Source organism: Epinephelus lanceolatus, chromosome 16 (genome assembly GCF_041903045.1).
Source record: "Epinephelus lanceolatus isolate andai-2023 chromosome 16, ASM4190304v1, whole genome shotgun sequence".
In the NCBI taxonomy this organism is placed as follows: Eukaryota; Metazoa; Chordata; class Actinopteri; order Perciformes; family Serranidae; genus Epinephelus; species Epinephelus lanceolatus.
In genome coordinates, this window is record NC_135749.1 from 23960181 (window position 1) to 24104359 (window position 144179).

At 41.1% G+C, this 144179-nt stretch overlaps 2 protein-coding genes across 15 annotated transcripts; both read right to left on the reverse strand.

Annotated features, from left to right (window-relative positions):
• Positions 1–9758: 9758 nt before the first annotated feature.
• LOC117263858 (sodium bicarbonate cotransporter 3-like) lies at positions 9759–76705 on the reverse strand. Of its 11 annotated transcripts, none has more exons than XM_033637547.2 (26): positions 76546–76705; positions 53399–53480; positions 50950–51099; positions 48144–48282; positions 47517–47677; positions 47190–47339; positions 45728–46111; positions 35055–35170; positions 34195–34352; positions 33579–33666; positions 33299–33445; positions 32230–32336; positions 28778–28952; positions 24227–24360; positions 23811–24056; positions 21583–21688; positions 21250–21411; positions 20600–20713; positions 20244–20405; positions 17998–18249; positions 17787–17855; positions 17376–17549; positions 17031–17168; positions 16113–16213; positions 15017–15133; positions 9759–13079 (listed from the first exon to the last, which is right to left on the reverse strand). In XM_033637547.2, the coding sequence occupies exons 1-26, from the start codon at positions 76585–76587 to the stop codon at positions 12998–13000; spliced, it is 3756 nt and encodes a 1251-aa protein (XP_033493438.1). In that variant the 5' UTR covers positions 76588–76705; the 3' UTR covers positions 9759–12997. The 11 variants fall into 11 exon arrangements, with proteins under 11 accessions (XP_033493438.1, XP_033493435.1, XP_033493439.1 ...); XM_033637544.2 differs by having other exon boundaries at positions 47151–47339; XM_033637548.2 differs by having other exon boundaries at positions 35097–35170; positions 47151–47339; positions 76546–76704.
• Positions 76706–84528: 7823 nt separating this feature from the next.
• On the reverse strand, positions 84529–89494 carry eomesa (eomesodermin homolog a). 4 transcript variants are annotated; one of them, XM_033636314.2, is made up of 8 exons: positions 89345–89493; positions 87915–89118; positions 87349–87503; positions 86487–86608; positions 86085–86243; positions 85828–85889; positions 84983–85701; positions 84529–84851 (listed from the first exon to the last, which is right to left on the reverse strand). In XM_033636314.2, exons 2-8 carry the CDS (start codon positions 88622–88624, stop codon positions 84838–84840), a joined length of 1941 nt encoding a protein of 646 aa, XP_033492205.1. In that variant the 5' UTR covers positions 88625–89118; positions 89345–89493; the 3' UTR covers positions 84529–84837. The 4 variants fall into 4 exon arrangements, with proteins under 4 accessions (XP_033492205.1, XP_033492206.1, XP_033492203.1 ...); XM_033636315.2 differs by having other exon boundaries at positions 84529–85701; positions 87915–88236; positions 89345–89494; XM_033636312.2 differs by having other exon boundaries at positions 84529–85701.
• Between the last annotated feature and the right edge of the window lie 54685 nt (positions 89495–144179).

Here is a 144179-nt window from a genome sequence, read left to right on the forward strand (position 1 = left end):
TCCTAAGATTCTCATTGATCATATTACATGAATCTTGAAACATCATTGTGCAAAGTAACCTAAATCAAAGCTAATGTTTACCAACATGCTTCAGAATGATAATTTTTTGTAGTTTTATTTTTATTATTTGTTCAGATTAGAAGCTTATTAAAAAGCATTCTGAAAATAAAGGGGGAAAAACATTGGTCATGGGATCTAATCAACTTTAACACACTTTGGCAATCATTAAGAGTCATGAAATCAGTTTTCTACAACATTCAGGCATATTTAGCGCTGATTTTGTGGCCATTTAAAAAAAATGGCTGCCATGGCCCTCAGGGGCCAAATATGCAGGGCCCCAATATCTAAGTTTTTGCATGTATGGTTGTAGTGTGTGTATATGGGGAGTTGTTTAAAGGTGGAAGACATAAATAAACTCATGAATACTTGAATTGACTATTTTTATATTTTATTTATTAATTTATTCTTGCCAATTAATCAAATACTTTCAGATTGTGCGGGAAAACCGGAGCACCCGGAGTAAACCCTCACACGGGGAGAATATGAACTCCTCACAGTCAGGTTTTGGATTGAATAAAACCTGGCTGTGAGGTGTCACTGCTAACTACAAATGGCGGTACGATTTTGTGGACTGGGCTTGATCACTGCCCTGCTTCAACAATGATTCACTCATTGCTGACCCCTCAGTGCCGCCAGGCCTCTTTTACTACAGGACCTTTGTTGGAATTTGTCATTGCAAGAGGTGGCAGAGGTGTAGAGCTGCTGTCAGAGTGATTCACTCGCCTCTGCACGCTCTGCACCTGCCTGCCCATCACAGCATTGTGCTTCTGAAGCCTGGTGGACTTGGGTGCGGGGAACCTTGGTAGGTATGGCAGCACTTTTTCCTCTTTGCTTTTCAGGACAACAGGTCTGTCACATGAGAGGCAGTGAGATCTGTTTACAAGCTGCTGTTTTGTGCCAGCAGCAATGTCATCCTGTGGAGCTTCCTGAGCTTGCAGCTTCTCCAGAATGGTCTTCCAGAGACTATCCAGCTGCTTCTTAACAGAGTCTAACTCACCTCTGTTCAACTTGCTCTCCATCTCAGAGGAGAGTTTGTTTGTGATTGTGTGCCAGTCCTGCTCCTGGCTGGTCACGTTGTTCAGGAGTTCATAATACATGGAATGGAGTTGCTCAGAGTCAAGCTGCAGACGACTCACTTTGTGGTCCAAAGCACATTTCCCTGCTTTGATTTCCAGTTCAACTGTCTCTTTGTCAGCCTTTGTCTCGTTCAGGTCCTCTATCTGGCTCTGTTTCTTTCTGTTGTCATCTTCAAGTTGTCTGGTGGTATCATGCAGCTTTTCAGTCTGGGTCTGAAGCTCCACCTTTCCATCCTCCAGCACTGTAACACGTGTTTCCAGCTTACTACACTTCTCCCTTAATTTCTTATCCCCAAAGGAGAAATGTGCATCGTCAGTCTTCTGCTGGTAGTGTGGTACTGTAGGTCTCTCAATCAGGGATCTCACTGTTTCCTCAAGTCCGGTCATATGGTGATGGCATTTCTCCACATCGGAAGCCATCTCTGTGAAGGCTGTCGTGTGCTGGTGGTGTAGGTCCTTCATTTCTGCCATCAGATGTTCCATTTGGCAGTGGAGCTGAACTGTCTCCTTGAGGGATCTTTCGTCACGGCCGTTCAAATGGTGATGGCTTTTGTCCACATCGGAGCCCATCTCTGTGAAGGCTGTCGTCTGTTGGTGGTGTAGGGCCTTCATTTCTGCCTTCTGATGTTCCATTTGGCAGTGGAGCTGAGCTGTCTCCTTCAGAGATCTTTCCTCAAGGCCGTTCATACGGTGATGGCATTCCTCCACATCGGCAGCCATCTCTGTGACAGCTGCCGTGTGCCGGTGGTGTAGGGCCTTAATTTCTGCCTTCTGATGTTCCATTTGGCGGTGGAGCTGAGCTGTCTCCTTGAGGGATCTTTCCTCAAGGCCGTTCAAATGGTGATGCCATTTGTCCACATTGGAGGCCATCTCTGTGACAGCTGTTGTGTGCTGGTGGTGTAGGGCCTTCATTTCTGCCTTCAGATGTTCCATTTGGTGGTGGAGCTGAGCTGTCCCCTTCAGGGATCTTTCCTCAAGGCCGTTCAAATGGTGATGGCATTTGTCCACACCGGAGACCATCTCTGTGATGGCTGTTGTGTGCTGGTGGTGTAGGGCCTTCAATTCTGCCCTAAGAATTTCTACTTCCGATCTCACTGTTTCCTCCAGGGCGTCCATACGATGGTGGCACTTCTCAAAATCGGAGGCCATCTCAGCCCGAGCTGTCTTTTGCTGGTCATGTAGTGCCTTTATCTCCACCCTAACAAAATCACTCAGGTCTCTCACGGTTTCCTCCAGAGTGTCCATACGTTGTTTGGACTTATCTACATCGGAAACGACCACCTTCATTGACATGCCATCCTCAGGGGTCTGAATGCGGGTCCGTGCCTGCTTAAGGCCACCCGGGTGCGGGGGGCGGCTCTTCGGTGGGGAGGGGGCTAGCTGCTGCTTGGTGCTGCCCCCTTGAGCCTGATCCTGTGTGCTCGGGGGAGCACCCTCCTGTGTCTTAATTTCCTGCGCATTTAACTTGCCGATAATGGCCTGAAATAGGTCATGTAGCGCAAGAACATTAAAATGTGAAGGTGACCTAATCGCTAATTTCAGCAACTCCGGAAGGTCGGCAGTGTGCTTCTCCGACATCGTTGTGAGCAAGGACACAAGTTAAAACAAAGTTAAAGTTAAGCTAACACTAGCTAACTAACAAATTCAGCTTGTAATAAAAAGTGATTTTTAAAAACCACTTTTGTGTTCTTGTCACGTCTTTCTCTACGGTAATTACAGTAAGTAATCGTTAACCCCCTCTAGGTGATTGGCGCATCGGTCCAACAGCTCAACAGTACAAGGCAGGCTGTATTTGCAAACTATCTGTCAAAGACACGAAGTGTCATAAAGGCATTAGACATTCCAAATCACTTGGCCCCGCCCCCAGCCCCGCCCCCTTCTTTTTTTCCTTCTTTCCTTTTGTTGGTTGTGAATGCTGCAAGCATTCACAACCTATGTTCTTCTACTACCAAAATTCTTTATTTTTCTTCTTCTTATTATTATTCTTCCGCCGCGTTTTTCAACATCAATTATCTTCAACATACTTCAACCGATTCAAACCATTCAAACTTCTTCTGATTCGGCTTCATTAGGACATTATCGGAAACTTTCAGATTTTTCCATAACGTTAATATTTTCCCGGGAATTCAATGTTAAAATTCCGACTTCTATTAAAGTGGATGGAGTGAAAACGGTTGGACCGCTACTAGTTCCACAAACTTCAACTGATTCAAACCATTCAAACATGAAAACGTTCAGCTGAATTAGGACATTCACGGATGTATTCACTTTTTTCCTAACATTCATACTTTCCGAGATATTTCCGATTTTTCCCAAATCCTTTTCCCATTGGGAATGCATTACGGAATCCTCAAAAATCTAAAAATTTCACCTTTTTTCAAACTGTGACTACCTATTCATACTTTCAGCTAGAAACTCCATTCAAAATGGAAAATATTCATCATTTTGCTGACATTGTACATATGATTCAACTTTTCAATCCCATTCAAACTTTCAAAAATATTCAGCGTTTTTTGGAACTTTGTTATAATGGAAGTCAATGAGAAAATCCTTCAAACTCACTCATCTTCACCCACACATCACGAATTCATACAGTGACGTAGAAACTCCATTCCAACTCTCAAACGTTGACGCTGCCGTTGACTTTCAGGAACTAATTCAAATTTTCAATATCTCTTTTAGTTTTTCTACAAAGTCAGTTTAAAATACATGAAGTTTTCAGCCCTTCTCAGACTTTATAATGGGTGTGTATTGCGTGAGCTAGAGTGAGTGATGTCATCACTAGAGTGAAGAGCAGCTGTAAACTCATCAAGAAATTTTCTCTTCAACTCGCTCATACGGCCACAATTTTCACTGTACATACACAATTTATATCACAAAACGTAGGAAAATTTGTCCTGGTCACAGAAATGTTGACATGGAATCTGTCACACGTACACATTTTTGCTGAGCGGCTCCAAAGCGAAGGGAGCGCAGATTTTTTTCTCATTCACTCCCATGTAAACTGAGAGGAGAAATTTCTGGAAACAGCTGAGGTGCAACACATTTGTAAATCGCTCTGGTGACCCCATTTTTGACTGTAGAAATATAAAACATGACACGTGCGTTCACAAGAAGTGGCTCTCTCTCACCATCACTTTATTTTCATGATTGGACCAACAGTTTGGGTATGGGAAGCACTTGTTCAAGGAGTTAAATCTCCACTAAAAGAGCTCTCTTCTGTGTTCTGTCTGTCTCTCTCTCTGCTCTTCTGCCAGGTGCACCTAGTTTATTACCATGGCAACCGCTGTGCCACACAAACTCACAGAAACATCGTGTGTGTGTGTCTAAATCTTACATGCAGACATGACGGGCACAGTCTCCATTTTAACCCTAGTTAAAAGTTAGTTATTTGAGGAAAATATTCATTTCAACATTTCAAAAGGCTGTCGCTTGAAAGTGGTGAGAGATAAAGGCATACTGTAAATGAGAAAAATATTCATCATGACCCAAAGTTTGTGATGGGAGTAAATTAACTCATCTAATTTGCATATTGTGGCGTCACTAGGTGGCGGCCATATTGGATTTCATAAATCTCAGTAAAACATTCAAATATTCAAATCATTCAAACTTTATTTTATTAAAGGCAGCTATTCAGTGTGGAGTCAGCTTTTCAACAAACTTTCAAAGATTGAAATCATTCAAACTTTATTATATTCAAGGCAGCATTGCAGCGTGGCTTCAGCTGGCAGCATTCACACCCGCAATTTCTTCAGAAATTGCTTCTCTAGTTATTATTATATGACACTACACCACAATACAATTTTTGGCCAAATGATTGGTTTATACACATAGGATGCGTTCACAAAACAATAAGTTCACTATACATGTATTTGATACAGTATAGTCTTAATATACTCACTAGAAAATACACTATATTGATAAAAAAGAAAATCATATGGTCATATATTTTATATTATTATTGTTATTGTTAATAATAGCCTTTGCTAACCACCATTACTGACACAAAATATGCACGGTATTTTGACTGTAGAAATGTTGTATTACATGCTTGTTTTACACACTTTGGCCAGCAGATGGTTTTGTGTGCACATGAAGCCTCGAAAAATGACCCCTTTCCTGAACCAATTTGCTGGAAAGCTTCAATGCTTCATGAGGCTTCATCTCACCATCACTAAATCCCTGAAGGATAGATCACACACAAGACTTAAAATCCTATTTTATTGGAGGCTTTACTGTCTTCACAATTTATTGTTTCTTATCTGTGAAATACAAGTAAATACAAGCTTCGTTCTCACTGAGGGAAATGGTGTCAGTATACAGTAACTGAAAGGAGGTCTACATCACCGCTGAGCCTTAGGGTGGGCGAGTTCAACTTTCTGTCAAAAATAGGGGTGTTTTGAAAACACCCCCATTTTCACAGGTAACTTAGTAACTGCTCCCTTCAATACCTGTCTCATCAACATCTGACACTTGCCACGTACACACAGGATCAATCACATGTTTGATCGCACCTGCAACACTACATGCTATTAAAGAATTCACGTCACGAGTTAATTGTGCCACTCTGACATGAGTCCATGCAACAACAGATGACTGCAACTTTTCTGAACACCTGCAAGAAAAAGGATTAACATCAGACTGACATTTGATAGCTTGGTGTGCCTCCTCCACAGCTACTGGCACGGGACTGGTTTGTGATGGCCCAGAAGACACCTCCACAGCACCCAGGGTCAACTCAGCCCAGAAAAACAAAACACATAAAAAAAAACAATGAATGAATTGCATAAACAAAACACTGCTTTAAAAATCTTCTCTGGGAGGCAACAAGAGTAAGAAACTTTCACACATGGCAAGAAAAATAAGTTATTTTATTTTTCTTTAGTATTTGGCATTTAGCTTTTCATGGATAATGTAAGTAGTCTTAGCTGTTATTTACATTATTTATTAACCAACTAAAACTACTTATTAATAAAGCATGAATGACAATGAAGTGTTGTTTTTAAATTCTAGTTTATACACTTAAATATTCCACTACAGGTAAAACTCACATTTAAAGATACATGACTGTGAAAATGAAGGATTTTTTTTTTTATATAAAATCTGAAATGCTTTTTATGATGTAAATTAACAAAATAATCTCAGTGAACAAACGGCACTGTTACACCAATTTTCCTTATGAAACAGAAAGATACAACCGTGCACCTTCTTCATACAAGTCCCTCTGTTACACCAAATTTAGACCAAAAAACTTTACTGTTTGTTGCCTCATTAACACAATAAAGCACACTTCATTCAAACTGCACAAAAACCAAATAAATACACCCACAAACATTTGTGTTAGCTTCTCATTTTTCTTTTACTTGAATAAAGCACAGTTACACTAACCTAACAGTCGGCTTCACCACAAAACAAATATGGCGGACAGCTGCCGCCGCGCGATTTTCAAATGATGCCGTGTCAAACCAATTTGCCATGGGCCAGTTTATCTGCTATTCTGCACATACCACAATGGAGGCCATCTCTGCGACAGTTGTCTTCTGCTGCTGGTGTTGGGGTAGGGCCTTCATTCCTGTCTTAAGACTTTCTGGAGCCGAAGTGTCTCCCTCAGGGCTCTCCCAGCTTCCTCCAGGACGTCTATGTTGTAAAAACTTGTATGTATGAAGATAGAGAGCTGACGAACGAGCTCCGTCGGGCCTGTACAGTAATAACTTTTACACTTTGTGGCTCAGTTGTGTAAAATTAAAACTACTTACCGCACCGCAAGCCCACGGAACCTAATGAAACAGTCCGTTTTGCTGGAGCCTTGTATTTATAGCTTCATTCGAGCACAATCCGAAATTCAATTCAACCAATCAGGAGCGTTGTAACGGAGGGGATGGGGCAGCAATTTCAAGCAAAGCAAAGCTAAAACAAGATAGGATAGGACATACCATTTAGCGGAAGTTGGCAAAATAAATGTCCTCCTGCGTTAACATACGTTTACAACACAGAAATGATGTTGAAATTGTAAATCAATACTGCACTTAATTTTATTCAGTATATCAAAACGTTACAGTGAAACTGATTTCAGACAAACAACTATACAATACAAAATAACTTGATATCTAATTACAGTTTACAGCATTAAAAATGTGTATCAGTCTAACATTTACATCGGACCATTTAATTAGTGACTTTTAACTGTAGACTGTATATAATTATTAACTTTTTATTAGCATGTATAATAATGACTGAAATGTTTTTCTTAAAAACAGGACTGTACAGGTAATCCCCAAATTGGAGTGGATATATGATATGAGTATGGTATGGTATGGTATGAGATCACCCAGAGGATGCATTTGAACTTCATGTTTCATAATGTATTTTTTCTATGTTCACTTTTGGCAAAAACAAATCCTTAGGTGCAATCATGTTAACTTATTGTTCAATAAGTTCAATATCCTTGTTCAGTTTAAACCTCATCTTAAAGACCCTGCTGATGCTCAGAAATGAAGCTTTTGAGTTGTCACCAAATGCCATCGCCGTGGGATCGCACTATTCGCTATGAAACAGGAAGTTGTTTTTAAAAGGCAAAGGATACTTAAGAACTCACGAAACTTGGCACGCTGGCAAAATTATTTCTAAAACTGCAGAGACTATGCCCCAAGTCTGTTTCATTTTTAGTGCCATTTAGTTTTTTTTTATTTTTATTATTTTTTTTTTTTAATTGATTTAATGTGCAAAATGGTAGAATCTGGTGATGTCCAGGGTAAATGCCATGGGTGCCCAGTTTCCTGTTGTGGTTATCTGTAGTATTTCACTTGCAGATTCCCTTTCAGGAGTTAAAAAAAAAAGTATTTTGGGTATCCAAATTGCCAAATGGAGAGTCCACCTGGTCCTATCCTTGTTAAAAACCTTTGTAGAATCTATGTGCTTTGTGTATTTCTATCTACTTATGTACACTTTTAGTCAAGAAATTGCTGAATAAATTTAGTGACCAGCAGCCACATGAAACACATGAACAATAAAACGTCTTTTGAATAAATAAATAAATAAATAAAAAATCATTGTTTAAATGTGCATAATATGGTCTTCTGGGTCATCCCCTGGCTCACCCTTGGCCTCACTGTCATCTTCATCTGCATGTAGAGACAAATAAAAGCACATTACTTGATAATGCAATCAAAAGCAAATATAAGAATGAAAATAAATGAGTGTCTAGCTTACTTAATGTAGAACTCCACAGTATAGCTTGGCAGTCTGAAAAGCACCCGAGGCACACTGATTGTAAGCAAATATCCTCCACTTCCTGCTGGAGGTCCGCAATTCATTTTGAGCTGGTCCTGGTCTCGCTCCAGGGCCTTCTTCAGCGCTGCCTAAAGGACCTTCGGCTGCTGCCAAAAACAACAGGGTTTCAGCCCTTGAACCCCTAATGAGCAGTCAATAGCATCAAATTAGGAAGATACGATTACAGCAGTCATAATTAACAGTAGGTGTGTAATAACATGCTAGCATCATTTTGGTCATAAGTGCAGTGATCTAAGGTCTGTAAAGTAATGTTAGGGCCCTGCACATCCACACAGGTGTTTTCATTCACTGGCTGATTAGACCTCTGCTCAGGGTTCGTCACAGGTTTTCCACCTTAACAGGTTTCCTACCAAACTAAAAGAGCAGCGAAGGAAATGCCAAACACAATCTCAACACTCCGGCCAGAGAGGTGGTCTGATTGGTAAAATAAATGACAACACCTGTGTGCAACTATTGTAACCAAGGTAACACAGAAGATAAATGTGCCACCAGGACTCAGCTGTGATGTGTAAGACAGATCTCTGCTGCCACCTTGTGTCTTTAACATGGGAATGTTACAAATGGGCCAGTCAAGAACCTATAACACTAATCTGTAACATTTTCTCTTATCCTTCAAGTGGAAATAGACTGGGGAATTGCCTTGTGTTTATGAAATAAATGTTGATCGCAAACTGTAATGGCTATAATGAAAAGTTATTAAAGGGCCAATAACAATCTCAATATTTAAGAGTTTGAAAGAAGATCTGAAAGATCTGACATCACATACAAATATATATATATATATATATATATATATATATATATATATATATTAGGTGATACTGGCCTGGTTAATAAATTAGTTCTGCTTTAGTTTCGACTTTACACCGTACAGTACAGGTGTGATTATACAGACATAATTTCTACACTGGGGATCTATAAATTAAAAAAAAGGAAATGTAGGTAGTGTGATGGGAGTTAATATTGTTCATCTGACAAAGGTAGGACCAAGTCATTGTTTTGCAAGTCATAAGTAACTTTCAAGTCTTTACACCGGAGTCCCAAGTCCTAAACTTTTAAGTTTGAAGGCCTTAACAATTTATAATGTGCCATTTTAACAATGAATTAATACATCTACAAAATACATGAATGCATTTTAGAAATTGTATTTAAGTTTGCATGCTACATTTAGTTTTTTGTCGATCACAGTGTGGTATTTGTACACAAAGGAAATTTCCTTTGGTATCATTTCTTCCAAGTGGTGCTCAGTATCGTAACGTTAGTTCTTTATGGTTCCTTCCTGCAACTTGACAGTGTGGTTTTACAAAAGACAAAAGACAAGACAGAGGAAAATCACCATGTATTCACTTTTATTGCTTTGCACTGATCACTCATGACAGGAAAGTCATCATTCTGGCTAACAACAGGTCGCTATGTGCTTCGCTGATGTCATGCGTCTGTACATCAGAACAAATACATTTTTACTAAGTGACGACAGAGTGTAAAATCTCCACCTTTTTGTTGTTGACATAGTTGATCCACCTCTTGAAGCTGACATATGTATAGCTGACATATGTATAGCTGACATATGTATGTTGAAACTGATGTCATGTTACAGTAGTCTATGTTTTCATCAAAATAACCAAGCTCACATTTTACTTTTTATATCAAATGGTCCATATGTGTATGGAAGTCATCGTGAAGTACGTGTGACCGAATTCAAATTTAAGGTTTTTAGAAAAAATATGTCATCAACTTCAGTTTTGATGTTGATGGTACAATAAATTGACATTCACTGATCATTTAAAAAACAAAAAATAGTACCTCAATATCAACAACTTTTAAATGTGAGCAAATGCTAGAGTTGTGACAACAGTACACACACAAACAGTTTTAAGAGTAACATTTGTAAATGGAGGCTAAAATTACATCGTTTGAGTTGGTAGCTCACGCTACGACTTTCACACAGACGTGGAATAACACTACAACACACATTAGCCTCTGTGATGAGCCGTGTACTGGTTCACTCTTGTAAAGTGATGAAGGTCTGTCTTTGGCATGTGTGCCATTATATGTGTACCTGTACATCTGTTCTGAACACTTAAAATTATCAGTACAAGACTTGCACATAAAGAGCTTCGACAAGGCACGTAAGCTATTGTCCGTAGAGTCACTGTAGCTACACACAGACAGAGCCAATGAAATAGACACAAAAATCATTTCACAAATTATTCTTTGCCTGAATATGAGTCAGGTTCATGAGTCCATACATTGCACAGTATGGGATACTTATTGCTAAAACAGGACCGCACTTAGCAAAATAAGAACAACTTCATAGAATATTATAGTTTTTACATTTACTGTAGAAATATTTTGCATAAAATGATTTCCAACGCTAAACATACCAAATTATCTTACACCACACATGCGCACACACACACGTGCACGCACACACGCACGCATACACACACACACACACACACAATTACCATCAATAATACAGACAGTATAAAAACCGGTGCATCTAACTGGGGTCAGGAATATTCTTTCTTTTATTTTGCACCTTACTATATTTTATGATTTACAGCATTTATTAAAATAGTTGTGATATCAACGATGATAGTAAATACAGTCAACTAATTATCACTGCCTTTTGACAAAAAAAAAAAAAAAAAATCAAGTGACCAAGTCAGAAATCATTAAAGATTCCTGAGTTGTTTAACTGACATTTGAACAACAGCTCTATTAGAGTTGGATCAGTGTAAAGATTTCAAACCAGTTTGTTATTAAGCTGAACACCAGTCTGGACTGGTGTAATGAATTTTATGTGGTGTCGCACTTGACAGAGCATTATGCATTGAATCCATTAAATATGCATTTCTGTCACATCATGTAAACAAACCACATCCATATCAGCTGTTTGCTGTTTGTTGGACCAAACCTCTTAAAACATCCTGCGTTTGTGCCTTTTAATCAGAAAACATGTTTTATATTGTTATATTTACTGAAAATTACATACAATAGCAATGGTCATTGAGCAGAAACATCCAGCTCCCTGCCAATCCCCCTCCAGCTAGATGCTACCTTATTTTGTTGTTGTAGTGAAATAAGAAGGTGTCGTCTCGGTAAGTCCTTATTTCAACTTCACGAATCAGCCGTTGCTCGTCCGCTGCTGCACTTTCAAGGCAAGCCACAGGAATAAATAGAAACAGGGCTTTTAAGAACAGTTTAGCTCTGAACAGTGCATTGTGTTGCTCGACTATGTCTCCTCTTGTCACCCTAAAAATCACACAAACTTTCTAGCAAATAAACACAATGTGCGCAACTCTTTCCCTCTCCCGCCAGTAAACTGTTCACAGCACTGTCAGACACCAGTGGCTCCGTTGGTCTGTTTATTAACAAAATATTATATTAATCACACTGTCATATTGCTTATTACTAATGCAATACAAGTTGTGTTTACTTTTAATTTACCAGAACATGTCATAATGAAAATGCCAATTCAGCCGGTTTGCATAAAATCAAACTGGTTTAAGCTTGTACACCAGACCAGACCGACAAAACCAGACACTGACCCAACTCTAAGCTCTATAGATACGGTGGGAGGAGGAGTAACCTTTTTATGAACACACTAAAATCCATTTTAGGTAAGAAACTATACTGGCAAAGTGCTTACTGTACAGTACAGACTTCATATGGCCTCTGAAGTAGGTAATGTTACAAATGAAAAGAACACAGTATACATACATACATTAACAATGTTTCTATAAGAACACATACAGTATGAACAGTGAGGTTTACAGTGAAAACTGACCAACTTATGAGCAGCAATATTAATACTGAGTGTTCCCCTGCAGACAGGAGAGATGAACCATGATCAAATTCTACACAGATGTATGTAGTATAATAGTAGTGTGATGTCGTAGTTTTGATCTGAATGTACCTCTGTTTTGGTTTGTGTCATTTGCTGTGCCAGGCTAATTATGAAATATAATCGGCTGGCGCTGACAGTACCTGAATGGCTTTAATCAAATGAGTTTGAAGCTGGTGTAGTTAGGTGAAGAGTCTTAATATGACTTTAAATACATGTGAAAAAACAGTGCAGCGCAACTCATGGTGTATGAGCTACTAAGAAAATGTACAGTACTGTGACCAGCTTAAACATTAACAATAAAATTGAAATTAAAATGTTCAGTGGGCTAAAAGTAAATTTTAATTCGCACAGTCCAAGATCCTCACCAGTGAGGCCCCTTCCTTTGGCATCTGTGGTTCTGATGTGTGACAAATTGCAAGGTTGAGAAAGTTCCAAAACAGTGAGCGTCGGTGGGCAGTAACAGCCTTCGTTGCTTGGAGATGTGCGCTCTGCACTGCGTCATGGCAGCCACCTGTGCATGTGCTGCACACTTCAAGACTTGAGTGGAGTAGGACTCACAGCCCCGGGGGAGCTTGCCTGCTGCCCCGACAAAAGGAACCCCGCAGGCAGGTTGTCCTGCTCCAGTTCTACGCCCCCTTTGCCACTAAGATGGTGCTCGTCAGCGGGGTAAAGTGTTGTGTGGGAGAAGGTATCGAGAGGGGAGGAGGGCCTCCATTTATCACAGGAAGGTCTCGGTAGTAGAACCCCCTCCTGGTGAATCTGGGCTGACGTCGACTCTAACGCAGGCCACCTTTTCCTGGCTGTTATACAGAGATGGAGAAGACAGAGGCAAGATGAGCGCTTGTGCTAGTTTATGGTGGTGCTGAGGGTGGAGAGTGACTGCAAAGAGGAGTGATAGTGCTGAGAACAAAGACTTTACCACCTACAGCACATGTTGATGATGAGGGCTTATGTGAGGACTGTGTTAAAATATGCAGCTCTCAGTTAAAACTATTCAACTTGTGTTAAAATGTTCATGGATTTCCTCAGTATGTATAAAAGATTTCCTGTCAGCATACTCAAGCTAACATCTTGAGGAACTAAAGGAGACCAGAACAAACCTTTCTCTCTGTTTGTACAGATTTAGACGGTAATACCCAACACTCAACCTTTCGGTCCTGCTTAATATATATTGAACTGATCCCCTGCCGTCCAGGAAGCTCTGAGCCTCAGTCTACTTCACTACAGTATACAAATAATTTTACAGAGTCATAAAACTCAGCAGTCCCTAACAGAGAATGTTATTTTTGTCAACATTATATAACCATATCAAAGGAATACTTCACCCTTCAAAATGACTTTTATGTATCAATTACTCACCTCAAGCTGAATTTGTTAGGAAAACTTTTTTTGCAACCCTCCTCAGAAAAACGAAGAATCCAAAAACTGAGAAAATTCTTGATTAACTTAAGTCATAGGGGTCCACATCTAACAACAGTGAAACTATGGCAAATAGATTGTTTACAAACTCTCACACAACTTGCGCAGCATAATCCAAGTGTCATTTGATGTGTTTACAGCTGGATTTTAACTTCAGTGTAATGTATTTGGGAAATGTGCAGACTGGACTAACAAAGCAGGACAGATGTTTATTACAAATACTACTAGCAGGTTCTACAAAGGTAATTACTAGGAAATGGTTGAGTAAAGAGTCCCCAACAACCTCTGAATGGACAGAACAACTGACTTTTTCCCTGAGACATGCAACTGAAAATGTGAATATTGGAAAGATGGAAATCTTATTTGACTTTGAAGTGATCTAATTCATTTGGTGAATCTTGTTTTGTCCCCTTTGGCATGGGGACATGCGGAATGGATAGTGGCTCATGGATGACTGGACAATTTTTCCCTCCCTGGAGGGGCTCTGGATTTTCAGGGGTCAAGGTTGGGGATCATGGGGACCTTTGTGGTCTTGAGAGACGATAATGGACACGGAGGACGCCTTGTCAGTGACTCTGCAGTATTCCTTGTGTCTTCTTATTTTCTGTTTTGCTCAATGCTGGGCATTTCACCTCTGCCTATGATGTCCCTGCCTGTTGTGGTTTTTGTACGCTCTTTTCTTTTTGTAAAAACTAGTAAAAGCCAGCCTTCAAGCCACACACTGACAAAAACAGTAACTTTACCTCTCTGAACACAGGAGCTGCTGGTCTGCCTTGGCCTTGATTGGTTGATTGTTTGTGTTTTGATCAGTTCTGGTTTGAGTAGCACCAAAGTCGCACAATACTCGACAAAGTAACTTATCGATTCAGTAGTAGACCAGCAGCTCCTGTGTTCAGCAAGGTAAAACAATAGGTTTTGTCAGTGGAGTTTGAAGAGAGCATAGGTGAGATTCACTTTTAGCTCACTTTCCTGTCGAAAAAGTGCTGTCTGTTTGGGAAGCTCTGAGCATACGACTGGATCAATGACATTTGGGTTATACTGCACGAGCTGTGTGAGAGTTTGTAAAAAGGATGTTTTGATATAGTTTTGCTGTTGTTGATCGCTGTCCGCTATGACTTCAGTTCATCGAGAAATGTCTCCATCTTTGGATTCTTTGCTCACTGGAGGCATACGACAAAAACAGTTTTCTTCAACAATTCATTGTAACATGTGATGAGTCATTGATATACAACTGGTCATTTTGGGGTGTGCAGTATTCCTTTAAAGTAATGCAGTTGGGAGAGGGGCTCTGGAAAACCCCAGGAGATGGCATAGCTACCTTCCACTACGCTTCACAGGTTGGACACAAGACTCTGCACTCGAGTTCACTGCTTTCCACGCTGCGGTTTTGGCCATTTCATCAGAGATATTTACAACCAAGGGGTCAGAATGAGAACTACATGCAAGAAAAAACGCAAACACACACAAACATAAACCCAAAGAGAAGACAGGCATGTAGACAACAAATCAGTGGGAGAGGTTCAGTGCAGGACAGTTCAAACAAGCAGACACAAACATGCACACAAATCAGAGATTAAAACAAATCAACGGCACAAAAAGGCCACACACAGTATGTTCCACATTAACATGTACCAAGAAATGTGTGCCTTTTGCATTAGAGGCAAAAGTTATGTGTCATGATGATTAGATTGTGTACACATTGTTAGTTAGTTAGACAAGGATGGCTTTATTTCAACAGGACAAAGGTTTTATCACAGACCATTTACCCTCAAAATACAAAAAAAACCCCAACAACACACAAAGCTGCGTGTTTTAAAGCCAGTGTTTGTTTCTTTTAAATAGCTGAGGACAGTTTGGGCCATGCGCTAAATGTCTGAGTATCAGTGTGGAGGGTTAGAAAGCAGCCATGTGGGTCAGATGTTTTCCATCAGACACACAACCCTGCTACCTCTTCTTCCATTGGGAGGCTGTGGGTCACTAGTCCTATGCTGTATGATCTGTTCAAGATGGACATAATAACACACAGCTGACCACCAGTGTCAGAATTACCATTACAAGTTGTACATGATGCATCAGAAAATGTGTTTATAGCTCCAGTTTATTATTTACTTTTAGCTTTATTTTTTCCTCAAGTTTTTAGATCATATATACCATAAAGACATTTATTAGGGAGGAAGAAAATCTTTTGGGAAATTTTAACATTTTACAGCATTTTAAGTCATAAAAATGGATTTTACAGCCTCATTAGTCAGATCATAAAAAGCAAATATAAAGACTAAGTTCTTGTGGTGTGATATGGTACTGTATAATTAAATGTAGAATACGCTCGATGCTTCACTGAGTATTTTAAATTAAATGCTGCTTTACATCCCAGAGCTGGACATTTAAGTGCATTTATGGGCTGCACCACTCACCTCCCTGAGAGTGTTTTCACTGGGATGTTGAGCCGGTTCGAGGCTTCATAGCTGACCTTCAGTCCCCTCTCCTCTTCCTCCTGCAGTCTGGACTCTTCTTCCTGAATGAAAACAGCATTGGAGTACAGCCATGACTGCAGTGAGGCAGGTAAAACACTGGTGACACTTATTTTTCCTAAATCATGACATTTCTAATAGTCTAGTTCTTCAGATTTGGTTTAAAGATATTTTATGGGCATTTTTTGCCTTCAATTGATAGGATAGTGAAGTGTGAAGGGAGGAGAGAGGGAGGGACATGCAGCAAAGGGCCACAGGCTGGAGTCGAACCCGGGCCGCTGCGGCAACAACCTCATACATGGGGCGCCTGCTCTACCACTAAGCCACCGACGCCCCAGACTGGGTTTGATGAGATTGCGCTGCTTTACATACATACTATTTACTAACCTTTACTTGTTTATAAAGCTTTAAATGACCTTGCTCCTCCATGCGTCAGAGATTTTCTTTCATTTGATGTTCCTGCCAGATCACTAAGGTCCTCCACTGCTTTTCTTTTACATGTTCGTCATGTGTCCCATAAGAGCACTAATGAGAGACCCGTCTGTTTTTATGCCTCTAAACTGAAACTCACTGCCTCTGGTAAGCTCTTGGTAACTCAATATTGTTATACTGTAAAACATTTAGCAAACAACTGTCTGCTTGGTTCTGTAACCAAAGACAAAGTCTGAGTGAATTCAGTTTAGATTTTCTCCAATGTGGACGTTGAGGTGGGTCAACGCAGTACAGAAACGGTTAAAATCAACAAGCTGCTATGGTCAACTTTTTGATAAAGAATGGAAAAACTAAACTTTTCTCACTGTGCTATTTAATTACAGTTTGATTTTATTAAAACTAAACAAAAAAACATGAAATGAGTTTTACCAGCTTTTCTTGTGCTTTCTTTTTCTTGTCGTCCTCTTTCTTCTTCTTGCTTTCTGGCATCAAGTCATCCAGCCAGCTCAGCTCTCTCTTTGTGAAGATCAAGTCTAGAAGCTTTCGCACAAAGACCAGCGCCAGAACCTTGAGACACACAGACAAGGAATCTTTTATTACAGATCTTTAATAACATCACAAAATCTGAATCAAACAGAATAAAAGCAGTACACTGGAAAAATATTTAATATCTTAATTTCATCTGACACCAAACTAAGCATAAATTATGTATCGTGGTGATATTAGAAACTTTATTTAATCCCATTACTATGTGACAGTCTTTGAGGTCATTACCATCATGGGAAACACAACAGCTGCTGCAGAGGCCTTGATGACCCAGAGCAACACCAAACAGGTAAGCTGCACTATGGTGAAGATATGGACCTTCCACAGCGGCACGTAGCGCAGATAGATCAGATCAGGCTGGTGCTTGGCAGGCATGCCGAACAGCTTGATTCTGTCAAAGAACTAAAGAGAAAATGAGAGCCTCAGTGAGAGCGATAAGAAATGCAAATGAAAACGAAATGGAATTCAATACATTATTCAGAAGAGGGAACATGTTCGACAAAAGCTTTTACGGATTAAAAATTACGATCAAAGGTTTGGAACTACAAGGGGCAAACTTATCTTTACTAACAGCTCATGACTACCGTTGAGAATAAAGAGGACACGCTATCTTCAAAGACCAGCAGAGTAGAGTCTTACTTGAATGCCTTTGAGGGAAGAGACACCCATGTAGAGAAAGACTCCATACAGGACTGGCATAGGAATAAACTGTGAAGAGCAGAAACAGTAATTCACCTTACATTTCAGAAAAGGTGATGGGATGTATAAGTGTGTTAAAAATAAATGCAGCATAAATAAGAATTAAATTCAAATTCTTACTAGTATTATGCCACTGTTTCCTGTATCTCACCTTGAGCACTGAGGTCATGAAAACGGAACAACCCATGAGGACAAAGATCATGAATCCAGTGACGCGCTGCTCCCGGATGCCCAGAAACTTGGGCTGCTCTCCCGGAGCGGAGCAGCCAGACTCCACCTTTAGGCTGTTAACGTGGGAGATGGAGAGGACGGTTGCAGCTACGAACCACGGCAGGCCCATAATGGAGCACAGGCCCAGCATAACTGCCACTACCAGCAAATCCAGGTGATAGCCACAGCCCTTCTGTAGGACACACAGGGAGAGAAAGAGACAGCAAGTAAGTTTGAGAGCCAGCTAAGCAGTTATGAGTTTGTCCCTGTGGAGGGAATGTACTAAGAAAAATAGAATTACAGAAAACAAGATTGGAGAGCATGTCTAAAAAATTTAATATGCCCATCTATACTTGGAATACTGAGCTTCAAACGTTTGCTTTATGCATTTTAAAAGGTGGACTGAATTTATTTTTAAAACTGTAGAACCCTGAGGCATAAAAATACCCCAGAAATAAAGCTAAAAGAGATTATAGTTGAAGCGTTTCTGTGAGATGAACACAGCAGAAGGACAGACAAGAGAATATGTTAGCTTCAACCATAATCGAGGATGACAGAAAGGGAGAGGACCGATGAGAGATGACTGAGCTACAGAGGGATAAAGAGGACTGTGAGTGCAGATATAAAGACAGAAAGTTGGACGCAGCAGAACCAAATTTAAAATAAAATTAGAATGAATTATATCAGACATTTGGTACGTTAATAAATCGGTTTAAACTAGGGCTGTACCGAATGTCATTTTTTACATTCAAAGCCTTTACAGAGGTTTTCGAATAAAGCTTTGAATGTCTGTCCTCTTTTAAGACAACTTCACCCTTAAAAAAAAACACTGAACAAAATTCTCAATTCCAATACAGTGATTCATACAATTAAATGAGTAAGTCTGTCTCTCTTTTATGACATCAACTCTTTGTAATGAATGCATTTAATTTATGGTGCTGGTAGACGGCCCTGTTGGTACAGGTGCGTGGCTCCCTTTGTGTGCAGCAAGTGGGAGAGATAAGTGAAAAAGTTGTTTCTGAAAGGCCAAACAGTGACAAATACAAACTGAAACAGAATATTTCTTTACATAAAACATGAACTTGAAAATCTGGAGTCTTTTTTTCAACAAATGTATTCAGTCTTGGACTTTCTAACACTCTTATCCATTCTTTTTTGTTTCTATATAATGGCTTTTTAAAACACATACATACATACATACATACATTATTTTAAAAAAATAATTAATAAAGAAGAGTATCACGACTAAATATTTTAAACATAACTACATCAAAATCTAAAATGTTTAAACAATAATCATATTTCTGACATCACAGTACTGAGTGAAATTTAGAGAGAATGATGAACACAGACATGAGTCAGTATCAGTCATTAATCCTCTCCTCTGCTGCTGAGGTGATTCACTGCCTGCAGGTACAGCTGGTAAATTTTAAGATAAAAGTTAAACAGTTAGACTACATACAGACAGCTTTTGTTTTAGCTTGTTTGTAACAATACCTGAGTTAGCACTATGTAAAACATAACAGCAGTGGATGAGAGACTGCGGACAGAGCAGATTAAAATATTGCTTTCTATGTGCTCATGCTTGTTGGACAGGTGTATTGATAAAATAGTGGCTGTTACTCACTAACATTTTATTGTGAGTTATCTTCACTTTGTCTCCATCGTGGCCTCTCTTCTCTGCTGGCCGCTGACTTAACTTAACTTAACATGTGTGCTTGTGTGTATGTGAAGGAGTTTAGCCCCAACACAGAGAGCAGAGGAGAGGCTGCAGCATGATAATAAGATCCGACAAAACAAGCTTATCAATAGTCCCAGGACTTGTTTTGTACCAGGTTACGGTACCCATTCCTAAATCACACGCAGCCACCACTGGATTCTAATTCTATAAACAGTATAATACTAATAATGTGAGTATAGCCTGATCTTTATCTGCAACTGTGCATAAATACTGGGTTTAAACACGTGAAAAAATATGTTGATTTGGAATTTGAACGTCAGCGTCACGAACAAAGCTTCAAACTATTTGATACAGCCCTAATGTTTGCACTGCTGGATATAAAGGAAGGGATAGACACCGAAGACATAAACAGAAAAGACAATCTAGGATACTTCCACTTCAGACAACCTGTGTGTAACTCTGAGACACAACACTGCCAAAAGTAAACCTCCACCGGCCACGCTGACCTTGAGCTTGTGCTCCTTGCGGTTAATGATGACTGCAGTGATCTGCTGGTCCATAAAGATGAGGATGGTGCAGAGCAGGGCAGGAAGTGCTGCCACCAGCAGCGTCCACCAGGGATTTCCTCCCACCGGGTCCATCAGCCAGCCTCTGTGCTTTGAAGTTGGCTGCAGGGAAAAGGCACGGTGGGATACATTTAATATATTAGAAAGTAGATGATATGTGTGTTTTAAACTTCTAGGTTAAGACTTTGCTTAGAAGAAAAAAGAATAACCACCTTACAGAGAATGTAGAGAGGTCACCTTGTCATTTGAATATTCAGGCATATAGACAGATAAACATGCTGGAAGAGATTGCCTACCTCAAAGCGGTCAGGGACCTTAAGTTTAGGAGAAGGGATCCCCATTAGATAGTCCACCAACACCATGATCATGATGGTTATAAACACAGCAAAGTCGCTGATAGTGGATCGCACCTACACAACACACATGCACCAACAGTGTATTTATCTATTATTTAGGAATTGCAGCTGAGCATGCATGCTATTTTCTATGTCACTCATACACACACAGCAAAAAAAAAAAAAAAAAAAAAATAGAACAACCACAGTCTTTAACTTCAGGTCACTGTCAAGATTCACTAAAGTAGTTATTACATTCACGTCATCAGTGAGAGCATAACAATTGAGACAATACCAGCACCTGCCTACACAGAACACCAAGTGATAAAAGACTAGCTGGTACTGTGTGGGAGGATGCAAGAGGATCTTTTCTTCCTGTACATGAGACTGCTCCTGTATACTAATGACTGACAAAATGTAAACATTTACATAGCGTGGGAAGCTTTAAGCTGAATTTACATGCTGTCGCAAGAACACCATGTTCAGATGTGCATTTATCAATTTTTATATTTGAATCAGCGACATAAAACATTCTGGATTTTATGGTGTTAAAAGCTGAGTTTGTGGTGCCGACAACAGCATAACAAGAGGACACATATCAAATGTCTTACCCTGGTGGGAAAATATCGCTCTGTCTTGAACTGTTTAAGGAAGGAGGATAGGAAGAAGGTGGTGAAGAAGAGGATGACGGACCAGAAGAGAACATCTGGGATGTAGGGCCCATGATGCCCACAAGCAGGACCCACAAACGACCCATGGAGTGTCTTACACATCTGGAGAAAATGGAGTGAAACCTTAGTATTGTTGTATGAATTATGAAAATCTGGTCCAGTACTGCTAGTAGTGACAGCCTATCCACAGTTTTAGTAGAGGTTGCATCAGTGTTAATCCTATACATCCTGTACATTTAAGTGTGAGTGGAGATCACTGTGTTCTGGTCTCACCGAAACATTCAGGCTTTCCCATGGGATAGAGTCTGGGCTGTATCCTGTCCGGTTCCACACCTGCATCACTTTCTCTGAGGCATTGACTGGTGGAGAGCACTGACACCTGGGGACAAGAGAACAAATGCTGAGCAAAGTACATATGCTTAAGGTGAAAAAGAGTTTGGTTCATTTTAAAGTTAATTAAAAACAGGCTGCAGCAAAACTGCTAGAATCAGTTGTTTTTAAATTTGTTATTTTGCAAGGGAGTAATTTTCATTTCAGCTCTGGGGAGGAAACGCACTGGGAACAGCTGAAGCCACTACAATTAAAGTTTTCCAAAACAAGAGCAGTGTGTTCTTATGGGGGTAGTATTTACGTGAATCATACACTACTTTATATAACCAGTTAGCACTTCGAATGACATCCTGACCTGAAGAGTGTTTTAGAAAAGAGATGTGTTTGCTCCAATTCTAAAACAGTACCAATGGTTATCAGTTAAATTTCCTATTTTGTCACTAAAGAATGATTTAACAGATCAAATGCATTACAGAATACATAAATATTAATAATGAAACTGTACATAGTAAATATGCCAAATGTAGCCAAATTGATAAATCGCTTCTGGGGTCATGAAAACATAGACTGGAGATGAGACCTGCACTATGAAGCAGCTTCGGCATATCCTTTGGTTATCTGGCTTCACTAAGCCAAACAACTGCAATCATGGGAAGCAGTCATACAACAGTGGTTATCAACTTGGTAAATCAACCCCAATTTTCCCAGTCTAGCCATGACATGAAACATAAATATGACATAAAAGGGGCAGTGTTTGTAGAATACAACCACTTGCACAAGTGGAGAAGTCTACTGTACAGTAAAGTTGCAGCTGTCAAATGCAAGAAGGATATCTGGCAAAAAAATCCATGACTGTATGAATATGTAAGTTAATAGGTTTATAATATCACTGCCACATCATTAGGGCACAAGTAGGGTTGGGTACCTAACTCTGTACTTTTAAGGGTACTGACCAAATTACGTTGGTACTATCAATCCATGCATGTTAAATCCACTGGTGCCAAATTTCTGTACCTATGAGCACATCTGGATGAGAACGCTAGGTTCAGACAGCAGGTGGAAGCACCAAGAAGCACCCCGAAGCTGGGATGCAGTCAGCATCTTTCCATGGCCGATACAGAGCTCTGCAGAGCTCCATTGGCTTCCCAGCAAGCCAAAACTATTGCTGCAGTACTGGTAAGTTTTGGCGTCTGGCCTATTTTCTTTTCTATATTATTTTAGAAATACCCTAGTATCTCTTCTGTTTATCTTTGGTACAACAGAATGAATAAAGTACCGCAGATCTGACTATATTACATTTGCGTATTCCATTAAATGAATCTGTTGCTTGTATATATTCTTACAGTGTGTATGAGAATCTTCTTTAAGCTGTGACCCCGGTGGTGTTAAACGGACTTGGGAGCAAATGATAAAAAATAATAAAGAGAATTCAAAGCAGTAAGTTGGCTGACTTTCATATCTTTTAAGTACAACAAGTACAAGGCTTTAGTGCTTGAATCCATCTCTGTTGTAGGGTGAAAATGAAATAAAGAAGACATGAGGGGGCCCTCCTACACAGGAGTACACTCCTGCTGAGAAGCTGGCCCTCTGCAATAATGAGGGATGCCCATTATTGGAAATGGTGGAAGCGAGCATCTCATCAGACCCTGGTGGAAGTGGCAGCTCCCTACTGACGAGAATCTATATCTATCATATAAATAATCATCAGGGAAAGCCAAAGGGCTTCCCGGTCTCTAACAATCTTGCCCCTGATTGCACAGTAGGTAGCGCTTTCATACATGTTAATCCGCTATCTCGGTAACCAGGACACTGTACTCTGATAGGAAGTGACCCAGGGTTGAACCTGAAGTTATCTCGCTAATCCCAAATCCTGCTTCATAATACAGTCCTCTGGTTAATCTTGACTCTTCATTGGGGTCTAAAATGTAAGAAAAAATGTCTGCCTACCAAAAGACAAATTATTACAAACAGAAAATCAGCAAAGTGGTTGTTACTCGACAAGATGATAACTTTGTTTTAAGTTACCAGACAACGATATGCAATGGCCATGTTTACAGCACGCTTGATGTGCAACAACAGCAACAGAGCTGCGCCGTTCTTCACAACAAGAGCTCCCACAAACTTTAAGTACAAAGCTTAAATTTGAAATTAGCTGAAATCTTAGTACTCACGAATACAGGGTAAGGTCGTCCAAGTCATTGTGCATGTTTACAGGGTAGTGTTCTCCCAAGTGAAAGAGCTTCTCTAGAGCCTCATAGATGAAGATGATGCAGATGAGTGCGGCAAAAGCCTCCTCTGTGAATCGGGTGATGTAGCAGACCAGGGAGCTAGCATCCGTGGCCACCAGAACCAGACACAGGAAGGCCGTCCATAAACCAATGGTGGTCCGCAGTGACAGGTAGGACAGGCCGTAGTCACTGGGAAGGACAGACGACAGGTCACATGGAGAACAGATACAGTACAGGTATAATCATGCACATTAGGCCCAACTCAATTATTGGAATCCGTACGAAAATAATGTAACCAGCTGTATACTGTTCAGACTTTTTTAGTCAATACTTTTTTAGTCAATACTTTGAATACTCACTTGCAGAACTTGAAGAGGATCTTCTCAAACACTAGAACAGGGCCTGTGCTGCCAAGAATAGTTAGTGGCTGGCCTGCGAAGAGGGAGTATGCCACTCCTGTCAGTGATGCCCCAAACAGAGACTCTATGGCACTCTGTAGACACACAGGAGAGGGAGGGATTGAAGGAGTGAGAAAGGGAGCATGTGGGAGGTGAAACCATCCAAAGGAGGACAGAGAGGGAAAGACTGAAGGAGAAAAGAGAGAGGCGAAGAAGAGATCCCAACCAGAACACAGTGAGTTTTGATTAAACAGACATTTTGGGCTGCGTCCGAGATATTCACTAGATAAACTGTCTGAATGTTTCCACCCTGCTGACTGGTCTGAAGTCATATCTGTGTGTAGCCCTCGCCTGCTGAGTTTACTCAGACGCATCACACACACCAACACACAGACAGTGCCTATGCCAACAGTCCCTTTTCTAGTAAGGACATCTGAGTAGAAAGGAGAGAGGGGCAGACAGAGAGAGACAGGGAGTGATAAGAAGAGAGACACTATGTAGCTACCAGTGTGATAAAAGATTAGCACTCGGGAGGCTGAGTAATCATCATATCCCACTTTAGACAGTGAATTAAGACCTCACGGTAAAAGACATCCACCTAAATGAGTATGTAATAGCACGGTGAAGTGGTTTGAAGGATGATGGTGCTTTCTCTTGACACACTAGATGACCTGCTTTAAATACAGATAAACAGGGTAGTCAGAAGATGTATTTCTCATGGAGAAGTAGTAAATATGGTTATGACTGGGGTGGACTGTATGCAGATCACATCTGCATTTAACCACCACATTAAAGACTGTATGTATGTACATAAACATAAGTTTTACAATGCTAAATATCCTGGTTACATCACATAACTCCTTTGCTTTAACTCGAGGATTCTGGGGAACTCAGGGTTTCACTGTCGTTCAGTCAGAATACCATCACAACATCCATTTTAAGTGCCAGTACAATACTCACTACATTCAATTATAGACTCATACACTGCCTGGCCAAAAAAAAAAGTCGCCACCTGGATTTAACTAAGCAAATAGGTACGAGCCTCCTATTGCATAATTACTGCATGGGCGATTATCTTTCAGCTGGCAACAAGTTATTTAACCCCAACTGGTGCAATGAGTTGCTTCTCATTTCCTAAACAACCATGTCGAAAGACACATCCCGTGGTCGTGGAAAAGATGTTAGTCTGTTTGAGAAGGGTCAAATCATTGGCATGCATCAAGCAGAGAAAACATCTAAGGAGGTTGCAGAAACTACTAAAATTGGGTTAAGAACTGTCCAACGCATTATTAAAAACTAGAAGGATAGTGGGGACCCATCGTCTTCGAGGAAGAAATGTGGCCGGAAAAAAATCCTCAATGATCGTGATCGGCGATCACTTAAACGTTTGGTGAGATCAAATCGAAGAAAAACAACAGTAGAACTCAGGGCTATGTTTAATAGTGAAAGTAAGAGCATTTCCACATGCACAATGCGAAGGGAACTCAAGGGATTGGGACTGAACAGCTGTGTAGCCTTAAGAAAACCACTAATCAGTGAGGCTAACCGGAAAAAAAGGCTTCAATTTGCTAGGGAGCATAAAGATTGGACTCTGGAGCAATGGAAGAAGGTCATGTGGTCTGATGAGTCCAGATTTACCCTGTTCCAGAGTGATGGGCGCACCAGGGTAAGAAGAGAGGCAGATGAAGTGATGCACCCATCATGCCTAGTGCCTACTGTACAAGCCTGTGGGGGCAGTGTTATGATCTGGGGTTGCTGCAGTTGGTCAGGTCTAGGTTCAGCAACAGTATGTGCTCAAAGAATGAGGTCAGCTGACTACCTGAATATACTGAATGACCAGGTTATTCCATCAATGGATTTTTTCTTCCCTGATGGCACGGGCATATTCCAAGATGACAATGCCAGGATTCATCGGGCTCAAATTGTGAAAGACTGGTTCAGGGAGCATGAGACATCATTTTCACACATGGATTGGCCACCACAGAGTCCAGACGTTAACCCCATTGAGAATCTTTGGGATGTGCTGGAGAAGGCTTTGCGCAGCGGTCAGACTTGGTGAAGATCTTGGTGAAAAATTAATGCAACACTGGATGGAAATAAATCTTGTGACATTGCAGAAGCTTATCGAAACAATGCCACAGCGAATGCGTGCCGTAATCAAAGCTAAAGGCGGTCCAACGAAATATTAGAGTGTATGACCTTTTTTTTTTTGGTGGTGACTTTTTTTTGGCCAGGCAGTGTATATGACAGCCAAATTAGCTCTTCCTAAGTCCCACCCCTTTTGGCTCTGTGCTGTACTAACAGCTGAGCAAGCTTGGAACCCAGCAGAACCTCTGTCAACTTTCCCCTTTCCAGTGATACTTAGATATGTGCTGAGCTTGTCTGTGTCGAAACGAAGAACAAATTTTAAGATGGTTAAAAGGTGTCACTGGGGGACTGTCACAGTCTTGAAGGACACACGACACTGTATTTAGTCACGTCTTAAAATCTTTGCAAAACACTAGCTAACTAATTAGTTAGTATACGGCTGAGCTAAATCACGAGGAGACTCCCTAATATCAGATCAACAACTTAGGCCAGGTTTGCTTCCTCTTTATTTCTGTGGTAGTGTTAATGAGATCTGGTTGGTTGCTGACACATTTTTAAGATGACTTGAACTGTTGTTAGCTAAACATCCTTTGATTATATAGTCTCTGTAAGACAGTGGTGCCCCAAAGTAACTAATGTAACTTTCTACAGTAAAAAAGAGACTAATGTAAGGTCGGTAATCCTCAGAAGGGGAAAAGGGGACATAAACTTGGCAGTGCAGTAGCAATGTTGACTCTTAGGCCCTGTTTAGACGACAACGGTTTCTCTAAAAATGGAAAAGTCTGTCCTTTGCGTTTTAAAAACCTTCTGCGTTTATATGACAACTTTATTGAAACGATCCCCGTTCACACGGAGCCGCAAAATCTACTGGAAACGCTGTAGTATGCACGCCAGGCCAATTGGTGGCAGTGTAAATTTGCAAAGCAACACCACGGCATGCGCCTGCGCTGAAGCGCCTTCCTCTACAACGCGGTGATTACAAACCAAAACAAAGAAGACACAATGGTGAAAGCACGCACAGATAACTTTGTCTGGATGGACAACGAGGTGGAGTTGCTACACTAACAGATCTACACTTCACTTCAAACCAACAGGGTGAGCAGCACCAACAGAGCTCGGCATTGTTGTGACGGTCGACTTTTTTTTTGGAAACGGCAGCGCCTCCGTTGTTTCGCAAATGCGCATTACGGTTCCAGTCACTAGGCATGCGTGAGAAAGTCGACTGTCACAACAACAATGCCGAGCTCCGTTGGTGATCTGTTACTGTAGCAACTCCACCTCGTCGTCCATCCAGACAAAGTTATCTGTGCATGCTTTCACCATTGTGTCTTCTTTGTTTTGGTTTGTAATCACCGCGTTGTAGAGGAAGGCGCTTCAGCACAGGCGCGTGGCGTCATGCCGTGGTGTTGCTTTGCAAATTTACACTGCCACCCATTGGCCTGGCGTGCATACTACAGCGTTTCCAGTAGATTTTGCGGCTCCGTGTGAAAGGGGATCGTTTCAGTAATGTCGTCATATAAACGCATACGTTTTTTAAAATGCAAAGGACAGATTTTTCTGCTTTTAGAGAAACCGTTGTCCTCTAAACAGGGCCTTAGGGTGCATTCACACGAGGATAGTCCAGGGGACTTGGTTCGGTTGGGCAGGGAATACTGAAAAATTTTACACCTTTGTTTGGTTTGGTTCACTTTCACACTGCACTTTTCAAAGCGGACTAAACTTCCTGGACAGTGTCACGCAGTTACAACAGCTGCTCATTTGGAGGCGATATTGACCGAAACGACCACTGCCCAGGAAGAAAAAAAGAAGTAAACGCGGCTCATCAATTGGCGAGGATTGAAAACGGAAATCCATCCCCTTCAGCCAGCAGCCAGCAACTGCGATATATAGTCCCATGACCATATATCAATAAGCACCTGCTCTTCCTCACTACTCCAGTTCAAATGAGCGTTCACACCACTCCAAACGAACCAAACTGTCAGTGGAAGCGGACCAGGGTTCATTTAAAGCAGACAAAATAGCGCCAGTGTGAATGCATCCATAGTGCTGTCATCCTTGGCCCCTTCTTGTCCCTTTTCGTTGATACCAAAATGGCTTCATTTGCATTGTTTTGCCTTGTTCAGTTTAGTTAACATCACATACTTTAGTCCTTCCTGTCGGCTTCTTAAAGCTATCTTGCCTGACACTCCCAGAAACTGTGGCACCCAGCTAAGCAGAACCAGCACTGTCATGTTTCCTTTTATCAAGCTTGTCTGACCTAGCAACAGTAACTAAGGGGTAGCGGGACATACGATCAGTACTGTACAAGGTCCTGTATATCTCATTTGATACAATATGGTCCATAGACAACCAGGGGTTAGATGCTAAATTCTCGCTGTGTTCATGAAAAGCAGTGAGTTTTAAGGGCCAAGCTTTCAGACTTACTATGTTGCCTTTAGTTGCCTCCCCAAGCAGACCTCCAAATGTGATGACAGGGGACATGCAGGCGCAGTAGAGGAACAGGATGGAGGCTAGACACTGCAGACTGAAGGAGTCTCTGATGTCGCTCCAGTAGAAAGGTAACTTCCGCTTGAGGTCCAGGATCAGACCTCCGAATATCCTGGAAGAGGGGAAAGGTAGTTTTTAATACTTGAATTTTCACAGAAACTTAATATGAAGCAGTTTTCCATCAATTACACTGAGATTTCAGAAATCCCCCTTCAGAAGTATTCTTTTTTATAATATTTGACCCCAAAACCTAGATGGCACTGTGATCTTGCTGCCTTCATCTTTCCATTTCCGCCTCTCTTTTCTTTGAGGGATTCAATCTGTCACCTTGTATATCTTCCTGTCTTCCCTCTGACACCTTTTCAATTGCTCTGCTGTGAGGTCTTCTTTCATTTTCTTTTCCCCCACACCTCTTGAATAACCTCTATTGCCTGCCTCCACAACCCCTGCTGTCTCTTCTATACAGCCCATTTCTGATAGCTTTCTTTACACCAGCTTCTTACACGCCTTTGTCCTCCAGTAGCTCCCTCGTAGCATGAGCCTTTTATAGTAGCGGTGAAAAGCAAGTGAGTGAATCTGTAAATAATACAGTGCCTCACAACTGATGTGTATGTGTGCAGAGAGTGTGAGTGTGTGTGTGTGTCTGTCTGTCTGTCTGTCTGGGGTTTCAAATAAACACAACTTGTCCTTGCTGTGTGGCCTGAGCTCCAGAGAGCCAGCATGAGTTCTCCATAAATGTCAGCATCTGAGTTCACAGAGTACAGTAGACATGTACCTGCTAATACAGTCAGTGGTGTTGGGTTTGAACCTTTTTACATTTCCAGGGTTTCTCTTGGCTCAAAATGAGGCGGAGGTGGTTCAATCCTGATCATGTGCACACACGTTCATGTGTATCTTGGTTCAACTGGCTTTCACTAGCTCAAGTGAACACGTTCTTACAAGCAATGTATTTAAGAACTAGGTGTGTAAATCACAAGTTTCATCACAATACAACATTATATTGACTCTTTGGACAACAATATGATATTTGCTGATATCACTAAGTCTGCCACAATACAATTTCAATCTGATTCAATTCAGGTGCCTGTGATCCAGATGAAACGATATCAGTAAATATCCCCACTGTCTTTTCTTGGCTGCTTACCATTATCTGCCTGGTGCTCGGCCACTAGCACTGTTTGAATGCTTAGGAAGAAAGTGACACAGACGTGCCATGGGAATTTCAAAATCAAGGTGTATCTTTCGGATAACAATATCAATAAAAATTCCCCAAAGCACATTTTTCCAGTCTAAATCTAGTACAACCAAAAGAAGACCATTGAAGTGTGAGGTCATTTTGGAGACATTGTACTGTATAAGAATGCAGTTATTAAATATTTTTGTGGTAGGTTATCCCTTCTCTGTGTTGCACTCTGTAGACAGTCCCTGCGCATTTATCTCACAGCTGCCTGCACACAAAGATCAACATTATCTGTCCAGCTCAGAGGAGGGCTCCTTGAAAAATTAGGTTGAGGCTTGTTGTCACCTTACTACAGTTAGAAAGGGACGTTGTTTGTGTTTTAACAGTGTTTTGCTTATGAGTATTGATCCAGGAAGTTGGAATCTGTGAATATCTTTCCAACTTTACTGAACTGCATAGAGCTGCGCAGTTGTGGAAAGATGTCTTCCATTAAGACACTTGTCAGTTTTGTCGAGAGGTGGAGGCGGGACAGAATTTGCGGGAGGTGGCTGTTTCACAATTCTCTATGTAGGAAGAAGCCTTTCATTTATTATTAAATTCTATGATGTGTCTCAAATCATACTTCTGTACTTAGACTTACTATTTTGAGTGCATAAGTGTGTTCACACTGAGAAGTATGGTAAAATGCAGTGCACGGTGAGGACACGGATGGTGCACTCAAAACGGTCAAGAAGTTGAGTGTGGAACTATGGACACTTCTCGCCCTCAATGGTCGCCATCTTGGCTACGTAGCGGAAGGAGAGGGACCACTTTTCAAACTGGAAATGGCGGCCAAGGACTGTGCGACCGTAAACGTCGCTGCATTGTACAAATACATGTGTTTTTTACACTAAGCACCACTATACTGTTGTTGAGTATAAGCCAGCAGTATGTTTGTTGGGTTAATTTAGCAGTCTGTAACGAGTTGGTACTGCGAACAATAATGTGGACGTTAATGCTAGTTTGCTAACTAGCTCATTTGCGGTCGTCATTCCCGGTGACTACACAACGGCCGTGTTTGGTTTGAGACAACAATACTAGGGATAGACCGATATGGATTTTTTAGGGCCGATGCCGATTTTTTTCCATCACCCTTAGCCGATGACCGATTATGGACTGCCGATTTTCTTGAGCTGATATTTGGGGCCGATACTGCTTTTGCTCCCTCAATTTACATAAAAAAAATGACACAATGATAACAAATATTACAGGTCTCAAGTTTAAAATAAGAAACATTTATTGAACAGTAAAAAATACTAAAACAAGATGGAAAGTTGAGGTAGAACAGGTAGAATATTATTATTATAATTATTATTATTATTATTATTATTATTATTATTATACATTCAAATAAAAAAAAGAGTTCAGTGCTCTTAAATCTTCCAGTAATGTCTTTATAAAATAAACAAATATTTAAGCTGAAGCATAAATAAAACAACAACTACTGTACACAGTAGGATTCGCTGCATGTGCGCTGCAGGGTCTTCCGGCAACACAGAGCTGCCCATGGATGCCTGTCTGTAAATCATGCCAGGGAAAAATAAATCCGCGAACACACGCGCGTATCGGCCGATGCTGATACAAGTAAAAAACTCAAATATCGGCCCGATATATCGGCCGGCCGATGTATCGGTCTATCCTTAAACAATACCCTGTCGAAATTCGCGCACTACGCCAATGAGTACATAGTGTGCACATAGTATACTACATAGAAGTATACTAACTATGTATTTGATTTGAGACACACCACTAGTCTTTCTCAATGATATGTGAAGAACCTATAGAAACAATTACCAAAGTTTTTACTAAACACCTGCCAACAGATCAAGCAATATTGCTGCCTGCTGTTTAAAGAAAACCTTTTGATAATGTCTTGTCTCTCATCTTAATTTTGGAATGTTTGTAAAAAAAAAATTAGGTCTTTCTTCCACGAGATTTCTCCAGCGGTGCTTGTTAACAAGAAGCATTTGTCTCAACATAATCAACATAACATATTAAACATGACTACTTGTGCTAATGAAGTTGTGAATTCAACTAGGACACAGTTAAACTATTAAATATTCCTCAATATCAACCAACTGGCTAACACAAGTTATACTGATAAAAGTTACTGGAGTGAGTAAGTCCCATTTAAACTCAACAGTGTGACAAGGAAAGGTGTTGAACTCACCTCCCAGTCCTCTGCAGCTCAGGCCCTGCATGATGGTCCTCATCGTTTTCCAGCTCTCCAGCTGGAGACGCAGTGCCATTGGGTTGGGTCGGTCTCTTCCTTTTCATCTGTAGGTCAAAGGACATTTGAATATGGTACAAGCTGCATTTTGAAAAGCAGTCTTTTTCTTTTTAGTAGGTACTGCAGCTGCAGCCGTACTGATGCATGTAGTAGAGGGAGCTTTGCTGTAGCTGCTTTGCAATGTATGTAGTTTTTACTCTAAGTTACAAGTGAATACATGTTAAATTCTAACACATTATATTAACGACATTAAAATTACATATGCGTCTCTCTGTCATTGTTATTTTATAATTATGTCCTTTTGTTGTTGGCGATCTTTATGATAATTCTTTTCACTTCAAGAATTAACATTCTTATTGTAACTATTCATCCAGTCATCGGTCACTTGAATGCACTTTTATCTGCTGTTGAGGCCTCTGCCAGCTGTCAGTGAGCTGTCAAGCTGCCATCTGTTTGCAGCTCAGTTGACATGATGCATCTTCTGCTGTGCAGAGGACTGTGGGCCAGAATAGCTAGTAGAACATTGTGGTATTTTTGGCATACTGCATTTAACATACTATGTATTGGGACATACAAAATGTTCTTGTGGCATACTAAATAGTATGATAGTGTGGGTATCGGAACGCACAGATTGTTGCATGCATTTAAATTCCATTGCTGTCATGATGCTTTAAATCCATAAGGGGGCACTCTCAGTGTGACTATAGTGGTATGAAGTGAAGTGTGACACAGAAATACACAAATAGAGAAATCAATAAAAACTTCTAGGTTACAGTTTGTGAGACCAGACCTAAAAACTGTATTTTAGGTCTAGTGAGTGCAGTGTCAGTGTGCTGCAGGCTGATTAGCATGTAGCTGGTTAACGTTCACTGCACCAGTACCTCCCAGGTTCATCTCTGTATGTTTGTTTTACATGACACTAGATTTTCATGTCTGTAAAACACATATCTTTGCAGGCAGTAATCACCAAGTACATGTTAAATAACCACTGACAGAGACAATCACTAACCTGAGATGGAACATTCTTGGGGGGCTCAATCCGGATCGTGGGGTCCCATTCTCCAGGAGGCAGGACAGTCACTTGATCGAGGAACTCATCTATCCCCGAGAGAAGATCTGTCCGGTCTTTGGCTTTGTACGCCACATCATGGAAAATCTACATAATGATGATTAAAGATATAGTTATTAAATGTCACTGCAAAAAAGAAAAATCCAGACTGAACCACATAATTTTTTGTTTTAGGACATAAACTGAAATAACAAAACAGATCTATCTTTCTTTCTTTCACCTCATCTGTCATTAGTGTGGCCATGGATCTGCCAATCTCATGGTACTGGGGTCCTTTGCCATGAGGACCCAGAAGCAGGAAAAGAAACCTTTGAATAAGAGAAATAATCATGAAATGCACAATCAATAACACGAACCTCAACACTCATCACAACAGTTTATACTATCTTCACTCAAACACACCTGAGGGGTTTTCTTGTAAACAGCTAAATTAACATTCATATCTCTCTAAAATGCACAGTGGGTATCCTTGGGAATATTAAACATGTTGAATGCATTTGATAAGAGGACTTGAGTGAAAACTGTTTGCAGTAAGGTGTATGGGGTCACCCACATGCTCATGGTCTGCTGTGTAATGAGCATCAGAGCTCCACAGAGGTAATTGCATGGCTACACACTCTTAGTCTTATTACTGTAGAGATTACAGACATGGCAAAGAGTGTTGTGGACACAGATTTACTGTGGTCAGAGCAACTGTAAATCCCCTAGTTATATTAGTATATTTTAGAAATTACTTAGCTTGCTGTAAGTTGCTGCCAGAGTATAATAACTTAAGTGTTAATAAACTTGTAATAAAAGTCGTTATCATGATGTCACTGAATTCCAAATGATTGTACCTCGTGGGCACAGGCACCTCTGTGAGGCCTGTGATAAGGACCGCAGGGGACAGTCGTACAAAGGCTATTATGGGCTTCTCCAGGAAGTCCACTTCTCCCACCAATACATTGGAAGCTTCAGCACCCGGAGGAATCTTTTTCATGAAATTCATGTCGACCTGAAAACAATGCAGCAAATGGAAATAAAGAATCGGATAAACAGATAAATGCTAACAATAAACAGAAAGAAAAAATGAGGGACACACATGCAAACAGAGATGTAGGAATGTAAGGGATGTCAGCAGGTCGTTTGAATACTATGATAACAATGACAGACAAGGCAAGTTAGTAGTTACATAAACAACTACAAAGTACTGAGCAAAGATTTTCTGTTGTTGTCTTACAGATCTGAGCATGGCAACAATTTCTTTATCCTTGTGTAGAAAAGACTTTGTGTTTATCCCTCTTTTGTATCTTGTGACTCATCCAAACACTGCACCTTATTTTTTGGCAGTCATAATGGATGGTTTTATAACGGTAACTACTTATGGCAGCCTGCCATTTTATCTAATGGATGAGGCACAAAATGTCAGGATGAATGGAGGCCAAAGCGAGGGAGGAATTTTCAAAACTAAACACAGTTATGTAACTGTACAAGACTCTTACTTTGTTGATCAATTCGTACTCCATTACAGGTAAAGCAATGACTGGAGATGCCTTTTACTGACCCCAGTAAAAAGGGCTGATGGGAATGTGATGGCCGCTCTCATACATGGAATTTACAACACAGACCATTGAAATGTCTGTGGAAGTCCGGAGACTGAAGGAGGACATGATGAACTCACGGACCCTTTCTGTGCTCAGTACTATGGTTAGGTTACCTTGCTGAAGTCGACACTGCTGCTTTCTCTACTGACCCCTACTTTAGATGGTCTTCTCTCCGCTGCCTTGTTGCCATCCAGGTTGTTTGGGAGAGAGTGTGGAGACACCAGTGGTCCTGGGAGGGACAGGGGGAGAGGAAGGGCAGGAGAGACAAAGTGGTGATGGACACTGTGTGTAAGTACTTGGAAAGCAAAGACTGGTCGAGGACAGCAGTGTGGCTCACCATGAAATGCCATTTGGGATTTAATTATTAAATGAAAGTTATTAAATACCATTTGATCTTTCATTTTTTCTCTCTACTCAGATTTTAGTTTGAAGAACTGGAAAAAAAGGTCATTATCAATATTTTCATCTATGATAAACCACTACTTTATGGCATGGGCTTATCAAACAAGAGGCATTTTTTTTCCATAAAAGGTGATTTCTTGGCAAATACAAAATACTGAACTCACACAGCTGCCCACACAGGTTTGTGATGCTATGCTGGTTTATTCCTGTTACACAGCAACATTTTTGTTTTTTAATAATGCTAACCCTTTTATGTCATATGTGACATAAAATCCCATTGCAACTTCTACAAGAACTGTAAACTATAAAATGATAAAATACTGAAAATATTTTTGTTTTATAGGTCATGTTAAACTTTTCATAATTTTCAGGATATAGGATTGTTTTATTTTTCTTTTTTTATATAAGCAAAGCAGGGTTAGGGGTTAGGGTTAAATGTTGTAATCTGTCACACTCTTAAGGCCCTTCCACTGCACAAAAAACCCACTAACATCCACATCTAACACTTGGCTTTTGTATGTACAATCGATCAGCAGTGATATAAATATGACACCTGTGTAGAGAACTGGATACAACATTGGAGGGAGAGCCCTGTTCATTATGGAAGTTGCTCAGTGATGCATTGAGCCCAAAAAGTTCAAGTGCTACTGCTGAGTATAAAATTAGCTGGATGATCAGCACTACTTCTTCACTGTGTGGCCCAAAGAGCAGGTGCACTAGAGACCACTAGAGACTTTTCAAATGTTATTGAGCCCAATGGATCAAATTCAAATAGTGAAACAAGTCATTTTGCCGGGGTTGTGATGCTCAAAAAAATTTATTCCCTGAATTTCAGACGTCTCTTTTGTCATGTAAGTCTGTGTGAAAAAGGCTTTTTAGGCCAAAGGGCATCACTTGACGGTGTAATGACACTGTTTGGCCACTACGAAAATTGGCTTAAAGCCAAGTGCACATCCTAGGAGCCTGGGATGGGTACTAATTTTAATCCCTTTTTGTGGTGCGATGCAATTATGTGCCACCACAGAATACTGTCAGTCTCCATCCAAGCAGTGCTTAAACATCAATCAAAATTAGTCAGATCCGAGTTTGAAAGAGAGACTAAATAAGTAACAGATATAAAAACAGGTAACCACTGTAACATTTTCACTGGCCTACCTGCTGCTTTCTACTGTTTACTAACCTGTTTTACAATGGGTCCATGACGTCAAATGTGACCCACCAGAAAAAACAAAGCAAAACAGAAAGGTCTGCTCATGTACTGCATGGCTCTGGTGTACTGGCAATGGGAAAGAAGCCTATTGCCTATTGTTAGCAAGATTCCAACATTTAAAAATCTGTTTATAGGGGCTACTTTTGAAGAAAGTTGGTCTGATTAAAATAAATAAAATAATTAAAGCATATTTGATATTAAAGCTCTGTTTATGTGGAGAGGGTTGGCTAGCTAAATCTGGATCACTGACAGAGCTAAGGCTAACTTAGCTCAGAATTTTCCACCATTCAATCTGTAAACCCTTGAAAACCTGACAACCCATAAAGATTATTATTTGAGTGCCTGAGATTGGCCAAAGTATTTTTCTGACAGTTATACATGTTACTTTTTCCCCAAAATTTTGAGGCCGAAATGTTGCTGTATAACAGAAAAGACCCACAAGTTCAATCAAACAGTGCTGTTTTGGTGTGATATTTACATTCTGTTTGGTCATTTTAACAGGAAAAATTAACCACTGCATCGCTGATACGTAATCACTGACTCTAATTAGTAGGGATGGGTCACGATTTTCGATTTTCGAATTTCGAATAGTCGTTTTATTTTTGAAAAATCGATTTTTTAATGCAACTATTACTATTCGCCGTCTTGTTCCCCCCCTTTATTTGACATGCAATTCAGCTCCTAACTGCACGAGGGCAGTATAGGATTGCTACAGCGGTGTGAGATGGGCTACCAGGGGTCTGTTTCACAAAGCAGGTTTAGTGAAAACTCAGAGTCTGTTAACCCTGAAATGAGGGAAACTCTGAGTTTTCCGTTTCAAAAAGGGAGGTAACTCAAACCAGAGAAAGAGGAGTAACTCTAGCCTGTTTCAGAGAGAGAGGTAACTTAAGCTCTCGGTCAGTTACCGTAGTAACAGACTCTATGAACCTAACCTGGTCGGGACCAGGTTTTTGTCAATGAACCTCGAGTTTCTCTCTGTCTCCGCCCTCTTTCAGAGCCACACACTCCATTTGATTTCCTCATTCATTCAGTCAGCAGGCGAGTTTTGGCGTAGCCTAGTTCTGCCGTCTGTCATTTTAAAAAATCAGAGTCAGTATATTAGAAGTCCATTAGGCACAGTAGGTGGCGACTTTTTTCACTAACATGGCATGTCCTTTTGATAACGACCCTGTGGATGAAGGTGCAGCATTACTGCGCAGAGAATTAAATATTCGTCGGGAGATGGATATCAGACTGCACATAGATGTTTTAGCATTTCCACACAATTATCTTTTTGAGCTGTACCGTTTCACGTCACAGTCCATCATCTATATACACAACCTAATCCGTCCTTACATTTGCAACATTACCAATCGTACTCATGCTCTCACATCCCAGCAGATATTATGTGTTGCGCTGCGTTTCTTTGCAAATGGAAGTTTTTGGACAATGTCGGAGATGCTGAGCACTTGAGTAAGGCAACTGTATGCAGGGCGGTCAGAAAAGTGTGCTCGTTTTACGGGCACACTTTTCTGCCTTCTTTCTGTTGGCTGAGTAGAAGTCTGTGTTAGTTTAAATAGGCTTAATTATTTAACAGAACATGATATAGATGAGAAGACATTTATGTGTGTGAAAACAGCATTATGTTGGGGATAAAACAACTGCACAGTCAAACAGCCACTTAATATTTACTTTACAATGTAAAACATGATCAGAATGAGGTACCCCCATGAGATTATGCTGAGCCTTACCTGTTTGAACAATGTTTTTATATTTCATCCTAAACTGCTGCCAAGTGCGCTTCTCCCCTGCGGGATTGCACCTAAATGAAATAAATCAATAGGCCACCATTCAAGCAGTTTTCCCCTGTAATATTATTGTGATTGCAAAGGACTACATTTAAACTTACGCATTGACCCGAGCAGCAATGTTCTCCCATGCCGTCTCCCTCTCTTTTGCAGCTGCAGCGGTGTTGTACTTCTTTTTGAAAACGTGCGCAAACTCGCCGTATGAGCGCATTAAGATTTCTAATTCTAGTGGGGTGAAAAACGCAGCCCTCCCCGTCCCTGTTGCCATGGTGACTCGTCGAATCGGGGCTCCATTGATGGTGGCTTTTTATAGTTGTGGTGCACGCGCTTAACTCCAGGTGAAACTACTCTGAGTTGATTAAACTGATTCAAATCAGCTGTTCTGGAACCGGAAACTCAGAGTTTCCTATCTCAGAGTAGATCAACTCAGAGTTCAGGATTAGACTCAGAGTTTGTTGAACCTGCTTTGTGAAACGGACCCCAGCTAGTTTGATGCTCTTCTACAAACAGGAGAAACATGCAGAGACTACTACTGTCATCAAAAAGTTCCGTGTGGAACAACTTCGACAAAATAAACAAAAATGAGGTGCAGTGCAAACTCTGTGAGGCAAAGCTTGCGTATCACAAGTCTACAACAAATTATTCGAAAAATTGTCGAATAGTTGCCATGATTTTCGAATAGTGTTTTTGCTTGTGCTGCCCATCCCTACTAATTAGTGAAGTGGCCTGTCTTATTAGTGTGGGAAAGCATTAGTACCAGAATGTCAGCTCATTTCTCCGCTTCTTATGTCTGTGTATCAGCCCCAGGTTGAGATTGTCACCTATTTAAGTGGCTAATATTAAACCCACAGAACTTGCATGGGGATCTGGTGACTACATATAATGATCCACAGTTAACTGAGATACAACAGACAGGCGATCAAGCCTGGAGCTACACAACAAATGAAAACAGCAGTGGTTTGCTGCAAGTGTAATCTCTCTCTAGAACCATTACTAGATGTGATGACTTCCTACAGAGCTCTAACACTGTGGTGTCTCTCCACAGGGAAGAAGATTTATTTCACAGAGTACTATTCCTATTTGCTCCTTGTCTGTTGAGCTCATTACTGCAGTGCTTAAGTCAGTCCTGCTTAGCTTGAATTCATGTCAGCTTTAAGCTAAAAGTGAGAGGACGTGTTCGATAGGCAAGACAGTTCACCTTCCTCAGACTTCAGCACCTTCAAGTGTCGAAGCTCTAAAAAAGGCACAGAAAGCTGTATGCATAATTGGCTGCACACTTCAACATTGCTTATGTGATTTGAGCCATACTAGATACAGGAAACGCTAGCACTTGAGGTGACATGAGAGTGGGAGATGAAATGAGGGGAGTCATGTATTTGGATCAAAGGATAGCATTTGCATACTATCCTCCGACATTCTGAGGTAACACTTCTTTTACCAGGTTTTCCTTCTTTTCTCATTTCCCACATCAACACATTTATTATTTTGCCATCAGGAAGTAAGCAAACCAACCTCGAAGAAAAAACATTTAGAAAGGCTTTAGCAATATGCAACATCCCCATCTACAATAATCCCAAATCAGAATTAACATGAGCCATTTCTACCAGCATGTGGCTTGACCAATGATCCATACCCTTGAACTGTACCCTGCAGTAACCCCAGTGGAAGCTGGGTAGCTGTGACTGCTGAACAGGAGCATGACTGCTCACATACCCAACAAAGCCTCTTGGAATAAGGGAGGGATTAGCTTAGGTTGCATTCGCCAACGCACTTCATTCAGGAAGGCTAAGCCCTGGAATGCTCCCCCCTACTAGCCTTTTAAACAGTTGCGTCATAGCGCTACCTCATTCATATGCAAAAACAGTAACATAAATAACTGAAATTATACAGATTGTTTTATTCTTGTGTGGGGCGGGGAGCACCGGGACTTTTCTGATAAAAGGTGAAAAGATGTTAATATCTATTAATATTCTCTTTAGAGTAAATACACAGATTTACAGTACACATGTATTGGGCTTGGTCTAAGTGCTGGTAATCTACATTCCTTTCCACAATTTATATTATACGGCACAAAGACTCAGAGGGTCTAGAGGCTATCATGTTTCCATGTTAAAATGGCGTCTGTTCCTTAAAACTGACAAAGACTGATGCTTAAAGGAATTCCAATAAGTTACTTCCACGGCTTAAGAAAGTTCAATCAATATTCTTGAACATGAGCTTCTCTCTCTCAAAGCCAGAAACCAGAGAGGTAAGTCTCCAACTTGTGATGTCAACAAATATTGTGTCTGGAGCTGCTCCACAGAAAATTAATGGAAACCTGATTTTGTGGACCCACAGAATGTTCTTTTTTTTACCCAAATGAGCTTTATTTTATTGTTGTGTTCTCAGTTCTGAAACAGAAAATGTACCCATGTATTCAGAACATTCCTCTGGGTGCTCTCAGGCCCTGTTTACACCTGGTATTAACATGTGTCTTGAGTAATCCGATCACAAGTGAACAGTGCTAGATACCATTCCTTTCAGGATTTTGCATGCTGATTTTGGGATTGTTGCAGCCTGAAATACCTAATTTCACTGATTACCACCTATCAGCTGTTATTGACACAGTGCTCACAGTGCAGTCTCCTCCTGCTCTCTCTGCCTGGTTAACACAAACTACCGCAGCACAATGTGATCTCATCCCTACTCGCCATATTTTGCTGCTTGGGCAGAAGCCCCGCAGCAGCAGTTGACACTGACTCTGAGCCGTCAATCTCACAACTGGCTTGAGTCTGTTGTTACACCTGTTAATAATCGTTGAGTAATGTTAGCTTTGAGATGCCAACAGTTAGCCCTGTTCGAGTCTGTCGCAGGTACAGAGCTCCGGTCTCGCAGCAGCAGTCTCATGAGAAACAGAGAGAGAGAGAGAGGGGCTGAGAGAATCAATATGCTACGCACAGCTCTACAATTAAATTAGATTTTACCCCTTGTAAATTGCAGTGATTTGACAAAATTGCAAGGTCATGCAGAACTCACAAGGATTGGCTGAATTTGCATTAACTCTTGCGATCGCAAGTGTACAAGTGTAAATGACCACTGAAATGCACTGGGATCTGATCACTCAAACCACTTGCCAGTGTCATGTGGGATGCATTTTACCACTTATCTTTTGGAGTACAAATGCTAATGTATCTTGATGTGTCCCCAACAAGGAGTATGTCATCAATACAGGACACAGCGATTGTTTTGGTGACACTTTAACCCATTCTGTGACGAGTTGGACAAAATGTTGAGTGACCGTTCCTCCTTTTGCCCTGTGGAAGACGTGTTAAATTCTGCTGACAGCTATATCTCCAACTGTGCCAACACAACTGCTAACATGACTAGCGAGCAGCTAGGGAGACTGTGGACATAATAATTGTGCGCAGGCCAGGGTCCTTTGACCTTCAAGCCAAAGTGGCGTAGGCAGTAACGAAATCTAAACACAAGACTTCCAGACTTTGATGACATCACACATTTGAGTTTTAGCACTCTAGTTTTTGGATGTGGGAGAAAGTTGATCATGCTTACTAATGTTTTTGGACTGTTTTAGAGCATAGGAATTACATACATGAATTTTGAGAATGGATGTAGCTCCCCTTTAAGATTTAAAAAGCCCTCAAGTAGGGCCTAGAATAACACGAAGCGTGTGTACTGGTGATTCTCTGCATGCCCTTTGAACAGGACCCATGACTTCATACTCGATGGGTCCATGGCATGTATATGTATAAATAGCTGACAGTTAACAAAATGCCATTACAGTCCATGTATAAAAAACTGTAAGAACATCTATATTACTGCATCTTTAACTAGAATTATTTCATTATTCGTTATTAACTTGTGAGTCCGGCTATTACTCATCCAGACAAATTACTCTAAATGAGACATTAAAGGGATAGTTCAGACCTTTTGAAGTGGGGTCATATGAGGTACTGAACCATGGTCAGTGCATTCCGTACAGTAAATGTCAGTCAGCATGCCTCAGTTTGGAGAAGCAAACTGGAGTCCAACATGGAAGCTAAGCCAATTTTAGCCACCTTGAAAATCAATATCAGTCCACTGAGAAAAACATGGATTTAACATCGCTCCACACAGAAGCTGCTACTGTGCCTAAATCAGTGATCAGTAATTTTGTTTGTGTAATTCTGTGACATTGGTGTTTTAAAGCGTTAGTTCAAGTCACACAATGACACAAACTAACTAACCAATCAAGGCAGCGGTAGACCAGCAGCTCCAGTGTTCGGCGAGCCAAAATTGCTGTTTTTGTCAATAGAGTCTGGTGGCTTTGAAAAATGGAGAACTGAAGCCCTTAACGATTTCCCCATCAGAACGGGCTGTCTGACGGAAAGGTAAGTGGTGAAAATACTATCAGTATAGCATATACATAAACTGATAAAATGATTTTTTTAGGTGCCTAGAATACATTTTTGCTGCCGCCCCCTCCACGGTACATTGCTGAACTTCCGTGACAGTACTCCTGCCACTTCTTGAAACTGAATGCATGCGGAAAGAACTGTATAGGTACCCCATACAACCCCACTTCATAAATCCCTTTAAGGGCATGTTACTGTCTCAACACTAAATCTCTTTTCAGTACACATAGTTATAGATGGTTAGTTTAGGGTGTAAACTGCTCTGTTGTACAGCGTTGACTTAAAATGGCTACAGTGTTATTAAACCCCCGAATAATAACCCACTCACAGATGTCAGGACGCTTGGAAAGACTGTATATTGTCCTAGAAGGGGGTACAATTACAGAAGCTCTTCAGCTATAATAAGACCGCCCCAACCTTTCAGATTCAGCTCCCACCAAGTGATCGCTGGTTCTAATGACCCATACTTTGAAATGGAGCCATTGCCAGAGGGAGAAAAACTGAAACGCAAATACAGTCTAATAATAAACGATCCAGGCTTGGTTTGGAAAGGAACAAAAAGTCACTGTCGGTGCCATTATGATAGTACATACAGCACAGATACACCCACCCTGGTCTCAGGCTTATATTTAGCCATGCTGCTGGCACCCCTCACCATTCTTAATCGGGTAAAAGAATGTTTATACTTAGGAATTGATGAGGAGGAAGAGCATGGGTGCCAACAGATGCAATGGGAAAAGCAAAGGTTGCATGACATTTATATCTGTGTGTGCTCAAAATGGGGCAGTCACCCGGGGATAAAGTAGGTCAGGTGCTGCATCATAACAATAGGCCCGTTTCCACTGAAGAAGTTCCTGGTACTATTTGGGGGACAGGAACTACTACAGGAACGTCCTCTCGCTCGGCCCTCTCAACCGCCGTGTCTCCACTGAGAGAGCGGGGTAAGAGGAAGGTTCCTGTAAAGTTACCGGGCTCTGGATGTGACGTAATCATTGCGCGACCATTTTGACCGGGGCAACGTAGTGGCGTAGGGACGCTGACGCTGTTAGCTGTTAGCTGATAGCGGTGTCTGTAATAACTCACTAAACTCACAAAGTGATCGGTGAAAAAAATATTTTTTTCCAGCGGATGTCTTAGTTACAACATGATTGAGCTAACTGGAGTAGTTTCATGTTGTTTCCGACAACGGGAGGCTTTTAACAGATGACGTCCTGATGTTAGCTTTGCTGCTGCTGTTAGCTGTCCTTGTCAGCTGCAGCAACTGATGCTTTCTAGACATTGTGATTTCCCAAAACTGAATAAATACCACACATAGCAACACAAAACTGCTTTGCTAGCTCAATCATGTTGTAACTAAGATATCCGCTGGAAAAAATATGTTTTTCACGGACCGGTTATTGAGTTTGTTTACATGGCGGTGGAAGCTATGAACGAGCTAACCCTTGTCTGCTGAGTTTTAAAACTGCCGGCTATTTTGTTGCTTTCTGTTGACGTCACATCCCTCCTTGAGTATATCCAATCAGCACCAAGTAACCCCCAAGCCCCAGCCAGGAGTTTTTCGGGGCCGTTCTGAGTATCTACTCCGAGGCAGGGACTTGTTTAGCCCCTGTAAAAGTTCCTCAACTCTGTCCTTCGGGGGTGGTTCCTGCAGTGGAGACACGCACCAATGGCCCCGGCCCCGTAAATTTACCCCGAAGTTCCTGCGGTGGAAACGGGCCTTATAACATAAAGGCTTAACTGCTAGGGATGTCCCAAGCCCATATGCAAGATCTGTATCTGAGCCTACGGTGGGGTTTGTTTTGTTTTTGTTTTTTTTCAAATATGAATCAAGATTCTGTAACTGCATTGGATTTTTTTCAGCGCGAATGTTTTCAGAAACATATTTTAGTGTACTGTTTAGCTGTAAAATGAGAAATTATTTGAGGCAAAAAACTGCAGTTCAAGAGCAGACTCTTCGGGTCTGATTGGTTGTTTTTGGTGTGCTGTGGTAGCCTCTAGGAATGCATGTACTTTTTTCATAATATAGTGACAGTTTCAGTAGACGAGACACAAATTTGCATTCATAAAAGTTACCAGCTGTAGCTTTAATGATATACCCACTAAGAGAGTGTGTGGAAGTACAGCCAGAGCTGCTTTGGGTTAAAAATAAAAACTAGGTGATGTTTTGCAGGTGCATGATATTGCACCTTGAAGTTCATTTGAATGTTCATATTGTGTTTATATGAGAAAAATAGAGTTGTTCTGCAAATCCTGTATGTAGCTTCTTTTCATTACAGAATGAAACAGAAATGAAACTTTAAATTTTCTTGATGAAGATTTCAAGCCATTAAACCCACCTGGATTGGCTTTTCTGATTTGAATGTAGGCCTCCTTAAGGTTAAGTATGTACTGTAGCTGTCTTATAGTATTAGCAGAGAGACTAAATTACTTTGACTGAGGTAAGTGGCAAAAAGTAAAACTAAACATGAACTGGACATCCCTTCTGACAGGTCTTACATCACACACCTTGACTGATAGGAAAGGGATGGGGGTGGGGGGTGGCTAAAAAGTGGCAATAAAACATCACAGCACATGTGATGCAGGATGGGAGAAAGATAGACAGAGAAGGAAGCCATGCAACCACAGTGAAGGAGGTATGAATGGGGACAGGGCCAAGCAAGGCATAGATGCTGGGGAATGTCTTGAAAATGTGAAAGGAGAGGAATAAGAGAGCAGCAAGAACAAGAGATATTAGTTGAATAGGTCAGTGGAATAGATAGAAATAGAGGAGGGAGAATAGCAAGAATCATGAGGCAGAGAAGAGAGTGGTGTCAAAAACTTTGTGGATAAATATAGTAGGAAGAGCGTCCTAGCAAGTGAGCCCTTGCTGTGGGTTACTGATGAGATGGCCGCAGGGTTGGAGGGTTGGAAGTTAACAGGGAGCAGAGCTTTCATGCTAGTGCTAGTGTTCTCTGTTCAAGCCGTGACTCACACTGGCAGGCTACACAGATATTTGCCTTCTAAGGGCAGCAGCTCGAAGCCCTGGGATGCCGAGGATGCTCGCCGGCTGAGCACTGGTGATGCTGCCTCTTCTTCTGCAGAGTGTGGTGGGTCGTCATCCTCAGGAGGCGATACCACTACTTCAGGGATGCCTTGAGGGCCAGGGCCTGCGCCATAGGTGCGTGGCGGGCTTTGGGAGGAGCGCCGGAAGGCAGAGGGGGTATTTTGAGGGGTGGTGAGGAACGGGGTGCCTGGGCCGGGCCCAGTGTTGGAGGAAGAAGAGGGCAGGAGATGGTTGAGCAGAACTGAGACTCTGGACTCTCGTCTCTGGGAGAGGTTGGAGACAGAGGAGGCTGCCCCTGGCTTGTGGAGAGAGAGACGTGAAGAGGACAGGCCCTCTCCTAACAGAGAAGACAATAACAAAAAGGGGAGAAGAGAAGGGAGAGAAAACGGAGGGAAAGGAGAAGGAGGAAAAGGAATAAGGGATGGAGCAGAGAGGAAAAACATATGAAGTAGGAGTACATCACAGAGGTGGTATCTGGAAGAAACACAGCCAGAAGGGGTGGGCAGCAAGAGCGTGGCAGAGGTGTAGTTAGAGAGATTTGTGCTTGCATAAACATGAGCGAAAGCAAAGTTGTGTGCAGGAGACACTAAGAATGATTCAGTGAGGCGTGTAGGAGGGTCTGCAAGGGCCAAACAACTTGTCTCATTCAACTCTGAAACAAACCAGTCACACATCATGACTGAGGTAGGGCAAAACTCTGGAGTTCAGAGAGGCTTGCATGCAGGAGAGGATGAGTTAGCACGATGTTAGTGCACTGTAAGCAAACATGTGCTCTACCACAACAGACCACTCAGAAATCCTACACAGTACACAGTACACACTCATTTGGCACGAGACATACATCTTTCACATCAAAAATATTACCATCACCAACCATCAATGTGACATATATAATTCTGACCTTTCACATGTGCATTTCAGGTTTAATGGTATGGAAATGCAAGCCCAACAAGAACCACAGGCACAGAAGTGGAGAATGTGATATTTCTCTCATTCTTAAAACCTCAGATTTTAAAATGCACACCATACATTAACACCACTGCAGCATGCCTAGTCAAAGAAACACACAATGCTGACTCTGGTTGCAGTTAAAGCAATATTTCCCGAATGTCACCCTATGGAGTGAATACAAGAATTAATTCAAAACCCCAAGCCAGGCCAGCCATACAGGTTAGCATAGTCAGTAGCACCCAGATTTCTCTTTCACTGTTGGGGCCGACTGCTTCAATATAGATCATTCTCTAGATTTTACTCACTTTTACCATCCACTTTCTACGATGGCATTGAGGGATTTGAACAGTGGATTTTTAGAAACAGTTCCCCAGTGGTCGAAAGTATGGAGGAAAAAGAAATGCGAGTGCGTCGCGGGATCTCACCGTTTCTTTCAAGCAAGAGTGGGTCAGAGTGTTTCTTGCCTATGTCAGCAATGGAGCGCACCAAAGGAATGCGATTGCTGAGCTTTCTCTCGTTCTGGTGGTGGTGTTTCTTCAGCATGGCTTCCCGCACCTTGTCGCGCAGATCCTCCTTCAGCTGGCCTGATGCCACCATGCTGTCTATCAGCATGTCTGAGCCGCACAGAGGCAGGGGCGTAAACACACAGTAAGAACACATAAATTATATATGGACCATTGAATACTATACTACTAAAAATCTGCTTTATTTCATCAAACATTTAACCACAATACTACATAAGAAATACAATAAAATGGCATAATTACGTCATGTAGTATTGAAAAATGTACCTGCAATTTCCTCGATACTGTTGGCTCTCATATCCAGCATGACTGTGCCGTTGAGTATGCAGCTACGTAGTTCAAATAAGCTGTGTAGTGACAACGTTGCCACATAGGGCTTACTCCACCTCTCCCCACCGTCTTCAACATCCTCTTCAAACTTCAGCCATCTATCAATAAACACCAAGAGCACAAATACACACACAGATCCTACAATTTACTTGAATCCACAAATCCTAACTGAATTCTCCCTCCACTCAAAAATGTGCTTTTCTTCCGTTTATGTCCTCTTAAATGTCTGACCTTGACTAAACTAACTAGAACGGTGTTTTCTCATGATGTCTGTGCACTTCCCTAACTGAAGATGACCGCAGTGATAGTTTTGGCAATTTTTTCTGCACATGTAATTGTAAATGACGACATTAAGGCTAACAGTTGTGACTAATAGCCATGATCACAATATCTAATCATGGTTTCCAGTTAACTCCCAATGATGTCATGATGTATGATTATGCTACAAAGCTATCAAACACAAAACACAGATCTGACATTATTCAGCTCTAAAAGCTTTAAAAGCCACTGGCAGTTCTGTATTGCTGTCACTTTATGAGGTTGCCATCATGCTGTTCATCTGACCTGGCAGTCTCCCTCCATTCAGTGGCACTGCCATCTCTGAAGGAGAGCTCGTCCAGCTCAGTGAAGAGGTCATGGGGGACGTGCTCAAGGTCATCGTCCTCTGTACCCAGGATGAACTGGACCCGCTGGGATGGTGTGTCTGTATAAAGAGTGGACAAAGGTTAAAGGTCATACAGAAGAAAAAAATCTCCAGCATTATGTGTTATTAAAGGACCCTGTGGAGTTTTTGATGTCTACGAGCTCAATGGAGCGGGCTTTTCAGTGGGTTCCTGTTTCACTTGTTCGCACATGCACACGGGTGATGGGATTCATAATCCTGCCAAAGCTGTTAAACTTTTCCGCTCATCAACAGGTGGCTGCAATGTGCCAAGAAATGCAGCAATGTGCCAGCAAAGGCAAAGGAGAGGAAGACTGTAAGCTAGAAAACATGCATGTTCCAGAATGTTTAAAAAAAATCTGCTTTGAAAATGTTTTATGGGAAAGGAAATATGTTTTTTAGATGTCAAGGTACCGATACACAGTGGATTTTGGTGAGTAATGCAAACAACTTTTATCCATTTACAAGAAAACTCCACAGGCACTTTTAAGTGGATGTCTTAATCTAAAACACATTTCCTCTCCGAGTACCCCCTGTTGTACCAGACTATTCTGTGAGTTCAGCTATCGAGCATGAAATGTTTTGGAAATGTTTTGTAAGGGGCAAAGATTCAGTCTGAGCATCATAAAAGGAGATGGTAGTAGGATGAAACTGAAGTGTTTGAAAGAAAATGTGTGTACAACTGCACTAATGCCTTCTGACGCTGAGGAGAATACTTTTTTGGGTATGGTACAGTCGGACCAGTACATCACTCTAACTCCTTTTCGTTATGCTACATAAGAAGGAATCCAGCTGCCGGCTTGATGCTGAGAAACTGCACAAGAGAGCATAATGAAAACCTGAATGCTTTCCAGCAATTTTCTTTTCATGTCTGATTGAGTTAGAGGGCAGATATCAGGACATCTGGAACTGGAGAGCAAACGGAAATAGATATGGCAGATTACAAGACTAAACGCCATAGGGAGGTGGAAATGGAATGACTGGGAGCGAAAAAGGGAGAGATATTTTCTGTTCACACATGGGTACACTCTGTGGTGGTCTGGTGTATATTACACACATGGGAGTACACTGAATAGTGATGTTGCTGTTCACCATTATTCCACACCTATACATGAGCTTTAAGACAATCTACCCATTGATATTTTTTGTTCTAGGTCAATATCTCATGTCACTGACTCCTGTAGACCTTTAAGGATTTTTGCTATCATTTCTGGAGTAGAGAGCAAGTATTATCATGACAGATGGTTCATGTAACTCTGCGTGTGTGTGTGTGTGTGTGTGACAGAGAGATTCTGCACAAGCTGGACATGTGATGAAATTTTTAGGCACCAGCACTAGGCATCAAACTGTGTGGATGAGCAAAGTGCTGATTTAGAATATCCATCTTGTGAATTGTGAGTGCAGTCAGTGCTTCACATGATAACAGGACCAACACCGTTCTGATAGTGTTGTTGTCATAAAGGACTGGTTAAACACTCATATACCCCATTTCCACCAAAATTTGCATGTATATGCAGGTTTTTTTAAATGGGGGAAGAGCCAGAGCTGTGTACATGGCTCTGCAGGAGACGCACATGTTCGCTGTCACAGACATGCTGGAAAATGAGGTTAGTAAACAGTAAGAAGCAGCTTGGACGCCAGAGAAAATGTTATGGTGGTTGCTTCTTTTTTATGTCTCTTACTTATTCAGTCTCTCTTGAACTCAGTGCCAACCAGATTTTAATGATGTTTGAGTGCTGCTTAGACAGAGATGGATGGTATTTTATGGCGGCCTTTCATTGCATAGTGCTAGCAAAGTGGCTAAAATTAGCATGTCCACCCGGGTGTCGTATTTCCATCAGTGCTGATCGGGGCTAATCAATATACGTGACTACTGCAGAGCCCTTTGTCCTGGGAATGAATGCTGATTGTAACCTTTCCCATTAAATATAAAAGCCAGATGTTAGCAGGTGTTAGTGGATTTTATGTGCAGTGAAAAAGGGTCTATTGAGTTCAAAGCATTGTTTGGTTGCTTATGAGTCTTGCAGTTGAGGTAATGCAGCAACTTCTCACACAAACACACGCACACATTGCTTAAAATGTCATAGCCTTCAATCAGTGTCAGAGGCTGGTTCCCAGTGGCCTTTAATGCCTTTTAGAGCTGAATGTTTTATTCAGAACTGTTTGAAAGACGGAGAGACACACAGGGCTTAAGCAGAGTGGTGCTATAACCTGGCAATCTGTGCATTGTTAAAGAGGGGTCTGGTGCCAAATCACACCATAATGTTTCCTTCAACTTTCCTGTCACTGCTTTGCCAACCAAGGTGGAGCGTCTTTCAGCTTTTTATGTGTAAAGATGTTTTGTGCCATTCTTAAGGCATTCAAAGTCTATTACCATGGCCATCAGAGAGTGGCAAATCACATAACTATTTGCAAAAAATGTTTGTATCAGTTTATAAAGGCACCAGAAAAATCCCACCAATAAAAAGAAATGGAAAAGGTACACAAAGTCTAAACTAGGTCTTTCCATTGTAGATTGCAAGGGCTTCTGTTTATTGTCTGAGGCAAGTCCTGTGGGTGTGTGAATAAACACAGTTGAAGGCTCTAACAGCAGATATTAACTGCAAGGTACTGTGGGATATGAACTTATGGGCAAATAGGGGCTTGGAGAGAGAGAAAAAAAAAAGTGTGAGGTTTGGTATGAAATGGGGGCATTGAAATGTTTCCAACCATAAGTGGGGGATTCCCTGCCATCGTCCTTCCCCTCCTCAGAGTCTCTCTCTTTCTTCTTTCGGTGGTGTTTGTGTCCTCGGTGGCGATGCCTCCGTTTGCTCTCCCTTCCAAGAGGAACGTGGACACCTACGTACACTGCTCTGTGGCCTGGGGAAAAGAAAAGTGCAACACCAATTTCAGACACTTTTTCCTCTACACCCACTTTTACACAAATTGGAAAAGGAAACAGGAGGTTAGTTTGTAAAGACAACAGGGAAAACAGCATAAAAGACTGAAAACAGTTCAGTTATATCTTCAGTATCATGAAACAAACCAACTCAAAATAACCCTAAATAGGTAATAAAGGAAAAAATGTATTCCATGGTATTTGTAGTAGTAATAAATCAGATTATTCCAAGAAGGACAACAATAATATAAATGGAATTCCAAACACAATATATGAAACTGAACTTCAACTTCAAGGCTGCATTGTAAAACAGACTATTTAAGCCTCCAAGAACAGCATCACAGTTACAGTCATTTACAACTGAAGTAAAGACAGACACACCAACATTTGAGACATAATGACAGAGAACTACTTTCCATTTTGTTTGAGTGCTCTAGATACTCAGTTGAAGGAAACCAGAGTACAACGTTTAACTTTTTCACCCCTCTGTTTTTTTCCAAATGTTTTATCTACTTCCCCTCATTATTGTTAGTGCCACACAGGAACCATGTTCTGAAATGCAGACGCCCTATTTTCGCCCTACATTCTCTACCAATACTCATTTTTCACAGATGAGTCATCTCTCTTTGATTTGAGAGAAAACCCAGGAGGAATGAGACCAAGATGCAGCACTCAGAGGAAGGCAGAAGTGACATACACATGAGCTGAACAGATGGAGAGAAACGGAGATGGAGAAAGAGGGGGGAAAGGAAGGGAGAGAAAAGACACAGGAGGTGAAACAGGATGGGGTGAAAAAAAAAAAAACAGCTTAGCTAGACAGAAAGCAGAGGGCTCCAGGGTGTCGCAAATGGAAAGAATGGGATTTGAGATATTCAGTATGTGATCATACCTCTGCCATCTCTGACAGCCATCTCAAAGCATTTTTCTTTTCCTTTTCAACTGAGCATGCTAGCAATTAGCTTGCCTTGCTCCGTTAAAATATTGTTAACTTTAACATGGCCCAAGCTAGCTTAAGGTAAACATCTGCTCCTTCTAAAGATGATTTCTGATTTGTGATGACTTATTAAGAGATACTAACACATTCTGCAAACATTTAACATTATTCAGTATTAACTGTAGCTCCATGTAAAGTGAATAAATGTGATGAGCTAATCCTCCACTCGTCTGCATTAACGGCGCAGTTTACATGTTTTTTAACTTCTGATTTATTAAAAACTGTTCTGAGCGAAACATGAGGCTGAATTTAGCAGCAGACTTCAGTAATAGTAATATAAAGAAGTAAAATAAATAACTTTTGGCATTCATTTTGTTATATGATATAAAGGAAGTACGGTAAATCAATAACACATTCTCAGCCCTAATGACAAAATACATATTTCAAGGTATGTTGCGGAGTTTATTTTATAACGAGCAATTTTCTAATGTAGGTTGTGAAAGAAGTCAGACGAGGAAAGATATCATGTACTGATGCTGAGTGACGGACCTCTCAGTCTAGGTGTCATTCTCTCTCACTTTCTCTCTCAAACTCTTGTGGTTTTATTTCTCATATCGGTGGTACCTTTGGCAACAATCCCTTTTTGTTCTGGTCACATGTTCAACACACAGTTTCTGAAGACAAAAATTTAGCTTAGACTGGTTGTTAGTCATTACAGACACGGACAGTGCAACAGGTACCAGAGCTCCGCAAAGACATTTTAGAAAAGGCTAAGTTAACATTAGTTAAGTATTTGTTAAAAATAAATCAGTATTTCCTAAACTGAAGGCAAATTACTTTCAAAAAGAACCGGCATTGGCGGTTAGCCACCAAGAGTAGCCACTGGGACTAACCACAGACAGTCTATGGGACTAACTAGCATACTGCTACTTTCCGCTATCTCACTGGAAGTTGTGCCCATAATCATTTCTACAGTAGTGCCCTGAGGAATAAGGTGGATAAAGATATTAAAATATTTTCCCTCTCCCAAATTATATATTTATATTAATAATAATAATATTATTCCACAGCCTTACTACAAAATCTCAAAAACAACAAAATTTCAAGAGCCCGGAGTATCTCAAGTTTACCTAGCCTGGTGCATCACACTTCAAGTGATCAGCAGCTAGTGAGGAATGAATGAAAATAAAATCAAACATTAGTTTAGTAGAGATAGAAAAGGCAACACAATCTTGCTATCCAGCAAGTGTTTCCACTTAACATGTGCTGGCTTAGGAATCTACCCTTTCAATTAAAAAAAGACAGACACGGGAAAAATCTTTCAGTATGGGTGGCTTTAAACTTACTTTCCAAATCTTCCGATTCATAGTTTGTGTGAGTGGTGAAATTGGTCTTCCCATGGTCAACTATTGCCTCCTCATCTAGACCCTGAGAAAGACAGGAGGAAAGAGTTAGCAAAAGAGATACAGACAGAAGAAAGATAAATAGGTACATGACTATCATGTGCAAATTGATTTTTGATTCCAATTTTCACCTCAATAATTTTACTGTTTTTTATGACTTTATATGCAATTTAAAAATGAACTTGGGGCTATTGTAATGAGAAATTAGTACAGCTCACTGGACACTAAAAGCTGGTTCCCCTGAGTGTTGGCCTTGGGGAGATACAAGTGCACTCATTACTAACATGTGTTACTTGCATTCACTAATAAAACAAAATGGTACACACAGCAGACATTCAATAAGATATCTCATCACTGAAATGGAGCAAAATGTTAAAAGCAATGACAGACTGAAACTAGAAAGTGCACTCAGTGGAGGGCAGATCACCGCCAGGCAGCCACTGGAGCTGACCTCCGCCGCCTTAGACAATGCATGAGGTACAGCTGCACCTTGTGGAATTGTCCCTCCTGGTTCCCTTTCAGTTAAGATGGTGACAAAGATAACAATAATTTTTTCCATCTCATATTGTGCCTAATGTTAGTGGATTATTACATATCAGGAACAGAATTAATCCACAGATGCTCCTCTTCAAAATGACACCAAAGTCCTCTATTGATGTCAGTTTTTTGTCCACAACAAAGGCCAAAATGTGGCCAGAGACAGACAGTAAAGGTTATTGTTTTTAGCCTAACCAAATGTCAGACATGCCTTTTGTGTGATGCTTTTGCAGTGTGATTTTGTTGAGGACTTGTGGCCTCGACTGGCTAGCTGGGAGGAGTCAGGAGTCAGCACCCAATGACGATGTGCAACAGTCAATAAAACCAGTTTTTTTTTAACGATTGTCAATCACCATAACCACGAGAGGTCCCTGAGCATACAGTCATAAATGTGAATACAAAATATTAGGGTGATTGGTCCAGTAGTATGCACGATCAGCGGCGGACAGGCAGACACACACTCAAAGTCTGTAAGTTTGTTGTGTGGGTTGATGAACAGTGATGTCAGATAAAGGATCTGTGGTGGCAGTAAGAGGTAGCAGAAGAATGAGGGAAACTTACAGGGCAGAGAAAAGGACCCTGACTCCGTCAGTTTTTCAAATAGTGTAGGCACTAAGCTGAGTACATTGACAAAGATTGGCTTGACTGTGATAAGACTGGTGGGAAAACAGCGTGGAGATCCTTACATTTTCTCTGACACTCCAAATATATTAATCACTTGTTGTTTACCATACCAAATCACTCCATAGCTCTGAGTTTATCTGTGGGAGTTATGAAAATAAAACACTTTGTTTTCACAGATGGCCAACACTGACAGCCCATTTTCACACAACAATAAAGAGCAACACCTCAGACCATGATCTGGAAGAAGATATTATTAAGTGCACTTAATTATTAGACTGTAATAATTCATCTCTTGTATTAAATGTAGTCCAGAACACAATTACATCCTCTGGCAAACAGGTGAGATTTGGGGGATGTGATAACAGCATAGTGTACCAAGCACATTAACCTCTGTTGTGTTATTTTAACAACTTGATGTTCTGTTAAAAGCAGCAAGGTATTACTGGAACTTTATGAGGATTATATATGAGCCATTTTTCATACTAATTAGTCAGTATTGAAAAACATTCGTTGTTGTGGTCCATGCCATAAAAGGTTAAGTTTCATAGCAACATCGAGAGGCTGGTTCCACTCATTAAAAAAGAGGTTACGACCTCAGTGAAAATAATTAGTCTGATATCAATCTCATGGAAACATCAAGAGATAGAACGATCCAATTAGAAAAGACATAAAGCTGTCAGAATAGATAGCAGCAAGGGTGCATATTATTAATATTCTTTATCAAATTATAGTGCCTTGAAACAATAATTACTGCACCCAAACACACATAAAAGTGCTATACTTGTGAGGACATTCATTCTCCAGCTCTTAACCACAGCCTTAACTATCAGCAGTACATGCTTAATAGAATAGTTCAGATTTTCTGAAGTGGAGTTTTATGGGGTACTTATCCATAGTCAGTGTATTACATACAGTAGATTAGTGTTGTCACGATACCAAAATCTTTGTTTCAGTACCAACACCAATATGAATTTCAATACTTTTCGATACTCTTCGGAAAAGTCCTTTTGGATACAAACCTTTAGAACAATAAATAGTAGGGGTGTAACGGTACCAAAAAAATCATGGTTCGGTAAGTACCTCGGTACGGACGTCACGGTTTGGTAACTCAAATGTTCCACCAAGTTTGTGTTGTCTCGTGTTGTCTCCCTTTGCGAGGCAGACTTTGTCTTGTCTTTTTTCACATGCGCCAGCTGCGAATGTTGATACAGGTGCTGTCATACACACCACTTGTGCAATCTGTGTTCCAATAGGAACAAGAAAGGCGTTTGTGTGCATAAATGAGTAAAATAAATTAACTAAATTAATTTCAAAGTACAGTTTCAGTTTCAAAGTACCGGTATTTTCCAAATGCAGTATAGTACCGTTTGGAATACTCTAGTACCGTGGTACTATTTTAGTACCGGAATACTGTGCAACACTACAGTAGATGTCTGTCAGCACCACTTTACCTTTCCATCAGACAGCCCATGCCAGCAGGGAAACCAGTAACAGCTACAGTTCCCTATCTATGCTCTCGTCACAGTCACCAGACTGCATAGACAAAAACTGTTTGCAAGTTTGACTCACTGAACACAGGAGCTGCTGGTCTACCGCTGCCTGGATCAGTTTGTTACTTTGTGTTATTGAGTGACTTTTGTGACTGAGTGACTGTACATTGCTTAGCTTCCGGATTGGACTTCTCCAAGCCTGTGGTGTCCCAACTGACACTTATTGTAGCTGATATACTGACTATGGTAAGAACCTGATACAACCCTGCTTCAAAAGATCTGAACCATCCATTTAACCTCAACATTTAAACTGAAGTTAGCCCAATCCTAACTGTAACCTTTAAACTAAACTAAACTTTGTTTAGTTTGAAACTCAAAACTAGTTCTTAAGAAGGCTAATTCACAGTGTCCGCATTAATGTGCCCGCAAGGGTCCGTGAGACGTAAATGTCATCATCCACCCATGTCCACAAGGATCTGCGTGGGCCCCTATGTCGACATCTGTGGGCAGCCCATTTTTTGTAACAGTGCTGATTGTCAGTCAAGCCATCCGCAGCTGCCTAAGGTGAAGTTAGTTTTAAGTTGGATATACAACATTCTTCTTAGTTTCACTTTCACCTGATGTTGACAGTAAGAGAATGGTAGGCCCACCAGTCAGCCTTCCCGTTTACTACTAGGGGCTGACGTAGACGCTTAATTGTACTATGAATAGAACTGTGTGCGCGTCCGTGTGACCACAGCTGTCCAGGGACGTTCAATACGGAAAGTATGTCGGAGCCTTAAGACATACACATTTACCCTGACAAACATAAACCAATGAACCTTCTCACCCCAAACCCGGTTTGGCCCTGACTTCCTAATCTTTAGTGCCAGAGCATTTAAGGCAGCCACAGAGACATGACCATCTCCAATTACTGTTTAATGTGGGGCCAATACAGAGCTAAATGTGCTTGGAGAAGTCACTGTGAGTCCAACCGATACCGATGTCACCCAAGGCCACAACCACAAAAATAATGAGGAACCAGAATGTCTTGGCATCTTTTCGTATAATTACAACACATCCCGCCTCTCCCATCCTCACCAGTCCCCCAATCAACAAACACATATAATTACATTAAATAAAGCTGGGATGTCAGATCACTTCAATCAGTACACCTATGACACACTGCAGGCCCGCCCTTGTGAGAAATTACAATTTCGCACCTCTAAGAAACCTAATACTTCCAGCTGTTCTCTAAGACCACACAGAGAGAATTCGTAGAAGACAGGCCAGCTTGGCTCGATGATCAGTGTGTCCTTTCAACTAGACATGATGTATTGTGATGAAGGAAAGCTTATTTTAGACAGGCATTAATATAAGGCCTATAAACACCACTGGGTGGCAGTAAGTTAATGCTGGCTCTGATTGCCAGGCTGATAAGGACAGGCTGAATTATGGGTAATAGCACATTTGTGACAGATAAGGCTTAATACTAGGGATCCTGTCTTACACTTCCCTTGAGTACAGTCTTTTTGACAGCTGATGTTTCAATAACAGGTTGGGGCAGGCTGCAAAAAAACGGTTTATGAAACTAAAAAGGAATTTCTTCGTCTTTCAAATAAGCTCAAGGTGATCAAAGATAATCACTTCTATGAGTTTCCAAATATCTAACATTTCGTCTTTTACACAGGCTTTATAACATGATCAGATTCCGCATGTCAACAACTAAAAATGTGCAATCCTCCTGGCTCGTGTACAAACACTTTGATGCAGTACATTTCTCAACTGCATGATCCTTTGAATGCCTTCAACCAATCACAGAGAGCTACTGCCTAAAACAAAAGGCGACAATGACAGCCACATGCCAAAAAGATGTGTAACATGTGGATGATATCAGGCCCTTGCGTGTCTTTGCCCCAACATGTCGGTCACCTCCATGTACTGCACTGAAGTTTCTTTCTGACAGAAAGCACGTACTCCATGACCCATCTCCTGCTTTCTCTGTTTCATTGCTGGCTTACTATTATGAATATGTCTTCAATGACATTCAGATTTCCACACATATATTACCATAATCATTCTCCTGTTAGAGCCCCACCTACGATGACTGATGCCATCTGTGATTGTGTCTGTGCGTGCACTTGTACGCCTGTGTGTATGTTTCTCAGTTGCTAGTGGATTTGCATGATAATGAGCTGTGTTGCTCTCTGACAGTGCCTTGATGAGGAGCAGTAATAATGCAGCTGCAGGGAGAAGAGCAGCAAGAAATTAATCTATCTCTAGTAACTGGAGTTCTTCCCCCTGCCCCCAAGCACACTACAGGCAGGTTAAACTGGCTGAGGGTGACTTAAGAAGAAGAAGGGGACTGGATGTTCAGCTGCAGTTAGGACAGAAAGCTAACATCTTGGTCCATCAGTCACACTAGCTGATACATTTACAGATTACTGAAGCACAAACATCTGTGCTTGATTTCTCGACTGCATTGTGGTGTAATTACTTTAAACTTAAAGAAATAGTGTTTAAGAAGGGGGATTTGGTGGCACAGAGTGGTGAGGATTGTAGATTGCAACCAGGTAAAATTTACACTGGTTACAATTCCAAAAGTGTTGATTGTTCAGGAGGTTTCTCGCGCAAATTGGATTATATGCAGAGGTCTCTTTTGCTCCAAAACAAACAGAACTGCTGATTTAAACCAGTAAAAACACAGCAGAAATCAGTTTCTGGTTAAAAAATCAGCATATTGTTTGATGCTGTTGTTGCAGAGGACTGCTAACTACAGTGGCAGACATGGGAACGCAAATGGCCCCATCTAGAGCCAGTGTTTCTTTTGTCAATTCTGGGCTACTGTAGAAACAGGATTTTGCAACATGGTGATCTCCGAAGACGAGGACCGGGTCCCTTTGTAGATATAAACGGTTCGTTCTCAGGTAACAAAAACATGATTCCTATTTTCAGGTGATTTATACACTATATGAAAACACACTTACTGTATTGTATTCCATGTATGCCAATGATCCCTCTAAATCATACACACGGGATCTTTAAATAACATTTTCACTTACTGTAAATGTAACAAAGATAAAACAAGATTTTAACTCCTGTGATGTGTACATTATACTTCATTTTAATACAACAAAATGTAAATCAGTTTGGCTACTGACTGGCCACAGTTGAAATCACATGAACCAATCTTCACAGGCAGGGCGCCCAAAGCTGGTGTGAACAATTCCTGCTTCATGAATATCTCTTAAAATACCACTTCCACAAATCTGTTAATTTTACTGTATAAACACCTGTTTACATACTTTAACGTTTATTCTATGCATGTTGTCGTCATGACTGTGAAGTATATGAGCGTGTCTGCTGTGGCCTCGACACCACATTGCTTGGTACAATTTAAGAACACATGATGCAACCTGTCACATAGCTTTGTCCAAAATAAACCCCTTGTTTGTCACCCACAGTCCCCAGGCCAGGGAGCCAATTGGCCATCATGCCTTTAAATCACAGCTGTGGTTTGGCTACAGGAGCAGTGCCCAGTGGGGAGGGATTGCAGAAGAAAAGCTGCCATGTAGTGACATCAATAGATGATGTTGACGATGGCAGATGTATCTCTGGCTGCATCTACACAGTGAAGAAAGCCAGACTATATGAGCCTAGCGCTGTTTCTTTCCTTTGTGGATCCAGGGAGACCGCTTGTGTCGAGTGGCGACTATCATGATTCCATAATGTTTGTTTTAAATAATGAGTCATGAGTAATAAGTAAAGCAAGTCAAATTATCTAAGCAGATCTGGATCAATACAACAGTAACTGGACTGCACAATAAATGACAGTAATTGAATTCAAATGTGACTATGGTATGAACCCAATTCATAAAACTCTGTAGGGGAAATGTAAGCACACTGTTTCCTGGCCTGTCATAGTCTACTGAGATATGTGTGCTGCCACATAAAATTGCAAAGGGTTGGAAAGTTTCCAATAAATTTCCAGAAAATTTCCAAGAAAAGCCTGGTTCAGTACATAGGAAATATTAGTGCTTTAGGAAAACCTACATATCTATATCAACACAGCTAACACACAGTATTGGTAGACTACATCATGACACCTGACATTCTTTCTTGGGATGCTTCACATAACCATCACCTAAAACCAGTGCTTTAAAGAAAATTGCAATGTATAGGACTATGTCAATTAATAGAAGGGTTAGTTTTAAGAAGAAATTGAGAACAACGATTGTTAAGAAAGAAATCAGTTTTACTGACATTTGCTGTTATGTTTGTGAAGGTTAATTGTATTTGTGGTGCTCACTTGGATGAGGCCTCATTGTCACCCTTGGTGTTGTGCAGTCATATATACTTCTGTGTGCCTATTTCATGGGCTCCACTGGTTTCCTCTGATCATCTACAGATGAGGTGACACGTGAGCATGTGAGATAACTACTGCTGTATTGTTTTTGTTTCACTCATTGTTTGTTGATATTGTTATCTATTATGTGGTAATTTGAATTAGTGTGTTATGCATTTTGTGTGGAGAGTAGTCAGTAACAACTAACGAGGATCCTGAATAATAAATAATAAATAAAGCTTGCCCAATTTCAATAGAAAAATCGTACCTTTTAATTGTGAATTTACTGGGGGGAAAATACACATAAAAAAAGCAGTACTACGTTCTATAGCATATTTAGTTAAAAGTAGGCCCATTTAATTCAACTGTACCCATGCACTGTATTAAGCAGCACTCCATCATGTACAGATAATTTGCCAGCATTCTAAATAAGTAAGATTTCAGTAAAATTACAACCCTCAAAATGCACAGCACATTCTCCCATATGTGCAGCTCTGACTACTGCCAACAGTACTTCACTGTCAGAGCCAAATCACCACATGCTTTCAGGAAAGTTTTAATTACATCACTGAACTGAATTTATTTTATATGCTTATAATATTTTAGTTAACCATCAGACAGTAGGCTAAAGCAAAGTACACAGTTTATAACTTGTTCATTTTCTACCATCTCTTAGCTTTGCTAGCTAACTGTTACCGTGGGTTTTTTTTTTTTAGTTATGATCCAATTTTCTTCTTTGCACAAAGCACAGGTACTAAGACAATTAAATGCAGTTCAGCATCTAACCAGAAATGCAAAAGGCAGTAACGTTCAGAATAATGTACAGAACAGATATACAGAATGAACGGTGATATATGGAAAAAATATAGAATGGCTTAAATGGCATGGGGAGTAAGAAAACATTAGATACATACAGTATGAGCAACATGAAGAGTATTAATATGAAACATGTGCAGCAGTTACAGTAGCCAGTGCAGGTATAGGTACAAATAAACAAATAAATAAAAAATAATGTGCAATGTAGCTTGATTGAGCATGTTAACGAATGAGTTTCATCTATTCCCATGCATTCATTATTGTAAAACATTTCCTTTATAAATTAGTTGTTCATTTTAAACCCTAAGTTTGCACACAGCCTACATTGTCGCCTCAAATTTTAAAAAGTATCTTTCCATATTAGTTAACTTGCACTAGCTAGCTAGCCACCTGATCACACATCTGACATTGTATCTACTGGAAAACTGAATGGAATTATTTGGGAAATTATTAAATCACGTCTTCTTATAATATTATAGTAAAAGGTTTGTTTCTTTGTTTCTCTTTTATTTCATTTTATTTATTAAATTATTTATTCTTTCTTTATTTGGGATCTAACTGGTCAAAGTGTGACTTTGAGACAGAAAAACAAAAGTGAAGTAAAATATTCCCTCAGATAATAAAGATGACAGTCATGATGAGGAATCTAATGAAAACTGACTTGATTTTGTTGCGATAAGTTAATTGCCAAGTACAATATAATCTGCTGGCAACCAATGGCAAAACAAAACAAAAAAACAAAAACAGGAGTAAATAAAGCCTGAGCAAACAACCATTATAATTCCATTTTCTTTCTGTTATTTCCCATAATGCCCCGTTAATTCCCTTAATTCCATCCAATCTGTATTTTCACCTACTGCGACACAACAGAAAAATTACTCACTGGATGCAGCACACTCTGCTCCACCTGCCACTGACATAACAGATGACTAGCATGGTGGGGAATTCTTATCACAAGTCCCTTGATGTCACCAGGGAACATAATGTCACTTCTAGTCCAAGTTCAGGAGAACTTAAAACATGTATGGAGTCTGGTGTAAGATAAGCCCTGCCTGGCTTTGCTCAATACACTTTAAAGGGACAAATGTGAACGAGTAGAGAGTGGGCTCCAAATAACAATCAGAGAGAGAGCTAGGCAACAGCAGCAGGCAACCTGCCAAGTGCCGACACAATCAAACCATAAAAAGTGTCACTCTTCATCATCTATCTGTTCTCCAATCCTGCCCCCTCATCCTCGATTCTTCCTCACATGGGTGTCCTGTGGGAATGCTGTTCCCAGACAACAATAATAAAATGTGTGAAAATCTGTGGAGGATCACTAATATCAAACACCTTCCTTTCAGTTTATTCGCAGCTATCACGTTCTTTACAATCACCTTAACTTACCTGTTCCTAACCAGATGAGTGAGCAAACAACAACATGAAGTCCAACATGATTTTGACAAGATGATACCAGTGGGCCGAAATGACCCCAGTTGCTCTAAGTTTCATAGTTGTACAAAAGGTATTTTAAGCATGAAACACTTACCACCTACAGACTTGAAATGTTGCTGTAAAAGTTTATAGTTTGGTTTTCAACAAGGAGCAGATATCAGGTCTTCACCAGCAAAACATGCGGTAATAAATTGCAAAAATGAACTGTGAAGACCAGGTGATAGCAATGCTGGTTACGATTAGTTGACTAATCGATGACTAATCGACTATTAAAATAATCGTGACTATTTTAGTAGCCGACTAATCGGTTTGAGTCATTTTCATAGAAAAGTACTATAAAAGCACCCCAAAATACTCTTATTGGAGCTTCTTACGTTCAAATATTGGCAGCTTTACACACTCTCCCATGACGGTGAACTAAAACCCTTTGGCGTGAGTATGAAACAAGACTTTAGATGACATAATTTTGGGGTTTGGGAGACACCTACATTTTTCAACATTTTAACATATTTTTCGATAATATGATCAGTCGACTAATCGAAGAAATAATTGACAGATTAGTCGACAATGAAAATAATCGTTAGTTGCAGCCCCATTTGAAGCCGGCATGGAAAGAATACTTAAGCCGTACCAGCCCATAAAACCCCATGATAACATCAGTTTGATCTGATGCAGTTATAAAAGAGTCAGCAATGTGAATTCTAAATTTCATGCAGCTGGATAATAATGGTGAATATCTGTTCCTATGATCACTCAGCAGAGAAAAAGCCTTGCTCAATAATTAATAAAGCTGCTACTCAGACAGACCTATTGTGTACTGAATAGTACAAAATTAATTCAATAACACTGAAATGCAATTTTAAAATGTTCCCCTATCTACAATAGTTTCAATGCTGTATCCATGAAGTATAAAGGCCTGGTAAAATCATGGCTGTATGTGTGTTTGTATTTAAGGATTTTCTCTGGCTTTTGCAAAAGCTTAGGTGGTAAAATCACCAATGTGTTGGGTATTATGCATGGGTGGGGATTTCGTGTTCACATGAACCTTTAAGAGCAAACACAAGGCTCACCATCCAATAGCAAGGAAAACACACTATTGAACTTAATACAAGGATTACCCAAGCACAACGTGTAGGTTGTGAAATGAGCCACGTTAAATGGGCATGTTCGAGTTCAAGACAGTCTTGTTGGGAAATTCTGTTAATGTATCTATACAGAGGTGTTTGTCATCAAGATATTAACATTATGCTTAACCCTATGGCATTTGTTGGGGCTAGAGTTTTTTTGTTATTGTAATGGTTTACAATACCTTAGAATATAATTCAAGTTAAGCCCCAGTATTTAATATCAGTATTAATCAATTACAGGTGCCCCATGAAGTTTTCTTGTACACAAAATTTTTGTTTACATTTACTTTTAGTCATCCAAATGTACTGTATATTTTTGAGGTCAAACAAGCAAATGCATTTCCTTCCTCATAAACTTCTTAAAAGTTTAAATACAGCATTGTTCACATCCTTGTTTATTAGTACAGTCTCTTCTCTCTGGCATTTTCCAGCACATTACTGTGTAGCTTAGTGTCTTACCGCCACCGGTAGATCAGTGGGATAGTGAGATAAAATTGGCAGGACTGTGTATTGAGTCACTTGTGTGCACGTGTGCATGTATATCCTAGTGCACATGCACAAGACAACCAAAACTTGATCTGCACAGGTAGCTAACCTTTAACCTTTTTGTAAATAAAATGCCACAAAATGAAAAAAAAAATCCCCATCACTACTATCCAGAGTCAAAAGTGGCCCATTTAAATGGTTTGTTTTCTACAAGTCCTCACAATTGAGGGGCTAAAATTAGAAAATGTTTAGCATTTTTGACTCGGATGATTAACAAAGTGTAGGTGGCGATTCATTTTGAATTTGGTTGAATTTTTTCAGCTTAACATTTTTTACACATTGAAGCATTTTTTTAATGGTTGACAGCATGAAGGTTAACCTCACTTCTGTTAGTATGTTTGTGTGGGAGTGATTTAAGTACACAGCAGCCAAACACATCGTCAGCCAACCAGACAGAATTGAACATCGAGCCACCCAACAAGCCAACAGGCCTGGTTCCCTCTTATCTCAGTTCCTTGCCAGCCTTGCTTTACTGGGACCTTGTCCAATCGATGTAGACTGACGTAAGAGAGGTGTTACATAGTGAGAGACCTGTCCCTTGAGATTACTGAATATGTCTCTGTCTCACACTGCCAAAATGCACAATTGCATACTACGGATGAGAATATTGACATGTTTTTTACTGCCAATTAATGCTGTATTATGTAACCAATTAAATTATGTCTGAAAACAGAAAGATAATAGCAACAGACATGTGAGAGAGTATAGATGGCTGCTGACAACATAAAGTACATTACGTCAAAGGAGCAGCGTGTAAGATTTAGGGGGATTTAGTGGCATCTAGCGGTGTTGATTAAAGACTGCAACCAGCAGAAACTTCTCCAGGTTGGGATTTCTTCAGTATTCCTACCAGGAGCTGAATTATCCACAGAGGTCTCCTCCTCTCCAAAACAAACAGAGCCGGTGATTTAAAGGGATAGTTCGCCGATATTCAATGACACAAAACACGTCATTCAGCTAAGCTGTTTTTCTAGGCTGTTGCTTTAACTATAGGCTGTACTTCCGCACTTTACTATTGTCCACCACCCATGCCACCACTGTGAACACAAAGAGTGTAAAAGCAGATCAAGAGACAGACCCCCACCCTCTCTCTCCCAAACTCGGACCTGTGACCTGTTTTTAGAATTATATTTCAGTGTCCTGTTTCACTGTAATAGCAAGAGTTTGTGAACAGGAAGTGGCACCATACTGTTTGTGGCACAGCAAAAACAGAGGTATAAAAAACTGAGATCACACAGTAAAATAAGGCAACGCTGAATCAAATGTTACTGAGTTGACTATTTCTCACCCCAGTGTTTTCAAAAACATGTTTTAGCTTACCATTTAACAGTAGCACAAGACTGTTTGTTACTGGCCGGCCATCGTTGTGTCTATTATGAGTTTACATTACGTCATTTATCAGTGTGAGTAGTTTATTGGTCTGGAGCAGTGCAATGCTTAGGGTAGTTGTAGGTTTTCAACCTCTGGAGTAAAAGCAAATGCCACAGTCTTTTTCATGTTTTCTCTAGTCATGTAGCACCAATTTCAGAAGTATTTCCATGTTTTTACTACACAGGCAGCCCAGTTTTATGTGAGGACCCTCTTTATACTGGTGAAATACTTCAGTAAAAAACACTCGCACTGGGCTTCTACAGTGGCCTAATGGTCCTATCTAGAGCCAGTGTTCGGTTTGTCTGTTCTGGGCTACTGTAGAATCATGGCAGTGCAACATGGCGAGTAGACATAAATGGCTCATCCTAAGATAAAGAAAACAATTCTTATTTTCAAATCCTACACACTGGACCTTTAACTACACATATATTACACAATTTCTAAATTTCTAAAAATCGATCAAAATGAGAACCCGCAATTCTTGTTTTCTCAAAGCCATATGGCCTTAGAGTTGTCCAAAAAGGTATGACAGTTATATATCACACTTGATGTAGATGTCGATCAACATCTTTTTAAAGAAAAATTTAAAAATGTAAATGAGAGTTGTCAGGGCATAAAACCTGTGATGTGTTGATCTTTACAAATCAAGACTCAATAGTCTAACAATGTCATAGCTTCCAGTGATAAAAAAAATAAATCAATAAATTGAAAACTGAATCAAATTGTGACCTTAACATCGAAGGTCTAATCAAATCTAGGTTTTGGAGAATCGTGACACCCTTAATAATTCGGGAAAGTCTTTACAGGAAAGCATGAACATCCATGGTGTTTAGCAGGTCCTGGGTAACAAACATAAACACAGATATATAATTATATAATTTGATCAGCTATATTTTGCTGACTTTTGCTGACTGGCCATTAAATTATTTACCACCCTGGAGCATCGCCATGTATGAACAGGGCAAAACTAAGAAGGCAGAGCCAGTCAAAAGCTAATGTCCTCCATCTAATGTCTGAGTGAAGATATAGTTTAATCTTATAGTTATACAGCTGGGAATGAATCTCATTGGGCAGAAATGTCGGAAAACAAACAGATCATAACTATAGTCTCCATTTGATGAAGTCAATACAGCCAAGCATGCAGACTTTGCAGACAAGCATACACACAAACACAAAGATGGAAACCATCCCCTCTCTCTGTCTCACAAATATCTTCCTCTCGATTTCAACAGTCCCTTCTTGCACGTTGCTTCCACTCTGGGCATAGTAATTCTTGCAATTTTGTAATCTTAGCTAGACTGAGTGTAAACACAGATTTATTTCATTTTACTTCAGTCAGTAAGCGCCATCTCTATTGACAGCATGCACCTTGTTTGCATTCTGCTACCTTGGCAGACCTATTTTTCACCATCCTCTCTCTAACACTCCTCGTCTCTCTCCTCTCTTCCTTCCTGTTCTCCTTGTCCCGCTCCTTCAAGCAGCCATAACTGTCTCTGTCGGTTTCCTCTCTTTCCTGCTCCTTGAGGCGATTAAAGAGTTGAAAGGAAGCGTTTCCATTTCAAGAGACATGTCCGATGAGGCAACAGCTTCCCTGCACTGACCACCTGCCCCATTCATTAGCACAGATCGCTCCACTCCACCAGAGGAACAGAAGAGGACAAACCAGTAAAAAAAAAAAAAAAAAAATACACCAATGATGCTGCACACACAGAGCTACTGGATCCTGTTCAAGTGTGGAATATGACAGTCAGGCACACATGAAACCACACACACACACAAACACACACGCAAGAAACAACGTACCGTAAGCACATGCTCCCCTTCGCTCTGTTCATCCATTTAGACTAAAACATCCGCAAAGCAACAGCAGCAAGGACGTCAGCCAGTTCTTTCTTTCTGATGGCTATCTCTGTCGTAGAAGGTGTGTCTGTGTGTGTGTGTGTCTGTGTGTGTGTGTGTGTGTGTGTGAGCTAAGCGCTACCAGAGACACTGTCGCACTCGTCTGTTCCCCCTTCCTCCGCTCATCTCTTTATACGGAGACAGGAGGAGAGGGAGGGAGAGAGAGAGAGCTGTTTCTGAACACACAGTGCTGTGCTCTGCCCTGTTAGCCCGCTCTTTGCTCAGCAGCCAATCCCACCATGCCACCATGAATATTTTATTTGCCCAGCCAAGAGCTTAAAAACGCATGCATACACACCACCCTACGGAGGACATGCACACACATTTGGAGGGCATTCAAATGCTCACCCGCTGAGGTATTCAGGTCACAAATGAAAACCCACCCCCAACACGGATAAATAGAAACAAGCACACGTGTGAGCTCGACATTCCTCAGGGGGTGCAATGAACGGAAAAGGGACAGATAGTCTGTGTATTCATTAAGATTCAAAATGCTTCTATGCCTTTGACTTTGACATTCACAATCCCTACCATAGCCTGAAGGTTGGACATGTCTTTCAACAACCTGTAATTTTGCAGAGAACTGTGGCTCATTTGTTTCCTGTCCACATCATGAATGTGAGTTTTATGCATACAGAAAAATGATCATATTCCTGAAACCTTTACAGTAAATATTTTTTTAATTGAAGAAAAAACTCTAGATATCAGTCCGGTCTAGAGATACTCTTCGGATGAAGCATCCATAATAGCATCACCCAGACTAACCACAAAACCACCGTGGCAAAGGTGAAACCACACCTAAAATTAAACTGTGAATAAAATGAAGAAAAAAAAAAAAAAACCTTTGCTGAGCCTATCTTGAGGCTGACCAAAAAGCAGGAGCATTAGCATCATGCAGCACAACAATCATTTTTAAGTAAAATATTTCGGAGCTAACGTTACCTAAATCAGGATTTGCATAAGATTTAGAGCTTTAAAGCTACAGTTGGTAATTTTTATGATAATAAGTCAAATTTGCTGAAACTGTCACTATATTCTGAAAGAAGTACAGTCTGTGAGAAAAATCATGTCCCTCTTCCTACTGTCTCTAATGGCATTGGCTAGAATCAGACTGTGGCACAGCAGCAGCAATCCGTCAGAGCCGAGGAGTCTCTCATACAGCTGTCAGTACTGTCAATCTGCTCCACGAACTGCAGTCAGACTGTCAAACTATGCAGTGCTGATCAAATATAAATCAAGATTTTGTTACAGCATTGCCTATTTCTCACCTCACCTCAGAAGCATATTTTAGTGTACTGTTTAGCTGTAATATAAGAAAGTTGGGCCGGCCAGTGTGCAGTACTTAGTATTCTGTTTGACTGTATCCACAATGGTGGCCTGGTAACAAACTTTCTTACAGCTAAAAAATACACTAAAATGTGTTTCTGAAAACATATGAGGTGAGAAATAGGTAATGCAGTGACAGAATCGTCTTTCATATTATATCAGTGCTGCAGACAAGCAGGGATTGACATGATTAACAGCTGCGTTCAAGACTCCTCAGCTCTGGCTGTTTTCGTTCACATGCCGTAAAGCCATTAGATGCGCTACAAGGCAACAGAAGCAGAGGAATATGATTTTTTTCACAGATTATCTGCCTCAATAGTGCCGTGTGAATACAGTGGCAGTTTCTATAGCTTTAACTTTATACTGTGTCTGCAACTAACAACTGTTTTTATTATTTTTTAAATCTGATAACATTATTTTAGTATTTAAACCGCCAAAAACTACTGAAAGTCCAGGATGATGTCTTAATGGGTTTTTTTTTTTTTTTGTAGACCAACAGCCAAACCCCCCAAAATGTAGAGTTTTTTGTAACTGAAGACAAAAAAATGCAGTAGATCTTCACATCTGAGAACAATAACACACTTTTTTGATAAATTAGTTTTTCTTTAAGCTCTTCTTTATGCAGCCTTTTAGAGTGCTGTACACTGGCACTGTATAACTAAGAATACAGCATGCTTTTGTCTTTTCAAAGACAAAACCTATTAACTTAGAAGCTACATTCCTAGCATTCAACAAATTCAGACCCAGAGCTGATCAGAACAGCCATAGTAAACTACTGGTGCTCCCTATATAGCCTTGCAAGAGCTGCCCAACTTAGATTCTGAATAAATCTTGATTAGAGTCACAATAAGAGGCAGTACTGTAATGATGTGCAATATTAGTATGCCAGTGGTACAAAGCTGTACTGTATGTAACATCTATTGCACTGCCATGCCACCTACAACCACACGCATCCACAGGGGAACAGAAAAACAGAGCCATATTAGTAGTATTGTTAGCGGAAAACTGAATGCAGTCTGTGCAAAATTGTAATTAAATTCAGGTTTTGCCCCCAGCAAATGTTTTCTCTTTCTGTTCATGATTCTTTGTGGTCAGCTGCAGTGGGCTTACATTAAATAAGTCGAGTAATTTCATTATATTCTAACAGTTGAGCAATTCTGCATTATGGCAACACAGCCTGCATCAGTTTTCCCTTGATGGTTTTTTTAACATGTGGTATTGTGTCCTATAGTATTTCATATAGTAAAGAGACAGAGCAAAATAATGTCCCACACCTGAGAGGAAAACAATTACCGGTAATCACTCTCCATTTTTGTAAGGTGCTTCCTTCTCACTTTCTGCTAGCAAACAACAGAAAAATGCCTTAAAGATGTTGTGTGGTGGGCTGCACTGCCAGCAGGGTGAAGAAACCAGAACTAAGTTTTAAGGAACCAAAAAACTGAGCCTTAAGAAGTCAAAAGTGGTTGCAATAAGACATCAGCAAAAAGAATAGGAAATCTGTGGAATCGTGACACTCATAAATAAGCTACAGTTGCTAATTTGGCCAGACAAACTGTAGCGGTTGAAGCTAACTAAGCAAGGCCTGGTTTTGATCTTTGTTCGGTTAAATGAAGCTTACCTGGTGATTCAACCAAATAGCTGTGAATAAAGTATTCCACTTCTAGCCATTCATTAGAATCATTTCTCCAAGATAAGCAAGGTGAGGAGAAGTGACAGATTGACAATAATGAGTTTGACGACATATCTTTTCCTCTCTGGTAGACATCAAGTGCTAAAATTGTCCTTTGACACACTAAAATCTAATGTTTTTACCTATTTTGTAAGCATTTCAGTGTCTTTTCCCCTCCAATGGGCGTGGTTTTAATAGTATGACACTTTGCGCTCTGACTTGAAGCAATCTCAGTCAACTGAGGGGTCTCCGACTCCACTACTCCAACTCTCAGGAGGCAGCCCTATTTTTGACAGTATTGAAAATCATACCATGGAGAGTTCTAAATACTCTGATTTACTGTTATACCACCCAAGCCTATTTCAGCTCTAAACATATCCATACATACATACATACACACAGCCATTCCATAATGTCCACTTCTCGTGAGGAAATGCAGAAGGATTTTTCTGGCACAGGGTTGCATGTGCAAACCAGTGTTTACACACAAGAAAGAGGCTTAGGGAGCAAAGATTAACTTCTCAATGCCTCAAATCCATTATCCATCCCAGGTTATATCACCACCCAGCAGAAAACCCAACTCCCACTTTATGCAACTATCAAGACTCAAACTGCAACCATCAAGAGTCAGACCACACTTGATAGCATAATGGGTTTGATGAGTTTTTTAGGTTTCCTGTAATTGGATGAGCTTTCCTATCCTCTCTGTACACATGGTAGACAAAGTCATGATATCATGTAGATTATTACAGTCGCTGGCCCTTTGATCTGCTTTTGGTCTTTTCATTCATAAAATTACCTTCAGGGTGGTAATAGGGCTGGGCGATATGGACAAAAATTCCTATCTCAGTATTTACAGGCTGACTGGCGATACATGATATAGCCTATATATCTTGATATGTTCTATGAAATGGGCAACATGTTTTCAGTAGCAAGTCAAAGCCACATTCGAGATGTCACAAGCAGTTTTATAAAAACAGATTGTGATCCAAATAAAATGCAAAGACAGGGATTTTATTCCCATTTGAAAATAGTAAGCTGCACAACAGATACACCTACAAAACACTAGTCAGCAGTGGGGTTTCTGTGAAGTGCTGAAAAGTTTAGTTGATTCAAAACACACCTAAAACACACTTTAAACATAGTAACAATTTCAAACACAAATTGGCTTCACTATAACTCACAGCATTCACAGACAAAGCACTTGTCTTTTGCTGCAAACTTTTTCCCCACATATACAACATGCTAACGTTTTTAGCATAAGCCTATGGCAACTTACATTGTATGAATTAGCCTAGCGCCTAGCGATCTTTTCTTCTACTCATATGAAGCCAGGGACAACAGCAACATTTAACAAAGGTAGCGTTACAAAATTCGGCTCCATTACAACTCACAAGGTCCACTGACAAAAGAACTGTCTTATACTGAACACGTTTTCCAAACAAATACAACATGCTAACATTATTAGCATGTTGTATTTGTTTGGAAAACAAACAAATACAACATGCTAATAATGTTAGCATGTTGTATTTGTTTGGAAAACAAATACAACATGCTAACATTATTAGCATGTTGTATTTGTTTGGAAAACAAATACAACATGCTAACATTATTAGCACAAGCCTATGGCATTTTACATTGTATAAATTAGCCTACTGAATAGCGAAGATTTCCTCTGCCCATATGAGGCCAGGATAAATCACACACAAAACCTAAAATGTTATTTTGTGGAGGCTTCATTGTCTTCACAATTTATTGTCTCTTATCTGTGAAAGTAAACTAAATAAAAGCTTTGTTTCCTCTGAGGGAAACGGTTTCAGCTTACAAAAATAGAAAGGATGTTTGTGTTGCTGTGACATATTTCTGGGGAGGTGCATGGCTACGGTTCTACAAAGTGTTGCTGGAGAACTTGTGAGTGAGTGAGTGAGTGAGTGAGTGTGGAGAATGTGAGAGAGGACAGATGCACACTGGTATATGTTATGCAATTTGACCCAATATTGATTTAAGCGGCGTTGTCTAAATATATCGATATATCGTACTTAGTCATTATATCGCCCACCCCAGGTGGTAATCTGGAGGACAAGCAGGATTGTGATTAAATGTTGCTGCTTTGAATCCCCTGACTAGTTGGGAAAATTTAGATGCCTAATGGACATGAATGACACTCTCCCTACCTTTGTTACACTGTATAAAAGAAGTGGACATAGCCACTGTGACAACACCCAGTGGTATGTGGACTGCCGTTTTGAAGCCTTGTTTTGCATTTTGGCCATGGCCATCGTGTTGTTTTTTTTTTTGTGCCAGAAGTGACCATATTTGGATGAGAGAGTGGAGCTGTTAAGTAGCAAGTTGTGGAAGAACCAGATTTGTCAATCACAAGGTAGCCATGCCCTAAAACATGCCCAGCTTTATCATCTATTTTTCTCTAAATGGGACTATAAATTACAAAATGAAGATCATGCTGAGACCATAAACTCATTAAAATGTTTCCTAAGGTAATATATCTAATTTTCTCATAGACTTACATACAATAGAACAGTCGATGTAAATGCACTGAACTGTGTCGACATGAGGCACAGAGAAGTTAGAAAAGCTTGCCTCACTGTGGACAAATAAAAAAATCTCAAAATTAATTACTACTTTTTCTTTGGGTCTGAAACAAACTACAGGGAAATAGTACACATACATGTGACAATTTCTGATTTAAAGAGTGGACCTCATCAATCATTGCCTCCACAAGCACTTCAAAGTTTGTGGCCTGTTGTACAGTTTAATTGCCTCCTACTCTCTGAGAGTACATTTCATTCTCGCAGAAAGTAGATAATTTAATCAAACAAGCTCTCTGTTGTGTACACCAATTAGCCTATTGCTGGGTACGGTGGAAATTAGGTATTTTTTATCGTATTATCTTAATAGTACAGCTGAAGACAACAAGGCACCATCAGACTAGCTGAGAGGCCCATTCTGTGTAATTACCCATTTAAAGCAATGCTATACACTTAGTAAGCTTCATAAAACACTCACTTTTACTGGCAGTTCATGCTGCTGAGCCAATAATAGTCCAGGTCGTCCAGCCTTTCCTGGCTAGACTAAAACCCTCTTTCACTAGTAAAACAGCAGCATGCACAAATCCCCTTCTTCCTGACATGCTAGCAAACATGTAAGTGAAACTCAATGAAAGCTCACACTGTAGAGCCAAATAGTCGATAAACAAAGCTCAAGGCATCAGTGACATGAAGTGTGTTTTTAGTAAGCAAAATCTGACAGTTGGACCAACTGCTATTACAACTAGCAATGGGAAGTGATAATATTTTACTGATACTGATGCAGTTACCAATGCTGCTTATCAGTCGCTTTTTTATTATTTTCTGATCAATTTTCTGTGTGGAAAAAAGGCCTACACAGATTTTCGGCATCAGTGCAATTGCTCCATTATTTCTGAGTATTAACACAGTGTAGAAACAGAGTTAATATAAAGGCATGCATGCAACTCTGATGTGCAAAAGCTCCACTGTTTGACCATTTTCTAAGTCAAAGAAAAAACTTGTCTGCGTGGCGTTAATGGTATTATATACCATAAGATATTTACCCTTCGTAACACTGTGCTGCACGGTTGCGCATAGAGTGTCAAATTCATGACATTCCTAGAATTTAAGCCCATGTCGCATAGAAAGATATTTCATATTGCTGATGTTTCTACCCTTACTTGTAATTATCATTTTATCTAGATTAAAGGCAGCACTGTAATCATCTGTCTTCTTGAAAATACATGATGCATGATTCCAGCAGCACAGACATATGAGTTTGACATCATTGCAACTGTCACAGAAACGTGCCAGCATCAATAAAAAGAGCTTATAAGCTCAGAGGCATATGATATGATCCTGATGGATTGAATAATTTGGAACCAGTTAGTTCTCAACTGGAGTCAGATCTTGATTCCCATCCCTTACTACAATCTTTCTGTTTTCTTTTAGTGTCCTTATCCTCAGCCTGTCCACCACCAACCCATCTTTCCAGTATAAGTTTGAAACCAGACAATCCATTAGACCTTGGGACCAAGAGCTCTTGGCCACAAAGTACTCAGGCAAAACATAGGAGGAGAAGGAAATCCATCTCCAACACTAATAAAGGTCACTAAAACACAAAACCAAAGTCATCTAAGTAGCTCTCTATAAATGCCACAAACACAGCCTGAGATGATAACCAGTGGCATAAAGGCAGCAGAACAACAACCACTCAATGACCTTACATAGCATGTGTTCACTCAATTAGTCATTTTGTGTTACCTTGAATTTGTGAAGTAAATGTAAATCAATATGTTTGCCATTTTCCATGGTGGCATATGAGAAAAACAAAGTTTTCTTCACAAATTCAAGATAACATGGTACAATTAATTGATTTACAAATGGTCATTTCGTGGTTGAAGTATTCCTTTAAATGAAAAGAAGTTGGGGCCAAACTAAACAATAATGCCTCACTATCTAATTGCAGTTTAGATGACATTCTCACTTTTTCCCTAAGGGCCAATGGCATCAATGTTTCACAGTTAAAATGACATTTAAGACCCCTAACAGTCGCACTGGCCAGCCAAGCCTGAAAATAATATGAGTTTCTTGTTGAAACCAGATTCGTGCACATCAACTCAAAGTTAAACAATGCCATGTTCTTCAGGAAGAGACTTCATTAGGCATCAAGCAGTTGAATGTCTGCCAGAAAGTGTCCCCATGCCTTAGTGAATGCACTGACTTCTATGTTCAGGGGGAGAGGTACTCAGCTATCAAGCAACTCCTTTTCATTGGGCAGCCAGGGCTCAAGTTTCCTCAGATGCATGCACATGTTCTTACACAAGCATATACACCTCGGCACACTCACAAGCATAGTAGTGGACAACCCTACACCAACACTGATGTCAGACAGCCAGCGTGCATTTTAAACTTAGCTCTGAAACCAGTTTCTTTTTTGGGCTTGTTCACGCTGCTGTTTGATGCTCATCATCCTATCTGCTACTGTAAAGCTACTCCCAGCAGACAGGATGTGGGTCTCTACTCTCACCCACAGCTCAGTTAAAATATCACATTGATAAGAGCTTGGTGGACAAAGTAACCCACGTGACTGCTGTTGTGCAGAAACAATTCTCTCCCAGTTTCATGTCTATTTTTCCTCTCTGGTGGCACAGTAAAATTAGCAACGTTTCCTGACTTGGAAATGTCACACAAGACGGCGGATCTATTTGTGGAGCATTTAATATGCAAATGAGCCTTTTATTTCTGCAAATGTACCAGCAGATCTTATCAACTGAATTGCTGGAACTCATATTATCAAGTAACGGAAAGGTGGACCTGTTGAACATGAGGGGGGAATGTTGCAAAGCTGGTACAGTGCTGTGTAACGTTAATTTATTACAGGCATTACTGTCAGACTTACTAAGATAACACCAAAATATTACACTTGGTTTGTTTATTTTTAAGTTTGTTAAAGCACGTGGACACACACTGACGTTCAGACGTGCCAGCAAACGGGACATGTGTTAACATTGCGGTAACCATAGTTATTAACATTAATAACGTCACTGACCAGGCTTCACTCGGCTCGCGAATGGCTAACTTAGCAAGAACTAGCTGAACACAAGTGAAGATGAATTAAAACATTAAAACATCGGCGCAGACACACATTTCTACATAAGATATATTTAAATTAACGCTTCCGCTGACTTAAACAGGAGACCCTAACCCAAGTTGTACCCGTGCCACGTGTCAGAAGCAGAAAGCCGGCTAACAATAGCAGCCGCCGGATGGTGCCTCACTGAATCTGACTCCCGAGCATCACTAACCGTTAGTACTTCTGCGGCTGCTTGGCAAACAAGGAGCAAACACGGACAAAGAGAGCAAATATAATGGTGGGCTAACGGCTTGGCGGGTACTCACTGTCCTCAAAAGGGGCCTCATTTGCTCCGAAGGTTCGTCCATTTTCACCTGCCGCCGGTTTCCTGCCCACCGTTAGCTTCTTTATTATTAATAGCTGATGTACAGATGGGACGGAGCCAGGTGGCACTTGGGTGGACTGAGGACTGGCTGTGCTTCCCCTAACGACACGGTAACGACACGCCCCTAAACTGATTGACAGCGATTGATTACCAATTCGCGTTCAACTGCCGGCGTTCTCAGCCAATCAAATCCGAAAACGTCACGTAAAGGGCGGGGACTATTTTCATGTCAAAGTCCCAAGCGGGCTTTTTTATTATGATTTTTTTTTTTGTTATCTCGCTAAACCTGCAGGGACCACTTGGGCTTCCATCGTTTCAAATGTAAGTAGGACAAACAAGAACTGTTGAAATACATACAACTTTATTTTTTTTTATTAGTTTTATAAACTAACCGAACATGAAAATGATGCATGTAGTCGTAATAAAGCATCGTGAGTTTGAATTTTTGGGCACAGCATTGCCTGAATAAAGACCAAGAGCGAGCAGATATTGAATAGGCTATATCTGATATCTTAAATGACAATTATATTATTACAATTATATTGCATTTCTATTTAATATTATTTATTTTTTCTCTTAACTTCAAAGCTACTTAAAGACAAAGTATGGGATGGAAATATGAACCAAATTAGCCACCACCATGATTTAACAAACAAAAACAAACAATGGATAGGAGTTTGCTAATCTGCTACTGTTCTCAAACTAACAAACAACAACCAAATCTAAGCTGCTTTGGTGATTGTGGCAGTGAAACAATGCCTATATTGTCATCTGTGACAAACACAAGCTGTTGCCAGTCAAAAAATGAATTTTGGGCCTTTATAGTCATAATAAATCAATAACCAATAGTATATTATAAAGAAGATGTTTGTTATGACCTGAAGTTTTTGACTTCAAATGAAATGAAGTCCCAAATGTTAGATGAGAGAGAAAGGAGAGTGATGTTGAATCAAGTTTTGTAATGGCTAAGCATTCACGCTGTACATTGTTTGTAAAATATATAGACTTACATGTTTACCTTAATACGTGGATTTACTGTAGATGTGCGAGCTTATTGTGACACATAATAGCATGGCCTTAGATGGACGCCAATGCCTGCACATCCTCAGATACTGATATTCCAGTTCATTACCATCAGTAAAGGCTATTTCAGATGTCACATTTTAAAAAATGATGTCAGATGTCTTGAAGTGGGAGGTCAACAATCATCGTCTATCATTTCATCTGCAGGGATTATGCTGGTTCAGAGGCCTGATTTTAAGTAGGAAATAAAGTATATGCATTAATTGAAATTAACTGATTTTATCATCATATACCTTCTTGGCATGGGCTTATCAACCATCTTCCATAAAACCACCTTTGCATAGTATGTATTAAAATTTGATACAACTATTGTGTAATAATTGATGTTCACCAGCAGATGGCAATGCTGTATCAACCATTTCTCTCAGGTGAGACAGCAGGTGGCTGCGAGATATGACCACATTTACCCCCCTTAGAAGGTACTACTTCCAATTCTCTTTCATTTCTGGTCATTTAGGCAGCAGAATTGATAAAGTGAAATTGCCTGTAATAGCAGAGACACTTAACTCACTTTTAAGCCATCAAAAATGGTTGATGGAGTATAAATAAAGCTTTAAGTTTAAAAATGCTTAAGGCTCAGTGTAAAATAATTTAAGTTAGTCCTGATACATGATGGAATACTCTTGGCCTTTACAAACTACCTTTTATAACCAAACCCAGCAGACCTTTTTCTCGATCTTTTAGCACAGATCTTAAAAAAACACAAAGTTTACTTCTGCCTCTGTCTCTTTCCCCACGTGTACAGTCTGTTTTAACACTGTGTTATAATGGTAAAAATGCCACACATAATAGTCTTAACTTCTGCTATAACCACAATGAACACCATCAGTCACTGGCTTTATTTAAAAACCTCTGTGATCATGTCATACATTTTATTGCAGAGGATACATTTAGAAGAGAAATCAGGCGCGTGCAAACAGCAAAAGTAGTCTGTTCTTTCAGAAGAGTTCATGGGTGTCTTCCTTTAAATAGAGCCCGTTCCTCACCCACCCATCAACCTCCGGCATAATCACGCGGCAGCTCAGAAATAGAACTGCGAGGTGGGAGATCAAACTATCACCTCTTAATTGTACCCTGAGTCTTAAAGATGCTGAGAGCCCATTAGCGCACAAAGAAGAGTGCTGTGTACTGATCCTGAAACATGGATCCGCATAATGCAGCTGGGAGATGAGTCAGAAGTTAGACAAGTGGAAGAAGCACCACACAAGCATCCACCTGTGCTGGGACTCACATAAAGAGATGCAGACTGCTAGGTGTGGTGATGATGAGAAAGAAAGTTTTCTCTTTCAAAGCTTTGGAGAGAAACTGAACTTACTGTAGTGGAAGAATACAACACATGTCTTTTAATGTCAAATATAATATCCAGGTCTTACAGAATCTTTGCAAAGGTTACAAAAACATTTTATTTATCCATTTTGCTTCGAGCATTAAGAGGCAACAGATTGGGGAGAGGAACATGTTAGGTGCAAGCCACCAAATGAATATTGACTGTGTCGTGTTTTGTCCCAGAAGCTGTAGAAATTAAGAGTCCCCCTTTCCCAGAAGGTTTAGTGCATGTTTTTTCCTCCAGTGGTGAGGCCTTCTGATGGTGCCAGGAAAGAGAGGAGAGAATGTGAAATTCCCAAATCTGTTGGAGCGCTCCATCAAAGTGCCAATGCATTGATTTTGACCACAGATCTTTTCCAAGCGGCTGCCTCTGCATGCCCTACCCAAAACATTGCTCTCAAGACTGGGGTCTTGTGGGAGCCTTAGTGCCCCTGAATCCTGCTCAACTCCTCTGGGAAACTCAGAGGTTGGGGGGGGGAGTAGAGGCCAGTGACCAGCATGGTGTACCCAAATCGACTTGGGGGGTGGGTGGATGGTGGGAGGGGTAGGTTGTGGAGATGGTAAATGGTGGTGGTCAGAAGGGGAAGGTGGGAAGGAGGGCAGAAGGGGTGGGGGTCCGGCCTGTTGAGGTTCGTCCCACTGCCCTCCAGAGGGAACACAGGGGTTTAAAATCAATGTGCTGTTAAGTGCAGCTTAGCCGCGGGATACTCTCTCCAACATTATCCATGCACCAGTGAGCCAGGGCCCTGCCTGCATGCGCTGTATAAGCCGTCTGAGGGCACAGACACAAGGCCCTTCCGCGCCTCTGGTTCCTCTCACCTCTGCGCTCTCTGCCAACACTCAGCACCTTTCTCCAAACAGTTGTGGCCCCGTTAACTTGAGACTCATCTCACACCAGGGTCTCACTCCAGCAGACCTGTGAGCATTACACCCGTGCTGTAGTTGGCCCACCCCCCCGTTTACTGCTGATTAACCAGGTCCAAAGCAAGCAAGACTAAATAAAGCATCGTGTTGTGTACATAGACACCTGGGGTGAGCTAAAAGCAGAGCCTTTGTCAGCATCATTAAGACTGACAATGCCCATGACCTCCACTTAATAATTAAAAGAACATATGCTCACTATACATAAGAGAGTACTGCATGACGAGCCAGAGGATATCTACAGTACGTGTATTTTTGTGGTGAGTTATCATAGTACACTGACCCTGGTTCCTGGCTTTGGTGTGGGCCTGTGTGTGCAGTCAGTGTAGGCCTGCGATGAACGATTATTTTCATTGTTGATTTATATATCTGTCGATTCCTTTACCAATTAGTTGTTTGGTGCATAAAATGTCAGTAAATGGGGAAAAATGTCAATCAGGGAAGTCATAAAATGTCTTATTTTGCCCACAACCCAAATATATTCACTTTACTGTTATAAAGGAGGAAAGAGACCACAAAATATTCACACATACGAAGCTGGGATCAGAGAAGTTTGATTGACCATCGAATTAGTTGCAGATTGATTTAATAGATGGCAACTAATCAATTAGTCGAGTAACTGCTGCGATTCTAATTCACTGTCCATCATTTCATACAATTAAAAAACGGGATCTGAGTCATGTTGACGAATGACAATAACCTCACGATATGAAGAAAGCTCTTTGCAAAATTGAAGCGACTAGTAAAGCTGCAAGGATTAATCAGTTAGTTGTCAACTATAGATTAGTCACCAGCTAATTTGATAATGGATTCATCGGTTTGTAAAAGTAATTTTTAAAGAAAAAAAGCCCAAATTCGCAAATTCCAACTTCTTAAATATGATTATTTTCTGGTTTCTTTACGTAATCTTGGGCTTTGGGGAACACTAATCAATATTTTTAAGCATTTGCTGACAATTTCTGGATGAAACAACTAATCAGCTAATAGTGAAAATAATCCACAGATTAATCAACAGTGAAAATAATCATTCATTGCAGCCATACTAAATATATCAGCCCTATTAACTAGACCAGAGTGGCCATGTTAGACTCAACCCGTCCCTGGGGAGCGACTGTACAGTAATTCTAACTGGCTTGATGACCATTTAACAGAAGTGACATTTATCAACACATCAAAAGGGGAACTATAGTGTGAAGAAGAAACATAATCGCCACCGTCTCACTCTTGCTTGTCTGTAGGTTACTTTTTAAAAGGGGCGTCTAAAAAATCTTGACCCAGACACACATGTGCCCTTGGCTGCATTTAGTCAGTGAGAGCAGTAATAGTGTGTGACTGAAGGTGAGGAAACAGCCTCAGGCCTTCATCTGTGTTTAGATGTCAGCCCTCCTTGGGTACAACGTCTCAGTAGCCTCCATGGCCTTTCTTACATGAACTCTCAACATGGTCGCCAATGGACAGCCTGAGGGAAGGGCACAGACATGCCACTGTTCACACACAGGAAACAAGGACAAGTTTTACTAATATGCTATAAATTCTACAAACCACTCATTGGTCCTTTTGTGCCTTAGAGCTTTGATTCTCTGTGCGGACCACTACCCACCAGGCCAGGTTCTAACTGGGTTGCAATTTCCCGAAATTCCCCCAGGCGTGAATCAGGTTGCGTTCTGTAGATGACTTTTTATTTTTAAAAATTATGGTGGAAATTAGGATGTTTAATTAGGTTCAGGCCCAAAACTGCTGCTGTACTGTAGTTCGGGCTCAGGTCAGGCTTGGACAGAAGCTATGCAGATTTAATGTTGGGTCAGGCCAAAATTTTCGGGCCCTATCACATCTCCACTAGGCCTTGTATTACTGACACTAAAGCAAAACTCAGTCGATTACTGACATTGTAGCTGGTAATGTTAACAACAGCAGTAGAGCACTGTAGTCAATTCTTCAGGTCGTATCCCAATGCGCATATCTCCTTTAAGTCAACATGGTCTGAATTTGTGGAAGCATGCTGTAAAGGTGTCTATTGATTACTGTACTTCTTGCATGAATGGTTGAGAAAGACACAATTCATTGACTTGTGCTAGGTTTTTGGAGTTGGTCCCTTGAATCACCAATCAACCAAAATAGATCTTGCATTTTTGCAGTTCAGGTTCACTTTTTCATGAAGTCAGTGGGTTTCTGGTTAGATGGTTTAAATAAGATCTGTGGTTAACACAAGCTTAAGAGCTTAATTTTAATATTTTGCTCTGCGATAGAATACGTCAGTTAACACCCCACTTGTGAATACTGAAGCTTTTACATGTCTCAAAAATGGCGGTTGCTAACAAGAGGCTAAATGAGACTGCTTTCCAGCCTGGTTATGAGGGTGACGATGAAGTCATGCGACTGCGGTGAAGTTCGTCTACAGCCTAGCCTAGTGTTTGCCACAGAGCTTATTTTCTGCAACATAGATGTAGATTTCAGGGGGCTGCAGAAGGCACGTGCCACTCAATATTTAAAACATGTACATTGGTCTCCTACAATAAAAACATTAAAAGTACCAGAGGACTTTTATTTTGATAGAATTAATGATATTTCCACTGTAAACTGACTTTCAGGTTGGCCTACAAAAAATCTCTCTCTGTATGAGAGGACATTTACAGAGCTGCAGTCCAGACCGAGGATGATATTTGTAGTTTAGATAAATGTCCCTGTTACAATGTATGTAAATCATGTCGTTGCCTTGTATGAGATTTTATTCCAGTGGGAGGATAGCAGAGATTACATTTGCAGTGCCCAATATCAATGCCAACATGCATCTGACAAAGCTTTTAAACAGGACGATGCACTGCTGGTGACAGTGGTTTCACCATTGAAGCATGTACATGTGCTTGGGTTGGACCCAAAAAGTTATTTTAGGTATTCTGACTGAGAGATGTATATCATTTCCACTAAACTATAAGTCATTCATAGATAATGAGCTACAGGCATGTAAAATTCTCATTGATTTTCCCCTCTGATTGTCAGTGTATCAAATATCACATTTCTGCAAGTCTCTTGTAGCTCCACTGTTGCTGTCCAGTCGTAATCTTGATAGCTATTCTCCACCTCACAACCACTGATGAGCAGAGGTCAAGACAACATGAAAAAGAGAAGAAAAACATCATTAGATGCTCTAAATACAATTTGCTGACGTGCACAAGTGCAAACATTTATATTCTCCAGGCTCAAACCCCCCCCCCCCCTTTTTCTTACAGCTTTCCTGAGAGGCCAGGGCAATCAAGCACTCTACCTTGTTAGGAGGTGTTAATTGGAGTTAGTCAGACTCCTCACTTTGTCAAGGAGTCTGACAACAGAATTAATTAGAATTCGAGTATGTAAATCAATTCAAATTGGGGTCCTTATGGGGGAGGATTTGAAGTATTTTCACTGAAGGAAAAACAGGTGCTGGCAACATGAGCCAAGTAGTCTCTGTGTGAATATTATGACTTCTCTTTTCATGGATTTTATCTCCACTAATCTACTTTCGGAGAGGCGTATAAATAGAGGTGTTGAGCTGTGCATTGCCCTTAGTGGGGTGGTTGATGGACCATTTTTCATTTAGCCTGTTTTTTTTTTATATTCTCTAAGTACACATGCTTTGCATGCAGTTGCAAAAATGACAAAATGTGTGAAAACACCATGGCAACAACAGAAGGAATAGTAGGGCTGTGTGCTTTTGTGTGTTTTTCACCTAATTGGGTCGATGTTGTGAGTCATGTCATGTAAGACATGTAAATCTCATATTTAAATCGCACTTTGCTTACTTGAATTGTGAGCTGTGGAGTTACCTTGTTGCACTTTTTTTGTAGCTTGAAAAGGATTGCTCAGCTCTTTTGTGTGCGAATGCGCTCTGAGAATATCTGCTTTTTGTTTTCAGGAGCAAGGAAACATGAAAAATAATCTCAGTGCTTAATGAATGTGGCCGTAAAACAGAAAAGGGCTTTCATATGCACTTATTATTTTCTGTTGTCGTTTACTATGATTATTTGCATTTACCAGGGCCACGTTATTTAACATTGGAGGGGGACCATTTTTAATCTACACCTTAGGGGGTATTGAAATACATAGCCTATATTTATGAAATCTGATGATAAGTCTTTGCATATAAAAATGATCTGTTAAGAAATAGAAATATTCATTAGTGGAAAAGGATAGTGGATTTAAAGCAGCAGTAGCTCATCGGATAATAATTTACAAAATAATGTTGCTGGAAATTGTTTTGTGACTTGTTTGTTTTAAGTGTCCCATTGCTTGCATAAAAAAATGTTGATTATAAATGCTGGCTATATTTTATTGCACCACAACCCCATTTGACAGCATTATATTATTCAGATACCTTTTATACTACTTGTTGGAATGTCAACTTGTTGACAGCAACCACTTGAGGGGGCTGTATTTTACAGGCTCAGATTCATGGCCTCTACAACTAGCCTTACATTACAGTACAGTTACAAGTCCCCCTGATTTTAAGCATTGGCTGCAGAACACATTTTTATGTAGATTTAACTGTAACTGTATCAGCTGCCAGTGTCTGAATGTAACATGGCACATACTATATGAATAAAACATACCGAGAAAGACATTTGGACAGTGCTTTGTGAAAAGCTGTTTTATTATCCATTTAATAACACCTCCATGAAGACAATTTGTACAAGATACATCACATTCTAAAGTGCACGAATACTGTACAACGAAAATGACTTAAATACGCAGGGGGAAAAAAATAAAACAAAAAATCACATTTGTAAAAAATTAAAAGTTGTAAAAATAAATGAATAAAAAGGGACATGCTTTTTTTTCAAAAACAACAATCACTATGCATGTTTCTGCTCAGGTATGTGAGAGGGGCTGGCCTGGGAAAATAACCTTGTGCAGCTTGCTTGGGGGAACACTAAGCTTTGGCACCTTTAGAGAAAAGAGAAAAAAGACATTAACAAGGAATGGAGAGCACTCAGTAATAAACAAAAGAATTATATTTCAGTTTCAATAAATACAGTCTTTTTAGGGGCTTGTGTAGAATGCATAATAACCCATGCCTTTTGGGTTGTCCTTGTTGTACTCTTCCGTAGTCAAGTCCTCACACTTGATGGTTGGGGAGTTCTCTGTGCTTGAGCCCCCAGGGGACATCCTGCGCCTCTTGCACACCACCGAGTACACACCAGAATCGGTGGAGTCCACTGATTTCAGCGAGTGGGATGTCTCGATCCAGGTCGAGGCTGGCGGTGCGCTTTCCTCGGGCAGCTTGTCTTTAGTGGCCCCCAGCTGGTCCTCCGGGAAAGCAGGGGGGCTTGGACGAGGGGACCAGGGCAGGCCGGTGGTCATCTTGCGCTGGTAAGAGCTTCTGGTGCCCCAGCCTGCAGCCATGGAGGCGAAGGCAGAGTCTGGGTAGTAGCTGAGGGCGTGGGATGTCTGCAGGGACAAGGGCTTGATGCCGTAGGACAGCAGGCTACTGGTGGAATAGTCATTCTCATATGACAGATCCAGCTTGTTGGAGCCCGGCTGCTGAACTGGGGGGACAAACCAACGCTGGGCAGAAGCAGCGGCGGTAACGTCCTCACTCTGTGGAGAGAGAAGGCTGTTGGTTTGGGGGACGGCCCGTTCGCCGGTGTAGAAGCGGTTCTGAGGCAGGTTGTTGACGAACTGGTCCTGAAAGAAAGGCTGCATGGCATAGCGGGCCCCGGGCACAATTTGGGTGGAGCGAGGGGAGTCTGTAGGGGATGGAGTCAACCTGTCACTCTCTGGGGCTGTGTACATCCTGTACGACAAATGAGGAGAGAACACACATTAGTTGCAAGAGAAAACTCATGGTCAGAGGTATACTTCAAATAGTGCACCACAGGAAAAACAGATCAACCACACTGTCTAAGTGCAAGACACGTACGAGTCATAGTTGTCCCGGAAGCCTTTCGCAAACGGGTTGTGATCTATCTTCAGCTGTGTGATCTGAAACAATAAAAGAAATCTTGCATAAATAATGTGCATCTGAGTGCAAGCAAGTGCACTGTGTGTCTAAAGAGCAACAAGAAAGAACGATATTTAATAGATGCAATTCAAGATCATTCAAATGAGTGGTATCTGATACGCTCAATAAATTCCAAATCTATCAAACAATAAAAAATGTATTCATTAAATTCTTACATCTGTGTTCTGGTAAGCAGTGACAGCTATAAACTGGTTCTCTGGGAAGGTGAAGGTTTGAGTTCTGGCCTCATTGCTCATGTCCTCCACTCCGTCTTCCGTCACCTCCACAATGTGCAGTCGCGGTTGGTATTTATGAAGCGACTGCAAAACTATCATCTGCAGAGAAGAAGGTGTCATGAGTACGAGGCTGCAGATTTCACAACAGGCTGTGTGAATGCATTTGTGTTCTTTATCAAAAATAAAAACAGGCACTCTTTATTAATGATCTTCAAAGATGGCAATCACACTTTAAAGTTTTGATTTCCACATAATTATTTGTAGTAAATAAAAATCAGAATTAACAACATCGGCCTGCTTGGCAAATGGGGAATCTGAGCACGTCAGAAATCAATATCTAACCTGTGTGTTGTTGTTGTTGGCCCCTTTATTGTTGGTCAGCTTCAGTTTGCCAAAAGAGATTTCTTGCCTCATCCAGTGAGCACCAGTGTTTGGAGATTCAGGATGAACATACATTTTGTTACCTAAAATTGAAAATAATACAGTGAGTAGTATGACAAACAGAAAAGTCGAGAGCCTGTGTCTGTGCAAAATGTTGCATAACATATATATAATAAATCCTCCTTTTTAAAACATTATTTTTCAATGACTGATTTATCTGATCATTTTACTTTAATAATCTTTAAGGGGAAAATTATAGGAAATCCAGACATATGAACCTAATGATCTTTTAGATTGTTTTAATGGATACAAATATTAATTGCTTTAGGAAAGAAAGGTCAGTATTTATTAAAATAAAATCAAATGTTTTTGTTTAAAAGAAACAAACAGCTTCTTTTCTTCAAATTGTTTTCTCTTATTAAATTATCAAATGAAGAATTCATCATTTCTAAATGCTGTTAAAGTTAAAACTCTTTAGAGTGGCAGTCATTTAAAGAGGCATTTAACCAACAGTTTCACACTTTAGTTGGCTCCCCGAGATGACTTGACACTCAAAATTGAAATTAAAAAAAGATCTAAATTATTGCATTAAAACACTTATATCTGCAGCCCATCAAAACACCGTGCTTTAATTTAAAAAAAACAAACTGTCTCTAATTCCAAAACACCCTAAAACATTTACACCCGGAGCTGTCATGACTAAATGTAACATTGCATCATCACGTTTTATTCATTTCTTTTTCGATTTATTTTTTAAATATTCACAAACAAAACACTACAAATTCGCCAGAGCTAATTAAGTCGTGGCAACTATCTAACTCACCTTGCATATTATTGTCTGCTTTTCCGCAAGTGACCCACTTTCCTCCCTGAAAGCGCCAGTGATTCGGGTCAGCCAAAACAACTTCTACAAAGACATTGTAATGGGCCGTGAGGTTGAGTCCGGTGATGTTGAAACTGAGGAATGGGAACATCCGTCTGAGAAAAAAAATAAAAATAAGAATAGGAATAATTAACAGCTGTGCTCATAACGCAGGAAAAATGTCTTCACGTGTTGCATTTGGCAGACTGCTGCAATACTAATATTGAATTTAAAATAAATGCAAATTTAATCAATGTAATGTTGAACCTGTTATGTGACTGTGTGTTTACAATTTACCAGAAACGAAATTTTGCAAATTGAAGTTCAAACAAATAAAAATGCGGAAAATAAATATAAGGATCGTGTGCGTTAATTTTTTGTCATGCGTAAAAGTGGCATTAAATGTGACCGGTACCATGAGAATTAAAACTAAACAGGCCAACTGGAAATGTATAAACGAATTTCACAATATGCACATGATTGTGTTAAAACTGGGCCTTCAGAGTTCCGGCTGCGCATCTGCTTACCTGCCCTGTTTGGTGATGATCATCTCGGTCTGGTGCCTGTGGAATTTCAACCACAGAGGCCGGTTGCACAGATAGACCTGCGCTCTGGCTCCGGCGGCAGACCCCGGCAGAGACATGGAGCCAATACCCGTCCCCGTCCCGGGATAGGAGGGGTACAAACAGCCCGGACCCTGGCTGAACTGGTACCCTCCGCTGCTAAACTGGCTCCGACCGGTGCACACGGATGAGGAGGAGAAGCCTGTTGGCGGCAGGACGGATCCGTAATGAAGCGAAGCCGGGTACCTGGAGCTGCTGGACCCGGTGTACACCGAGCCGGTCTGACCTGCGTAAGGAAAGAGGGAACAGGGGCTCGCCATGTCGGAACTCGCCTGGGAAGACGAGATGAAGTATCTGTCAGAGCCAAGTTCGTCTATGTTGTAACGCCGACCGCTCGTCAACTCGTCCTCACCGAGCACCGGGGAGCCTTTCCTCCCATCGGGCCCGGTTTTAGTGAAAGTGTCCCCCTCTCCCTCACCCAGCATCCCGTTCCCCACCCCGCTCAGGTATTTCTTAGGAGCGCTGCTGGACTCTGATTCCGTCCGGTCGACTTCTTGATAGTCAAGCTGCGATGATGGCCTCGGGCTGTTGTTGGCACTGTCCGACGAGGAAAGATTGTAAAAGGTCTTGGGTAAATTGATGCTGGCGCTGGGAAGGATGTTCTCTAACTGCATTGTTTAGATCTTGCAATAAATAAGAAGAGTTTCAAGAGTTTCCAGAGAGTGAATCTCAGCCAAGGAGGCGACACAACCACCGGCGCCCTGGTTGTTTCTGTCTCTGCACGCCTCCCTCCCTTACGACTGATGGAAGGGGGTTAAACCTTCTCCTCACCTACGGATTTTCAGATCAGATTATGGGCTGGACATGGGATGTTCAGCGCCTCTTATAAGATGTAGTTCTCCACACACCCAAGTGATTGTAAGCAGGAGGGGAGGAGCTTTTGGAGAGGCATGAGGGGGCACCAGCCCTCTCCATAGCCAATGGCCGCGCTGCTCTAATTCAATTAGAAAAGCGTCTGGTAGAAATAATATCAAGAGAAAATATGAGAGTCGTTTAGCTTATTTTTACTCCAATATCCAGGGTTTAGACTGCACCGAAGTGGCGATCTCTCCACGCTCCATCGATCCAAGATGTTAAGAAATCCCACGTGCAAATTATCTTCACTTTGCTGTAAAATATGAGACAAACATCATTTCTAAGAGGCAGAATTTCTTCACATTTAACTCCAAAGACAGAACACAGAGTGACTAAAATGAGTCGCACTCCTGCAGTCCTGCACCCTCCTCCCCACGGCGCACACACACAATCACCTCTAAACTTTCAGCTTCGGCTTCAAGTCATCGCGTAAAACACACATTCAGATATGGCTTGTCAAATTACTTCCACTCACTCACCCGAGAAGACTTTATCCTCGGTGAGCAGCAAACACCGAGACCGTTTTTTTCTCCCCCTGCAAACACTCTCAACGCGTTAAAAAAATCACATGTGCACCTTATTTTCGATAATTGGCCTCCGTCGCCTCTTTCACTTTCAGGTTTCCAGGTTGGCTCTAATAAAACTACCGAGCGTCAAAAATGACTGAAGAGGAAAATATGAAATTTAAAAGACACGCTTTTACTTTTTATTTTATTTCATTGCATTTAATTTGATCTGTCTCTGATTGAGAAGAAAAATCCAGACAAGCTTTAATTCTTGTTTTCTCACTAATACATTATTGCTGCTGGAGCTTTATAAAACAGCAAAAAAAGAGTATAGTTTCGGAGTTTGCGTTTTTTTTTTATCCAGCCTTTTTAATTAGTTATTGTTAAATTAACACGCATCAAAAATATGCTTTATGGGAGACCATATGAGAGATTACATTAAAAGTAGTTAGATAGATATTCGGAGAAATTAAAAATGAGGACAAATTATATCGATTACTTTATTTGATTTACCCTATAATGAAAAATAAGGTTTAGTAGATGTAATATTTGAATGCAGTTTTATTTTAATAACTACTTAATGGGTGCGCGCTCTCTGAAAGTGGATAATAAATGTTATTTTCTGTCTTTTTTTATTTATTTATTTTTTCTATTAAAGTAACGCAAGGGTTTAAAAAAAGGCAAACTACCGTGTTTAAATGGATATTCAATAAGGCACCGGACGGTACAGATCTGGCAGGGGATGCCCAAACGGAGAGAAAGAATGCACTAACTCTACACAGGTGTGAAGGCACACACACACACACACACACACACACACACACACCGGCGAGGAAACTATGAGAATTTAAATTGCAGGAACATAATCACATTTGTGTCGTAATAATAAAAAGAATAATAAATGTGCAAAAATAAAACATAGTTACACACACACACACACACACACACACACACACACACACACACACTGAGAGATCGAAAGCTCCCGAAACCAGAAATAATCAAAGAAACATGTCGCACCACAAACGTCGTTCACGCGGCCCCCAGGCCTTGTAATAGAGGGACCTGTCAGCAGTGACACGGGGACAGCGCTCTCTAGTGACCGATCAGGATAACTGGGTAACTTTCCCATGGTTGGTTATATTAAAGTAAGTCAACACCGTCAGAAAGCTGCATGCAGGCCTCTCACTTCTCCACTTGTATCTCACTTTACATCATCTTCAACTGCAGTGAACTCAGCTTGTGCCTGTGTTTGCACGTGTGTGTGTGTGTGTGTGTGCTGCCTGTGTGTGGGCAGTCTGTGCATGTGTGAGTCTTAAAGTAAGCTGGAGGGAGAGTAGGGGGTGAGATGAATTTGGGGAAAATGGGGATACAGATCTGTGAAAAGCTGAGGGAGAATCTCGGCTGGAGGCAGATTGGCTCGTGTCATAAACGGGACAGTGGAGCCGGCTCCCAGGCCATCAGGGGACCAGAGCCTACATGCATACAGCATACAATCTGTCAATCAAAACCAAGATGCTTCCCAGACTGCTGCACAGAGACGGCAACAGCAAACATTTGACAATAGAGATCAAGCATTTTTCAAATGACTCAAAGGCAATTCTATTATTTATCTTGACCTGTCTCTCAACAGAGAGTCTCACTTATCTGCAGCATAACCAAATCCTGATTTTCACCAATCGCCTCCTTCCTTCTGCTCCTTGTACCAAACGCAGAATTCCTCTGGGAAGATTGTAAGACGATGCCACCGGAGCAGCTTTGGGGGTTTTGTGAAATAGGGTTACTCTAATTCCATTTTAGCAAAATCACGAGGAACTGCTGTCGTGAACACTCATTTCCTATGAATCCCAAAGGCTTTGAGCGAAGGTGCTCGGAAGCAAAAGGCAAAATTAACAAGCACTGAAAATATGCATTATGAGGCTCTTCATGGGCCTGTGAGCTTGATCCAGGATTAGGCATAAAATACTTTTTGTCAATCTGTCTGTCTGTTTATGTCCTCTCTCACTCTCGCACACGCATGCACACACACACACACACACACACACACACACACACACACACACACATGGCGGAGGTGCTACTCTCTTGACTCAGTGTTGCTACAGGCTGTCATTAGAGGGTAAATCTATGGTTAAAACTGAGCTACATTTGTAATAGAACCTAAGTCTTAACATTTCACACTTGAGGTGTCAATGCCTCACTAGTGCAATCCTGGTGATAGCTTTTCTTTTTTAATGGGCTTCTGCATGATCAGCAAGTTACTGATTAGTGATGTTAAGGGTAAGTATTGTTTTCCCACCACCTGTGCAAGAGCAACCAGTGGCGCCCGTAGAATTTTTTCATAGGGGTGGCAAGAGCAGGCCACTAAAAAGTCATTACTGAATTTAAGGATTCAACTATGCTATACAGGCTAGTTGAAGACAATGTCAAGAGTTAGGGAATTGTATGCTTAAATACTTTGGATTCTTATTTGACAGTTTATGTTATTAATTATCTTGTGTGTAGACGAATACCATTACAGTTACAATTTTGAGATCCACAATAATTATGTTTTAATGTGTTATGTATCTTTATGACTCATAATAAACAAAACCTTTACAGGGAACGAGCCCCCTTAAGGTCAAGAGAGACTCTTTGGTACCCTAAGAACCCATTTTCCTTCAGACATCTCGAGGTAAGGGTTCAAGGGACCTTTTTGAAAATGCCCATGCCAGTTGTCCCCTTGCCAGAATTTAGCCTAAATTTGGGGCGTTATTTAGCCCCCCTTCCTGACAAGCTATGTCGACATGGTTGGTACCAATGTATGTCTTAGGTTGTCTAGTTTCAAAAGATACCATCTTCACACCACAGCCTCGTCAAGAGAGCAATGTCAGCCTCTGATTATTTTCACCAGGGGGGCCAGTGGGGGTGCGAGCACTTGTATCAGGGTGGCCATGGCCCTCCTTAGACCCAACCTCTTCACAGTATTATTAAGATATTAGTCAAGCGAAATTTCCTTTGCATGAATTATTCACAACTTTACAGTGATGTTTCTCAGATGATTACAAGCCCTTTGAGAGGACATTTCGGCAAAACAAACTCACCGCTATTGTTTTAACGGCCGTGGTCTAAAGTAAGTTGGTTTTCCAAAATGACCCCCAAAGACTCGGTTGCCATTTGAAAGCTAGAAAACAAAATAAATGTGATTTACAGGCCACCTATAAATAAACTAATTCCAAATGAGGTGGATGTTTAGGTTCGACTCATAAAGGAGCTCCCACTTGTGACCTGTCAGCATGTTTCTTGACCACCTATAAAAGTCCAAGTGTGTCTGAGATGACCCTCCTTGGCCCCAGGCCAGGGCCCGCGCGACAGGGGAAGGGAAGTCTTACCATATTGTTGTCAGAGTAGATCATCAACAGCGCACATGAAAGGAATACATTCCAGGTTTTATGGGCCAAGGTGGCTGCTGAAGCCTTTGCTCGGGAGTGAATTCATGTACCCCATTGCAAGGATTAATAACGCAAGTCTCATTAGAGATCCTCGCCACCGAGACCCCTGGAGGGAGGGGTGCTGGGAAAAGAACCCAGTGCAATGTGTACCATGCCAGCGCTGCGCTCCTCCGCAAATCATCATCCTCAGGAGCATTTTTATTGGAAAGAATTTATTTCACAAGTTTATCAAAGATGTCCCTCAGTATATTTTCCAGTGTGTGGAGGATTGCTAACATTTAATCAAAGCAGTAGCCGTTACACGAGGACAGCTTATGTTACAGACATGCTGCTGTCTTCAAAGATACGAAGGTGACAGCTTTCATGAATTTCCATTTGGGTACATAATGCTTTCATCAATTACCTTTTCTTATTTCCTTGTCTCCGCCATTTTCTTCATGATTTAAACAGCACAAGGTTTCCCCTCTAGCCTGGACAAAATGAATAAAAAAAAGAGCTTCACGTTTTTGTCATGATGCCTTTTTTTACACTTTATTCAAAGAACATTAGAATATGTAAAGTGTATTCATGTTTGATGTCATGTAGGCTATTTCAGATGTCATTCTAGCAGAGCAAATTATCATGAAATGGGAATCCTCCCCATCTGCAACCAGTCAGTGAGTGAGACCTGTGGGAATTCTCTCTATATATGCAGCACGTTTGAATTCCTCAAAATACATTAAAGCATTCCAGATTGCATAAAACCATGGGATGCTACTTTACGTCATATCAGCAGATAAGTCTCAATGTCAGCATGTTGCTGCATGCATACGTGTGTGTGGGTGTGTGTGTGCGTGTGTGTGTTGTGTGTGTCTGGCCTGTGGAAGGAGCGGTGGATTATTGCTGAAATGTATCTGGGGATATGTGAGCCCAATGCTTTTGTGATGCGCAGGTTTTTCAGGGGGCAATGATAATCCACTGTGTTAAGACAAATCTTAGAAAAATAAGGTGTACCGACTGCATTCAGGGAAATAGGATTGGAGCTGCACTCACTGTATTTGATTCCCTAAGGCATGATAACATGATTTTTGGATTACTGCATTATAGAAAGTGTCACCCAGGGCCTGTGGGGAAAGCAGCAGCCGCGCAGTATGGACGCAGGGTGAGCTTCAGGTACATGTGCTCTTCTTATCTTTTTATCCTCTCTCACAAATACATTATCTCCAGGTACTGTCATGCTTACAGCAGTTTTGAAGTCTCCAAGTCTGGTAATGTTTTCCAGATGTTGAGAAAATGGGAAATAAATGCACATGAACTGTTAAATCTTTTATATTTATAAAACATTTACCTACAGCAGGGTGTCAACGGAGCAATATGTAAGATTTAGAGGAATTTAGAGGCATCTAGGAGTGAGGATTGCAATTGCAACCAGCTGAAACTTCTCCCGATCAGAACTCCTTCAGTGTTCTTTGTTTAGGAAGTTTTTAGAGGGAGCTAAATTATTCACATTCACAACACTGGATAAAGCAGTTTCACAGGCCTCTAGCCCAGCACCTGCTAATATGGGCTCACCTTTTTTTTTGATCCAGGCATTTAGGAGGTGTTTACTGGGGTCTCTTCCTCTCTAAGACAAAGGAATCCAGTGATTTAAACTGGTAAAAAGACTGAATAAAGCCGTTTCACCATTTAAAAAAAAAAAACAGTATTTTTCTGACGCTGCTTGTCAGGGCTGCTAACTATGGTGGCAATGCAGAAATGTGACAACATGAATGTCCCTATCTAGAGCCAGTGTTTGGTGTGGCTGCTCTGGGCTACTGTAGGAACATGGCGGTGCAACATGGCAATCTCTGTGGATGAAGAGCTGCTCCCTATGTAGAAATAAATGGCTCATTTTAAGGTAACAAAAACACAATGATTCTTATTCTTAGGTGATTACACACTAAAGTAAACACTCTTATTATATTACATTCCATTTTTGCCAATAAAAGTCTACACACTGGACCTTTAACTTCAGTTTTTTTCTTTGAATTAAGTGAGCAGATCACTGAACTGATTTTGACACATCCGCCCTTTTACTTTCACTCACTGTGTCGTCATGAGCAGAGCACGAAGCCGACAAAAGTGGATGGTAGTCCGATGGCCCGAGTCTCACCCTCATCCCCACTTTAGCGTCAACCTTTGTTGACCCACTTCTCCCGGCCCATCCTCATGAAACACCAGAGGCATTGACATAAGGGACCAAAGCAAAATAGCAGGTGCTAAAAGTTTGACAGCGTAGACTGGATATATGTGTTCCCTGGAACGTGAGGTGTAAGGGAGGGTGGCGGAGTTGTATCGACTCGGCATTAAGCCTCCACTATAACATGCCCTCTCTAACAGGCGTGCTCTCTTGGCCGAGGAGAGTTGGGGTGAGCTTGCAGGGGTGGGGAGGAAGGGGGGACGGTCCCAACACTTGAGCTCGTCAACCAACCAGCCACGGCCACCAAGACACAGCAACCCAGCTCACCCCTGGTTCTCCGTCCTTTCCCATAGCACTATTCCTGCCAAACAAGCTGGGCTTTTATCACATTGCTAACCCTGACTCAGAAACTGCATTTCAGGAGGACCCTTTATTTTTTTTTTCTCCTCTTGCCTTTTTTTTTTTTTTGGACAGGGAACACAAACAGATTTACACCACAGGAGTATTCTGCTGCTGCTCCTGCCTCAATGTGGTTAAATCAGTGAGTCAGAAGTGAGAATGTAGAGTTTTAACACTTCTCTCCTGGTATGAAAGCTTCTAGAGCGACACAGAGGAAAGCCCTAACTGACTTACTGTCTACCAGCCAGAGGCATATGCTAGTGGGAGGGAGGTTATGTAGACATGATTAATGGTTTAAGGTTGACCCCTTGGTGAAACAGTAATGTTGCCTCGGCATCTTCAGTCTCCTCTGGGGAGTGGGGACTACATTCACAGTGCTAGAAGGCCCTCAGATGCTCCTCTCTGTCAAAGAAAAACCACAATCATAGCCCCCTTTAAGGCCTCATTTATATGAGAACTGGACACAGTTAAGTCAATATTATTTCTTTTCATTGTTTTGTGCAATTAGATATTAAACTAGTTGATAAAATGCCAAATTATTCTCCGAAAAGGCTCCTATTTTTTTGCTTGGAGAAATGCATCCAGCAGCCATTAGATATAATTAGAGACCACAGAATGCTTTTGTATTAAAACATTTGCAGCAATTTGGCAGCTGTATAATTTAGATGTACTGGATCATGCCATGCACATACATGAAAAACACACACACGTGCACACGCATGCTCACACACAATCATATACACTCGCCGGCGTGTATGCACACACGCTCATATATGCACACACAGAGGGACCTCAGTGCAGCGGACACCTTCAATATTGAACCCAGACCCAGGCCTGGGCTCTGTATTTACATGTAAATGGTCTACAACAATCTGCGGCCCCTCTCGTCTGCTCTGTCCCTCCAGCCGTCTGGGCCTGGGGAAGAGAGCTGCTAGTCAGATGGGGGGACCACATCAGATGGGCTCCCGTGGTTATGGAGCCAAACGCTCTGAAGGGAGAGGGAAGAGGCTGCCTGCCTGGCAGCCACTGAAACAGCAGGGACTCCCACATATCATGGAAGTGGTCCATGGTTTGGTCTCCTTCTCTGACTGGAGAGCAGGGGAGACATGTAAAGGACCAAGCAAAAGACCCTCCTGTCTGAGGTCTGAGACCAAAGCAGACGTTGTTTACGTTTATGGGAAGGCCCACTCATGTGTGGCTTGCACAAAAACTAGGTGGGACAGTTTAGTCAGGCTTTCTAGAAGGGGGCTGAGAACCTGGTCTCTTCCTTGTGGGTAGAGGTGTCATATTTGACAAGTGTATATGTGGATGTGGAAGGGTGGGTGTCAGTGATAAGAAATTACGAACAGCAGTGAGCATGCATATCCAAGTCACATGGTGGAGGGAAGGAGCCTGCCTGTATTTGTTCCTTATGATCGTCTGTCGAGTGTTTGTGTGTCCTTCTGTGCTGGCGGGTCAGATATGGTGGAGGTCTAGACACATGGACTAAACATTCTGTCTGACGGGGGAGCGCTTGTTTCGAGGTTCATCTGATGGTTGTGGACCTTGATAGAACAGACCAGCCGAGACAGGCTGGACCCGTACCCAGTGTTAATGGTCCAGACTTCATTTTAAAAAATCTGGTGTATGTTGAGCTATGGAGCCACTACAGAATTCTGACTTTTAGCTGTTCTTTCTGTTGTGTGTTTTACACACACAGAATGAAATTAATAATGTTTTGGCGTCTGAAGGAGTTGAATAACCTGTAGTCAACTTGAAACAGTTAAAAAAGGCGAAGGGTTTTTTACTTGGTTTCCAAATATGTCATGATTCAACTCATGACGCAGTCGGAGAGAGGGGGCATGCTTTGATTTTCAAGCAACGGAAAACAGATGCTCACAGTGATTTATGGAAATCAATAATAGCATCTAAGTCCCCTGTCTCACAGTGTTGTGCTATTGAGCTCCATAATAAAAGTATAGTTTGATATTTTGATTTGTTTTCTTGACAAGACGTTGACTCTAAGTATGTGGCTTGAGTTAGCTTAGCTTAGCTTAGCATAAAGACTGGAGAAAGGGTATAACAGCTACCCTGGTTATGTGTAAAGGTAACAAAATCCACCAACTAGCACCCATAAAGGTCACTATTTAACATGATATATCTAGTTTGATTTATGCCCCACTGTATTCAGAGTCATAAAGCACTACTCCATATTACCAAGTGTGCCTGATGCTGCCATAGCTATTTAACGATTTCTTTTGCTAGCGCTAAATTGTCGCTCTCAAAACTGAAACAGAGTAGAACATATCTAAGAAGCACTGTCTTCCAAAGTATTCCAAAGAAACACTCTCACAGTCTGGACTTAAAGGGCGTGGTAATAAATTTTGATTTCACCAACAGATGTGTGCGTGTACTCAGGGGCGTAGCACCAAATTCCTGGCCCTATGCACAACTGTTCTCTGGGCCCCCTGCCCTCCCTCTCTTGAAGTTATTTTGCTTTCTCTCCATTGGCTTTCTCTCCTTTCTTTTTTTATGTTGGTACTTCACCAGCATAAGCAGTCACTCACTCGGCTCTAGCTGTGTTTGGAGATGAATCCAAGTGCAGGAGCGGACTAAACCATTTAGTGCTTTTAAGGGGTGAGAGGGCCCGTTTTATACAAAGCTCAGTCTTTCAGCCAATTTATTCACTCGAGTTTCATTTAAATATGATACTGATAAATAAAAAAATGCAACATCCATTCCAGGCATTTCAATTGGGCCATGGGTAATCAGTTCCACTTTTCCCTCTACTACGACACCCCCCGTGTATACTCGCTTGCAAGACTTTAAGAAAACTGCCAGGGTACTGTAGTCCTATTACTTAGACGAACATGCGGTAGAAGAAGCATTATCTTTGCTGCTCTGTTTGAGAAACTGATTTAAAATAATTTGACCTTAAAAGGAAAGCTTTTTATCTAGCTTCACAGTACAGTTGTGTAACATTTTGAGTTGAGTGGGCAGGTGGGCTTTTTACAATAACTTTGGTTATGAAATCCTGCACTCTGCCACAATGAATAATGAGGATGGTCAAACACGGAGTACCGTGGACAGCTCCCGCAATCATGGCCGTCACAGGATCAGCTCCTTGATAGCAGTTGTGACACTTCACAGTTATGAAAGTTAAAAAGCTGCAATTAACTCCGTAATCTGTGTTGAGTGGTCTGAAGTGGTCTGTTATATTCACCCGCTCTCTGCTGCAGGAAAGGCGTCCCTCCAGGTTAGCTACAATAGGGACCTCGCATGTCACGTGCCACCTGTGCTTCCACTTGTGCTAAGCTAAGCTAACCAGCTACTCGTTCAAGCTATATATTTACCTCTTAGTCTTAGCATCTTCATTTCTGGAGAAAAAGGGAGAGGAGGACATCAACTCATGACGGTGCAAAGACCCACATGTTTTCTTGGGGAACAGTAACTGTCCTTCACAGCCCTGATGGATGCATCGGGGGGGATCCCCAACGATGGCCAACATTCAATTCAAAGTATGATGTGGCAGAGGAGGACCCACCAGGCTAATACCTTCCACCCCTGGTTAAAGAATGTCCCCCACCTCCTCACCAGCGCCAACGAGCGATCACACCTTTTGTGCAGAGGCAGACAAAAGGGGAGCCCCAGGCTGATGTGGTCTTCGTATAGCTGTGTGTGAGTGTGAGTGCATGTGTGGGTCTCCATGTGTATCTGCTGTGTGTGTGTGTGTGTGTGTGTGTGTGTGTGTGCGTGTGTACGTGAATAGCTGTGTGGGGGACAATGCAACACGTTAAACCAATGTGGGAGGTGTGAAGACAGGGGATCTGCTGCAGTCAAAATGAACAAGGAAGAAAACTGCTTTTGCTTTGTTTTCACATCTTGTGAAATTGCAATTAATTATGTTTATTGTTAGACGTTTTGGTTTTGCCTGTTGCCTATGGAGCTGTTAATTGTTAGATGTCAGAAATACTGAGGGGATGTCCATGGAAAGAACAATCACAGACAGTTGCATGGGCATGCGTTAAAGGCCTGGTGTACACAACAACACGCCAAAAAGCCTAAATACAAGAATCTTAATATAAAAAGAAACATTTCTCTGCTGTAGAGATCATGGGGGAAGGGGGGTAAATCAGTGTATAACCCATTAGACCTTCAACATGTTTGCTTCAGCAGCGATCTATGTAGGTGTTGGGGATGAAACTTGGGTTGATTTCACCTGTGTGGTTAGCGATAGTTGGCAGTGAGTCACCCAGAGCTACAGAGGATGTGAGTGGGTGGTCTCACACCACCGTAAAGCTATTTTCTCTTTCACTTTCTCAACTGGATTTCACTGAATCTAATTCAAAATCACTTAGAGGGAGATGTATTTTAAAGTCGAAATTGTAGTGACAGTATTCATGTAGCAGGTGTATTTCAGACGTGTCAGATTGTAAGTGTAAATGTTACACATTATAAACAAGGTCACTGCCCTGCTACTAGAGTCAGTGCTGACGACTGCAGATGGAGATTTAAAAGGGCTCACAAACTCTGCCATATTCATCAGTTAAACATTCAAATGCTTTTTGTCCACAAGCTTTGGTCACTTTGATTTAGTATGCATATGAAAACCTCATTAATACCCAGGCCCATGCAGAGACCTTTAGAGGGGAAGGTACTCAAAATCAAACAGGAGCACATGGAGCGATATTTTAAAACACTTTGCACCAATATATTTTACATAACCTGTTGAGTTATGGTAACCCATGTTCAAACAATATGTAACATGAAACCTTACAACAAACTTCATCATATTTGTTCCCCACCTGATGAAATTGGAGGAAGGCTGGGCTACAGTAAATACACATAAGGAAATTATGAATTCATTATAATATCACTGGAGCTGACTTTTCCTCTAAAATTCTCAAAAAATTATACCATAATGACATGAAATATGACATTGCCATAGTCAGGGTGAGCCCAGTCTCACTCTGAAGTCATTGGGATGCAGTGCTTGGGTTGTGACTTGCGGCGTCAGAAACCAACAAAAAAAGGCGTCCTTTAACGTCTGCATGCTATGGCGCCAGTTTCTGTTACAGGTGGGAAAAGGGTGAAAGTTAAGGTCATGAATGTCCAACTGGGGCGGGCAGGAGGGCTGGTGGATGGGTCCAACAAACACCGTCTTTCACAGCAGTGTTCGCGTCCCGTAAGATTCTAAAGCCAAACCCTAACCATGTGCTTTGTTGTTGAAGAGAAAAAAAAAAACGTAAATTCGTAGTGCATTTATTTTGAAAGAGACTGATGTAAACATTAAATTTCCTGTGAAAACGGAAGTGTATTTTGAAAGAAAACAATGCATGTAACAGGCACACCTGACACAGCGTCCCAGAACTTCAGCAACCAACGCACCCAGGGTACCTTGCACATCGCACCTGGACATGGAAAGTCCATGACCAAACGTCAATATGTGACGAGGTCAAAGTGAAAATGTGTTGTTGTGGGCATCCTGAACAGAAATCAATAGGAAATTTCAGTTAACCGTTGAAGGAAAGGTTTTAATAATGTGATATTATTTTAACTTTGAAGCTCCTTTAAAAAAACAAAAACAAACAAAAAAACACTGGGCCTACAGTAGAATAAAAAAAATAAAAATATCATGATTGGATTTTATATAATGTGCAATATATTGTTGTTTTACTCAGCATGTCAAATGTGAAAAATTAATGAAATATGGGCCTTTCTTCATTCTTTTTGTCTGCTCTGAGCACCCGTACCATAATAGACAAGAATCAAAATCCAAGCAGCGGCTAGAATGAACATGCATTCTTAAACAATGGCTCACTTGTTCACAGCAGTCAGGACCACTGTCAAACTTATGTTGCATAACATAACACCTTCACCATTTAGAGGTGACGCTGTGTAATACCACTTGTATAAATAGGCTATTACGTGATAATCAATCACACAAGTGAAACTCACCATCTAAATGTTAGTGCTGCATTTCTGTGTGCAGCAGTGTTGGGCAGTCACGTGTTATTAATAATGCATTACAGTAATACTATTACTTTTTCCAGTAACTAATTACAAATGAAATTTCAATAATAATAAAACAGTTACTCCAAAACCAAACAACCCGTTCCAAGGTTACTTTTGTTATGACATCACTACCGACTTGAAATACAACAGTCACATCAGTGGACTAATTTTAGTAATTGTCATGCTGCGCGCGCACATCATAAAGCAGCAAGCTAACTGGAAAAGCTTACCTTAGGGGCTTGAAATATTCCCATTACTTTGATACTGTCTGGAGGAAAGATGACAAGAACACTGTTGCTACAGGTAGTCGAAATAAAACTCTTTCCACTTCAAAAATCACGTCCCCAAAACTTCGGTCTGAAACACAACACAGCAACGTGAAGTTCCAGGAAATACACCCCACCAAAAGTGAGTAAATAATAAAGTAAATAATATTATTTCTTTTAAAAAGAGTAATGATTAATGAGTAATAAATTACATTTTTAGAGTAACGAGCTCAACACTGGTCTGCAGCGCCCTGGGTTACATTCATGGATGTATAAAGAGAACAATGCAGCAGAGTGCACGTCATGGATGATCTTTGATGAGGTCATCATGTGACATACACTGACTGACAGCAGTTAATGTATAACCAAATTACTGTTAATTTCTAAATGTTTGGGCATTACAAAAAAACAACACTGACAAAAGGGCACTTGGGAAATCAAGGGGCAATGAGGCAGGTGCTCAGGCACCATCAGCTTCTCTACACGTGCCTGTTTATATCCACCTTATGACAACCAGACCAGTGTGACGTTAAAGTTTTACATCACATCACAATTCATCAATTAATAGTGAGACTAAAGGTAATGATACTTTACATAAAATAGACTAGAAAATCTTTAGTATCACTGTACAAGCACAAGATTCAGTTTGCAACTTCTGTTTTGATGCTATAAAACATGATGTTTAAAAAAGAATATAAAGTTGCATTGAAGTTGTAACATGATAAAAAAGTATCACAGTATTAAAACTGTGCAAATAGCTCTGATGTGCAATGCAGCATTAAAACTGTGCAAACAGAACATACAGTAAAACACATATGGGCAATGACATTGCATCCCTTCCATTCGTCATGCCGGGGCAGGCTTTTGCATTGTATCTTGGCACAGAAGGGGTCAGTGGTGAGAAGGGGTCAGCAGTTAAGTTTAGGCAACAACACTCCGTGGTTATGGTTAGGTAAAGTTTTTGGTTATTGCAAAAAACACCCAGGTTTGAGTACCATGAACTCAGCCAGAAAGGCAGTGGCTGATGTTGTTTCTTGGTCTCAAACATCACTCTCCTGGTTAAAAGTGTTGGTTGGACCCATCCATCTCCCCTCCTGCCCACCCAGAGCGGACTTTCAAGCTCTTTGAACTACAGTACATGTGCTGCTCTAAGAGTCAAATAATTATGTAGATGGGTTTACATTAGAGTTGGTGGAAAGCCTGGTGTCCCTGGCATCATTATGGTGACGCCAGGGGCACTACCCAAGCTGTGTATTTTGACGCTCTGGGAGTGAGACCTGGCTGGTATGGGAGAGTGTATTAGTCCATGTACACTTAAGTTAAACCATAATATGATAATGTAGCATTTAATAATTTCCCTGTGCAGCTCAGTGGGCCTTTTTCACAGCTGACATTCTGACTTGTCATTCTAAGAAAAGCACAGGTGCTATTTAGGACATGAACACTTGTATTCATGTGTCCCACTAAGCCGTGACAGTGTGACAGTGAGCCAGCATGCACAATACCAGGGCCCCGAAACCAAAGCAGCGAAATGGAACTCAGCCATCATTATTTTTTGTCATTTTCACCTGTGACATGTCAAAACGCCCTCCGGCCTATGACTCAGCCTAGGCAGAGCCCAGCAGTGGAGTTACCGTTTGCATCGGTATAGATCTTTGAGGTAACTTAAATGAATTGCATTGTGGTTTAACTGATAACTTTTGATGTTATGTGATACTCAGACAATGTGCTGGCACACTGTAACTTCATCAGTCACAGTTGAATTTGTGGCAGGTGGTGTGACTTTTGTGTTGGCTGGCTGTTAGCTAGTTACAGTGATGAAGACTTCTGGCTTTTTATAAGTGTCCGTCCCGCTGACAGATCCTTTCACTGGCTTCAGGTGCTAAATCTGCTCTCTAAACTCCCTGTAAGAGAGGCAATGGAAAAGGAATATTTCACCCCCCAAATTATAATTTGTATATCAATTACTCACCCACTGTTACATTACATTTGTGAAGAAAACTCTCTGTTTTTGTGTTTTTGATGCCTCCATGGTGAACGAAGAATCCAAAAACCTTACTATAGAGTGCCCCAGGAACTTACCACAAAAATGTATGTCTTTGGGAGGAAGTGAGCATATAGCTGGGTAAATAAGACATTGATTATACAGCACAAGTTGTGGGAGAGTTTGTAAACAGATGTTTTGATAAAGTCTTTCTGCTGTTCTTCAGTTATACAAGAATTTTCCGCGTTTTTGGACTCTTCGTTCACCATGGAGCAGAGTCCTGCACGGGTCTGATTTTCAAGACCCACTCCTGACCCAGCATCACCACATGCAATAGTGCACATGCCCCAACACCTGCACATATGACTAATTAATTCTGCGACCCGACCTGACCTGTCAACAAAAGATCCGTAGCCAGACCTACAACTGCAAATCCTCCAGTAATCATCCACTGTTTAATTAATTCAGTTAGGCAGCACGTTTTAAATCTCATATATGATCATATTCATTTAAATGAATAGATTTTGCTTTTTCTCATAATAGTGAGCAGCACATCTCCACCATTAACGTGCCTGTTAGTAAAGCACCTGATTGAAGCGGCTCTCATATTCCAGCTGCTGCAGAAGTTTCCACACAAGGATATGGTAATTCAAACAGTGTCAAGCATAAAAATGAATATCAAATCAACCAATATTTTTATATATGCAAGCTTTTTTTGGGCATACTATGCTTTCATTATAGAGAGATGACATTAAATTATACGAGAGGGGGATGCAACAAAGGTACATTAGTGCCTTAACATCTTGGCCACCCTTAATATTTTTTAAATCATCCTGTGATTTTCCTTCCTGGTTTCATTTAAGATTAGATAGATGACATTAGATGTACAATTCATGTCGACCTGTCATATTGTGGTTTACAAAACCTGACCTGAAACCCATTCCAGTTTGCATTGCTCATTCGTGACACACTGCCAATCTTGGCATGGCCGATGGCGTGGCACGGGGTTCAGCACAAGGGTAGGCAGGCATCAACCGACTGATGCCAATTAACAGCGATCTGCTCTCTGCTCTTTGTAGCTCTCTGATCTCTGCCATAAACAGGGTCACTAGTTGCTGCCTCCCCCTTCTAACCCTGTGTGTATCTGAGCTAGCTTAACCATGACTCCCACTGCAGGGTGAACTCTGTGTCTGTGTGTGTGTGTGTGTGTGTGTGTTATGCTGCATCCTGCTGGCCTTCCTCTGTGCCGAGGCCAGAAGGCATGCTCCCCAAGTCCTGCCAGCTTCTCCACAGTCTGGGGCCACTGATGTCAGAATGGCAGGAGCTTGTAGGCGGCTGCTATTAGTGAGTCCTCTTCACGCCGGATTCTGGAGTTCCATCAGCTGGTTGTGTAACTTGTTTCTTGCGGGACAGGGAGGGGGATGTCTGTGTGTGTGTGTGTGTGTGTGTGTGTTCAGGAGGAGGGGAGGTGTGAGGAGTTGGGGGGCTAACTTTTGGCTCCAAGCAGAGCAGCGTGAGTGGACCTTCATCCACCGTAATGACATGTCATCAAGCTAATCTGTAATTTAGCAGCCTGAGCTGGATGTTTGCATTTTGAAATAAAACACTACTGTACTTGTTCTTATCATAATCAAAGTATTTTGATGAGAACACCTCTGAACAGCTGTCCTCCCCACGTCTGTGTTTATGGTTCAGTCCTGCCTCCTGTATAGAGCAGCAGCAGGGGCGAACCATCACATTTGGTGCCCAGCGTGGGGGCGGTTGGTGAGCTGTCGAGCTCCAACTATCCCATGGAGCTTTTCTTCTGTCTTTTCAGTACAATTTTGACTAACCTCATTTGCATCTGCTAATTAGATCCTGTTAGCATAATTCATACACATGACACCCTTTTGAAGCTAATGAATAGATACATCTCCAGACAACTCGCAAAGAGCATTTAATGAGACTCTACTTACTCACCAATGCCTGTTACTGTGGAGGAAAAAGTTGAGGAGTAAAAATCAGAGGCATCACATTTTGTGCCTTAAAGTCAGGTGGGAGTTCGATATTAAAAACTTGATAATGCATTAATATTCGTGACGTGATACATTCAATGACCTGCTATAGAGGGGGTTACATACATATTCAGTGGTGCCTGTACACTTTAATTATGTGCTTTTCACACTGAAGTTTTTAAAAAAATATCAATCCATCCATTTGTATTATCATGAAAGGACACTACAGATGGCAGGACATAGATTATAGCTGTGATGCATCCATTGCTATTTAGATAAGCTATATGCAAAACACTGATGTATGAATATTCATCAGTAAAAATGGCAAGTATGATTCATCTTATACAGCTGGGTATAATTCACAGAGACAATGTGTAGAATAGAGCACAGCCTTCCTGCCAGGTTGTCAGACCAGGAACAAAACTCCCCATGTACATATCATGAGCTGCTGATCGCTCCATTATCAGGATGTATGCCTGATGAGAGTTCACAGCTTTCAGTGATCAGTGATCCCCTTCAGAGGCGGGATCACCACAGGAGGTACGTTTCCCCGACTTAACACGTAGCTTGTCAGGCTCCTTATTTTCAACTTCTCCCCTATAGGATCAAATTTGGTCATATGTTAAAGGAATATATCACCCACACAACGACCATTTGTAGATGGATTAATCATGCAGTGTTACCTTGAATTCGCGAAGTAAACTTTGTTAGATTCTTCGACTGATTCAGGACCACAACTCCTGACACAACTTGTGCAGTATAATCCAAGTCTCATTTATCCAGCCGTATGCTCATTTTTTTCCCTAACACATGCACTTTCACCAAAAAAATAAATAAAAAAATCCAAAGTATTGGAGCCTGACTTTAAAGAGAGGAAGAGAGAATAGAGAAGCTTAACTTTCAGCTCACTTTTGAATAGTAACATGCTAGAGAAAATGTTTTAAAGAAGTATAACACCAGCTCCTTCACTTTATCTAAAATGTTGCCTTTATTTTAAACAAAATACTCTCATATATAAGTTATGCTTTTTTTGATAGTAATACTAACCACAACATGATGGAATTCTGGAAAAAGAAAGTCTGGCGTACAACCCCACTGCTGTCACAGCCATGCTGTCACAGATTGTAAAATAAAAAAATAAAATAATAATAATTTAAAAAAACATGATACAATTATATGAAATGTAGGCATTCACAAATGAATATCACTTTGCTTTTGCTGACAAAAAAAAGGCTGCTTATCCAAATTACATTTTATCATGTTTTTTAGACATTAATTTTTGTCATCTAGTATAGGTTTGTCCTCAAATATATAAGTATGTCCATCAAATATACAAATGGCAGTGCATTATTGTTTGACCCAGGTAATAACGTGAAAAAGACCACAAATTATTTTGTCTGCATCACAAAGAATTGTGGGTGGCTGGTTATTAAAGTTATTGTTATTATCAAGTGGTTTCATGATTAAAGCAGCAATAGAGAAGCGTCTCCTGTGCCACCGGTGCCTTTAGACGCTTCAGGTGCTGACGTATTGTTTCGTAACAAACTCGAAACTCAAGGGGTAACTTTTCCAAGTTATTTGTTACTTTCTTATATTTTTTCTTTTTTTAGCATTAAGACCTGAACAAAGATTATCTACAGAAAACCTAACTGGCAGACACACAGCAGACTTCTAAATGCAGAGTGTATAACTGAAGAGCTGCTGAATCAAATGTGCAGATTCACACATTAACACTTTTTTGTATGAATATTTCTTTAAGTATTTATGGGAAGACACAAATAAAGACTTTATCTTTTATGAAACATTATTTTTGTCTCATGGCTACAAACATTTGTCTTGTAATTATAACTTGAAAATTTACATCCCTCATATAACCACTTTGATTAGCATAAATTCACAAACACAAATTCATTTCCACATTTAGAGGCTGTAGCGTGGAGTGTTGGAGTTCTGCTGTCATTCTGGTGTGGAGCTCCACCTGGCTGATTGAGTGAGGACCCAGCAGGGAGTCTTGAATCATCTCAGCTGAGGCCTCATGGCTTGGCCTGGCTGGAGCCCTCATGATGTGATACCATAGTGAGCCAGGCCTGAGTGTGCTTGTGCCGGAGTGTGGGTGTGTTTGTCTGTGTGCCTGTCTTTCTGTGAGTCTGTGTGTCCATGGATTTTTGTTTGTGTGAGTCTGTGTATGTCTGTACGTGTGTACGCATAGTGATGTGTGTACTTATGTACACGTGCACGCTTGTGTGTGTGTACATTTGAAAGAGTGTGTGTGCACTCGAGTGTGTGTTTGCTCCCGTCTGCTCCCTCCAACCGGTTGATCTTTCACATTTCGCACGGGCAGGAGGGACAGGAGGCTGCCAGGCTGCGCCCGGAGCCTGGGTACAGTACGGTTAGCAATGCCCGGCATTCATTAGCACCTCCCAAGCTGTCTGCACTTTTACCAAACGCTCTAGCTAGCTAACATGCACTGGCTCCCTGCTCCCTGCTCTCGTCACCCCAGTAAAGGCCTTCACCATGCGTTGGCTCCACTCAGCCACAGCTGAGGCCTCCAGTCTTGGCTTGGGCCATTTCAACTTTGTTACAGTTCAGCGCAGTGACACAATGGGAAGCCAGGCAGCTTTGACAGAGTTCACAGAACTTTATAGCTGAGGATGTGAAATCCTCTTTCACTCTTTTACACTCTTTTTTTGATTCTCTGTTTCACCCAAGTTTAAATGGGACACTTCAGCAGAGAATATACATAAAGATCAACTATGTACAACACTCATATCAAGCATCGCTTCTTCCTGCAAAAATGATTAATGATGAACTTATTGTGCTAATTAGATCTCCCCTCACACTTCTGTGTGGTCAGTAACCAGAGTGTGGACTTGAGTCACATGACTTGGACTTTGATTACTTTAAGGCCCTGACACACCAAGCAGATGGTCGGCCGTCAGTTAATGTTGGGCTGTCGGTGAGTGTCTGCCGCCCTTGTTGCTGTGGCGTGCCCTGCACTGTTGGCCCTCGTCAGTACTAGTCGGCTTTATTTCTGCTTGATTCAGTGTGTTGAATTGGCATCGGCAACTGTGGAGCCCGTCGATGAATGACATCACTCTGATCAGCAGTTTAGCTCAGCGCACAAGAAGAGAAACGGAAGTGAGGAAAGTAAACAAAGAGCTAAAGTCAAGAGGGAGTGACATACATAAGGTAAACATTTTTTTCTTTATCTATTGAGCTCTTTAGCAGAAATGTTTCGTGATGTTCTGTGTTATTATTCTACGGTGCACGGTAAATTTGCTCTGTTCTTTCAGTATTAGATTGTGTTTTTAATGTGCTAATGGCTAACTAGCGTCAAGACAGTCTTCCGGTTTCCCTTTTTTAATGACAATTACAGACGACTGCCGTCTGCTAGTGTAGAGTTATTTATAACGTATGTGCTGGTTGGCTGTCAGTTGTAGTCTTTGTGGTGTGTTCATATGCAGCTTTTTGGCCAGGACACAGGCGATGTGAGGGGATGCAGCAGGGGGCCTTTGTCCTCGCTACTTCTCTGAAGTCAGTTTGGTGTGTCTGGGCCGTTACACTTGACTTAACAAAATAAAAAATGACTTTCAACTCAATTTGGACTGTAACTGGACGAAAATTGGACATGACTCACGACTTGGCTTGCTCACTTCACGTCACTTCACATCAATTTATTTCCCATCATCTTCTGAATCAACTAACATTAACGCTATTCATTCTCAACAAGTCAGCACTTAATTCTTCAGATCCAATTTCTTTGAACGGATCAGACAGAATCCAATCAAGTTGCAGGAGAGAACCATGAAGAAGAACTAATGTTATGTTACTGAGCACCAAAATCATACCAAAGATCAGTTCGTTCACATACAAAACTATGTGGTGGTGTTCAACAAAAAATGATTTACAGTATGCACAACATGAGTCAAAAATGATAGACAGAGACGTAACAACTTCCAACAAACCTGTTTTAACTAAGAAATACAAATTTTCAAAAGCATTTATAATGTTTCTAAATTAATTCTATTATTACTCAGTCATTAAAATGGCATTACAGCTGGTGAAGAGTGCATCATGACTTGTAGGACTCGAAACTCAAAGTTAAGGACTTGAAACATGACTTCTCAGTTTTGACTTGCAACTTAACTCAGGACTTGGTTGTCTCAACTAAGGCCTTTACTTAGGTCTTGAGTGCCAAGACTTGAGACTTACTTGTGTCTTGCAAATCAATGAACTGGTCCCACCTTTGCCAATAACTAAAAAGACTGTTCAGCTCTGGCCTGTTTCACACATGGTTAAATAAGTAGTAATCTCAGACACTGATTGGCTAGCCGTCAGTGTCTGAGATTACTCATCATATAGCTATGGATATGCCCTATCGATGTGAATATTAACGCAAGTGTGCTCTAAATGGGGTGCAAGGGTGGCAAAGAATTCTCACCCACCACCACAAAGGTTGGGGTTCAGTTCTCACTAGCGGTACCTCTGGCTTGGCTGCGCATGCCAAAAAATACAATTGGCAGTGGTTGCTGGCGGGAAGCCGGTGTGGGATCATGTCCTTGTAGCTCACATCTCCTTCAGTAACAGTTCAATTTTATGTTGGGAAAGTGTAACCAAAAACAATTCTAAACTGAAATAATCTCAGACATGCTCACATACAAGTATTAAAACTTTGAAATATATTAAAGCATGTGTGGCCAGAAGAAGAGCCCTCTTACACATACACGCACACACAGTTGGCACTCCGCTGAACAAGTTGCTTGTTTTTTCTTTTTTTTTAACACTTTACACAATCATATGACTTAATGACAGTTCTCAAGAAAGGAGAGAAAGAGCTAAAAAATCAGACCTGTGCTGAGCTGTGATTCTATTGAAAGCAACATTATACGAGGTGTGTCTCACCTCATTACTCATCTTTTTGTTTTACACTTCCAGAGCTCCCCTCTCTCTCACTCTTACCCACTTCCTTTTAACTTTCATATGTTCTCTCTCTCCTCCTTCTCCTCTCATTTGATCCTCGCTCTTTCCCTCACAGGCTCAACAGGCTGGGGATACCTCTGAGAGCTGCGACCGGGGTGCAAAGAACACAGCAGGAGTGGTATTTGCCAGTCTTGGCACTTCCCCAGCCAACTCCATTAAAGCCTGAATACACTCCATCTCTAGTGCTTCTGACAACCCTTCCAACCTAACTTTAAAAACTCTTTCGTGGTTCCTGTAAAAAAACAAAAACATGATAGACATAAATGAAATACCCTTGTGTGTTTTTAGCATTATTGCCTGGAAGCCATTGACTATAGTGGCCATGCCTACATCCTCTGACCAGCCAGCTTTTGTTGTTTTGTTCTTTTAGCAATGAAGAGTTTTGTATGTTTGGTCTGGGTCCTCAATCACTGTGTGTTAGGCAACACCTACCCTGTGAAACATTGGTGGAAAGTGGTGGAAACTAAACTGCATTGGATCGATACCAGCCTGCTCTCACCAAAAAACGACCATATAGATGGTGCACGGCAGTGCCCTCTCATTGCTGTAGCAATTCTAACACAAGCAGAGGAGAAAGTACGGTAATGTTGAATAAAAAGCGACAAAGTCTGCATGATAATGTATGGGTCAAACAAGCACAGGACTTTCACTTAAGAAACCAATGTGCTCCAAAGGCTTACTTCTTTTATTAAACCTAGCATAGTATGCTATGTGTAGCATACTGTGTTAGTGATAGGTCATGTTAGTAACAAAAGTACTTTGGTAAATGCCAAACCAAAACAAATCAAACCAAAATTTTTATTCAAGCCACCTTGTTTTGTTGCCTAAACCTAACTACAAAGCGTTATATAGCGTAACTGCGACTGTTTTCTGAAGTCAAGAACGTGTTTACAACTGCAACCAGTAGGATGGTCATATATGTTGATTTTTTTTGTGTTAGTGTTAGTTAGTGTAGGCTTCTGGTGGACCCCGTTCTAGGTCCCCCTGCTTGTGCTGTTTCTGTGTTTTCTCATTCCAGGGCTGCAGACTTGATTGAGTGCCATCAGCAGCATTTGACACACCTGGCCCCAGTGTGCCTCATGCACCCCTTTCCCATACCTCTTTGTTTTGTATCTCCTTTTTCCTTGTTCTTACAGCACAACACCCATACAGCACATTTTCACAGTCTAAGAGCCGAGCTGTGACAGTCATTTACGTTGTGTTCAAAGTAAGTGGAAATCAACCAGTTCTGTTGTCTAGATATGAGAGTGCTGATCAAACATACAATATTGATAAACAATAATTCCATGATGTCTACATTGGAGCGTGCTGAGAGTTAAAGTGGGAAGACATTTGGAGGAGAAATTTGTGGCACTCTTCATTTCCAAGAACTTTCGTACGTCATTCCATCTGGCCTAGCTCTGCAGAGGTGGGCAGCACCCTGGACAATTCGGACTTTAGATGAGGTCAGGGACAAGCCTTGGTCAGGTATTAAGAATGCAGTCCAGAATTTGTTTGACATAAACAGACATGAAATTAACTTTTAGTCACACATTTACAGCCTTTGTGTATATGGTAATCTCAAAAAGTTAATGGCAAAAATTCTCAAAGAGAAAAAACAACCTCCAAACAAAAAGGTAATTAAAATAACAGAGAAGAAACATGTTAGAAACATCACTCTGCTACACGTTAGCAGACGTCATATTCATATTTCTCACAGTCCAGCTCAGAGCCAGAGCGTGTTTTTCCAGAATAAAAAGAGCTCAGTGATTCTCAATAATAGATCTTGTAAAGATTTTTTCATGACAATATAACATACCACCTCTCTATGGCAACAACCTTAGCCCGGGCTGCCGCTATCTTGAGTTTGCAAATTAGCAATCAGTGCATCACATGAAGGTACAGGTAACACCTCTGATAGAAATAATTATGCACAACAGGGTTTTAGTTCATGTTAGGTTGGCGTAAACATGTTTGAGCTAATAACTGGCCTATCAACAGCCACAGGGTGGTTTGTGAAACAAACAGGAGTCAAGATAATGATTTGAGTTTCCCTATATATTTAGAACATGTGCATTTGTCAACCCCAATAAAAACATGAATGTAGCAGAGGAAATTAAAGACATTTACACAACAAGTTAATGTAGAAAATGTACAAATTGGTGCATAAACATTCACCAGAATGTAGAAGAAATTAGTGTGTGAAGCTCAAAATTTTCTGGCAGAGGACCTGTACCCCCTTTCTAATGTTAAAACCAAACCTACACTCTTTAGATGGTGTAACTCTTTGAGAGTTTCTGAGAGGTTTCTTGTTAAATTTGAATGGAAGGAACTTTTTGCTTTGAATTTTTTTTCACTAGCTTAGAAGTATAGAAATTATAAATGTTTTAAAGGCTGTGTCCACTGTCTTCTAACAAGCTTCATCTGAGTTTCAACACCCCACCAGCACCAAAAATGCCATCAAACAAGACATTTAAAATGACACTGAGTTATCCGATCAATGTTTGCTCAACCATACCCCTTGTAATTCACTCTCACTGCTACTTGTCAGTCTCATTTTCTCTAGTTGCAGACAGGGCACCACAACACGCGCCTGCAGGCGACCATAAACACTGGGGGTTTTACAGTGTACAGTAATACGAACTGAAGGTTTGTGTCACGGTTTCATCGTGCTTGTTTAAGGCGCACCATGTTCAGTCTGTTCTTTCATGAGCAAGTCCATCTGTTTCCCAGATTCGCTGTAGCATGCTACGCGCCCCGACAAACACTTTTGAGATATAGATTGAGGCTAATCATCTGAATGGAAGACAACCCGAGAAAAACTGCTCCACCACATCCTGCAGCGGGAGGGGGCTAATGATATTCGATAGGGAATGTATTTAACTGCTGAGCCACGTCATTCTCAATACACTCATAATGGAAAGATAGATGGGGAGGGAGCAGAGGATCTGGAAACTAATTAACACTTAAGTGCGTGACAAGGCTGTCATGTCTGTTCTGTTGAGGAGTTTAACAATTCAGTTCTGTAAACTCAATTTCCTAATTCTAAAACATATATACTGAATATGGGGACTGACTTTTGACGTTTGATTTCTTTTCAATTGTTTAAGTTGTCATACTTTGAGATAAATCCTGTAGGTATTTTTGAATTTTCACCATTTTCATTTAATGTTTTTCCATCTAGAAAAAAAAAACAAACAAAAAAAAAAACCCCCAGAGAAAACAAGGCTTGTCACAAACACAAAAAGCGAGTGAGACAAAGCAGTTTTTTTGGATCTGCAAACATCCGCAGTGGCAAAGCTGCAAAAAAGGCCACCGCTGACTTGAACTAATTTTAGGTGATGCCATGCGCACAGGACAACCTGCTGGGCCCAAAATGGGCCTTCGCCATGCCATGACAAACAAGTAGTGGGCGAAAAAGAGAAAGGGAAAATTGATAAATGCAGCAACCCACGCCAGTTTTCTTTTCCAAGTGAACAATACCATCATTGTTCAGCAGGGGCTCTGGCACGGCTTACATGGTGGCGGTTGATTGTTTTGTAAAATCAACAACTTAGAAAATAGATTTCAGAGATTTCTGGCTCTAGTTTCCAATGTGGGTAGACTATACATCTTTATTAAAACAATGTCACTTTATCATGCAAGCTGAACGCAGGAGGTGAATTATGGTTCTCACAAAAAATAAGTAACAATTAGTAAAGGTTATATGTTTTCTGTTTTATGTATATTTCTCTGAAGCCCTATATTCTCCATCGCTAAGGATGGGCCTTGAGCAATCTGTACATCTGCAGGCTGCATCACGTCAGCTCCCTTTCTCTCCCAGCTCAACATGAGCTGTTTGGGCAGATGCTAAATGCGAACAGCAAAACCCTGGATCCACCCCTCGCTCTACATTCACCACACTGGCCTTTGTCTGCTTTAATTGAGCCCCCCACTCCATTTAATGGCCTGTTTAATACTTATTGAAACAGAGCAAGTGCTGGAGGTTAAATACATCTTAATGCACCGCGTTAATCCTTTCATTAAAAGAAATGTAAAGCTGGTTGAAAGCTGCAAGATTGCCTCCATTAATTAGGGGGTCTCTCTGCCCCGTTGCTCGGCCAAGCCGTGTGTCAGCGCTTTAAATGGTGGGAGAGGGCTGCAGAAAGAGAGGCCGCCGGCCGTACAAACTGCTAATACAACTGGCAGAAATGGATAAAAGAGGAGCCAGAGTTTTATTTAGCGAGGCATCAAAAGAAACCGTGGTTGTACAAGCTTGAGTGCACTATGCTCTTTGGTGAAATCTCACAGTTGTTGGTAGGAACGGAGAGGACAAGATGTGTTTTTTTTAAATTAAAAAAAAAGGAAAGCATTAAGTAGGTGCTGATTTTTTTTTCAAGACAATCATTTTTATATAACACTTGTTTTGTCCTTGTTTATATCAGTTTGTCTTTTAATATCCTTGATTTAAAATAACTGCAAAATCTGCAGCTTACAGGCTTTGATCTTTTCCCACACTCATTTTTTAGTGTTTATATCTCGCCCTAAAAATCACCTATTTTACACTCGTATTACATTCTCTACCTTGAGACTCATTAATGCGAATGTTGGTCATAGGAATTTACCAGCAAGGATCATTTGTTTGTTTTTCACAGGGTGGGGAGTTGGCACTGGAGCATTTTGATCCCCGCGCTGCTGTTCCTGACTCCTGTACAGAATGACCCTCTTTCCATAGCGAGGCGGGCAGGCCCACTGTAGACTTGTCTGGGCTCCAAGCCATGCTCTACGGGTGAGGGCGTGTGGTCACAACACTCCTACGCCCCATATCCTACCCCCTTCCCCCCACTCCCTCGCTTTTACCCAAATCCAAATCCATCTCCTTCAACCTCCCATCCTCCTCTCTTCCGCTGAGTTTAGGACTCACTCTGCCTCCTCTTCCTCTTTCTTTAACTCAGTGATGAGAGCTTGCAGGGTCACGCCAGGTAACAAAAAAGTAAAGACTTGCTCTAGCCTCTAGCCTCCCAGCATAACTCCTCCTAAAAAAAGTTGCAGACTGTGTCACATACACCTGACCAGAAACAGTTATCAAGCTGCAAAATATCCCCCAGCTGATTTGACGTTACTAACATGGGAGAAGTCTGAGGCCGCTGAGGACAACTCCTCTCTGGAGTCACATAAGCAGATTGCAGTCATCTTGAACGCTGCTCTACCACCACCACCCGACAACCAACCCCCCACCCGCGTCCCCCGCCCTGCTGCTGCACTCCGCTTTAATTTCCCGACACTTTGAAAGCTTTTCTCACTGTATATTTTATCACTTCTTCTTAAGACTTGCGCTCAGCTACGCCTCAGCTCCTTTTAAAATACAGAGCCAAAAAACAAGACAACTCGCTTCTTGGATTCTCTTTCTCTCTCTCTCTCCCTCGCTCTTTCCCTCTCTCTCATCCCATTGTGAACAGGCTTATTGGAAAGAGCGCACTTAACAGAAGAATTTCACACTGTATTAGAAGAATGCATCTTTTCACACCTGTAAATATCTTGTCTAATCTGCTTGGTAACCAGCCCCTCTGAGGGAGGGCCACATGCTGTACAGCAGAGGGGCGATGGTGGAATTTGCTTCCACTGCCAGGATGAGAAACAGAAGAGACAATAATGTTACATCCTGTAAATTACAGACAATGAACATATATGAAAACCGCACCGCCATTCCTTTGTTTTATAATTGTGTCTGCAAGCATGTTCATTCATCATTTGCTAAAAAAGAAAAGTCAAATAAATAGCAGCAAACACCGTCTATTAATTCCCAACATGCGGTCGCTTAATGTTATGTGATTGAAGTGTGACAAAAAGTTGTGAGGTTTATTTTTTTATTAATTTTTTTGTTGCTGTTGTGATGGAGCTGGTAGATCTGTGGGCGTGTAATCGCACCGAGGTAGAGACACTCGCAGACAGGCACACATAACATCTCGACGTGCCAACAAGTTCAGGAGTGAAATCCTGTGGATGTGAGCACATGTAAAGTCATCATAACATTGGAACAAGGTTATCTGAGAAATGGCAGTTTATGTGGCAGTTTATGTTTTACCTTCATGAATAGAAAATATGCTGACTGATTGGGAGGACTTTGCACATGCGCGAAGACGGACACACACGGGTGCAAGTGAATGGCACGCGCTCCCCTATGAACACGTGCATGCAAATACACCCTGACACCCCCCCCATGCAGAACACATTCCAGATCACCTTAAAAATAATGTCACACTTTTTTTTTAAATGTTAACAATATCAGGTTCACTTTTTCAGGATTGTTGACAGGTGCAGAGCTTCTCTTCTGTCAAGTCCTGACATGTAGCTATCGATCAGCCGATCCATCAATTGACATGAGTGCTGTTGATGAACAGGTGATAGTTCAAGTGGACAAGTGTCAGCATGCCCCGTACAGAACACTCAAGCTCCGCTGCTACCTCTTTGTTACCCCCTCCTATGGCTCTCAGATATCTCTAATTGCCTACAGACGACACCCCCGCACCCCTTCGCCTCCTCCTCCTCCACAACCCTCCACCTTGCCCCCGGCCAGAGCAGGGGCAGAATGGCGGTCGGTGGACCTTGGGAGAGTGGTCTCGGCTGGGGCCCCCTCACTAACACTCAGCCCAATGTGTTAATAGATCCAATGCCATCTTATTTTCGCACTTCTGTGAGACGGCAAGGGGCGGCCAGGCGGGCTCGGCAGTCTGCCGCGCTGAAAGAGCTGGAACAAGGAGGGGGGGTGGAGAGGAGGAGGAGGAGTAGATGGAGGGAGGGCGCGCGGTGGTGGGTTCACAGCACTCCACCAAGGAGGTCAACAAGAAGGCAGGGGGCACAAGTTCAACTGTGCAGCGCAGAATGATGGGATCAGGAATGGAGGGGTGCAGATGTATGAATGGATGTGATAAGGTCTTGGTGAATGGATGGATGGATGGATGGATGGACAGAGGAGGGCTGTGCTGCATCTGTACGATTGTTTGGTCTATATTGGATCGAGGTATATTGGGCGGGGAACGCTGAAAAATTTCACACCTTCATTTGGTTCGGTTCACTTTTACACTACACTTTTAAAGCGGACCAAACCGCCTGGGCAATGTCATGCAGTTACAACAGCTGCTTACTGGGGGGCGGTATTGCCCGAAAAGACCACTGAACAGGAATAAAAAAAGCATGCGGAAGAGGAAAACCCAGCTCATCAATTGGCCAGGACCGAAAATGGAATTCCATTGTGGGTAGTGGAGTTCAAATGAGTGTTCACACCACTTAAAACGAACCGACCTATCCGTGGAAGTGGACCAGGGTTCGTTTAAAGCAGACAAAATAGCGCCAGTGTGAATGCATCCATAGACTGTAATGATGCCTCATAGACAAAAGTGAGTACAGTTGGCATGAATGTTGAAGCTATAGAAACCAAAACTGTTTTCATACCAGGCTGTAAATATGATTATTTCTGCTGTAGAATCAGGAACAGGGGTGTCTATCAGGAGTGGCTCACTCTTGGAGCCAGTCTCAAGTGGCCATATGCAGAACTGCAGTTTTCAGTCCTGGGGGTTTCTGCTCAGCCTAAACTAACTCGAAGCTTAACCACAGCAGTGTCAGATCAGAAAGCAGTTGTAATTTTGAAAATGAGTCAGTGATATTGCCCTAATGATTGTGGCGTCAGATCAGAAAACAATTATGTATTTTGTTGTTTAATTTGGAGGACCTGTTGCTTTCCAGACAAGTGACCTCTTGCAATTGTTCGAACACTGACTGTCCACTTTAAAACGCAAAGGCGTAAACTGAAACATGCTAACCAATCAGTAGAGATGAACGTACGGTATCCACCTGAATCTATTGTCATTTTAAGGCCACACCGTTGTATAGCCATGCCAACATACTGGTTTTGCCAGGGTTTTAAGAGCAGAGCAAAGTAAAAACAAACTACAGCGTTGAGCAATATTAAGAATACAAGTCAGTCTAGAAGAGCCCCAATAGCAACATTTATCTTGTCCATAGCACTCACCATTGTCGTTATCACTCCTCATTGGCTCTGGTGCCTGCTTGACAACACTTAACAACAGTTTGACAACAGCTTAACAACAGCGTCCTTCCTGCCCTTGGCACTGACTGGCTAATTGTTAGTTAGACTCATTGGTCATTTTTTAACGCCAGTGAGAAGTTGCTGTTTTATGTCATGATGCCAGACGCATCAGTCAACTCGGAGGAGTGGGCGGATTCAAAGTTCTAAACCCAGGCAAGTGCAAACACTGTCAGGTTAGAGTTTGGGGTGGTTTGTTAAATGTACAGTGTGATACTTTTACACCAGAAATCATGGTTTGTGTCCTGTCTTTTACCAACAGACAACTTTGCATTCCTTTAACCACGATACATTTTAACCCTCCCCTAACTTCAACTTATGAAATTTAACTTGAACTAAACCAAAACCAGGAACTTCAAGATTAAACATCCATATGACTCATTTTGGAGCAGTCATTTGTTTTTGTAAGACCTGCAAGTGTACAGATACTTGGTTTCTACTCACTTCAATGACGCCCAGTCATTACATGTATCAAAACAAAATATGGCAAATTTCATTGAGGCTTGGACACACATGCTTAGCCAATGTAACTGCCTCCTACCCATGATGTGATCCTGATTTGGGCCCTGAACACCATGGCAGCATCACCCACAAAGAGCAAAACACTGTACATTACAATGTCTCATTTTTTGCCAACATCTGCCTCAATGAACCAAAAATTAGCATAAAATGAATTTTGAGCGGCTGGAACAAGTCAGGTTTTCTTGTTCTTACTATGCTGCCACTTGTCACCGTTGGCTGATCCGCCTTCACTTATAAAACCACAACTGAAATGAACAAGTTTGAGCTGGTTCTCTGGGAGTTATCAAAATTTCTTCTGGTAAATGAACGGTTACCAACACTTGAGAGAAAATAACCCAAAAATGATTAACACATCACACTGAATGGCCTCATTTTATGTTTTTCACCAGAAATACACTGAACAGTAGCGACTGATGATTTATGCAGAAACAGGATCTCAGAGTGATGATTTTTACTTTGAGTTTTGGTGTCTCAGGAGGCCTTTTGCGAAAGACCTGAGAGGCAACAGTCACACTTTTTTTTCTCAGAACATTAATTTTGTTCACAGATGAGCGAGTCACATGCGGGGAACACGGCGCTTCTCACAAGAGAAAATGTTTTTTCAATGAGTAAAATTCTTAACTTTTAGTTTTTCAGTTCAACTTACATAAAATCTATGGATCGGAAAGAGAATATGTAAAATATTAAGAGATCATTTGGGGAAAATTCATATATATCTAGGAGAAGTAAATAAATAAAAGCTTTCCTCTACATTATGGTTTATAATTACATTTTTTCTTCTGTTTTTATGTGACTTGCAAGATAAAGTGCAACTGCTTCAAATCCTTTATATTATTTTCTTTTACTGTTCTATAGCTGAACAAAGCCCAACACATGATCAGTTCAGCATCTGTCAGAAAAAAAAAATCTAAACCAAAAAAACCACTGAAACTGTTTCCTGATGCAGCTATGCCGTTCAGATTGTTTTGCAAGAGATGTGGAATCCCTTGTTCGCCTTGCAACGCCCACAGGGTATCACAACATGAGTCATTGTGTCACATCTGTCAGTCTTGAGGGGTTACTCCAAAGTCACAAATGTTTTCTTTGTGTTTTTTTTTCTTAGTGTAGTGTGACATACCTACGCTTGTGTGTTTTTTTTCATGTGATTTCTGATAAGTCACGTGTTTTCAGTTGTGCACTTGAAGATACTGATTTATATACTGTCAGGCAACAATTAAAACCGATGCACATAACATATCTCTGCCACCTTGGGTGGCTGTGACACCCTCAACACCTCTCCTACCTGCGGTTGTGTCTGAGAGTGTGGAATCTCCTCAATAAACCATGTGTGCCTTAATCATCAGTGCTCGGTAAAAACTTTCCAGAATTCTCACAGTGAATTGTTACACACTGCAGTGGACGCAGCAATGGTTAATCAGTCTCAATTCGTTCTTTGTACTTGAAAATTAATTTTGTTTGGTTCGGGCAGAGGTAGACAATTGTGAGGCTCTTTAGCCACTCTCCAGTGGCTCTCTGTTGCTTTAACAAAAATTATATGAATACCAGTTATATTTAACATTTTAATTTCCACTTATCATTGTTGGAGGCCTAAAGTGATTCTTACATTCTTCAGTTGTAGAAATAGGTAGCCCATACTTCGAATTGAAAAACATTTTGTGAACTAAAATGTGTGCCATACATCTACGGCCTGGTGCCTTCTCCTCTAAATTTCGCACAACTTTAATAGCAGTGACTCGTCTTGAGTCTCCCTTAAGCCTAGTTCACATTACACGATTTTCACCCTGATTTTGCGTCGCGGAGACTATCGTAATCTTTTGAGTGTTCATACCTGGCGATGTGTGTTTCTGTCAGCGGGAGTCTCGCCAACTGCGTTACGACCTGTGTGTGCACGCTTACGTTTTTAATTTGGAGACAACACATCGTAAAGGCATGGATATTCTGTCCAGTGTTGAATCAGATCTGCCTCCAGGGCCTGGATCCAAACACAACACGCTCCCCGTGATCCTGTGGACGCCACTGTTGTTGTTGTTGCTTGCCTGCTTGTCAGTGTTGCCAGATCTTGGGAGAGAAATAAGCATCCAGGGCTATGGAAACAAGCCCAAAAGAAGCGACTATCATGTGTTTAAATAACTTATTAGACGGATATATATAGAGAAAGGTGACGTTTAGAATAAGCAAATAAGCAACTCCACTTTAGAAACAAGCCCAAAGTCGCGGCTAATAAGCGGACCTGGCAACTCTGCGGCTTGTCCTCCTCACATTTCTTCCTCCTGCGTGCTGATGTGGGACGTATCCCGCCTCTCATTGGCTGACGCCCTTTGTCACTCAAGTCACACTTCTCCAGTTTGCTAGCCAGATATCCAGTCCCAGTCACAGACGAGGGGGCAACCTGCTCGTAGGCTTGTTCACACATGAGGACTTGTCGTGGCAGACTATCTGCCGACTCACCTCCGACCCAAGGTGGCTCTCAAGATCCTCTGCAATGTCAAAATAGCGGTGAAAATTGTGTAATGTGAACTAGGCTTAACTAGGCTAGTTATTAAGTCTCAGAGGAAAATAAAGACTTTCAAAGTGTGACTTTCAGATTCATCTACTTTCACCACCAATGCTGCAAAGTTAAATACCAAATAATCATAAACACCTCACTGCAGAGCAGCCACCTTGTGGTAGAACATTATAATGAATGCTCATTTAGACGTATTAGTAATGTTGATAGGCTAATTTAGATTTACGCTGAGTTTTCTTCATTCCAAGGCTCAAATATTAGGCTGTCCCCCTGGCAACAGACCATACAGTAATCCAGTGTAGTTAAAAGTGTGCACTGTGTATGGGAATTTATTTAGATAAAAGTTTGCGTAGAATACATTTTATTATGTTTAGCTCTGGTGGCATTTGTCCTCCAAAGCAGACACATGTGAGATGCAGTCAACCTTTCCCTCGCTTGTCGTCATGTCAAAAGCTTGATTAGTTCTAAGGAGAGAAACTGATGGGTCTTTCAGATCCTTTTAGATTTTATTTCCAAAATGTAAAGGTTAGGAAGATCATAAAGTATAAAAGTTCACATGGACACTCTGAGGTGTCAGAAGGAAGGGGGAGGGAGGGAGCAGGAGAAAAGTGAAGGAGGAGCAGAGTTTGGCTCTGAGCCAAGTGTGTCTCAAGCATTTTGGGTCCTCACCTTCCACTGCCCCTGTCAGGCTGGTCATGGTCTCCCTCTCTTGGTGTCAGAGATGCAAAGTGACAGCCAGGGTGGCTTCCATGTCAGTGAGGTGAGACTAGGCTCTCCGGCTAGATGCCCCGACCAGGACCACCCCTTTGGGTCTGCCGCGTGTGAAAACTAAAAAAAAAAAAAAAAAAAAATCCTCACGCTGCAGTGTCTCACCATGATTATATTGTCAGTGCCCCCTCCTAACCTGTAAAATATCCTCTCCTCCTCCTCCTCCTCCTCCTCCTCCTTCAGCTTCTCAGAGATCCAACGGTGGTAGATTAGCATGCTGTCATCAAAGTGGCAGAGTACTAAAACAACCATTAAGCTTTTAATCGAAGAGACGGCAGGATTGGGGAGAGGAGCATGTGATGTTGTGTGCGTCGGTATGACAGGGCTCGTCTTGCAGAGGTGAGAAGTGACAGAGACTTGTCAAAGGTCACAGTCGGCCAGAGGCCAGCCCCACTACGCTGTCAATCCACGCTGCTCTTTTGCTGCAGCGCTCATTGATGTAAAACGCATGAACACCCAGATAACATGCATCCATGCTTTTATTTACACCCACATATTTACACCACATTTTTATCTCCACAGTATCATGCCTGCATTAATACAAGTGTATATTTACTTTTGACATGTTGGTGCTGAAATCATGGACAAACAATAGACACACATTACAAGCTTCTTAATTGTAAATCTCTTTGTGTCTGCTCATCTGAAGGCTCACACCTTCGCTGTGCTTTGTGATGGCACACACTCAGACACACAAGGTCACTCAGCTGTTTAGAAAACAAATAATTGCAGATGGACTACAAGCATGTGTTCAAGTAGTTGGTTGTGAGTGGGCAGGGGTGCTTAGTTTGATTTGGCATACTCCCAAAAATCATTTGAAGACATCAAGGTCCCCTTTAATGACTGTTTGTTGCATAGATTCATGCAAACTGTGATTTGTGTGCATTTTTAGTATGTTACCAGTGTGGCTCTAGGGATGGTGATTTATATCCTTCGGTCCAGGACTGAAATGTCTCAACAACTATTTGATATATAAAAATGAAAAAAAGACATTCATGGACCCAACACAGTAAATCTGTTCAGCTTTGGAGATTCTTTTTTTTCCTCTAGCGCCACCATGAGGTTGGCATTTATGGATAGATTGTCATGAAATCCTGTTCACAAATTCATGCTCCCCTCGGGATGATAGAAATCAGTTAGCATTTTAGCACTCCTGGTCAGTGTTTTTTTTTTTAGTGTTTTATTTTTATTACATGCCTGAAACAAGGTCTGTGGTTAACGCAAGAGACTGTGACGTTTTGTTCTACAACATTAAATACATCAGTAAATACTCCACTTGTGAGTTTTGAAGCTTTTTTGTGTAATAAAAAAGGTGGTTGCTAACAAGTGGCTCAATGAGACCACAGAGCGTCATCACGCCAAACACGGCTTCACAGCCTTGTTGTGATGACATTAAGTCATGCGATCATGGTGTAGTTTGTTTATAGCCAAATTTAAGCTTTTTGCTTCAAGTGATTGGATTTACCCTTCAAAAATCATAAAAGTGGTGTTCATGAACAAAACATGTAAGTATCATAAACATTTCTTTCTCACAGAGCTTGTTTTCTACAATAATCAAAAAAGCTAATGGGATTTTTGCTAACCAGGCCGATGCTAACTTCCGCAAAAAAATGTAGAGAGCTGCAGGGATGACAATGACATCACATTAACTTTGTTATCACTGTTAGCTTTCTTAACACAGCAGTGTCAGCATGGTAAGTGGTGATAACATAGCTAACAATGCTAAAAGGGTTTTGCAGCTTGAAATGAAGCTGCTTACTCACAAGGGATATCTGGGGGAAGACCGGAGGGTAGCCTCCATGTTTGTGCAGCAACTTGTGGTAATTGTCGAATGAGCGGTGCTGCTAACTAGCTCCCACCCAACCAAGATGGTGCATAGTGCAGAGCGGCCATGGCTAACATTAGCTAACCAGTGAGACCGAGGGATGTTAATGTGGCTAGCCACCTGACTGTCGGCAAAGCCCACAGAAAATGAAGGCAAGTCAGTCACATCACAAACATTAAAATTTCACAACCACTAAATGGAAAGCACTTTGAAATATGGTGCTGAAGCTGGCTTAATCAATTAGCTTCAATCAAACTAAAAGGCCTCTTGTATTTCACACCATTTCATGCCTGGCTATCAAAACCAAAAATGACATCCCTGTAAATGACTACTGGGTCATAAATTTGATCAAAATAAGGATCAAAATCATTTCTCTTAACCATCAGAGCATAAGGAGTAGCACGGGCTGGCAGCAAATAGACACCCTGATGCATCCTTTACTTTCTAAAGTGACATGTGCACACAAGCTTGACTCACATAAACCCACACACTGCCCTTCAGAGTTTTTGTCTCCCTGCTGAGAGGCAGTAATGTCAGTGTTTGTGTTGGTCAGCAGGGTCTCTGTCCACACAGTCAGCAGGGTCAGCGGCCGCACAGCAGGACCTGGACACTGGGAGAAACACAGGGAGGGGGCAGAGGGGGTACCAGCTCAGGTTCTGAGGGGTCCACTCATCTTCAAATCTAAGCCAAGGCCTCGGATGCCAAGCCAGTCTGTCAGGCCCCCCTCTCGCTGCGGTTCTGGCCTCAACACCCTGCAGTCACGGAGGCATAAACTGGCATAGGCCAGCATAAGCTTCCTCGTGGCGCTGCATATGATTAACTGGACCATTGGGCAGCTTGGCCTGGGAGAGGCCCAGGTCCTGGGCATGAGTCCACAGGGCACGGGCAAGGACAAGGGAGGCTTTGCCAGGGTGGAAGTAGGTCCCTCCTCTTGTTTACATTTTATGACAATTTTGTGCTGACTTTGAGAGAAAATCATTTTTATTCTCAATGCATCAGATGGACCCCTCTGCCAACATCAGTGTCTCACACTTTCCGAGGCTTATGTATGTATGTGTAAAATTCTTCAGATGCTAGCTAGTTAGGTTTTTACAAGTGGAGAAGGTGCCAGTGAGTCAGAAAAATGTGTCTGGAATGATGGTTGAGGTGCCTCATGTTTAGTGTATACACATTATTAGCATTTGCTAAAATAATAATAAAAAATTAGGCCATAGAAATTCAATGTTTGGTGTTTCTGCAGTTAATATTAATGAGTTTTAATAATAATTCTTGCACCACACTATTAACACAGTTCCACACCAACATCAACAGCACATATTCACAACACTGTGCTGTATTTTTCAATATTTGCACCGAAGTTTGTTGGTAAAGTGTAAAAAACAGATCTGCTGCTTCAGAACAGAAAGAGTTAAGCAGCACATTGATGGGTTTTAAAACAGCAGTCCAAGAAGCTGCCTTTAAACATGATCAAGTCTTTTTCCTTCACACCTCCAACTTCACAAGTGTGACTTCCGTCTGTTGCGTCTCTCTCCATCTTTTTTTCTTCTCCCTCCCTCCTCCTTCTCGTCTTCTCTTTCCTTTAATATTTTTCACTTGCAAAACCCAGCACTATACTTGCTTTGCAGCAAAATTGTGTCCTTGTCTCCATCATGATGCCCATCCAGGACGTCTTCAGCAGGTAAATCAAAAAATAGTTGGCCTCCTATCCTTAGTAGGCCGCTCCTTACCATTCCCCAAAACAGAGAATTTTAAACCTGACATTCAGACAGGATAATCTAAAAATGCTGATCCCATGTCGTGGTGTAAACTGGGGCAAAACTGATGTTTTCAAGAGTGCTGAAATGAGACTGTCAACTGTCAGACATGGGCAACACATTTACAACAACCTTATGCTGTTTCCACTGACTCAGTGGGTAGACACAGAATAATAAGGTTGTTGTTTGCTTATCTCTCATTTTGTGTATCAATATGGCTGATCAGGCATAACGTGCATGGCCACTGCATTTTTACATTTAAGCTGTCAGGGCCCCAAAGCAGCAGCCCGGGAATTATCTTGGCTGGCATGTAGCACCAGTGATCAATCACTACTTTATGCTTGAGCAAATGCCAGACAACAAAAATGAAAGATGTCACTCACAAAACCAGAATTTTGAAACAAAATAAGTAAAAGATGGCAGAAAAGACGAAACAAAGTTCTTGCTATGTGTGTCAGAAATGTCTGTGCAGTCAGTCGAGTCTTTATTTTATGGTGCTGTAGCAGTCATGCACAATTTTGCCAACAAAAAATGAAGAAAGAGATTTATCTTTTGGTTCTGTTTCCTTGATGATTTTGGCGAGCAGACAGCAAACTTACCTGCAAACACCTTGACAGAACAGCATTATCAAATTTAACTGCATTATATTGACCTGGACCAACTTAACCCCCACTTGTGCCCCTGCTCAGCTCCTCTTCTACCCCTGCTTCAAAAGCCCTGTAGCCCCTCGCCCTTCTCCCCCCCTCTACCTCCCCCTCCTCTCTTCCTTTCCCTGAGGGCGATGTGGTATTTCGTCCCTCAGCCGGCCGCCTCCCTGGCCCTGTGCTGTCACTCTAGATGGCTCCTAGCATGCTGTGCCCTGCTGTGATTGAGCATTACGAGGTGTTTCACGCCTCCGTGCATTAGGCTAGACGACAGGGAAGGCGTTGGGTAAATGATACGTATGGATTGTAAGGGCAACAGGGTTCATAGCTGGGTCAGGTCAGAGGGAGGAAGGCGATGGCCCTGAATCCTGTGACAATCACACCTGCATATAACTACCTGCACTCAATATATACACACACATAGACACATACTATACCTGAATGTGCATGCACAGGTACACACACCAATTTCACCAATATTTGTGCATATGGAGTAGGGAGCAGCATCACGAATGGATTGACGGAAGAAAAAAAAACTCACTGACATTTTATTTCACTCGCAGCAGCCACAACACTGGTATTTATAGAGTTAACAGAAAAACGGCAAATGCAACCAGATTGTACACTCTTTCCAGCCCACTCATCGGGAACCATCACAAGGTCCACTGAAGTTGATGCAACTAATTTTCACATTTTAAAATAGTGGCTGCTCACTTCCCTTTGTTACCATTATCACTGCATGTCCTTAACGAAATTTCAGCCGCAGCAACACAAGGGCAAGAGCGAGGAGTAAAATTCTGGATTTTAAACAACACTCACTTTGCTCTGTTCTTAATCCATCTCCATGCATGAGCAGGCGAGGCTTGTTTGAGCTGGTGAGAGTGTGTAATTAATGTGCTGTGACGAGGGGCTTCTGCCCGGTGACAGTGAAAGACCACCTACTGGCTTTTAATACTGCCTGTCAATGTGGCCGCAGGACACTCAATACAGGTCTGTTTCAGCTCGGGGGGCTGAATGGGTGAGAGCTATGCAGAGAGACAGGCACGGAAAAGGAAAATTAATTTCAATGTGAAATAGAAATTACATCATTATATAGAAAATTGAATAAATTTTATAGCACTTTTTCGTTTTAAAAATAGAGCCGCTTTACTAATCTGTAATTTGTTAGAAATTATCCTTAATGACATGTGCAGCATTTTTTACCCCACTGCAGTGCATCCTGATTAAAGAATAATATAAAGATAAAAAAAGAGATCGATGTTTGACATTTGACATGTTTGACGAAGCCAAGCGATTCAACGCATATTTGATTTTGGCCAAGAACAACAGCACCATCTCTGACATTTTTTTCCAGATCCCATCTGAGTTTTTATAAACTCTGTTACACTTCTGTGAGCGACGGAAACATGCCTGATAACGCGCCAGTCTCACCTGCTCAACCCCCTCATCACCAGCACCCCCTTTTTTGACACGCACATACACAGACTAGCGTGTGAGTGTACACACACAAGCATGCATAAACACACACGAAAAGACAACCTCAAACACTTAGGCACCTAAATGCACGGCGTCACACGCATTCAATCCTTGAGATGTGGCCACAGAATGACATTTCTTTCACGGCTACTGTAGATCATGTAGGGTCACGGCAGTGTATGTGAGGTGCTAACAGCCATTTGACCTGATTTGCAGTGAGTGTAAAGCAGCTCCTCTTATGCATTGCTATATTTTTGTAGGCTATACATACACATTGGAGAGAGCAGACAGAAAACATCCCATTTTTTTAAGGGAAACTAAGATGCTTGTTGTTGTTTTCTGCCCTATATATAATATTATAATGTCAGATGGTCATATTAAACAATGCAAAAGTTTGAAATAATGAAGTAAACGTAGGCTAATCAAAATGAATCCCTGTACACAAAGACCTCAGGCTTTAGACCGTTCTGAAAACGTTATATGCAGTGTTTTTTTTTCTACTTTTACAACAAGCTGCTGTCAGCTCAGGATAGCTTTCTTTATATGATCATCTGCTCCAGGCACACTACTGCAACTGTTTACATTACAACCACTGCTACATGTAGCTACATGCTAACATCAGGTTAATGTGTAATCTTGATTGTTGATGTTTTTAATTTCTCCCCAGTTTGTGACCATATTCCTGCTGGAACATGTCTGGTTTGTTGTAGAAGCTTTTATTGTTGATGCTGCTATCTTACATTATAGTCACCCCCCTGGCTGTAAGTACACTGCTACATGTAGCTACATGCTAACATCTGGGAAACACGGAACCTTGGTTGCTGATGTTGCTCATTTCTCAACCATTTTGGATCATATACATATGGACTTCTGTTTAGAAACTTTTATTGGTGATTTTCCAGGGTGGAAAGTGTCATTACCCTCTGTTACAGTTATTCCACTACATTGCTACATGTAGCTACGTGCTAGGGAAACATGTAATCTTGGTTGCCAATGTTAATTTCTCCCAGATTTTGGATTATATTCCTGCGGTAACACATTCAGTTATGAAGACTTTGTTTTAGAAGCTTTTATTGATGATTTTTTTCCTGGTAGAATGTGCCGCTACACTGCGTTACAGTCATCCCCCAGCTGCAAAGATGGCACGGAGACCATGAGATAAAATAAAAAATCAAAAAATGTGTCTTTTATTCATTAGCTCATAAAGACATTCCCACTATCAAACTGAAAATTTTAAAAATGAGTATTAACATATTGCTGTAGCATCACTCATGTAACACGACACTGCTCTGATGCCCTGTGTGAGTACTTGTTGTGCTCTCTCATTGACATGTTCTTCATTGGCTCTGCCTTTTGTTTCAGTGTCCCAACATATTTCTAACATGACTATTTCAGCCTGAGTAAGCAAACATGTGAGCACCAGGTTACATGTGACCACTGCACCTTGCAATATAAGGGACTCCAGCCCAGACACTGGAGTTAAGTATAGGCTCTTGTATTCAGGCACCTTGTACAGCTGTAAGGGAGAAATGATTCCCCGCTTCGTGTCTTCCTGTCTCCTCCTCTGTTCTGGGAGTGAGTGTATGTGCCACAACAGAGCTCTCCAGATCAATACGGCCATACAGGAGCTCTGCCTGCCTGCCTGTCAGTCTGCCTGATGGCTTGTCACAGTCTCTGGAGTATCTGGAGGATTTTAAGTCTCTGGTTGTCGTTCCTGACTTCTCTTTTTTCCTAATTTCCCTCTCTTGTCACATACCTGGTCTTTCTTTACACACACTCTCCTTGCCATATTCTTTCTATCGCTGCTCCTTCTGTTCTTTTTTTCTCCCCTCTCTCCCTTCCTCTGTCTCTCTGTCCCTCTCTCCCTGGCTGCCTGCAACCCCGGGGCTTGACAAGCTGGCCAGGCCGCCGCATCTGCCAGCACATCTTTAGCGGCTTGGCAGTGAGGAACGTCCGTCACAGGTTGTAATCAAACCTGCCTGGAAACTGAGCAGGAGGAGAGAGGAGGAGAGGAGGAGGTGGAGGGAGTGCAAGTGAGGGGGAGGGCCCCTCCTTCTGCCTGATTAATCATAATGTAATTTTAATTAAAAAGCACAGTGTCAAAGGGTTTAGCTGCCTGAGAAGTGAGCCCAGATTGCCACGCAGCAGCAGCCCCCTCAGTCTGCGGGCAGGAAATGCGTCCTGACAAATCCAGGCGCCCGGGCCAAGAAAAACAAAGGCCACCATTACCAGGATATTGTCATTGAGGGAAGAGCAGGGGTGTGGGTGAGAGTTAAGGAGGGGGGTGACATGGATGATGAGGGGACAAGGAAAGGAAGGAGAGCAGGGATGTGAGGGGATGGGATGTGGGGACAAGCAGAAAAAAGGTTGGGGGTCACACTGTCATGCCAATTGGTGCTCGGTGCAAACGCCCATGTCATGCAAAGAAAGAGTAGAGGCAAAAGTGAGATGCGAGAGATTCTGGCATCGTCTTTTGTCAAGGGTGCATATCGTAAGCTTTTGTGAGCGATGCTGTAAGGCTGCGGGGCCTCGTTTTTTTTTATGCTTAAGTTTGTTTACATCTCAGGTGCATGTAGCGTCGACTCAGTGTCAGGCCAGGCTATATTTACGCCACCTGAATCAGGGTTGCTGTGTACCGCGGTGTCGGCTCCAGGCCAAGCTGTGGCTGAGACGATGGTAGCTGCCTGAGACAGGGCAGAAGGAGCCGCGGTGTCACAGGGGGAGTGAAGGGGGGGCGGCAGGCCAGAGGGCTGCAGCCAGAGTCAGGGAGAGTTTCTGAGGAGACGTGGGGTGTCAACATGGCTGAGTTGAAAGCAAAGCCAAACACTTGTGGTGACATGGCATTACCCTGGGTCATGGTGACAGATTAGGAGGATTACAGACATGGGTGAGTTGCGTCTGTGCAGGGGTGCCCATAAGGTGTATTGTTTTGGATGCGCAAATGTGTGTGTGTATGTGTGTGTGTGTGTGTGTGTGTGTGTGTGTGTGTGTGTGTTCATGTGATCACTGAGAGGAGAATACTTAGATCTTTTACTTAGGAAAAAATAATGATACCCAAATGTAAAATGAATCTTTTACAAGGTTAAATGTCTTGGATTTTAAAATTTTACTCAGGGACCATATAAAAATGATTGAGGGTGCACACATGAAGATCTTTTTTTATCATATGATTTTCATTTTTTGATTCTTCCCTGGTGAGACTGTTGTCAAAACCATAAAGGCAGATTCAAAAGTTACATCAAAAAGCTGGCTTTTCTGTTTGCCCTGGCTCATGAGGGTGTGTTTTATCATATGCAGCAGGGACAACAGTCCTGTTGCCATATTAGGGCAAGCGGTGAAATGCATGGGCATATCTTCCTAAAGGCAACATAGTGCCTATAGCGTAAGAGTAAGAGAAGAAGTAAAGGCCATCCAGGGTGCAGTACAAAAACAAAGCAAGAGCAAAATTTCCAAATCTTTTTGTCTTTTGTTTATTTAAGTTGTTTATTTGTGTTGATTTCTCCTTAACACTTGTTAGTAATAAGTACAATTAATATAAAAGATAATAATAATGTAACTGTGGTGACTGTACAAATTATATTTTGGGATTATTTTAGTTGTTTAATTCACTTTACTATTTTATGTTGCTGCAGAATACTGTGGAAAGATGAATAATTTTGTAGGAATAACTTCACTTTACATACAGTAATTATTCCTTTATCATTAATAGCACTTTAACTATTATTTTATCTATATAAACCTTTAAGTTGTTACTCTATGTTCCCTTAGCCTCAAGTGAGAGTCACTGGTTCCTACCTGACATTGTTTTTGGGGGGGGGCTAGGTGTTAGTGTAACAGATTCACTGTAACGTGCTGCAGCTGAATTAAGAGGAAAGCTGGATGTATGCTGTCTTGCTGTATGTTGGTGTGAATTAAGAAGATAAAAGAAGAGAAACTGTAGCCCGCTTTTTACCCACAAGCCAGAGGGACTGGAGAAAGCTCGGGGGGGTGACCAAATGTGTTCAGTCCGGCACTGCTGAAATGTAACAAAGCACATTGACCTTTAAGTATTGTACTTCAGTACCCTTTTGAGCTACTTGTAATTTACTTGAGTATTTCCATTTTATGCCACTTTATACGTCTACTCCCGTACATACTTTGTACTCCACTACATTTATCATACTTATATGACTAACATTTTGAATGCGTTGCATTTACTTGTAATGGTGCATCATTTCCTACCAAGCCACAGTGGCTCTTACTTTCAGTTTGTAATGCATCTAAACCAAAAATGATAATAATAAAAACAGAACTACAACAAATGTGTAATATGTCATATGTGTCATGAGCCAATAAAGGTAGGTAAAAGTCAGTAGTATTCTCAATAACATATGATTAACAAAATGAAAAGAACCCATTATAAGGAATGTCTCTTTTCAGTGTGTAGTGAGAGTGAATATTATATGATTGCACATTGCATGACTTGATTATTCATATCCATGCATCAATGTGTAAGCAGCATTTAAATGTCATAGCTGGTGCTAAACTGATTTACATACTGTTGGATTTATTTTATCTACAGAAATGCCTCATATTTTATGAGCTGTTTTAAACATATAATCTAAACCTGTTAAGTATAGTTGTCATATAATTTTGTATTGGTGTTAAAAAAATAAAGTTTAACATAGGGTACAATGGAAAACTTGAGTACTTGTGTAGTTGTGCTTAGTTACGTTTCACTATTGCATGTGTTAGGCTACATGGCATTTTCTCAAAGAAACAAAGGTACAAAGTGAAGATGACTTGTTAATGTTTGACTGTAAGCTACAGTCATACACATAATAAGGTTAATTTAATATCTTAATATCTTTAAAATCTTACTCCTCAGACCTGATATAAAGCACAGCTTCATTTTGTATAAGGACATAGTCTCCATAAATGACAAAATGGAGAGTGAAGGTGTGTTATACATTGCTGGAGTGAGACAACAAAGGAGATAGACACACCCCCAGAGAGGAACAGAGGCTAAAAGCTCAGTGTTCATACCCTTTATTCTGTTTCTCTCCATGGTTTTGTGGGTGGAGTGGGGCGGTGGCCAGGATTGGATGACCTTTGAAGAGGAGCAGAGGGGAGGAGGATACAGGAGAGGGGGTTCACCAGCATCCGGGTGGGGTTGGGGGGGCTGAGGCTTCAGAGGTGAGAGACCGTGAAGGGCCCTCCACCGCGCCCTAACAAGCATTTGATTTCTCCCTCCAGGTGTCGTGTGCCTTACACTCCTCAGATGAGTGGTCTCTAAGCAGCGTAATATCCTCTAAGGCGATTCCTCTTTGTGTCGCGTGAGCATGGAGGAGCAATCGCAAAAATCTCTTTGATCAACCAGGACAACCCTATTTAGACTAAGCTGAAGAGTGCCATACAAATAAAAACATTAAAATAAGAAGTCAAATGTAGTCAAAACTTCAGCACTGTTAAAATGTATACCTACAAAAAGTAATGTATAACAATTTGAATGAAACTCACGTAATCATAAGCCAGTAATTCATCTATACCCCACTTAAGTGGGAAGACTGCCATCATGTGATCAGTGTGCTAATGGGAGTAAAGACGGAAGTAGTATAAAGAGCGAAATTCCGTATTAGGAGACAGGTTGGGGTGGTGGATGGGTCAAACAAAGGCAGGACTTTCCACAGGAGACTGTTGATCATGTATTGTGTAAAACCAAGTGTACTTGGAGTTAATTTAAGGTACGTTGTCACTATGTTTCTCCTTAACCTAACTTACATAACTGCCCTTGCCTAAACCTAACTTACGTAATTTAACTTGCCTAAACCTAACCTACCTAATTTAACTTGCCTAAACCCAACATACGTAACTTTCCTTGCCTAAATCTAACCTACGTAATTTAACTTGCCTAAACCCAACATACGTAACTTTCCCTGCCTAAACCTAACCTACGTAATTTAACTTGCCTAAACCTAACATAAGTAACTTTCCTTGCCTACACCTAACCTACGTAACATAACTTGCCTAAAGCTAGCCTACATGACTTTTTGTTAAATATGCAGTGACAAAGACTTTCTTTTATTAAATGATATTAACCTATGCAACTTCAGGTATAATACATAATGTGACAATGCTCAACCGTGTCACATTTCCTAAATCTAACCTACAAAACTAAATTGGCTTAAAACTAACATATGTAACTTTTAATACATAACAGGATGACAACCAACCATGTTTCTTTTTCTAAACAATATGTACCTTTACTTGCCTAAACCAAAACTATATAACTTGCCAAAACCTTACCTACATTACTTTGCATTAAGTACAGAACTTAATGTTATGTGAGTAACATGACTAATTAGTTAGGTATTATAGAAACAGTTGGATTTACATTTTCATGAGATATCATATGCACTGTTGAATGAGGATATGCTGGGCTATGTCACATTTGCTGAACAGTGGCCAATTATAAATGCTAAATTGTAATGTAAAAGTAGCACAAGTAGAGAAAGGTCATAAAGTCAGCAGTCTGACTCAGTAACACGACAAAACCTCTCTGAAGTTTGCAAACTCTCGTTAATGTTATCTACCAAAAGCTGCTGGTTATGCCAGACTAAGTGAGGCTGCAGCAGGCAAAACCCCCTGAGTATCATTTTATTCCTGACAAACGTTAGCATTGTCTGCGCTCTGGGTTTGAACCAGCCCATCTTTCGGTGTAGAGTTTGCATGTCCTCTCAGTGCTTGCTTGGATTTTTTGTAGATGCTTCAGTTTCCACCAACAGTCCAAAAACATGCAGGTTTGGTAATAGTCAACTCTAATGCCAGTAGGTGTAAATGTGAGCATGAATGGTTGTGTGTCTCCGTGATTAACTGGTCGGTGACTTGTCCAGGGCATAACCTGCTTCCCATGCAATGTCAGCTGTGACTGGCCCCAGCTCAGCGACCTTCAAGAAAAGCAGATTTAGCTATAGTGGGTGGATGTCCAAATTCATACCCGTGCTGCACAGCTAGGATACAGTACACATTTACACCACTGTTACAATTTGTTTTGAACAAATTTGCATTGTGCATCTGTTGTACATCAGGCTCTTATGATACACTTCTGTAGTTTGAGTACTTATTTTATTTTTTACTTGTATAGTAATCACTTCCTTGTTCTTTCTAATTCTATTCTGTTCTTACTTCTGTTTGTATTCTACTCTTCTACCTTTCATTTTTAATGCATGTCAGTCAGACAGGGCAGTAATTCAGGAGTTTTGTTAAAGGCCTTTAAATCTTGAATTAAAAATACAACTTTTGACACTCTATTATTCATAACTACTAACAATCTATGGAAAGAAAACCTCTGATCTTCTTTTAATAACGTAATTAGGGACTAATTTACTCATTTTCTTTTCAATTGGTAGGTGAATCCCATCCATATGTCTGAGCTGATGTCACACTTTCTGCCTTTATTTGCTAAATCAGCTCTATTGAGCGTCTATTGGCCAATGAAAGTTAACAAGTGTTGGAGGACCTAGAAGTGCAAAGGGAATAATAAGGTCTCTGCATGATCTGATGTGGCCCATATTGACTGATCTAGAGAGGCCTGCTCCAGCCGAGCACACACACACACTCTGGGACACTAACGAGGGTTAGGAGAACCTCCTTTGACACCTGGGGCTGGGGACACAAAGCATGCCACACGCCCCACTGAATGGAGAGGCAAAAAGAGACAGATGACATCTTAAACAAGCATTAACAGGCAGGTAGCTAACAAAGCCAGCTCGATCTCATTTACATCTCAAAAGGCGTGCACATGCTTCAGGGTGGTGCATATGTACAGAAATGTACAATTGCAAGGCGTGGATGCATTACATAAGGAAGACTGCACATATGTGTGGGTGTGATACAAAGCCACACACACACACAAGGACATGTAGTCACCAGTCCTAAAGGCCGAGATCATTATGAGGAAGAGATTCTGCCTATTGGATCAACAACTGAACAGAGAGGCAGAGTCACTTGCTTCCTGTCAAGTCTCCTTTTCACCCAGAGCTCCTGGCACTCCGGCTTTCGGTTCCCCCTGAACAAACCACCCGCTGGCTGCCTTAACCGCCCTCTAATAAACCCATCTGTTGGGTCATTATTGCGTCCACAGCCATCTGAAGAGGGGAGCAACCCTGCAAAGCAGACAGAGAGGAGGCTGAGTGCATGGAGAGCGGGAGAGGAGGAGGGTAAAATAGAAGCAGGGAGTGATTTTTGTATAACTTGCCTTTTACACAGAGTCAACCAGCAAAGGAAGTGATTCTTTTACAAATACCCCAAATGAAAATTGTTAATTAATTAATTAATAGTTAATTACAATGTGAAGTGCAGTTTTAATTAATATAGTGAAAAGAGAGGCGAGATCTTGGCTGTATAAACGATACTGCTACGATCTAAATATCAAAATATGGACAAAATGGATAATACTGTATATTACTTTGCATCGTCATCTCCTTCACCTAACTTAAACTTAAACCTTTTTCCTATATGTTAGTTTGGCATTCACATTACATTCTTGATACTGGAAACAGCATTTGAGGAAAAAATCTCACCCCAAGGATGATTTTATAGCTTTTCTGTGGCTTTCATCATTATATCACATGATCTTAATCAAAGGAGGCAGTTTGTAGAGTTGTCATGGAATTGTGCACTGCTCGTACATATATCTATGAAGGGTATCGCACCAGAATTTCTATATATTCCATGTAATCGTGAGCCAGTAATTTGCGTATAACCCACATTATCGAGAAGGATGTGATCACATGACAAATGCGCTGACTGCAGCAAAGAAGTAAGTATTATAAAAAAGCAGGATGGGGATGGGTCAAACAAACACAGGACTTTCCCCCAGGAGACCAGTGTTTGTGTCCCCTGTGAAACCAAGTGAGCTTCCAGTTATTTTTAAGTATGTCATCACCATGTTTCTTTCCATAAACCTTACTTACATAACTAAGTATCTATATCATCATTCCTGGGGCACTAATTCATTCGATATCATAGGAACCATTGTGTGAGGATACGCTGAGATGCTTAACTCGGGACTTATCATCCATTAAAGAAGTTTCATTTCAGACAATCAAAATGAAATTGTTGCCTCATGATTTTCAGTTTCAGTTGTTTTAGTGTGAGGTTCACTGGTATTTTGTATCTGTATCCACATGGCTTGTCTTCTCTTTTGACAATCAAATTGCAAATTAAATTGGACACATTTACAAATTAACTTAAAGTAAATAGCCTGAAAAAAAAAGACTGGCCTGTTGGTAAAGTACAGAAGCCGCCCAAATTCCTTCAACTGGAAAAAGGTGGGTTGTCCGTTTCTGAGCGTGTGCAGGCTTGTATGCCCATATGCACTGTACATGTGTGTTGTGCCATTGGCATGGGCAGCCGGGGAGGGCTGGTGAGGCTTTAACTTTGCTAAGCTTTTTCCTGCCAGGTCCCTGGGAGATCCCACTGTTCGTTTATATTGAACTTTGTAGGCCAGTAGCTCTGCCAGGCTCCCCTGCCTACTGCTGTAATATAGGAGCTGCTGGGGACCTGCACAGCCAGCAAGACCTAGGGAGAGAGACACAGATCACACTGGCCCTGTGGTTATTACATTTACCCGTGTGTGTGTGTGTGTGTGTGTGTGTGTGAAAGGGAGTGTTTTTTCCCATAGTTTTTACAGTGTAGGTGTGATGTCTGGCCATTTAGAAGTGTTTGCTTGTGTGAATTTTGTGTTTGCACAATATGAATTATTGCAATAAAAATCACAGGAAATTTTGTGTGCTTTGTTTTTATATGCATGCATGTGTGTGTGTGTGTGTGTGTGTGTGTGTGTGTGTGTGTGTGTGAGTGTGTGTATGGAGCTGGCTATGCTCCACCGTGTCCTCTCCAGCTCACACAGCCTCTGTCATAAACAGCCACAGCCTCTGGCAGGTGTTGCGCTGTGGTGCACAGATAGTGACACACATACACACACACACACACACACACACATGTATGTGCACAAACACACACACATACATGAACGCAGGTTCGGACACACACCACTGGGAATCCCCACAGGTGAGCCTTAGAGGGCAGAGTCAACACCTTATTATTAAAATGCACAGACACCCACATGTGCACACACATGCGTGACACACGCACATGCACAATGGCAGCTGTTTAGGGCGTCTCACACACTGCTAAGCTCTCATAGGTTAGTAGTCTTTGCCCACATGTGAATTTCATTTTGAGATTTTGCAACAACATAAAACTTGTGCATGCACTTAAAACTCTGTTCATGTTAAAATAAAATCAGATTCTGTCTTTCTACTCTGGTTCTTTTGTGCAAGTTTCTACCTATGTAGATATACATACTATATATCTAGATATAACATTTTTGTGTACATATCACTATATATTTTCTCCTCATGATTATATGTGAGCAGCCATTTTGATTGAAAGTCATTTTGTTAGGTAAGACAGTCAAACATTGAATAAAAACAAAAACAAATTTGACTACAAGTTTCCTACAAAAGTGGCGTCTCAAAACTTAATCAAGATGATTCTGAATTTGGAATAAAAAGTGACCCACCAGAGGGATTAAGAGTTAAATTATACGCATGTGAAAGCTGCATTAGAACTGACAACATAAATCTAATCATAGTTTCTTATTTAGGTGTACCCCATTAATATAAGACAAACATGAGAAATATACATATATAATGTATCATTTAATTTAGTTAACTTCTGTATTTATTTGTATTTATTAATTAACAGCATACTCAGTTTGTATGGTAAAACAGAAATACTTCTGCTTAGATTGAGAAACTATAAATTCTACAATTCAATTGTGACACTGACAATTAAATAATATATTTGGGTTAAAGCTATCTGGCTGGCTGGAGGACTGCACATTGTTCTGATGGCCCTAAATTCCGAGCCCTGTTCATCCGTAAAATGCCCTGTTGGAGCAAAAGAGGAAGAATAATTATAGGCATGTAAGTGAAAAGCAATCAAACAACAGTGTACTTTTAGTTAGAAAGTAACACCTGCACACTAACTCCATACCACACAAGTTTAATGAAGATGTGATGATCCAACTTGGATTCTTTTTTGAGGTCAAAATGATTTTTTGGCGTGGAGTAAGTGTGCAGCTGTTACTTTTTTCCTATTGGGCCGTAACCCTATTTCTCTGAAAATCCACACTCCCTGCAGTTAGACAATCCAATTGCCAGAAAAAAATTTCACGTTGTATATTTCTGTAAACCACAAATAAGTTATATTTTGTACATTATTTTTTTAGCAGAGACTTTAAATTTTTATGCTTCTCAAGAACGCTGTGGTGAATGTGTGATTAGCTTTAGGGACAAAAAACACCCACGTTTGGTTGCCCATAAGTCACTGGAAAAGTAGGCATGGGTCGGTGAAAAATACCTGGATTCAGTGGTTCAGACCCTGCTGGGAAATGCAAAGGGTTCATAAACACATGTGGGATCAGTGGCTCAAACGCTGCTGGGAAACTGAAACTAACTGCAGGGAGAGTGTATTTTTGGAGGAACAGGTCTTCAGAGCAATAGGCATTTATTTTTGGGATAATGGGCTGTTGCACAAATAGGCTTTGGTCCAATGGGACATTTTTTGGACTAATGGGGCATTTTTTTGGGCCATCAGAACGATGGCATGGCACCATTGGTTGATGGGAAGTCACACTTGACATTTTATTGTTAGTGTATTTATATATGATAATGACTCAAAAGTGCTGACTTGTTCATTGCCTTAATTAACAGATCATTTCAAAATAAAAGGCTGTAATTCATTTAAATCATTAGCTGACACAATGGTCCTGCCTGGATCCTTTTTTACAGGGTACAACTTTACAAACTCAAACACATAAACTGACTTGGACTCTACAAACAGAAGACGAAAATCTCAGCCCTGCTGCCACAGATTGGAGAGATAATCCCTACAAAGCAGTGTGTTTATCCCTTGTCCAGAAATAGCAATTCATCAGTGACCCTATAGTGCTATTCTCTGTCCTGGCCCAGCAAGACGGCACTAAATGTTCAAGTGGAGGTAAGTGCCGGCAAGTCCTTTGACAATACAAGCATGGTTTCAAGCTCCCGCTCAATACAGCTCGTCTCCTCAGAGGACACGAGGAGGAGAAGGTGGAAGGGGAGGTGGGAGTACAAGGAGCAGGACTCGGGGTGGAGGGATCAGAGAGTGTGTGGCTGGGGACTCGTGTGTGTATGTGTGTGTGCGTGTGTGTGTATCTGCACTGTGTCTCCTGTACGAGGTTCTGGAGAGAGACATGGTGCTCTCTGTGGAAAGGGAAGATGTCATCTCCTTGCTTCAGTGAACCCTGCAGCCCTGCAGAGCCAAGGGCTAACAGGGAGGAAGGTCTCCTCAAAGCACGAGACAAACCAAATCCCTTGACACCTGCTGAGACAATAAGTCCCAGCTTTATGATGTGGGATGGTAAAAACAAAACAGGAAAAAAGATACTGTACGTACAAATGCAATTTAAGCAAAGGCAAACACAATAGGACAAATAAACAAAAAGATAAGGAGGCTTTGATGGATAATACATATTAGGGAGAGATGTACACTGAGACAAATAAAAATTTATAAATCACATAAAATATATTCAAATGTCAATAAAGGCACTGAAATGAAGCACATTGTCTTTAGTAGCATCTAGCAGTGAGGATTGCAGATTGCAGCTGAAACTTCTTCCATGTGCCAAGCGTGAACTCCCGGTCACGATCCCTTCAGTGTTCATTGTTCAGCAGGTTTTTAGTTGAGCCGAATTATCTGCAGAGGTCTCTTCCTCTACAAAACAAACTGACCAGGTGAATAAATCCAGTAAAAACACTGAATAAAGTAGTTTCATGTTAAAAATCAATGTTTTCCCGATGCTGTTCAGCTCATTGCATAGGAACAAAGTGCAAATGGCCCTATCAAGAGACATGGTTTTGGTTTTGTCTGTTCTGGGCTACTGTTGAAATAAGGTGGCACCTGGCAGAGTATGTAGAAGAGGAGGCTCTCTAAGGACGCATTCACACTGGTGCTATTTGGTCCGCTTTAAATGAACCCTGGTCTGCTTCCACGGATAGTTCGGTTCGTTTGGAGTGGTGTGAACGCTCATTCAAACCCTGAGTCTTCACTTGCAAGTGAACCCTGGTGCAGTTCGCTTATAGTGGGAAATGCAAACGGACGATCCAGTGAACCAACGACAGGAAGTGAACCAAAGAGAAGAAGTGAACCAAAGAGAGGAAGTGACATAGAGCGCAGTGCATTTTGGTGTTTGGTGTTTTTGTGGTGACCAAGCCGGCTGAAGGGGATGGATTTTCCGTTTTTGGTCCTGGCCAATCAATGAGCCGTGTTTTCTTCTTCCTCATGCTTTTTTTCTTCCTGGTCAGTGGTCTTTTCGGGCAATACTGCCCCCAAACGAGCAGCTGTTGTAACTGCGTGACTTTGTCCAGGTGGTTTGGTCCACCGTTTGGTGAACCAAACCAAATGAAGGTGAGAAATTTTTCGGCATTCCCCGCCCAATCGAACCGAGTTCCCCAGACTATCCTGGTGTGAATGCCCCCTTAGTTTCAGCTGACTTTACACTAAAGAAAACATGCTTATATTTTATTGCATTTGTGCCACTATCCCCCCCCTAATTTCTACACATGGGAATTTTAAGCAATTGTACTGATTGCAAGCGTGTCATTTACCAGAGCTGTAGACTTTAGACTTGACATTTGGACTACAGTTAGACTTCAAGAGTATCTGCACCCAGTCTAATGATCCTGCTTGTGCCGCCAGCTAGTGCCGACAATTTGCTTTTCCCACTACCCATGCAACACGTATGCACCATTGCACTATAGAGCCTTGCTACATCCCATCTGGGGAGTCAAGTTTTTTTCTAACTGCTCTAGACATTCAGTGGTGAGTGATGCCTCCGACATCATTTTCAGTTGACATAGAAACTGCGGTAGCAACTGGTAAGGCAACTGATACGTCCCTGTCCAGTTGTTGAGGTTATGTGTTCCTGTTTTTAGCTTTGTCATTTACCATTTTGTGTTTTATTTTGTTACTCACCTGTGTCTCTTGTTTCAGACTCCTCATTTCCTGCCCTCATGTGTTTACCACTTGTGTGATTACCTACCCCGCCCTGATTAATTTCACCTGTCTCTCATTACCCTGGCTCCTTTTTGTATTTGGACTGAGTCTTGCACAGCCTTTATGGAAACTGCACTGCTGACTTCTGAGGCTATCAAGTAAATACTTTAACATTTCACTGTGTCTCTGAATCATGCTTTTGAGTCCCACTATTGTTTGTTACCATTATTTCCTGTTGGCAATTAACATTTTTCCTGATATACATCAATTTTTAGCTGTTATTGCTGTGCATCATTAAAAAAATATACACTTATGTTAATGACATCCACTGTATTTTTCTGTCAACTCCATTGGCTGCAAAAGAGAAGTCTGACTGTACAGAAGTCCATGAAAAACTGACCCTGCTTCGTAAGTATTTTATTACAGTAAGCTATTCAGTAAACATTTTCCTAATACATTTATGGTCTCAATCATTAGTTTCAAGTCTTCTTCAACACAGCATGATGTTCATTTTTCAAAAAAACAAAACCAAGATGGAGATGGCCAAAATGTCAGATTTGAGGCTTTAAAATTGTAGTCCACAAACCGATGGGTGACATCACAGTGGCTACGTCCATTTCTTTTATACAGTCTATGGGCTGAACAAAATCGGAGATGTGAGCATTGTTTTTGAAGTCTGGAATGAGATGAGGCAAAATCCAGCTACAACACAAAAATAAAACAGCATCAAGATAGATATTCATTTAACAGACCGATGCATCAAAAGGTCCACGCTATAAAACACCATAGCTTTACAGGAAAATGTTCAAATACTAATCCTTAAAATTTTCAAGTCACTTGCAGTTTGCTTTACCAAGACTTGGAACTTGTCCTGGAATCTCCCTCAAGGACTGAGACTTGTCACAAGACTTTTTTTGGCAAGACTTGTGACTTATTTCAGCTTCATCTCGACTAACTAAAATTGCTCCTCTACAGGTTGCACTAATAGAGGGCAAAATAGCTAACTGGTGAAGTGCAGAGTTACTGTAAACAAACACCCAACATATACTGTTATTCACCCAGTCAGTGTAAACAATAAGCTAAACTGCGTGCGTGCATAAACGCACGTATGTATGTATGATGTTTTGACAAAATGAAGAAAGGGCTTCCAATCATCTCCAAGCGATGCTGTGGTGGCCGTGATAGAGAAAGGTCACATTCGTCTCTCTGATAAGTTGACCTCATCGTTGAAACCATGAGACAACAGTGTCAGAGGCTCGGGACGCTGAGCCAGGCTGTGTGAGTGTGTGTTGTGAAAGTGTGTGTGTGAGTTTGTCAGAAAGAGGGGGTGGGGATGCATGTGTGTCCTTGCGTGTTATGACACGCAGCAAATCATGATGGAGAAACTTGTGTTGTGCTGAATTGTGAACGTGACAAAATGTGTGTGCAGTGTGTGTGTGTGTGTGTGTGTGTGTGTGTGTGTGTGTGTGTGTGATCAGCAGCAACCCAGTTTGATGATGATAGCATGACTGTGCTGCCCTCTTCATAACAGAAAGACATGATGTTTTCGCTTCAGACATTTGCATGAAGTTACAAAAGTTGTTTGTTCATCTTTACATTTAAAATAAGGTTTGTGGCCGACAAAATGTAAGTACCAATAAAGTTTAAGTGTGTCAATGTCATGTGTTTTGTCAAAGACTGTAAAATTCTGTTAATGATAAAGTAACATTTAGTGATTCAATGGGTTATGTAGTTAGGTATGAGATTTTCATGGTATAATAACTGTCTCAGAAAATATTGCTGTTTGGAAAATTATTATCATTGTCACTCACAATGGCCCTTAAATTAAGGAAAACAGTTTTTTCTTTGATTAAAATAAATGTTTTATTACTATACTTGAAACATGAAACCATTTTATTAATGAAAGTACGAGTGCACAGCCTCCCCACTGAAAATAATTAAAAGCGAGATTCTCTGTCCA

Excerpts from the sequence above, each read along its gene's own strand:
- LOC117263858 (XM_033637544.2), bottom strand. The coding sequence starts at position 76,587 with ATGGACGAACCTTCGGAGCAAATGAGGCCCCTTTTGAGGACA. Across the intron at positions 47,340-47,516 it reads CAGTATCGAGGAAATTGCAG|ACATGCTGATAGACAGCATG; the intron begins GTACATTTTTCA and ends TGTGCGGCTCAG. Across the intron at positions 17,856-17,997 it reads TCATGACCTCAGTGCTCAAG|TTTATTCCTATGCCAGTCCT; the intron begins GTGAGATACAGG and ends TGCTCTTCACAG.
- eomesa (XM_033636312.2), bottom strand. The coding sequence starts at position 88,624 with ATGCAGTTAGAGAACATCCTTCCCAGCGCCAGCATCAATTTACCCAAG. Across the intron at positions 87,504-87,914 it reads ATCATCACCAAACAGGGCAG|ACGGATGTTCCCATTCCTCA; the intron begins GTAAGCAGATGC and ends TTTTTTTCTCAG. Across the intron at positions 86,244-86,486 it reads CCAACAACAACAACACACAG|ATGATAGTTTTGCAGTCGCT; the intron begins GTTAGATATTGA and ends TCTTCTCTGCAG.